The sequence below is a fragment of the Athene noctua genome, chromosome 27 (assembly GCF_965140245.1).
Source record: "Athene noctua chromosome 27, bAthNoc1.hap1.1, whole genome shotgun sequence".
Classification (NCBI taxonomy): domain Eukaryota; kingdom Metazoa; phylum Chordata; class Aves; order Strigiformes; family Strigidae; genus Athene; species Athene noctua.
The window spans coordinates 4,133,028-4,267,608 of NC_134063.1; the positions used below are offsets into that span (position 1 = coordinate 4,133,028).

The 134,581-nt window shown below is 49.5% G+C and overlaps 4 protein-coding genes across 9 annotated transcripts; 2 read left to right on the forward strand and 2 right to left on the reverse strand.

Annotated features, from left to right (window-relative positions):
- The first annotated feature begins 10,138 nt into the window (after positions 1 to 10,138).
- Positions 10,139 to 70,928, forward strand: RFX2 (regulatory factor X2). Of its 5 annotated transcripts, none has more exons than XM_074928042.1 (18): positions 10,139 to 10,253; positions 41,388 to 41,500; positions 44,182 to 44,271; positions 45,255 to 45,334; positions 46,069 to 46,333; positions 50,480 to 50,554; positions 56,744 to 56,925; positions 59,234 to 59,353; positions 60,476 to 60,591; positions 61,488 to 61,606; positions 61,925 to 62,037; positions 64,078 to 64,229; positions 65,136 to 65,233; positions 65,811 to 65,960; positions 66,343 to 66,551; positions 66,893 to 67,046; positions 68,658 to 68,700; positions 68,855 to 70,928. In XM_074928042.1, the coding sequence occupies exons 2-18, from the start codon at positions 41,396 to 41,398 to the stop codon at positions 68,962 to 68,964; spliced, it is 2,181 nt and encodes a 726-aa protein (XP_074784143.1). In that variant the 5' UTR covers positions 10,139 to 10,253; positions 41,388 to 41,395; the 3' UTR covers positions 68,965 to 70,928. The 5 variants fall into 5 exon arrangements, with proteins under 5 accessions (XP_074784143.1, XP_074784141.1, XP_074784140.1 ...); XM_074928040.1 differs by having other exon boundaries at positions 10,146 to 10,253; positions 46,069 to 46,159; XM_074928038.1 differs by having other exon boundaries at positions 10,164 to 10,253; positions 41,391 to 41,500.
- A 2,515-nt stretch (positions 70,929 to 73,443) lies between these two features.
- LOC141971106 (la-related protein 6-like) lies at positions 73,444 to 75,663 on the forward strand. Its single transcript, XM_074928227.1, has 3 exons — positions 73,444 to 73,610; positions 73,893 to 74,103; positions 74,659 to 75,663. The coding sequence occupies exons 1-3, from the start codon at positions 73,444 to 73,446 to the stop codon at positions 75,661 to 75,663; spliced, it is 1,383 nt and encodes a 460-aa protein (XP_074784328.1).
- Positions 75,664 to 76,971: 1,308 nt separating this feature from the next.
- Positions 76,972 to 78,755, reverse strand: LOC141971046 (uncharacterized). The gene is made up of 3 exons (XM_074928120.1): positions 78,268 to 78,755; positions 78,065 to 78,169; positions 76,972 to 77,645 (listed from the first exon to the last, which is right to left on the reverse strand). The coding sequence occupies exons 1-3, from the start codon at positions 78,554 to 78,556 to the stop codon at positions 76,972 to 76,974; spliced, it is 1,068 nt and encodes a 355-aa protein (XP_074784221.1). The 5' UTR covers positions 78,557 to 78,755.
- Positions 78,756 to 80,662: 1,907 nt separating this feature from the next.
- Positions 80,663 to 90,294, reverse strand: DUS3L (dihydrouridine synthase 3 like). Of its 2 annotated transcripts, XR_012635238.1 has the most exons (16): positions 90,236 to 90,279; positions 89,635 to 89,968; positions 88,589 to 89,173; positions 87,906 to 87,947; positions 87,655 to 87,807; positions 87,442 to 87,558; positions 86,979 to 87,044; positions 86,781 to 86,891; positions 86,095 to 86,191; positions 85,469 to 85,544; positions 84,973 to 85,161; positions 84,756 to 84,884; positions 82,957 to 83,081; positions 81,926 to 82,121; positions 81,723 to 81,827; positions 80,663 to 81,303 (listed from the first exon to the last, which is right to left on the reverse strand). XR_012635238.1 is itself a non-coding variant. In XM_074927816.1 (13 exons), exons 1-13 carry the CDS (start codon positions 90,277 to 90,279, stop codon positions 83,009 to 83,011), a joined length of 2,016 nt encoding a protein of 671 aa, XP_074783917.1. In that variant the 5' UTR covers positions 90,280 to 90,294; the 3' UTR covers positions 82,890 to 83,008. The 2 variants fall into 2 exon arrangements, 1 of the variants encoding a protein (XP_074783917.1); XM_074927816.1 differs by lacking the exons at positions 80,663 to 81,303; positions 81,723 to 81,827; positions 81,926 to 82,121 and having other exon boundaries at positions 82,890 to 83,081; positions 90,236 to 90,294.
- Positions 90,295 to 134,581: the final 44,287 nt, after the last annotated feature.

Below are 134,581 nucleotides of genomic sequence, written 5' to 3' on the forward strand. Positions count from 1 at the left end.
CCCACCGAAATGACCCAAGACAGTTTACACAACTTTTCACTTCTATCACCCTTCCCGTCCAGCCCTGGCATTGAGTCTGTAAGCTATTTTGGGCTAGTGTTCCTCTGATAACACTCACAAATTTACAACTCCAGAGTCACTAGTAACAAGTGACTCAACCCGAGATGTAGTTGCACCTCAGGACATTGACTTGAAAGATAAGGGTGTGAGGGGGGGCAATACACTATTTCAGCAATTTCCACATGGAGTTCAACGAGAGGAGAAGGAATGCACTGAGAAAATATGCTGGTAACCACGCGGTCACAAGGAAGGAAGGGAGACGGAAGAGTCTGTTTACAGCATAGTCATCCCTAAACTTAAACAGGTCATGTTGTCTTTCCCATCAAGGACTTGCAACATCTTTCTGGTCATGTGAAAGGGTCTACAGCAAAGAGGTGTAGGTCTCTGAAAAAAAAGCAACAATCCAAAACCCCCCAAACGCCCACATGCAACAACAACAACAAAAAGACACACACACACACACACTAAAATCCCACACCAAATCAAGTTCTAGATTCACATCCGACTCTCAGGTGTCACAAATCAACACGGGTTCAACAAAGCCAAGGACTCTTCACCAGAACACACCAGCTGATAGCGGACCTTTACTTGCCTCTGTCTACAATAACACGATTCTTCGGCAGTTTTGTTCTCATAAATAAAACTGGAGCAAAAAGTATTTGCCCTGCCGGTCATAGACACAAACACCTTTTGATTTTTTTAAATACTCATTGAAACCTGCACACTAGTGGATTTTGAAACAACACAGTATAGGCAAAGGCTGTCCATTGTTTTACTCAACATGCATACTATAGCATGTGGCATATGCATTTATAAAGCGTGAAAGGCAGTGGAGAATTAGAATTTCTAGCCTATATAATAATTTAGTTTGATGCTAAATATCACCTCTTTGGAGGTCTCACCTATATCCTCTGAACATTAAAGCTAAAAGCAAATTGCAGTGCTATTTATGCCCACAGGTAGTTCCGCTTTTGAAAAAGAATTTTGTGGAAAGCCATTTGCTCCAAAATGACATGCATACAGAAATTACATGTGGAAGAAGGGAGTTGTTTCCAGCAGCTCAGAAAAAAAACCCAACAAACAGCTGCATCCCTGGAACTTCAATAAACAAGATGATTACATTTTGTCTCTTGCTGCTGTAAGACGAGGACAGCGGGTTTGCTTCCCCGCTCCCAAACCACGATGTTTACCAGGTAGATCTAGCCCAAATCACAACAAGGCTGTGCCTTGTCTGTCCTCCCTGTTTAAACTGTGTTGTAACCAGGAAAGGGATGAATGTGTAACCAGAGTAAGAGATAACAACACGGAAACATGGTCTATCACTTGGTTACACAGAGTCCAGATGCCATTCTGGGTGCTGTGAGACAATACGAGCAGGGAAGTTGCTGATGATGGTTGACTGCAGCTGGAGTGCGGCGCACCTGTAATTCAGTCTGAAATGTTAATAATCCACAGGCTACTTAATATTTTTCTGTGTTTTTTTAAACATAAACTCACTGTAGCAAAAAAAAAGTTACAGAACTTTAAAATGCTCACAGTCATGAGCATGCTGAACTTCCCCATACGAAGAAGCTGAACCTTTCTGTTTAATATTCAGGTTCCAAGCTGCTGTAAGTCTTCAACTTTTTGCCCCAGTTCAGAATGGAAGAAGTGACCTGAAACACTGAAAACATTCACAAGGTAGGCAGATAGAAAGTGGTTGTGCTCCCACAGTCTGGTTTTCAGACTAATTCTGCCCCAGCTTACCTAGTGTGTGTATTATGCTCTGTCCAGCCACGTGGTCTCTGCCCTACTGCTCGTCCATCCCACAGGACAACCAGCAGTGCCCATACAGCCACTGCAGCACAGTTCTCAAAGGTGATTTTTTTGTAAAAGAAAATTGTCCCTCATTCAATGGCTCCAGGAAATCACGCTATAGCAGCTGAAGTAGATACTGGCTCTCATTGCCCCCCCTTTACCTCAGCTGTTGCAGTCACAGCTCAGACTCAGCTCAGCTCAGACTCATTTTGCTGCTGGTAGAGGCTACAAAGCCAGGCTTTGCATGGAGGTGGCCACAGAGAAAGCACACATACCTTAGCGATGGGCGAAGGACAACTGCATGAGTTTCAATAGGGCCAAATTCCAGGTTCTGCACTTCAGCCACAACAACCCCCAGCAGGGCTACAGCCGTGGGGAGGAGTGGCTGGAGAGCTGCCGGTCAGAGAGGGACTGGGGGGGGTGAGAATGAGCCAGCAGTGTGCCCAGGGGGCCAAGAAGGCCAATGGCATCCTGGCTTGTATCAGCCACAGTGTGGCCAGCAGGGACAGGGAAGGGATCTGAGCCCTGTGCTCGGCACTGGTGAGGCCGCCCCTCGATGAGTGGGTTCAGTTTTGGGCCCCTCACCCCAAAAAGGCCATTGAATGACTCGAGCGTGGCCAGAGAAGGGCAACGGAGCTGGGGCAGGGTCTGGAGCACAGGTCTGCTGGGGAGCGGCTGGGGGAACTGGGGGGGTTCAGTCTGGAGAAGAGGAGGCTGAGGGGAGACCTCCTGGCCCTCTGCAACTCCCTGCCAGGAGGGGGCAGAGAGGGGGGATGAGTCTCTGGAGCCAAGGCCCCAGCGCCAGGCCCCGAGGGAATGGCCTCAAGCTGCCCAGGGCAGGGTCAGGCTGGCTCTGAGGAAGGATTTCTGTGCAGAAGGGGCTGTTGGGCGTTGGAATGGGCTGCCCAGGGCAGGGGGGGAGTCCCCGGGATCCCTGGAGGGGTTGAAGAGTCGGGCTGAGCCAGCGCTGAGGGATCTGGGGGAGTTGGGAACGGTCAGGGTGAGGGTCATGGTTGGACTGGAGGAGCTTCAAGGTCCTTTTCAACCCAGATGATTCTGTAAATCTGTGGAAGGTGAGGACAGATATGGCAGTTCACTACAGCCTGTGCACCGAGACCTTAAAGACTCAACCACATCTCCCTTAAATACAGCTGAAGCTGTTTCTGCGATCCTTCTTCCAGCAGGCTGCTGGTACAGAAACCCAACAGCTCTTTCCACCTACCTGAGCACAGTCAGACGTCTTAAAGGGTGGATCACACCCCTGTCAGATCCAGCAGACGGGGAGTGAAGTTCTCATCCCAAACTACTACCCACACCTGCTGATTATCAGCCCTATAGATCCACTGTTGCACAAGTGTTTGCTAAATCACTGCAGACAAAAGCAACTGATACGGTTTAAATAATGTAAATCAGTTGTCTAAATTAGGGGAGCTGATTTTGCCTGATAGTAATTTCGGGGATCGTTTCTCAGCTTCACTGTTGGTAACATGCACCTCCAAAATGCACAAGAAGGTGGTGTGAATTCAGGGCGATAATTTTTCCATCAGCATATCTATATCTGGCATGCAAACAGCCTTAGCATAAGCCACAAAAAAAGGTGGTTTGAGCTGATTTTGCATGGCTGCAGACCGGGCAGTGGTCACACGTGCTGTTCTGCCAGGAGAGAAGTGGGGGAAAATAACCCTGCCTATTAGGAGACAACAAACTGATGAAGGTGTAACGTCTTCAACCTCTTCAACAACATCAACAGAATTTGTCTGTTGCTAATATTAACTAGAAAAAAAGAACCTCAAACCAGGACTTTTCTTGCCAGCATAGCTGCATTCACGCTGCGCATTTTTGGAAGCAGTGGTAGTAACAGCTTGGAGGTAAGGAATTTGTGCTTGAGATTTCTTTTTCTGCACTCCCAGAGAACATTGCTGCACTGACCAAATGTGGAAATATAAACTAGGTCCTCCTTGCCTTCACATCTAGCAGGTATCATTGATGATCTCGAGGAACCTTGAGCAGCTCAGAACAGTTGAAGCCCCCCGTGAGGACCAGGACCTGCAAACACAAGGCTGCTCCTTCCTGTCTGTAGAGTCCTCCTGATCAGGCAGCCTGTAACAAACACCTACTACAATGCCACCCTTACCCATCTCCTCTTTAATTTTCACCCATCCCCAGGTGAGCTCCTTCCTAAAGAGGCTGGATCTCCTGGTTGCAGCACTCTGGTCATGGGATTCATCCCACCATGCCTCCGTGATCCCAACCAGATGGTGGCCCTGCAGCTGCACGCAGGTCTCCAACTCCTCGGGTTTATTCCTCATGCTGCTGGCACAGGCACCTCAGCCAGGCACCCCAGTGCCTTGACTGTCTAGAAATGGTTTGGGGGATTTCTCCACGACGGTGCCTTATAAACACTTATTTGTTCACACGCAAATGCTGAAGGCGGCACCACTTAAGCTGTTTTGATGATTTTGGTTTCCCTTCCTGTCACATCACCCAGGCCCTTTGCTTGTTGACCCTGTCTGTCACTCTTTCCCAGGCTGCTGGTTCCTCTGTCCCTCCCTGTTGTTCTTAGTGCCGGTGGTTAGCTGGGAAAAAGGGGGGAGACTCATTTAAACTCACTGCACTAGAAAAGCTGTTCCGTGCAGGACGTCCATTGAAACCTTATGTCAGGGCTAGTCAGAGAGTTTAATTATACAGACGTTGCCTCCATACAAACGTTGTGTTGACATAAGCTATATTGATTTAGTTATATCAATATGACTCTCTTTGATTATGTCCAAGTGCGGACACATCCTCCTCTAGCTTCAGCGAGCTGTGAACACTACAGCTCCCCATGGGGTGTGGCACATATAAACCCACATACACTGGGTTTTCCATGACTGTATTCAGTATTTTTTTTCAGAATTTCCACACAGCTACGGCCAAACCAAACAGATAACACTCCAGATAAATGCTTAGTCCTTTAATTCTGCTCAATGGAAATTTCCAGGGTGAGGGGGAAGAGAGCATCTGGGTTTCTAGCTGTGCTAAAAACTTGTTAGAGGGAAGACACAAAGTTGAAGGAGTAACCTCTTCAAAGTCCATGTCCTCAAAACGGCGAGTCAGAAAGCCCTTGCCAGGGACTGTTACGATATTTGCTGCCACCCAAGGGAGATAGAAGAAAGGGCAAGGGAAGGGCTGAATGCCCTTTCTTCTCTCATCTTCAGCACTCACCTGTTTGCTTTCAGGCTGGGTAAGGTTGCAAGGAAAGCAGAGCTCTGGTATGCTGTCAGGACAGGACAGAGCATCCTGTAACACTGAAGCAGCAAAAGCCTGGATTTCATTTTCCTGCCGAAGAGACACGTGGGCAGAGGAGGACGCATGCTACGATGCCACCGGGAAATTCCAACATGGCCTTGGCACAACCACACTCAAGAGATTTATCCTCTTAAGCCCAGCCGAAAGCACCAAAGAGGGTTGTTGTCTGACCACCAGCAAATTCAAAATTTATGATGCAGAAGACAACACTCCTGGGGCAGTGGTTGGAGCGGGCTCCCACCCAGCATTATCGATACGTTGTAGTGCTCGAGGGATGTGGCAGCTCCACACAGAAAAAGCCATCACTTCAGTTTGTTGTCTGACCCTATGAAGAAATTCCCTCAGGAGCACCTGGTATGGAGATTTACTCTGTTCTCAAGTACTTCTCTTGAACAACTACCTGCCTACAAAACCAGAACCTATCCTCTCTGCATCACAATTTAAAATGATTGTGAAGTTGAATTTTATCAACTGAAATATTAAAAGAAAATCCGTTATTGCAGTTTAGATAATCTTAGCTAACAGATGATGCTGTTTATACTGTGGTAAAATGGACGGAGCCACCAGTTCAGGCTCCTTATATTTTGCACCTGATGCATTGGGATCACTCAGCAGTAAAATACAGCACGGAAGGGGCACAGAAAGCTTTCAGGTAGGAAAGTGCCATGTGGGTTGGTACTTGTATAAAAATAGGGATTCTGCCCATTAAATCTGTGTGAACACAAGCAAACTTTTTTTTAAAGCAAAAAAATCTCAAAGGCAATTTTTTGGTTTGTTTTTTTTTTTTTAATTCTCTGGGATTTTTTTTTTTTTCCCATTTTTTCAGTAAAACAATTCAAGGGAATAGCTTCATTTAAGGTTTCATTACCAACAACCAAACCAACAGTATTTTGCACAGATAAACATGAAATTCCAAAGCATCCCACTATGTTTGCAGGGCATTTGCTCCCATCAAAAAACTAGTTTTTATCAAAATCTCCCTTTCGTGACATAAAGTCAAACGGATCCTTTGAGCGGGATTGGATTTTAGCTGAATTCCAGTTTGCTTTGAGGAACGTGCCCTCCTGTGGGTATCTGCTACAGCTGCAGCAAACACGCTCCTTTGCGAGCAGGCTTAGTCTCTTTTTCTTTAGGAGCGGCTTTCTTAAATAAGGCTCCTTCCCCCAGACCCACCTCGATACTGTCCAGGCTGAGGGGGATGAGATCTGGCTTATGCAACAGGTTGCAAGAAACAAGGAGAAATTAATTCCAGTGATCAGCTTGACTCAAGAGGTGACAGACAGGTCCCTAATTAAAAATAACAGCCCTGTGATTACTCCCTCAGTTCCCAGGAAGGGACTGGCCAACTTCCAAGGTTTGTAGGACTTTATCAAAGGTTGTGTGATGGGCATTGTCAAGAATTTCAGGGTAGTGCTGGCAGAGTACAACAAAACAGGGGAACTTCTGCTTTGGATTTTATACAATAATTGACACTTTGGAAAGAATAAGAGCATCTCCAAATGTGTTTTCCATTTCTTTTGCAGAGGTACAGATGCCGTGCAGTGGAGAAGCATGCCCTAAAAACTAAAGAGATAACAGCCCTGCAACAACATGTTGCCAGTGGTGCTAAACTGGGAAGAACTTCAGGCACTTCTGAAGGATTTCATTAAGCTCTTAGTAAATTTGAAGGATGAATCAAAATAAACAGGATGCAGTTCAGTACGGCCAAATGCAAAATATGGTGCTTAGGCAGGAATAAGTGACCACAGTATTGCAGGATCAAAAATAGCTATTATGCAGTGCTTCTGTAGGAAAGGCCTGGATTTTTCTTAAACCAGAGGGTTGTTTTAATTTAGAAAACAAAAGATTGAGGGAAGAAATTAGAACTATCTCCAAACACATCAGGAGATATTAAGACAAAGATATTGGTCTCCATTTCCCATGGTAAAGGCAGATGTTTATGTGCATTAGATGACCTCAATAACTATTCCATCTCTGTTTTCTATTTTATTCTTTATTAAGCAATGACACCCTCACCTGTGTGAGAGACTTGTCACTTGTCTCCCTCCTCTGAGTGGGATGTCATAGCCTGAAAGCTGACCTTTTTAAATATCCTTGGCTGAAGGGTCTACAGCCCATTAAGACAGTGACTTGCTTTTCTTTGGAGCTCCTCAAAATCTCAGCTAGCATGGCCTTGGTGCTCAGACACACAACTCTGTGAATTTTTCTAGTATAACTCTCGTAGTAACCTATTGAAAGCAGGTGTACTAACCCCAAATCTGCGGACAGACCAAACACTAACCAGCAAGTCCAGTCTCTCCAGTTTATATTGCCTACTTCAGTCACTTTCTCCCCGTCTCTCCCTTTTCCAGTAACTCCTTTCCTGATATGTTAGGTAAGAAAACTAATAATCCTGCGGCATTTGGAGCTGGCTGTGTTATTGGAGTCTCCATGGGTACAAATTCCACACACTTCCTTGGCTTAGGCAGGGACATACTTCTTAGAAAACGTTACAGAAAAATACATCATAAAAGCTTTTTATTGCATGTCAATAAGGTGATCCTTGAAATCTTGAGGTGTCTGACAGGGATTTTTTCAAAGCAATTGAAAAGTGCACGTGGTGATTCTGCTGGGTTTAAACAGGGGGAAAAAAACCCAACAAACCCTTCACAAATGAAAGCATGCTGTAAAGCTTTATAAAAAATGCTGCTTTCTTTGGCAGTACCTGCCTTCAAAAACCATAGAGAAGAACTGAGACCGACCTAGAGCGCGCATTGGTTTTCATTATGCAGCCCTTACCGCCAGAATTAAAATAAACAAGAGAGGATGTGGGGAGCAGAGCACCTCCCTCTCCTGTGACTAAAGCAAGTGTCTTAGCCACTTCAGATCTATCAGTCATTTCAAACTTAAAAGAAATGCCCATGATATAGGACTGGGTTAATTCTGCATGGGTCAGGCCAGCTCTGAAGCAGCAAGGTTGATGTGTGTTAGTGGGACATGTAATTACCCGCCATGAGAGGAAGGACACGTCCCCACTTGTTTTTAAAGCTATCCCCTCCATTCATAGTTTCTTCTTTAGGAGCAAAACTGTATTTAACCTTAACCACAAAGCCATGACCAGGCTCACCATCACCGTCATACTATCAAGACTTTCTGGTTGCAAAAGGAACCTCTTAGAATTTGAACAGCGGAACCATCTCAATTTTCGAATATGTTTGGATTTGTCACCTGTTATAAATGCAAGGTGAAAAAGAGAAAAATCACATTAATAGCAGTGTCAGTGTTTCCTTCACTGTCTCTTTCTCAGGGACAGACACAAAACAGCCTGCACGAAATGCCCGAAAACAAGAGAATTTGGCCATTCTTTGCAAAACGACTAGGACAAGATGGGTCAGCATGAGCTTGGGTTCTTGCAACTTCTTAATATTAATTTCCAAGGGAGTTGCTTTAACCACCTGGAAAGGTTTGTACATGCTGATTTGTTTTTATAGGAATCCAGAGGAGCATCCCAGCTCTGCAGGGGCAGAATTTGTCATGCTCACTACAAAAAGCCTGTTTTCCCCCCAAAAATAAAGGAATAAAGGCCATCCCTATGGATAGATTTTACTCTGTATGTATTCAGGACACCCGCCACTGCCTTGCTAGTGCGGCCAGGCAGGCATGTCCAGGCTGGAAATGTTAAGTCTGAGGATACAAGTCCCCTTGTTCACGCAGCACAATCTTTCGAGTCTCTCCTGGTCACTCAGGGAAGGGCTTTCAAGGAAACTCCACCTGAAATCCGCTTCGTTTCCAGCCTGAACCGCTTCCAGAAGGGTAGAGGATGTCTGTGCTGGGTAACACCGATTCTCACCGCAGGTGTGGCGGGGATGTTCATTTACAGGGAGAAAGTGTAGAACCAAAGTACCTTTTGCAATTCCCCGCGTTAAGAAACTATAATTTAGGTTTTATTTTCTCTCCACCACCACCACAAAAACATCAGCTACATCTTCCCACCCATATGCAGGTGCTACGTGGGTTTTCCCAGGTGCAGTATCCCGAAGCCTCGTGGTGCTGCACACGTGCAAAGATACGTTATCTTGTGGGTGACCGGATTCTGCACATTTTCCGGCCGAGCGCGGGCGCTGGGAGCCGTTCCCCAGTTGCCAGCAGCTGGCAAGACGGCTCCTCCGGACTCACTCCGGCTCCGCACCGAGCTCTCCAGAAAACGCGTTGGCTGCTGCAGCCGTTTGGGGTTAGAGCTCAACGTTTTGCGGACTTAGCCCATTCCTTAAAACCCATGATGGATTCTCCACCAGGAAGCACTTGCTGTCAGACGGGTGATTTTATGTCACGGGACAATGATGCTGCTTCTATCCCTACCCATCACATCCCCCAGATGAACCCCAAACGCTGCCGGGGCCCCATTTCACCTGCCAAAATCTGCATTCACCCCAGGCCCCTGGTTCTCCATCAGCTCACACACACACACACACACACACACACACACTTCCCCCCGCTTTGTTGGCTGTGACTTCGCAGCCGGTCGCTATGGAAACGGTTTGATGTCGCGGGGAACTGGGAGCTCGGGGAGGGAGAAACCAGCGGCAACTGGGAGAAACCCCGAGCCCGGGCGCGCCGACCGGATTCGCGCCGTTACCCAGGAGTCAAGGGGAACTTTTTAACATTTAATAGAGGAAAAAAATTAACTTTTTTCCCCGATCCGCACGCGCGGGGCTCACGCACTCGCTGCTTTTCTTCCCGCCCCCCCCCGCCCCCCCGCGCGCCCCGTGTCACGCACCCGCCCCGCCCCGCGCTGAAGCGCCAAAGCGCGCGCCAACTCTCCGCCCCGCCCCTTCCCCGCCGCTATTGGTCCATCCCCAAAACGTTCCGTCTCTCCGACGACAGACAGCCGGCGCGCCAATAGCCGGTGGCGTCGTGCGGGGCACGCCCCCACGCTCCTCCCTCCGGCGGCGGAGTGGGCGGGGCCGGGCGGTGACGTGAGGGGAGAGGGTAGCAACAGTTGCCTCGAGACCCGGCGCCAGGCGCCATAGTGACCGTAGCCCTGGAGACTGTTACTTGCCAACGGGAGCAACGCGCGGCCCCGGCGGCCGGAGCCCAGCGCAGCCCGCGGCGCCCGGCGGGGAGGGCAGGTGAGCGGGGGCGCGGCGACCCGCCGGGGCTGGGGAGGACAAGCGGGGCCGCCCGCTGAGGGGGGGGGTCCCGCCCGGTGAGGGGGCCCGCGGCGGGGCGGATGGGGACACGCACACACACGCACACGCACACGCGCGAGTCGCTGCGCGGCCGCCGCGGGGCAGGGGGGGGGGGGGGGGGGCGGAGGACGCAGGGAAACACACACACACGCTCGCACACACACACACACATCCCCACACCCCCCGTCCCGGCCCTCCGCCCCGGCCGCAGGTTTCGCGCCTCCCAACGCTTCCCCGGGACCCGCCGCCCCGCGGGGCCGCTCGGGGCTCAGGGCGCTCCCCGCGCCGCCCCCGGAAAGTTGGGAGCGGCGTCGCGCTCGGGCGGAGCGGGGGAGGTGACACCCCCCCCCCTCCCTCCCCGCCGTGCCGCTGCCCGGGGGCACCGCCCGGAGCCCGGCGGTCCCCGCTCCGCGCCCTGCCCGGGGAACGGGCGGCCAACACCCCCCCAACACCCCCCCCTCCGGCGTGACGGGGCGGGTGGCGGCCCCGGCGGGGTCGCCGCATCCCTCCCGCGGTAATGAACTTCTCCCCGGCTCGCTTGCCTTTTTTTTTTGTTTTTTTTTTCTCTCGAACTCGCTGCTCTGAGCATCAGGTTCGGTTGGGCACGTTCAGGAACAAACCGCGGCTGCTACAGAGCCCGGCGGGCTCCGTGTGCCCCCCCGTCCCCCCCGCCCCGGCGGCGGTGTGCGCCTGCAAGTACTGGTGAGAGTTGGGAAGGGGGGGCCCGGGCCGGGCAGCCCCTCCGCCGCCGTGCTCAGGACCTCGCACACCTCTCCTGGTGTCTCCGCTTTCCCCCGAGCATTTCTCCTGGTCTTACCGGGGGGGGGGGGGGGGGGGGGGGGGGGGGCGAGAGTTGATTTCAGCTCTAGTTTATCCCTTTCGTTTGCCAGAGCTCTGAGATCCCAGCGCTTGCTTTCTTGTTGGTCTTAGAAACGAGCGAAAATTGCAGTGACACCTATTTTTAAGCATCTGCCGTCTATTCTTGACTTGGTTTCTCCTGTTTGTTTTGAATAAAGTATGTTGTAAAACAAGACTCATCCCCTGTTAAAGCAGGATTTTGAGTATGTGCCTATTTCAAGCGTGAGTTCCTGCAGTCTGATTAAATCTTTCCATTCTTTCTACTTATATACTATTTTTTTATTATTTGGCTATTGAAAGAAGCAAATCTTGCTAATTAAAGAGCAAAGTGGAATAAATAATAATCGTATTAAATCTACTTTATGTGTTTGAGCTTGGAATGTCCTTAAACTGACCGTGCTCAGCTTCAGATTCGTTAGTCAATGCTTTTTTCATCTGCTTCTGCCCAAACTTTTCATCTCCCCATCTTGGTTAGCAATCATTTGAGAACAGAGAGTAATTGCTGGCTTAAAAAAAGAAGAAAAATAAGTCTTAAGAGAGAAAACTTAAGCTCCCAAAGACTGGGGTTCCTTCTTTGCCTCTGCTGTTTGACTTTTTGGTGTGAGTTTGCTTCAGGCAGTTTAAGAGGAGTTCAGGTACAGCTGCACATCTAGTGGAAGGCAGTCTGTGGAGGGGGAGGCATCTTGGAAGGCCCTCTCATGGTCACTCTCATGTTGAAGGAGTCCGGGATGAGCAAAGTTTGACTTCTAGAAGTCAGGTGAGGAAAAAACACACTTACAGGACCAAATTGTGGATACTGTGGATATCTGACATCGGGACCGGGATGTGGTGGCTCCAACATTGATTCTCATTGTTTCATTTTGAAAATCTTACATTTTTAAAAAAACAAAACAAAACAAAACAATGCATCCAGCTGGCTCTTTACCTCTGATTGTTGCTGTCCCAAGGGATGTGAAATTTATTTGTATTTTGTGAGAGATTCTGCATTTGCCTTTCAGTGCGTACAGATGTGGGCATGCTTTGGGGTTTTTTGTTTTAAGCCTTGAGTGTTCATGTTCTCAAAGCTGTTCCTGTCCCCGTGAGGTTTGGAAATATCTTTTTAAACAGAATCTAGCTTCTCAGGTAACTACAGGATCTCGGCCTTAAGGGTGAAAGCGCACGCAAAAGCAGGCGAGGGGTTGACAGCTGGAATTTCTTTGTCCCCACTTGCTTTCTGCAAAACAGGAATGATCCCAGCGCAGTCGTGGATAAGAGCATCCGCTGCCACGCAGAGCAAGAACCAGGTCTGTCAGACTTCACATGGGGCTCCCACAGACAGTCCCTACTTTGCATTTCCCTGCTGTGCCATTTGCATCTCATGAATTCCTCTCGTAGTACCGTGTCCCTCTCCTGGGGCCCTGCGTGCCAGCTCTGTTCGCCGTTGAAGGGTCCGAGCGAGTGCAAAATCCCAACGTTGTGCTACGGCAACCAGGGAGGGTGTAAGACACGCAGACAACTCGCTGGGTGCTGTGACCGTGGCCCAGTGCTGCAAATTCTCCCTTAGCAACAGATCTGCCCCCTCAAAGAGCATTTTGTAGGTTTGGCTTATAAGTTTGTGGGTTTAGCATATAAATTTGTAGGTTTGGCATCTAAATGGAGGCCTGTCTTCATCAAGGGACTTGGTGCCATGCGTCTTGTTGAGGGGTGGGAGGGAGGGGGTTGCCCATCTCAAGACTTAAGGCTGAGTGCAGTCTAGGGAGAGTAGCCGTTAAATGATGTGTTCTGTACGTGAAGGTACGTTAAAAATACACTTGCTGAATAGTTTTGCATGTGTACATCTGAAATGGTAACTTAAGGCCGTAACTGTTGAAGGCACGAGCAGCCAGTGTCACTGATGTCGTGTGTCCTGGGTAAATCCTCCAGCGGAGACTGTTCATTGCCACTAAAAGTCACCTCTGTACTTGTTACCCTCTCTGTCACAAAACGTCTTCAGGGCTGCCATAAATGTAAAGCCTCAGTCAGCAGTTAATAACTGTAGCTTTTCCCAGCTCGATCGCAGTAAAATAGATGGCGCCAGTCATTGTCTTTAAATAGTCTCATGCTTGTAACACCTCAGAGCATTGACAGCTGTTATGTTTAATCACAACATGTTTTCGCTTTTAATACGAGCCTGTAAACATAGCTGTTTTAATATATTCTAGCATATTTTCCTTGTTCAGTTTTAGTACTCTAGAGCTAAAAGCGTCCTGCGGCGTGCGGAGTCACAGCGCGGGGAGGGCAGTGCTGATTCAACAGGCTTATCTTACCCCTCGGCTTCTCAGCCAAAGTTTCTGCTGGAGGCTGCCGAGTTATATTTAAACCAAGTTTTCCCCTCTTTCCCTCCCTCAAAACAAATGCCGTCGCAGTTAACGTCGGGCCGCCCGCCAGCTGGAGCGAAGCGCTGCCCGGACCAGCGTGCCAGGGCTTGCCGTGGGTGCTGCGGAGAGGAGAGGAGCTGCCTCACCTCCCCCTGTGTCAGTGCACGCAGCTCCGTGATCCGGGATTATGTTTCTGATATTTGAAACATATGCGAGGTTTCTTTCCGTAATCTGCGCTTTGAGACTCGGTATTTTGTCTTATTTGGACTGGCAGTTCTTTACTCCTGTGTTCAAACATTCACAAATCCACCTTATTGTCTAAGAATGTGCTGGCTTTCTCACGTTAGGTTGTTTCTGTCTAAGTAGCATATGAACTAATTATGTCATAAATACATAAACAGACAACAAAACATTTCTTCAGCGCAAGCTACGTACCCATTAATACACTGAACAAAGAAGAATCTCTTTGTGTGGGACACTATCTACAGAAAATCACTTTTTTTAACACAGGCAGCGTGGAGGCAGTTCTTGCAGTGCCCATCAGTACACAAACTGTTTTCAGTTAGCGGGGAAAGGAAAAAAAAAACACCCCACCTTCAGCTTTGGGCCATCTTTCATGAAAGATGGCTCTGTTGCATTTCCCCCAGCTAAAACAGAACAACTAGAAAAGTTTAAATTTGTGTAATTCAGCTGACTCGCTAAAACAATATTTAGTGGTGTGTAGACATGTGATTTCATGTCAACGAATGTGAAAATCTTCCTCTTCGGATGATAGTCTTACTTACGACACTGGGGGGTTAAGCAGAATCTATCCAGCATTAGTTACAAGGAGTATTTCAAACTGCGACAGAAGCAGGAGTCCTCCCAAATACAACTTCATAAACTGTTTTGTTTTGTTGATCCGGTGTTACACCAGAGTTAAGAGCTGTAGAAATGCCAAATGAAGGCAACTGATAAGCTTGCTTGTTTTCCTAAATTAGATTTCTATTAAGATATTAAGAATTTGTTTTTCTGAGCTTAATAAATGCCTCGGCACAGTATAAACGTGTCGTAGCGGTGAAGCTTTGAAAGAGATTAACAGCTGAACGTTGCAGTTGCTTTCAAAGAAACAGGTCACAGAATGCTGTGCCAGTGATGACTTTATATAAAGCAAATGCAAAAACCATTTTAGATTCTTTGTTTTCTTGTCCCAAACGAACACTCTGCTGAAGGAAATCCTCAGTATCTCTAGCAAGAAGCTGACGGAAGTAATAACTGCATTGTCTGCCACGATATTCCTCACTGATGCATCATTTAGTTAATTGATGTATATTATGACTGTCCAGTCTCCACAAATTTTTTTCTGTTTGAGGTGGTTCTTTGGCTTTACGTGCAGGAATGTCTGAGTGTGTATGAGGACAAACGACAGCAGGTACCTGTGTGTAGGCTATGATGAAGACCAGCAGTTTGAGGCACGTCCCTGTCTTCTGTGGCAGAGTGACTTTATGTTCTGACTTCTTCAGGGCATCTCTAGTTTATACAGAGTCTCTAGTCCTTACAAAGAAAATGCAGAACACAACCAGAAACAAAGCGAAAGCGGGAGGCAAGAAGGCTTCTGTGGATGCCCCCATGTCCGAGGTGTGTGTAGCAGTGTCTCCCGGTGGAGATCAGCAGGAGTTGTCCTGCCGCCCCTCTCGGGGCAGCCCAAGCAGAGCCAACAGAAGCACTTTCCTGTTGCTCGCTGCATCTACGCCCTGAATTTTGCTACTGTACATCGTGCCGAAGGGGTGTGTTTCTTTTCTGTGCCCTTGCCAGCTGATGTTGTTCTGCTGTGAGAAATGCACGGTGTGGGTCAGGGTTTCCAAAAGGCTGCTTGCTCAGCTGTCCTCGCAGGAAGGATTTGCGTTGGGCTGTGGTACGTGGCAGCAAGCTCCAGGCTTTGGGGCTGGAGACCTGTCTTGGCCACCGAGTGGCTCTTGGTGTTGTACACAGATAGAGATGTTTGCATGGGAAATTGTATTTTCCTCATCCCTTCTAGAGAAGCGGTTCATGGCCGGATTTACTTTTCTCCCGTGCAGCCTTGGAGTGTGCCCTGGCAGACACGTGCTGCAAACCCGTGCGCTTCTCCTTCATGAGATGAGTGAATCCTTGTGAAGTCCACGCGGCATGAGTGAATCTGGGGGTAAAGCAAGATGGTTCTGTCCTCGCTGAGTTTTGCAAGTGCCCAACTCGTTTGGAAGCACTAGCATGAAACTGGTACTGAATCTGTGTGGTGATGCACCAGTTATTGAGGCGTTTGTCTGGGATTGTGTGACTGGTGGTTCTTTGAGATTAGCATAAGGCAAAGGGCCCCGCTGAACTGAGCCCGTAATTAAGGATGCTCCTTCTTTTGGAGATGTCAGCCGTTGAGGCTGACAAGAAACATCAGGGGAAGAGGAGAGAAAGGAAAAGGCGCGGGTGGAATGATTATAAGCAAACAACCTAAGCATAATAAGCAATTTCCTTAGCTGCCACCTAGTTAGTCATTGCGACACTATTCTTTAGTATCAGCTTAAGATCCCATTGCCACCATGACAACCCTGGAACTATTCTGGATAATTTCTGTCTTAACACACAGCTGAACAAACATTCACCTTGCTTTGGGAATTATATTCGTTCTTCTAACCTCTGGTGGAGGGTATCTGGGGTGCAGGGAGTTCAGTGAGTTTTAGAAAAAGGAACCTCATGCTGACAGATAGGACCCCTAGACTGGCCTGTCTTTGTGTAGCTGAGCAGGTACACTTTGCAACCGCTTTTTTTTTTTTTTTTACTTTTCTTTTTCCCCCCCTAAAACAGTGCTACAGTGATTAGAGAAACCAGGACACCGAGCATTTAATTTTTATTATAATCATGTACATCCAGCAGCCCTAGACTGTGATGCAGTGATGGCCTAATACAACACTGGTTGAAGTTATTCTGGTCACTTGATTTGGAAAGGTGATTTACAGTGGATGCAGTGTCTTCTAGAATGGCACAGTCTAGATGATCTGAGCATGTTGCATCTTTTGCACAGAGGATTTCCCATGTTTTGGTGCTCACAGAACTAGATGCCAACTTAGTCGAGCTCTAATTGGCTCATGTGAAGAGGCCTTTTTCTTTTCCCTGCTTGGCTTTCTCCAGGATCTAATCCTGAGCTGAACCAGTGCTTGGGGATGTGTGGGCTGGATTAGTGCTTCTTGCGCTTAGGATGGGTTCAGAGGGCTTTACAGTCTGGTAATGGACAACTTCACAGTTAGACAATTTCTGAAGTATCCTTTACTCGGTGTATAAACGAGTCTGTGGCACTGGATCACAAGGCACAGGGACAGTAACTCTGAATGCAGATGGCATTCCTCTCCCCATCGCCTCACCGCCGTGGTGGAAGAGGGTTTCAGCAGTGCCCAAGGACAGAGCTGGGTCTCCACGTGGACAAAGCCGGGCTTTGCTGAGAAGGGTGGAGAAGGCAGCCTGTCCTTGCCAGGCAGTGTGTCGCTGTCTCCCACGGGCAAGTGCGCCTCTTCTTCACTGCTCGGCCCAGCCTCTCCAGTCTGCTGCAACTGAGGCTGCCACTGGAGAAGGGAAGCAAAAGGAGGCACCTGGAGATGTGTGTGACTGGGTGGACAAAGGGCCCGTCTCCACGCAGCCAGGGGATGCTCGTGGGACACAGCAATCTGCGCAGAGCTGGATATTCCTGTTAGTTCAGCCAGATCTGGGGCCTTTCTGGCAAGCAGGCAGGAGTCTTGTATTTTCTCTTACCCAGACTGTGTTCTTGTTTGGACAGTAAACAGAATTTGTGCACAGTTTCTGATAAGATGAAGCTTTCAGAAAGCTGGGAGGAAGCAAGTGCTGAGATAAGACCAACCTCTCAGTGTGTTGTAGGTACACTGTCAGTGTTGTCACCTTGCTGGTCTGTGCAAGAACATCTTTCTTCTTTCTCCTCCCCCAAGCTGTCTTGGTTGGTACAGTTAAACAACTTGAAATCCATCTCTCGGCTGTGAAACAGAGGGGGGGGTGTATATGTGAATAAGTGCACATTTACTACTTCTGTCTAATTTATCTTCAGTCCTTTCATTTAAACAAAATATTGCTGTTTAAACCCCAACTGCCTTCCCCCCAAAAGAAGATGAAATGCAGATCTTTTCAAATATTCATGACCTTAAATGACCAAGCATGGGAGGAAATTTTTCTTTACGAGGTACAGATAATAAGAGAAATAATGGCTCCTGGTCACCAAGCTAATCTTCAGAGCTTCCTTCTTCCTAGCAAATATTTGTTCTTTTTAATATGATAGATGTACACCATTGTTCAGAAGACTTGCACCCGCCAGGAAGATGAAATATCCCTCACCCAGGTCCTAAAACCCTTGAAGAAACTGGGGCTTGCCTGCAGGCTACCTGTTCTTCCCAGTTGTTTGAACTCAGAATGCAGAATTTTCTATATTAATTACCTTCCCCCAAACCGTAAATATCATTTTACCCTCGTGTACTCATCTCACCCTTCATGTTTTAGGCATCAGCTCTGTTACATTCACCTGCAGGGGCTGACAACCTGCAGCACTCTGGAGCCGGGCACTGCAAAAACAAAGGTTGTTCCTACTCGTGGCGTAGCCTAGAGATCACTTGGTGTCCATGTTTTCCTTTAGGAATAGCATTTACTGTGGTAGTTTCCATAAGATTGTTCCCAACACCGTGATCAGATGATGTTCACTGGATGGGAGCCCCTGGCAGGCAGGGAGCACTTAGGTGCTTAGAACTGCTGCTTGCTGTGCTAATAAATGGACTTATTTAAATTTCAGAGTATTGTCTTCTGTGCTGCAACCATTACAGGTAATTGTGTAAGGTAAGGAGTTGGGCCAGATAATCCATGTTTCAATTTTTTTACTGGAGCAGCAAAAGTGGGTTTCGATTCTTACCCCTGCAGTTTTCCATGTTTTCATTCTTCCCAGTAGAGGTGCTGCTCAGAACTTAATCTTTAAAAAACAGTCAAAAACCAACAAAAATACCCCAACTTGTTTTTAGATAAAGAGCACAGTCAACGTTTCTGTAACATTTAATAAACTGTGTCCTCCCAGAGGTTTACCTGGCTACTGAAATTTTGAGTCAGTTCCTAATTTAATCTTCCTTGAGGTAGAGGCACTGAGCAGAAGTAGCTTCTTTTTAGACTTATTATCTAACAGTAGTTAAAAGCCATGACTGTCTGAGCTGTTACAGTGCCAGGAAGCCCCACCACACCCTGATAATCCGTTATCCGGGTGCAGTGGGGGCTGGTCTCTGCCCCAAAATACTCACAGAGGTGTCGTGGGAGAGGCAGATTGTTTTACGACAAAGATGGGGGTTAATTATATTGTGCTGGCAGCGTGTTCTATCCGTCACAGAAATCTCCTCTGCAGTCCCCATCCAAGACATTCCAGCGTGGTGCCTCATCAGCTGCTGCTGCGTCATCTCGGTACTGTTGGGCAGGGCTGTCGCCACAGCCTTTCGTTACTAGGGAAGAGCCCGAGGTGCCTTCAAGTGAAGGATCTTTAGGCTATTTAAGATACGTAACCCTTCTAGAGATCGGCTTCACTGAGAGCGAACGCTTCCCTGTGCCTTCGTGGAGGCAACGCGTGACGCGTGAGCTGTCATGCTGGTGCTTAATAAACTACAAACACCTAATTTTTCGAGTTGATTTTTGGGGAGTCAATATTCTGATTCTTAACAGGGTGTGAGGGCAGAGTGTGCACAAGTATGGGCCAGGCAGTGCCTTTCTGTTCGTTCCACTGTATCTATTGTCATGGCGGGTAGTGGACTGCAGAATAAGTTTCTCCTAATTACAAACTGTGGACCGGGTACTTTTCCACATCTTTTCCATGGATGCAATCACTCCTAAAAACATGATCTGCCTTATTGCAATGCTCAGGAATTTTTAAGTCCCCTACTGCAGCCTTGTAGGGAAATGGGCTTTGTCTTTAGCTCCACAGGTACCATGCAAGCTCTGTCTTCATATCTCACTTTTAAAAGTAAAAAGCACATTTTCTTGATGGGAACTGAAAGGAGACATTTTAATATCAAAACATCTGAGGGTATGCCTGTCACAGTAAAATCTCTGTATGTTTATGCAGGCCCTGGGGCTGTATCTGTAGCTGTGTATGTGGAGATACATGCTTTTTTTTTTTAAAATCTACACACACGCATATAAAAATATACCTGTATACGTACATATATATACATTATGATAGAGTGTAGTTCCAGGACTGAAGGATGTTTATTCCACATTTCTGATGCACCTCCTTGCCTCCAGACCCAGTCCCTGCAGAGGTTTCCACGCCACTTTAGACTCTCCTGTAGAACTGTGCTCTAAGGCATAAATTAGTCTCTGATCTAGCAAGTCCCATCTCTTTCTGATCCAGAATCCACATCTATTGGTACTTCAGACTCTGTCTGGGAAGCCCTGCCTTAGTTGCTCTCTGCTTTCACTTCCATTTCTCCTTAGGAAAAAATTCAATACCTGCCTTTTCTCCAGGAGTAGAAAGTTAAAATGGGTAGACCTCTACCGATTAATATTTGTAAACTGCTTTGAAATCCTCAAATGATTGCTGCTTTACTCACTGATCAAAATCACATATGTATTTTTTTGGGTGGTGTCATTATTAAAGGTCTTTTCCAACCTAAATTCTATGATTCTCGATCTGCTTCATGCCCTCTGAGAATACTTTGTGCAGAGACACTTGCCTTTTACCCTCTCAACACCGAGAACGGGGATGTGTGCTGCACAGCTCTGGCTGCTCTGGGTCCTCTTTCACTCGATGCTGTTGCTGGCTTCTCTTTGCTCCCCTGGATGTGCATGGGCACAGTCCTCCAGGAGAAATACCGACTCGGTGGATCTTCCTCCCGCAGTTTGCTCAGAGAGCTGGCAGCCTTGCAGGGTGCTGGCTAGTGAAGATGCAGAAACCATGCTCAGAGCCATGTTTTGGTCCTGAAAACCTGAGAGAGGGAAAACAGCTAACCAACTTCTGGAGAAATTATTTAATTAGATAAATGCTTTTGGGGAAAAAAGTCATTAGGGGATTTCATGCTGAAATGATTCTTCAGGCTGTTTTCCAATCCAAGTGAACGCATGTGTAGAGTGCTCTCAAAAAGTGAAATTTTGGAACAGAAATATTTGGGAAGATGAACTGTAAGTGAGCTAAACTCTATTTTTCCATGTTGCCCCGTTTGCAGTACCCGATGAGAAATACAGGATAGTTTCAGTGACATTCTCTCTCTTTGCACATTTCAAGAGACAATTTATGTTGTGAGCTGAATTTTTCCAGCTGTATTCTAACCTCATGTCCTTAAAACTCAAGCTTTTTTCTTAAATGCCACCAAATAACTAAATTAATACATCATACGTTGCAATTCTTATTCATGTTCCCTGAAGAATTACTTAATACTTTGGTGATGAGTCTCTTATTACTCTATCCTTAAGGAATTTTTGTGATCGCTTTCGTTTTGGCAAATACATGGTTGAATTTATATTACGATGTTGGACAACAAAATGTTCCACAGTGAACATTTTGAATGCATCTCTTGATTTCTGAGTACTTTCTTCATATATGAGGATTGAATTACACGATTAGATACAACATTATGCATTAATTCTGCTGGAGAAAAATAAATTGTGGATGAATTTCTACTTTACACTTCTGGCTTACAGCTATCCTGGGCTAACAGGGAACTGAAAGTTGGCAAGAACTGACAGCTTGTAGCCCCACTGCACTATTTTTTATATTTTTGTCTCTATCAGGTTTATAAAAATTTTACTAATTTTCTTGCATCAGAAGGATTGAGCTACTTCCTGTTCCCTGGAAGCAAGATTTTTCCCCCAAATCATCATCGGCAGCATATGCTGATCAGTTAAAGAAGGTATGCATTAGTGTGGTCCAATAATGTAATAACAATTTTAATTTTTAAGTCTGCCCCCCTCTTCACCTTCCAGAAATCTTACTCAGCTGGGTACAGCGAGTTATTCCTTTGAGACAATAGTGTGTTGAAAACCTATTTTGGAAGGCAAACTAATCTCTGTACAGATGCCATTTTATGAGTTTTTAACAACAGTGGGTGTTTTCCCACCTGCAGAAGCACAGACAACGTTCTCCCTTGGAGACACATGTACACACATTCCCGGAACAAGATTGAGGTTGCAAACACAATTTTTGTAAAAAATGTCTTCTTTTTTTTTTTTTCCCACCTCTTTGCAAATGGCTGCTGGCATCATTGCTGTAACTGCCTTTTCCTAGAGACAATGTCTCTTGTGAACTTAATATAAACTGCTTGTAGTACTCCTTTGAGTTCATTTCTTGAACTGTATCTTTGAAAGATCCCCCTGTAGCTTTGTGTCAGTGTTGGAGGGTGAGCTAGCTGACTTTTTTTGTTATATAGTGATTGTGGGAGAAAAAATTGGATGTGAATGCTCAGCTGAACAATGTGCATTATTTCTACTGGAGTGCTTTCTGCCTGAGCAACATAAGTGCAGATGCAGGGAAGATGATGGTGTTTTCTTTTTTCCTTCCATCTGTAGAAAGTAGAACTTCTCCACTGAGAAAATTAGATTTTTTAAAACCGCTGTTAATGTCTTGATGGTATGTACTCCTCTGACCTATACCACTGAACTAAACCCATTCACTTTTGATTTATAACATGCTAAATGAGAACAGAAGCTGACCCTTCTGTTCTGAAAGATTGAACTGGAAATTCAGGATTAACAAAATCTACTTTTTTGCCTCTGAAACAGGCAGATGGGATCCTTTAACATGTCATTTGCTAAAGTTTATTTTGACTGAAGTCTGATGTCAAGTAGCATCCCCAGCAAATATTTAAGAATAAAATACCATATTGCTGACTTACGACTCCGTTGCTGTTGGTTTAAACTAACTATGGTTATAAAATCACTCGTATTGGCAAAGGTTCTGATAGCACAGCCGTAGTTGTTTGTGTATAGTATTTTAAACCCGTTGTGTTTTCTGCTATTACGTTAATGCAAAGCATGTTTTGACATCTTCCCCTTAGCTCCCTGACTAAACTGTCTGGGTTTGGAATTCTGTCTGGCTACACTGAGGAAACTCTTCCCTCTATTCCCCACCTGAATCTCTTCTCGGTAAATAAAGGAGCCACTGAAAAGGTTAACTGTTTTTTAAGAAAACAAATCATTTTTCTTTTAAAGTTGGCAGTGCAGTGGTCTTTACTGGCTACCTGCTTAACCGAGGCTCTCCAGAGGTATTGGAAGTTTCTTCTAAAATGCTTCAAGTTCTTTGAAGTATGTTTGGCTCATAAATACCTACAGCTCATAGCCCATGAGAGACCTGTGAGTCACACAGTAGGAGTAGGAAAGGGTCAAGTATGGATGTTGTAGAAATCCCAATCCCAGTACTTCAAGTAACAGAATAAACTGTGATGTTTCATTTGACGGTGCTCCTCGACCTCTCTTCTCTCCCCTTCACATATGTCTTTTTTTCCTTCTTTGTCTATTTGGGGAGGAATGCTGCAAACGGGATTTACTCTGAAATGGTGAAATTAGCATTAGCTTGTATCTTCTGGCTTTCTTTTTAAAGACAGGTTTATGCAATTCAGTCAATGAAAGGAAAATTAAGAGGGAGCGGTAATGGGTCGATAGCTAAACAATTCATAATTTAAAAAGAAAAAATGAGTGAATCCCCAATACCGTTGGAAGATATGAAAGCTGACTGATTCCTCGGATGCTTCTGAAGCTGTGCAGCTCAGACAGGAGAATCAGTTTGAGGTGATTTAATCAAGCCACCCGAGCAATTTCTCTTAAGGAAAAAATCCACTGATAGCTTCACAGCCCACACAGAGCAGGGTCTTGGCTCTTAACATCTCAGACTGATCTCCCTCTGCTTCAGATAATGACAAATCTTCATTGTTCTTTGCGGCAGAATAAGGGCAAAAAGTTGTTGCTTTCAGAGTAATTCAGTGTTTCTTGCATTGTGCTTTTCTGTAAAAAACAGAATGGATCAATGCTTCAGGCAATTCTGGAGGATGCTTAAAACCGCAGTGCTGGAGGCACGGGTGCTCCAGCTCGGGCAACACCCTTGCATCTCTTTAGGTTTTCTGGAAATAAAATAATCTGCTCCTGGTTTTTATAGCTTTGATACAAAAGTCTTTTAAGTCAGCTGCGGTGTCACTGTCAGGGAGGTTGCTCGTGACAGTAACAAGTTTTGTTAATCCTTGCCCTGTTAATGAGGCCCTTTGTGTGAATTTGCAAACATCTGGGTGGCCAAGAGAGCTCCACCTTCCTTCAGGAACCTGGCAGAAGAACCCCGATCACCACCATTTCATTCGTATCATTTAAGAATTAAAGTCTGTGCCAGTCTCCCTGAGGGGGGGCCAAGAGCGCGGAGGTTATCACGGTGAGGGGAACCCGAGAGCGCTGTTTCGGCGATGGAGTGGCACAGGAGAGACCGTATGCCCCGTCTGGGGGGGGTCTCTTGCCATTTAAAGTCTGTGTGGCAGGCTGTTGCCATTTCAAATATCTAAGAGAAAAAGAATAAGCAGGTGTCCCAACCGCTGAGCCTTACGGTCGCTGGCTTTGTCAGGTCCTGCTCAATCACCCAGGAGAAAATGGTGATGCTTAGAGTATTGCTTCTCACTCTGCCTTTTCTGCTCCCTTGTAAAATGCTGTATCATATAAGACATGCTCTGTTACGAAACACTTCTTGAGTGCAAGACTATTCCCAGAAAACTTTCCTCTTTGCTAATGGCGCTGCACTTTTCTACTAGTATTTGCGTTGCTGATTATTTGGCCTTAGGAGGATAGTTACTTTGTTCTCAGCAGCTGATGGCTTTCCTTTCCAGAGGAGATGGATTTGTTTTTTTCCATCCCTGAATAATTTAGACACTACTGATAGCTTAAAAATATTGTTTTGCAGAGTAACTAGGTACTTGGGTTAGACTGCAAATGAATATTCTTCTATATTTCCACCTGCAAATTACAAAACTGCTACATGAAGTTTACTGTTACAAAGCTTTAGGGACTCTGATTTAGTTTTCATTTAATCAATTTATTTTGTAGAGGAAAATTTATATCAAACGTGGCAGCCCTTTTAAATAGGTATGTTTCAGAAATGAAATGTCTGATTCCGGTTTCAAATGTGCTGTGACATGAGTGTTAAAAAAACCACCCAAACCAACAAAAGAACCAAAAACCACAATTATTGCTTCTCTTAATTGTGAAATGGGCAGGGTTGCTGTGTATAAAAGAGAGCTGGTTTAATTTTAAGAGGTTTTCTCATCCTCAGCTGTAGCCTGCTATTGTCACTTACCAGTGCAGCCCCAACCCAGGAAATATCTCATAATTTGAAAAACAAACTTTTTTTTTTTTTTTTGGCTGGAAAGCATTTAGCCTGGAACCTTGCATTAAGCTACAAAGCAATAGGATGCTCTCAGTTGAGGAAAATACAAATTTCTTTGTTTGGAACATGGCAATGCGAGGTGTGCTACAGAGCTGTACACAGAGGATACCACTGGGTCACACACCTCATATTGCCACGCTCCAGACAAAGAAACTGGTATTTCTAGTCCCTGATCCGATGCTCACGTGGAGGAGGAATGTGTAAAGCTGTAAAGCAAAGCCTGCCTGGCCTCCTCACTGCTTGTAGCTGGGGTCTTGGCTGAACGTGGCCATTGCTTGGCAGCTTGTGTGTCGACTGCAGTGGAACCTTCTGCCTCTGAAGAGGGGCTCTGATTCCAGGACCTGCTCTATATCTGGGCTCCCTCCCAGGCTCTAGAGGTGTGTGGATGCTTCCCTCTGCTCCTGGTCTTCCTGCTGTAGCTCAGTTTGTAAGTGGAAGCATTCTTCGCATTCCTCCCAGTCTGCATTCTAGCCGCACAACATCTAATTACACTTCTCCACAACAACTAGCCAGCAAATTAACATTATAATGGATCTTAAGGTTTTGTAATTACTCAAAAATGTCAATGGGCTGGAAGAGTGCTGGGCTCTGCCTGTCAGCAGCCTTTCCTCCCAGAGCAGTAGTGTGCACCCACTTACTTCTGGTGCCTTTGGAGTCTTACTGCAGGTGAAAAATTTCTTGTCCTGAGGCCTTATCGTCCTTAGCAGCACCTTTCTCCTCGATTGTAAAGGATTATTCTGGTAATTACTTTGGATACAGGAGCGTCACCAAAGTTTGGGACCAGACTCTCAAGGGGAGCTGAGTATGTCACTGAATTTCTTTGCTGACGTGATGTATCCCAGCCATTTCTAAACACCAGCAGCTGCTGCTTTCTGTTGTCCTGTCCCAATTTTGAATTTTGCTTCTTCAGGCAAAATATCTACTGAAATTGCTGGAAGAGTTGCCTTTGGCAGGGATGGAGATGCTCTTTGGAGAAGTGGTTTACGGGAGGGGAGCAGAAAGCTTTGCACGCTGCAGTCTCTCAAATTCTACCTTAGCGCTTGCACTTGGGCAGGACAACAGCATCCCCTCTCCCCTCCTTTACAGCTCTGTGACCCGTCCTGGCAAAATCAGGGCTTTATTATCACAGGAGTGGTAACACCTCCGAAGGAAGGGTCACCTCTCACCAATCCGGGCTTGGATGCAGCAGGAGCCGTGGGGATGTTTGCATTGCTTCACCCGGGGCACTAAACTTAAATCAGGATTTTAGACTCCCTGCGTAGGCAGCGCAGAGGCAGTTGCCTCCAGAGGTTGACTCAGAGTAGCTGCATCTCCTGGTGTACCAAAATTGAGCTCTTCAGCCCCTAATGAGGGCACTCGGGAGAGATGGCTAATGCTGGGTGCTGGAAATCCTGTGCATCCCATAGCACCTGCATCGAGAGCATCCTATAGCTAAATGGGGTATATTCATCCCTTACAAGGCTTTAACTCCCGTTTCCAGTTGAGTGTAGCCAGCATTCGCTTTTGGGAAAAGATCCATCTGCTATGAATTGAGGCTGCTGCCTTTTTGTAGAAAGGGGGAAAGGAATGAAATAATAGTTAATACTTAATGCATATGAGCAGCAATGCTGCTCGGGTTGCCTAGCAGCCAGTTAGACAAGCAAGAGAATAAAAAGGGCTGTCTGAGTGAATGTGGCTGGAGCTGGTTTCTTGGTTTGCGGGTGGAATCTGACCCATGCAGTCCAGGTTTTTTTTTGGTTTTTTTGGTTTTTTTGTTTTTTTGTTTTTTTTGTTTTTTTGGTTTTTTGTTTGGGGGGGGTGAGGGGGAGGAGATGGTGGAATTTGCCACTAATGGATATTTTAGCTCTGTCAGATCATCTCTATCCACTCCCCCACCCCCATCTGTTTTTCCTTTTCAGTTTTTCAAGTGTAACTTGGAAAGCTTTAACCAAAGGGAGGTGTTAAAGTTTTGTATGGTTACTGGAGATGGAATGGGAAAAAAAAAAAAAAAATCTCTCAAAGAGACTTTTTCCCTCTATTTAGGACTGTATCTCTAGCAGTCTGGAGATCATTAGCATTTCATGGCCTCTTCAATATACTGCTCAGCACATACAGTAAATGCTATATGGACTGGAAATAGCTCCTGCAGTCACACTTAACGCTTCTAACATTGCTCTCATTCTTGCAAGAAACGGATGTACATTTCATTTTCTGGAAAGGAAAAGTAGAAAGATACTTGGAGGGAAAAAAAAAAAAAAAAAAAAAAGGTTGAGCTGCTATATGATTGCAAATAAACTGCTCTCTCCCCCATGGGGCCAGAAATTCCCAAAAGTATAAGGTTGGATTAAAAACGACTAGGAGATAAAAATAAGGGAGGCTGACTGCTTAAATAGTGACTTTCTGAAATTGGGTGGTTCTTTTTACTTTTTCAGTAAAAGTGGGAAAGCTGGAAACCCTTTTTCTTGTCAGGCATATCTCTGTGGGAGTAACAGGACTTGAGCAACTGAAACCCTAACCCCCCCCCCCACCCCCCCCCCCCAGCATCCACACTTGAGATGAGAGGTGTCAACTCTCAATTTTAACGTGTTTTCCGCATCCCGGCGGTAACTTTTTAGCATGTTACAAGTAGGAATGAGGGCCCTGAGCAAAAAGGAATGGAACGAGAAGAATCTTGGATTTAATTTGCCTATCTTAACAAGGAATAATAGTGGTTTTTTTCAGGGCAGTTAGCCTCTTCTACACACTGAAATGAGCTGATAGGTCTTGGGTCAATGCCAGCAAAGATATCACTTTAGAAATTTTGGTGGAAGGACCAACGATTGGGGCGGGTCTAGACAGCGAGTCTCAGCTTGCTTCTCAGGCTGGCATTTGAGTGAGACCTGAGTTATCAAGAGGTTGGTCACATTCCTCTGTGCTGCTTCTGATGTCATGGCTGAGATGCTGGTCTTAGCCAGAATTACCTTCTCTGATGCGACTCTAAAATTCAAAGATGGTTTTAAAGCAGGTATGTTTATTGCGGCGCCGGGGTGCGAGGGGGTTACTCCACAAAGCTTGCAAACCAACGGCACATTTTACCAGAAACTTATAGAGTGTGGATGGATTACACCATACAAATATACCTACGCATAAATAAAGTTGGGTTAGTTCCAAAGGCTGGTGTCAAGCAGTTTATATTATCCGTGCGCCTGTGCGTTGCTTCCTTGGGGGGGGTGTCTTCAGGGTTCTTTGGGAGGAAGGCTCACAGTCCTCCTCGCCTTGTACTTTTCCACCCCGTTCCTCGGAGCATGAGCAGATTCTCCTAAATATTGAACAAGAGTGGTCCCAGGCAGTTTACTCCTTCTATCTTATCTAAAAACACTAGACTACTAGTTTCTACTCTTCATACAGGGCTATCGATACTCTACAAAGACTCAACTTGTTAGAACCCATCTGCTTTCTAAGGACATGTCTCTTATTTTTGCCGAACGTAGTAGTTCTTGATGAATTTCCACAGAACAGTCAGGGCAAGCAGGATTATTAAGCAATATTCAGAAACTGTAAGTTGCTATAAATAAATAAGTTTCAAAGCAGGTGATCATTTCCCTGTATCGTCTGAAGTGCTTTACTTGGCCAAATGTTGCAGTGTCAAAGCATCTTTTTAACCATATTTCTCACAGCTTGGGAGATTTCAATGCTGAAATCTATCATAAGGCAATAGGTAGGATGGGCAAGGATGCCATTACATAAAGGAGCTTAGTTTGAGTTTACTTTTCTGTGCAATGAGTGCGAATGCTACTGGATCACCTCAAATAGCTGCGGATGGTGCATATTTTATCCCTTTGCTGGGCAGATTTTTCAAGTGATGACATTTTTTAATTTTCAGTTGTCATTTTTAAGTTGCCAAGCTTTGCCAAACTCTTGGCTGTCTTGCACAAGTGTCTGCTCTCTGTTGAATGCTGCTCTGAACATCACAAGAAAAAGATCAGCTGCCTCCTTCAAAATGTTCCTGGATCGACTGTTCTCATGCAAGAGGCATGTGAGTCCCCCTGAGGAGGAGATAAATGCAATCAAATGCTAGAAGACCAAGGAGTAGTCTGGGGTCTGAGGTCAGCAATAGTTTGGAAAAAAAAAAAAAAATCCTTAAACAAAGAGCAGAGTTTTTGAAAGACCTTATTTATAAAGTGCCCAATACTGTGGCTTTTTATTTTTTTATCCAGTGGATGAGTGATTTGTGCTTTTCATGACATCAGCCCCAGAGAAGCACAACAGAGTGCTGCAATTGTGTTGCAGAGCCGTGGAGGACGGTGCCATTAGGAGATAAATGCTGAAGTGCCAAAGGAAGCACTAAAAGCACCCCACACTTCCAAATCGACAACTTCAGTGATAAGCTTTATCGTTAATCACTGTGAAGGTGAACTGATGTGATACCAGCGCCTAAGCTTAGGTTTTAAAGTTGGAGGGACAAATTCTGCCTAAATTCTGCTCCTATTGAATTTGGGAGCCTGTGACAGCAGCATGTGGCCTTAATGATGATTAGCAAGCACAGCAGAACTTTTATGTTCTAGATCATACCACTGCACCCAGGACAATGATCTGTTTCCATCAGCCCAACAAAAGCCTCTCTCTATTCTTTATTTTCACAGAGAGCAAGCTCTCCCTTAAAATCCTCGAGTGTTAATATATTTTTTTTTGCTTAGCTTTGGTCGACTCAAATTTTAATGTAAAAAATGCAGAGTAGAGAATTTAAATTAGTGTCTTATGTTCAGGGAACTAGAAGAAAACATCTTTATGGTGAGTTATGGTGAGTTTCTCCATCAAATCAAAGGATACTCAAAAAGCACACATACCCTCTCCAGAAGAGACAGACAGACAGACTCATCCCGGACAGACTACCTTTCCCCAGACTCATAGACACAACCAAGAAAAGCAAACCTGTTTTAAGCAAGCTAAGTCCTGCTTTAAAGGGCTCTAAATTCTGCTGGGAAACTTCTAGGAATCTACAAATAGGTGTGTAGGGGGGAGATGAAGTTGAAGGAGTACTTGTTCAGGGTGTGTTTGCGGGTAGCGCTGGGCAGGCGGTGCTGGTGCCTGTGCCCTGCTGCCCTGGGCAGCGAACTGGGGACACGGGCCTTTGCATAATGACTCGTTACTACCGTCTCCAAAAGAGGTTAACTCCTTAATAATATTTTTGAAAACAAACCCACTAACTTCCTTTCCTGAGCATCTGCTTTGAAGAACACTGTCCAGCCTGTTAATCCGTTTATTCTGAAATAACAATTAAGAGAAAAGAAAAAAAAAAACACAACAAAAAACCCCCCAACAACCAAAACAAAGCACCAAACCCCACAGTCCTCCCCCCTTTCTGTTACTATAGCAAAGAAATTATTTGTCAGTCCTCCCGGGCTTCTGAAAATACCCGCTGACATATTTAGTGTGCGGTCGCGGCGGGGCGGGGAGCGGGGATGGGGATGTTTGGTTTGGGCAGCGCTCCCCGCGTTGCCTAGCAACGCGCCTTGGACACGGGAGGGGACCGCGTCGCCCCTGGCAACTGCTGTTGCTCCCCAAACAGCGTGGGCCCCGCATCCTCCCCCAGCATCGGCCTCTTCCTCCGCCTGCACCGCGCTTCCGACGGGCTTGGGCTTGTCAGCGGCAGGCAAGGCGCGGGGGGTCCCCCTTGCCCCTGCAACCCCTCAAAGTAGTCTCAGAATTAGGGCTAAAGACACACACACCCCCCACCCCCCTTAGTTTATGATTCAAAAGGATTTAAATCTTCCCACTCAGCTTGATAGACTAAGCGCGATCCTGATCCATCAGCACACTGCTGGAGGATGAGCTTTTAAAACTGCAGCTTTGCCTTGTGCCCACTTAGCGGATGGATAAAATAAAGTGGTTTCTGGGTGTTACCTGGGTCACTCTCTGGCCAGACTACGGACAGAAAGTTTAGTGAGGTGAGATGTCTGTTGGGAAGCCACCCACTCGTGTCTCCAGGCCAAAACTACTGCCCACAGGATTTTGTTGCATGGATAAAAGATATAACTTGGTTAATTCTAGTTCAGTAACAGTCAATTCTCTCTCTTTGGGAGAGTGAATTGTTAGAGCAACGGACAGTTGTTGCAAGCCTTTATCTTCTCCCGTTCATCTAGAATGCGGTCTGTGCTATTACTGTCCTCAGCAAAAATACAGCAGTGCCCTTCTCCAAGTGTAGAATATTCAAATATATTTTCCTAAACTGCATTTCTAGGGCATCTAAAGCAGCCTTCTGATTTCTTTGCCTTTCTAAGAAAAATTGCATGTCTCTGGATAGTTTGTGTCTTCTATTTGGGGTCTTGTTTAGTCCTGGTCAGCCGTCCCAGTCACCAACAGCTCTTACAAACCTTACATTTTGGGGAAAAAAACCCCATTTCATTCCCCCTCTCCACCGGTAGCAGTACACTGGTCTGGAAAGCAATTCCTTCTCTCCCACTACTTGCTGAAACACACTCTGAATACTGCGATGGAGCAGTTGAATAACAACTGCGAGTTCAGTTTTGAGCCCCCCCCGCCCCGTGCCACCCTGTGGCTCTGATGAGCAGTGTGGAGTTTGAACTTGGGGCAGTTGTATTGCACGGGTAGAAGCAGAATCATCAGCAAACAAATCTCAGACTCTCGTGAGAGGAGTTTGCACGTCCCCGAGAGGATGTTTTGGTGTGGCACGATCACGTAAAGGGTGAGATTCCATTTTCCGTGGAGTGCAGGAGCAGAGCCCAGACCTCCGTGGCGGTTCCTCCCCAGTAACACCAGTCCCTGGTCAGGGCAATGCTCACTGGGATTGTGCCTGGTTAGCAGAGCCTGGAACAGCATCTCGTGTGCAGGCAGAAGGACGGTGGGGTCAGAGCTCATGCAGATGTTTGAGAGAGACAAAGAAACTTGCTCTTATTGTCAGGAGAAAGCAAACAAGCCCTCCTCCTCCTCGTGCCCACCCAGGCACTACCTGCCTTTCAGAGGGGAAGAGTGACCTCGTCTTATTTCTCTCCTTGCTCCAAGTCTCCTTCTGGCTTCTCAAACTCCCCAGTACAAACCCACAGCAACGCTAACACTTGTGACCACTTGTTTATCCCCTGGTGCCATGTTTCAGTCCACCCCATGGTGGAATCTTTCCCAGAGACCGCTGGAGCTGATGCTGTAAAATCTGAGACATTGTCATCTCTTCTCTGAATGGCCACAGTTTATGTTTGTGGCTTGTTCTGCTTAACTTTGTTAAGCATCACAGTGCTTGTGAATGGCGCTACATAAATAAATAACAATATACTGGGCTGCGTTGGCAGTGGTTGCTTCTATATTTGCTGTTCAGCAGATAGGCATGATGGAAATAGCTGCTGCTGCCGCCCCGCATCGAAATGAAATACTGCAGCAAATCTCCTATTTCTCACTTAAATTGTTAAAAGGCTGGCTAGCCTTAAGACCATTGAAATGGTTGTCTAGTCTAAACAAGGAAAAAGTGAGAGCTGATAAATGTACAGGTTTAAATTATGCTGATCTCTTGGAATTAATTTAAAATAAATTAACATACTCCGTACTTTTCTGCCATAGGACAAGCTATAAAGGTGGGTGTTGCAAAAACTCAGTCGAGGATCAAGGTTTGCAGTTCCTTGTGCCAAAATGAGCCCAGCTCAATCGGATGGGGATTAGCTGTACCCAGGTACCTGGGATCATCCTGGGAACATGCCCAAGCAGAGCTACAGACCACAGGGGTCAACAACCAGATGTTCTGCTTTGGTTGATGATTGGAACTTTGAGATTTGTCCTAGAAAGGAACCTTTGAAATGCTTTTGTGCCAGGTTTTTGCTTGACGCGCTGTCTTTCCCCTATTGAATCCCAGCCCTGGGAAACCCCTACAGTGCACATATTAAAAATACAGGAAAATGACTGATTTGAGCCCAGAACTTGTTCTTGCTTTTGCCAGATAGCACCAATGTGCATGTCGCAGCAGGTGTCTGAAGGGCCTAGACATGGAGTAGTACAGTGTAGTACGTGACTTTTAATTCCTCCTTGCAGATGTGAAAGCTTCCTTACAGCTCAGCAGATACCAAGACGTTGCTTCTTGGGTAGCATAATTTGCCATCATTGTAGCAAAACTTTCCTGAAGTCAAGATTTAGCTGGGTAGTAGGAAAAAAGGAGTTTCAAGCACTTGTTGAAAAGGTCGTGCAAGGCTAAATAAAAATCTGGAAGTTGTTGGACTTTTTCTTAAGAACAAACAGCTGGGGCTCGTGCAGGTGAGTCTGTTGGGAGACTGAAGGTGAAATGCAGCACGGCAGTAAAGAGGCTGGATGCTGGCCCCTGCATTTCTGAGCACTAGAAGGGATCAGTTAGATCTGAAAGAACCCAGTCCTGGCTTTTGACACTTGAAGAGTGTTTGTAATATTAACCCAGAAAAAAAAATAGGACAGGTTTTTGTCTGGGAGGGAGATTCTCAGTGTTACTTTGCCCACGTTCAGGTCTGAGCTCTGTGCACATGGGATTTGTCCTCAGGCTGCTGCCAGCAACTTTAAACCATCACTGCTTCTGCTGTTCAGTCTCAGATGGCTCTTAAGGAAACTCCAAATTATAGGGCCAGCACAGATACATTCCTCGCTCTCTTCTGCCTCTCTCAAAGTTACTTTTAAAGACACAGCACAGATCAGTGAACTGCTGTTACACAACAATTACATGTGCGTGTGTGTATATATAGATATATATTACTTGACTTGATTCCATGAAATCTAACTAAAGACTGAGTGTATATTTGTATTTTGGTATATTATTAACTTGCTAATAAAAGCCATTTCCAAATTTGTATTTTTCCATGAGGACCAGTTTCTGGAAAAAAAAAAAAACAAAAAACAACAAAACACCAGACAACCCAGCAGCTATACTGCTTCCTGCCCTTGAAACACGTGTTTGGGGTTTATCTGTGTTTCCAGGTAACTAAAGCTCTTAGACAAGCAGCGTTTGCTTCTGTTTTAAATTAATTTAACCTAATCAGTGGAAGGCTCTGGTGCCTTCTCTGTAACATTTTGAGGCAATGTAATAAGCAGCCTCTCTAGAAATCAGCTTATTATCGAGTTCGTTGTCATGTTTGCTTCCCCCTTCCATCCCCTCCACTTACCACCACTTATTAAAAGGCTAAAGGTTACGACACGTGGTTCAGGACGCTCTTTAGATGAGCCAGCTCAAGTGCCAGCTCCCGTTAGCCTGGAAGAGCTCGCTTTCAGCTGCCATGGGGCTAAGGGCACGTTCACAACTGCTCTGAGCACAGAGACAGCTCAGAGCTCTCCCCCATCCTCGCCTGGTTCGGGAGGGGCTGGCTGCGAGAGGCGAATGCTGCTCCAGCCCTCGGGATGCGAATGGTACCCGGGTGCTTGGTGCTGGCAGCAGGACACGGGGCACCCTCCCTCCCGCAGTGTCCCCGGCTCCGTGGGGTGGCTCAGTGTCCCCTGGCTGTAGGCGTGTTCCGGGCTGTCCTCGGCGTGGGCTGAGGGGTTTTGATGAGCCGAGACTGTCCACTCCTAACTTGCTCCCAGGTTTCTTGGCTCCCTCTGAAAGCCAGAACAGCAGGCTTTTTCTTCCAAGACTTTTAGAACAGTTAAAAAACCCAGGAAATACTGTAGCTCTCCTAAGTCGAGCTCATGATTACCAGTTGTACAACATTTTGGACAAGGATTAAGTTCAGGTGCTAAGCAGCCAGACTTCCAAATGCTGCAGCCATTGCCAACAGCTGTGCTGGGAGCTTTGTTCTCCGAGCATCTCTTGTATGGTCTGAAGGAAAAGATAACTCCTAAACAGGGATGGCTCAGCCATCCAAAAGCAAAGCGTTTCTCTTGGTTTCACAGATGGGTAAGCTGGAATCATGTTTTTCCAAAGAGGATGCAAAGATGGGGACACACTTGACCCTTGGTCTCAGTTCAGAGCCACGTGCTGGCCATCTGCAAGTGCCTGCTCGTGTGTTCCTCCAGCTTCTGTGTTTTATGGGCAGTGGAAAAAAAATATTAATATTTTCCTGATTTCAATTTCAGGGGAACGCCTGTTGTTTCTTGGAGATAGCGTGGTTTAGAGACATGTGCAGCAGGGATAAAGGATGCATGTGGAGGCAGGAGGCAAGCTGGGTTTGGTACAAGTATTCGCCTTAGTTCTGCTCTGAGGTGGTATAATTCACTCAATTGCATTTTCATTCACCTAAAATAAAATGTTTCTTCTTCCAAGGAATTAAACACTTCCTTTCTATGCTCTGGTTAAAACACAACTCATGCCTTTTCAGGGCAAATTACTAAATACAGACTAAGCCAAAAATGTTCAATGAAATGGAAAATAAATTTAAGAAGGTTTTCTTTAGTGAAATAAATGTGGCCTGGAGTGTGGTGGGATGGATAGTGTGCATCTGCTAGAAAAGAAAGTAAAAATCTGCTATTCCCTGTATTCCTTTTATTATTTTCAGTCACTTTAGAGAGAGTTGAGGATTCTCAGGAGTGAATCTATTAAATGTAAAAACCATAGTTCCTTTTTCTGTAGTCAGGGGAGAAAATACCACTTAGAGCCCATATAGAATGTGATGGCTAAATAACATTTTTATTTCTTCTGAATTCAGTTACTGCTGTTCTGGTTTCCCTATTTATCTAAGCTCCAAGCCAACTAGACCTGAATAAAAGTGACAGAAACTAAATAGCTATTTTTATGTGTAAGCCTTCCTTTCAAAGTATGTAAAAAATGCACAAAACCAAACAAAAAAAGTGCAAAAAACTGGATTTTAATTTTGATCCTAGCAGGTCAATGTTATGGATGAGAAATAATTATTTTCTTTTTTTTTTTTAATTAATCTAAAATCTTCCCATTATTTTCAGTAAAATACCAGATATCAGGAGATTTCCGTAAAGAATTAATAGCTGTATCATGAACTTGTATATGGAAATGTGACTGTATGTGACTCCCTGGCTATTTTACCCCCTGGTCAGCCCAAGAGCTGTTGAACACAAAGAAAACTTGAAGCACAAACTGTGCACAGCTGAGCATCCTGGCTGTTGGGCGTCCTAAATCTCATTAACAAAAAGGCAAGTATAATTATAGCAGGCTCACCTGGAAAAATAAAGTTTTTCCACCTTTATATTTGAATTTGAAATCAAAGCTATGAAGTACATCCTTCAGTCCTCAAAAATCTGATTTACCGTTGTATTCTTGTCCTTCAAGGCAGGCATTTTACTGGTGGATTTTTATGCCCTACATTTAAATCCTCTTTGCAAAGAAGTTGTAAAGCCCATTTACAAATGGCAAATGGAGGGAATTACTTACCCAGTAGAGGTAATAAGACCCACCAAAGTTTACTGGGAAGCTTAAATATAAGTAGCTATGAGAAAGTGTCCCAGAGGTAGAATAACTCCCTGTTCTTCTTAAAAACAACAACAAAACTCATTGAAGACATTTTCCTTTCCCTCATTTAAGTCCCAGTATTATATTCTATTTCAAAAGTTCTGCCAGAAAAAAAAAATAAAAAATTGAGAAGTTTAAATAAGATCAAAGAATGACCAAGTAAGCTTTGAAAAGCAAATTAAATAAAGTAGTTCGTGATTTATCTTCAAATGAGCAAGTGCTTCACTGAAACAATAGCAATTTTAATAATTTGAAAGTAATGCTAGTATGATTGTATGATTATTCTGGATTAAAGAAAGCATTCACTGGTTGCTGGTGTGGGGTAGCCAGTATGTTTTACATTTTCACTTTAAAATGAAATACAGATAATATTAAATAAATTTGTAAATACAAGACCTAAATATCCCACAAGAGCCAAGACTGCCCGTCCCACTCCTGATTTATGTAAGGCTGCTCTTAAAAAATAAAATATATTCGCTTCAAATGGTGACATTTTCTTTTAGTATGAAAACACCGAGTAGGTTGGCCCGCAGTTACAGCACAAGCGACCCTGGACCTGAGGAAGGCAGGGACTTAAATCCTCTTTTATTTGAAGTCTTGGAGCTGCCTGGGATGGCAGCTGGTGCTCAGCGAGCTGTGTGCCTACATGTCCCGCGGAGTGAGGGCCAGAGCGCCAAAGAAAAATAAACCAAATATTTCCCTGGGGCAGACTCCCTGCTCTGGCTCTGATCAGCAGCAGTCGTTAGACGTTTGAGGTCTCGGCGGGTTTTTTTTTGTTTGCGTGTTCAGGAGCTGATAGTTTATATTAAAACATTCTGTGGAAAAATACTTGTAGTTCCTCCTCATCTCCTGGCTGGCTAGAGCTCATGGGCTGCAGCACAGAGTGAGCACCCAGGGGCACCCTTCCCGCTGCTGAGGGGCTCTTGCACCAGCCCCTCTCCCTTCCCAAGCTCTTTTGGGGGCGCAGGGACTGGTGCAGAGGATGCTGCTGCTTTTTCCCCCCCTTGGCACTCCAAGGCAACTCAGAGGAGGAAGCTGTGTGACATTCTTCTGCTGCCCCCTCCTTTTCTCCCCTTCTCACTGCAAACTTCAATGTGAAAAATATTTGTAAATGCTCCTCTTATCTCTGTTTTACCAGCATTTTGGAGCTGGTTTAGGCAGGAGAGATTAACAAAGGCAGGGCTATTTACATGAAGGCAATGTGGCTTATGAATGAAACGGTGACAATTAGAGTTTTTATCAACCCTCGAGGCTTGTAATATTACTACTTATCTTTCTCAAATGTATTCAGATTTTGACAGCCCTCTGAGACCAATGCTCAAAAAATACCTTACCTGGGGGAGTACTGGGGCTTTTTTAGGAGTGGGAAAACTGAAGTGCACGGAAGGGGAAGCATCCTGTTCAAGGTCACAGAGGAGCAAGCTGGTGGCAGAACCAGAAATAGCACCCAGAAGTTATTAGCTTTTTCTGGATTTCCTTTCCTGTCACCGCTGTTTGCTTGGATACCGAGATAGCTGTGTGTAAACAGAAGGTTTCCAGAGGCAGCAGCCTTGTTATCTGCCTGATTCATTCAGTGATGATGCAACCTGGAATCCAAATTTCTGCAATGCCTTCCACAGTCGTGATGCTGCACGTGACATCACATGCCACGTCGAGCAACCAGCGTTTTAAACTTGTCTCTACCTGTCTCGAGTAGAGCCCTTCTCACCACGATTTTATTCCTTATGAATGGTCAGATCCTCTCTGCTCATTCCCCTGGCATAACTGACGTGTCTTTCTGCTCTTCTTAACCTGGTAAGGAGTCCTGGAGTGGAGAAAAGTCAACTGTGACCCACCAGCAGCTTTGCTGACTACTAATCAGCCCCTCAGTTTGTGCGGACTCCCCAGCACCAGGGGGGCTGCCAAGCTGTCAGGCTTTCACCGGCTGTCAGAAGCCACAAGACACCTTTTAATAGCTTCTGTCGGTCACTTCTGCTGCGAGAGCACTACAGCCTTCTCCCCCCCCAGCCAGGAGTGGGAAGCAAACGTGGCTGGGATGAACCTCTCTTTCTTAGACCAGATCTAAGAGGAAGGCAGCAAATCTTAGCTCTCTGGGAGACAGGAGGGCTCGCTTTTGAGCCACTGAGTCTCTATAGGAGAGTCTGATCAAGAACACTGTAAAACTTCCTCCTCTGTGGGAGGTGAAAAATGAGATTGAGGGAGAGCAGCGAGTCCTTTCATGGGCATTTGCTTTCGGGATGTGGCAGAACTGCCAAAGAGCTGCACAAGCAGACGGCCGAGCTCCAGCAGCCGATGTTTGTTACGGAGCTACAAGGGCGTTCCTTGCTTTGCACGCACAACTCCCAAGAAGAGCAAAGAGCAGGACTTCGAATGCCACTTTTCCTCTCCTTGAAAGCCGATGCTTTATCCATCCTCTGGAGCCTTGCCTCACCTGGTAGCTGTGCTCCCAGAACATCAGCAAAGCTTCCTAACACCTTGCAGTGGTTTCTCAGAGTGTAGGAATTCTGTCACGTTGTCAGCTTCTCCTCGGCGCAAATTAATGTTAGCAGGTGGTGTACACGTATCCCTCTCCAATTCTCAGAAAGCACAGGATGGCTTTAATGGGAAAAGAATTATTTTTTATCCAGGATGTTTCACTGATAAACAAATAATAAGAAGTCTTGTACGTGTGCCTTGGCAGTCCAGTACTGGGTCTGTCTACCTTGTCTGGAAGTACCAGCTGCAGATTGCGTTGGAGTCTTTGTGTCTGGCTTGGTTGTCATCATTAACAGAGTCTGCGTTTTGTAACAAATCTGAAAATAACGTTGATGATTTATTTTGGCAGCAGATAATTCATCTTCCACCCTGCCTGCCTCTCTCTGGTCTCTTTTGGTCACTGAGGGAAACCAAAAGACAAAATTTATCAGCAGAGATGAGTAGGTGATAATTTTGAGATGGCACCTCTTCTGAGTGTCCTTTTCTGATTATAACTACACTTGAAAAGAGACCTTTCTGTAGAGCTGAAATGCCAAGAGCTGACCCTGCCACAACCATTCTCAAATAGATCATTAAAATACATTTGGCAACTTCCCCACCTCTCTTCTGTAACCTCACCATGCTCTATTTTTCCACTCACAAAACCCTAGAAAGCTGTGAAACGGAGCCCTGGGCACAAATGACAGACAGTAAAACACTCTTGCAAAAGTTAGAAGAATCTGTATGCTAAAAGTGACCCCTCTCTTCTGCCTGAGCAGGTTTATAAACCAAACATTGGGCAAACGTTTAGTTGCAAATGATTTGGGGCTGGAACAGGGAGAAGGCTATTGCGTTAATTAACTGCGAGAATTATTATTTTCATGATCTCACAGTGCTCTTGCAACTGGTATCTTCTCACGAAGAGTTTTTGGCTAAAAACCATGCAGAGGCAGTGATGGGGAGAAGCAGGTGCTGCCTTTATATATAGAGGAGCTGCAGGGAATGGGGTTGTGCACGTCTGCTACGGGCAGACTTGGGGCCTACAGAGGGGCACAAATGGTGATAAATAGTGACCAAATTTCTTTGCTCCGTTTCTGGCTTGTTAAATTAATCCGGTAGCTGTATTTGGAGCAGTGACTATGTGGGTTCTGTACCTGCTCTTTCTCCTGGATGCAAGAAAGATGATGTGAAAGAGAAAATCACTCGCAAGCAGTGAGGTTTCAGGGAAGTTTCGAGAGTAATTGTTGTGATTTGCTAATGGGTAGTGTGGGATTACGGGGTCAGCACTGACTGGAAAAAAAATCTTAAAAAACTGTTTTATGAAGAATCTAAATATTTGGGGTTTATTCAGTGTCTGAAGACAATTTTTGTAACTTCACTTCCCCCTTGCATTTCTTTTTACCACAAAGAGCTATCAAATGAGCAGGGCCCAGTGTCCCTCAGTTTCTCATTTTTCCTTTTGGCTCTTAACTTGCACGAAGTTGAGGAAAAAATTTAAATATTGGATAGAGAAGGGAAATAAAATGAAAAAGATTTCATGCTGTTAGTTGGAGGTTACATTCGACTCAGCAGCGAGGCTGAGAAAGGAGAACTGACACTGCTCAAAATCTGGATGTGTCTGAATCTTTTGGTTTGAAGTGACAGCAGAAACCCTCCTAAAATAGGTTTTTAAACAGGAACTTTCACAAGAAACTGAGAAAAAAAGGCTCCCCCACCCCTCCACATTACATCAAACCCCCTCAAATGACATTGTCTGCCCTCGGGAAGCACAACCCTCGGTGTCCATCGGGTGGTTGGGCTTCAACATCCGTGGGGACGGGCAGGGGGTGCCGGGGCAGTGCCGTAGGGGGGCGAGGAGACCCGGGGGATGGAGAGCCTGTGCTGCAGGGCAGGCGCTCAGCCCTGCTCCGGCGCCGTCTCTCCATCCCCAGGACATCCCCGGGTGGCCCTTGGGATGCGTCCCGAGGTGGCTGAGCCGTGCTGGGTGAGTGCCGGGACAGGGACTCGGGTGACTTGAAGATGCTGAGGGCATCAGCTCCGTGGGGTTGCAGCCTGGCAGCAGGACCCGAGGGCCGTGGCATGTCTCTCTTTGGGGACGTTGGTGAGGCTGATGGCATTTGGGGGCACGGATGGGGAGGTGTTTGTTTCTTTGTGGGGGTGGTTTGGGGTTTTTAACTGGTGGTGAATCACTGCTCTGCTGCTGTTTGTGTTTGATTATCGGTTGTGATTATAAACCCAAACTGACCACCCTACTTTTCAGGTAAAAGCATTGGCAGGCGTGTACTTAGATTTTATTAATTTTTTTTTTAATTTTTTTTTTTTCCCAGTAGTTAAACATGATAAGGCAGAGGGGGAGATAAAATTATTTTAAAAATATGCTCTTACTCTTCCAGTTCTGAAGTTATCCTCACTATGACACAATAATTTTCCAACACTACTTTTCGGTTATATTTAGAAGTGCATTTTCTGTTCCTTCCCTCTCCTTTCTGTGGAACAATTGTGCAACTTTCTTTTTTCTTAATATAATACTGTATTAAAATTAGCTCCAAGACTAAAAGGAGTCCTCTGTGTAGGTAGCTACCTTCCTTCCTAGCACTTCCCCTGGATCTTCCACAGGGATTTTGTTCCCTTTAGCCGCGGGTTGCTCGGGCGTTTGCCGTGGTGTGTAGCTGTGTTTCCCCGGCTCATCTCCCCTCTGCTCTCCCCAGCAGTGAGCATGCAGAGTTCAGAGGGTGGCTCAGACCCAGCAGCTTCTGTGGCGCTTCACACTTCAGCATCAGCCCAAGCTCCAGTAGTGCAGCCAGTGCCAGCGTCTCAGCAGGTAACGTATGCACAGCTGGGAATGCCGTTTCCATGGAGAAGAGACCTGTTTGACTGGCAGATGTATTTTAATCCAGGGCTTTTATGTGAGGGAGAGGATTGTTAATCAGCTCGTTGAGGTAGTGGGGGGAACCTGTTGCTGGACTTTGTGTTGATAAAGGCCATAGATATTTTATGTGTTAGCCCTATGAACATGCAAGCTTTAAAAGACAGGGTTTAGGTTTTAATTTAGCTACTCAGGGAAGTCACTTCATGCCAGTTTGGTGTTTGCTTCAGTATAATATCCTGTCATTATTTGATGTGTCAATAAAAGCAGAAAATGAAACAGTCCTTAAAGGCATCTCTGCAAATAAGGTACCAAGCTCGAGAGAGAAGAGGTGTGGGGAGTGCTAATGCAGGAAGAGGGTGGAGCAGCCGCATGCTGGTCTCTTCCTTTGGTAGGTGGATCCTGGCATTTTAAATTGGGGAGGGGGGATTCATGATTCATATACATGAATACGGTGCACTTGGGAGGTCTCCTGACAGGAGAGAAATGATAGCTTCAACTGATGAATGAAAACTACGTAGTGCAAACCAGGAAGGGTTAAGTCAAACTGGTTCCTTTTTATGCCTTTTGGGGAACTATCAAAAGAAGTTTCTGTTGCAGGAAGCTGGAGGGATAAGAGGATGGGTGGGTGTAACTTAGCTACACCCTTCTCCAACTCCCAAGTGAGCAGAAGTAGCTGCCATTGGATGCTGATGAAAAGGAACAATTAAAAATTGTGAATTGGTAGGAGCATTCGATTCACCAGGAGATGTGGACGTTCACATCGTGTGATCCAGTGTGCGGTTGGTCAGCTCGCTGTCATCTCTCAGCCTTCCCATCTTCGGTTTCTCTGGGCGACCTTTCGTGTTCGTATTGTAGTGGTGTGGATGCTGCTGAGCAGTAGTGTCAAGTATCTTAGGGATCATCAGTTACTCCTGTGAATTTGACTGTGACAACATCTTAAAGAAGTTTAGAAAACCCACTGGCTTTGGATTATGAAATTACCCCTCCAGCCTGTGCCAGTGCTGTCATCATGACACGGAGTATTGAGTGGAACTCCATGGATTAAGGAAGATCCAGAGGATTGTGGAAGATTGCTGAAGAGGAGGAACATCCGGAGCCTTCCCTTCTCACCAGCAGGGCAAAGAAAACACTGGGAATGAACTACTGGCAGCATGACTGGTGTGAGGCTGAAGCCTTTGGTGTTGTTGATAGCTGGTCTGCCTTTCAGTGTGAGCAAAGGCTGTATGAACAGGATGGCCTCATCTTACAGGTTGGGGATGATTAATTTTTTTTGGTTGGAAGGTAGGAGCAACCAGACAGGCAGTAACAAGCTACACAAGTAGCTGAGCTGGGCAGCTGTGCCAAAGGAGGAGTTGTGTCGTTTGGTAAAAGCGATGACAGAGAATGGGTAAAAAATAGGAGAGAGGAAAGGATCTTGCTGAGATTATGATGTACGTGGCATTGCCAAGGCTTGACTTGAAAAAGGGCTTATAATGTTCCCATCGTGCACTGGTTGCAGCATGTTTTGGAGAGAAAATGGACAAAGTGATGGCTGGCATAAGTGTACGTGTCCTTACCGCTAGTTCAGCTGCAGGATCTCCAGTGTATCCAGACTTGCTGGAGGTCAGCCTCAGGACTGGTGATGTAGAAGCTGCCTAGAAATCTGGGCAATTCCTGTATTCTTTTAAATCTGCTAGAATAGAATTTCTGGCTTGTTACAAAGGGCATGTTGGGAGGGTGTCAAAGGGCTAAAAATCATAAATTTATACGTATAAGGTAGCCAGTGATTGTCTAGGTCTCATCTAGGATTCACATGGGATTGTTTTGCAGCTTTTTGTTCTGTTGGCCCAATCTGATGGATATTTTTAAATCCTCAAGCCACAGAGGATGTCTGTCTCCTTGGAGAAGGTCCTCATTGGTTTAAAAGGCCACACTGATACTTGGCTCTGTTCCCATGGGCCTCTCTGAGTCGTTTCTTTCCATCCTCCACATCCCCGCGCCTGTTTTGCTGGATCTGCAAGGTGCTGAGCACTCTACGAGATGTGTGTCCAACCTCAGACTGCCGAGAGTAACACAAAGAGCAGGGGGATGCTGGAAATGACAGAGCAGAGGGAGAGGACAGTGACCACCTCAAGGCAACACAAAGCATTTCTGTGCCCTTGGTGGCACTGAAAGGGGGTGCAGAACCATCTGAGCTTTGGTGCTGGTAGAAACCATAAGGGCTGTGACAACTTGGAGAGTGCAGTTTCTTGTTGCAGGAGGCAGAGTGTGGTTCAGTGTAGCAGCTGGAGGAGAAGAACTTTGCAGCCATAGGAGGAAAACATGTATGTGTGAGGAGTGTTTCTTGTTTAGCTGCAGCTGAACCTCATGTTGAGCTCCTTCTGTCAGTCAGCTGTTAGCTGTTATTTCCTTGCGTGGAGAATTAAAGATGATCTGTGTCAGAAAATGTGGATCCAGCCTTTCCCGGGTTCAGGGTACTGAGTTCAGACTGGTGCCCACACTGGAAGGATGGGGACCACAGGGATGCTCAGTAAGGGGTTCTGCTGCTGCTGGGGTAGGAGGGAAGCTTTCCATGACAGTTTGAAAGAGAATACCTAACTCAACCGTGTTACAGTCTGAAAGTAAGTGTATCTTACTATATCTTCTTCTTTCAGAGGGTTTTGGTCCAAGCAGCAGGCTCCGCTCCCAAAGGGGCGCAGATGCAGCAAATCTCTGTTCCCAGAGTTCAGCAGGTTCCACAACAGGTAATATCTCTGGGGTGAGACACTACGCAGGGACCCCCGTGTCAACAGGACCCCACGTCCCACACAACATTTGAAACTGTGCTTAGAAATACCCATGTTGCTCTTAATTAAAGAGTTGTGTGCAATTAGAGAACTGGAGATCACTGTGAGAGCAGCTTTCTCCATCTCTCTCTTCCTTTCTTAGACCGATGGCAAAAGAAACAAGATATTTAAAGTTTAGAAAGAACTTTTACTGTAGCAGTTGTCTTTTATACATGTGAAGATTTGATGGATGCTTTTAATTGCCATTTAAAAGCAATCCTCCTCTGTAAAGATTTTTTTAGAGGCAAAGTGGGATTTTTTTTTAATTACACAAATAAATGTACTGACTGCATGTGGCTTCATAGAAAGGTTAGGTGACAGAGAATCATGCAAGTGTTTTTATTTATCTGAACTTTGCCTTTTACAGTCCTTGTTTCCTAAGAAACCAGGCACATGGTGCTGCTTCATGTGGACAGTGAGTCTGACTCTTGACTTTTTCATCTAGCAGGTTTTTTTTTTTATTTGGTTGCTCAGTTTTAGAAAAAAAAACTTGACAGAGGGCAACTGTGTCTCTCTCAGACCAATGAAAAGGGGGGCTGGGGTGCAGATGGACACTGCCAACCTCCTCTCTGAAGGAAAGGCTGCAGCATGATCTCACCCTTATTAGTCAGCGGAGAACCAGCCCTGAGACATGTGTGCAGAGGAAACCCAGCTCCATTGTTTCCACTGCTCACGGAGCAACTACTTATTTATTTATTTTAATCTGACCTTTTAAAATAAATACATCCCTTGGGATTCCTAAGCATGTGGGATTTTTGTTTGTTTTTTTATTTTTCTTTTAAAAAAGAAAGCCCAAATGCCAAGGTAAGGTTGAGAGTTGTTTAAGGATGTAATATGCAATTTCTCCCGCTATTTCTAGGCAATAACATATCCGTAACTTGAGTTTGTGATGCTTGTTTCAGGTGCAATCCGTGCAGCACGTCTATCCATCCCAGGTCCAGTATGTGGAAGGAGGAGAAGCTGTTTATACCAATGGAACCATGTAAGAGTCCCGTGTTGGCTGTAGCAGAGCCCTGTTTCCCTCCCAGCTGGGTTGAGCCCTTTGGTCCTCCCAGGCTCCTTCCACCCTGGTGCTGCTGCTGGCACTGCTCACTGTTAAAAGGAGGAAGAGGAGGAACAACCATTTTACATGCTACGTTGTGTGCGTGGGGGTAGTTTCAGCCAGACTCCAGCCTTGGAGGGGGTGTTGGCCTCATGGAGGAACTGTTCTTCAGGGAATCCTGCCACAGAAAAGGATCCAGTATTTTCCTCTGCCCAGCTCACCGTGTGTGTGTGGTGAGGTGGGGTGGCTTTAGAAACTGGAGCATAACTGTTTGAGGGAAAAGGGGGTTCTGAAAGGTTTCCTCTTCCTCCTGTGTGCTCTGCCCCCCGCTTTGGCCCTGCTGCCCTCTGGGATGCTCTCAGCCTCCAGCACCAAGGTTGCCTGCAGTGGCTGCAGAGCGATTCCTGGGCTCTGGGCTCTCTCAGTGGCTGTGGGCCTCGGCTCCAGGGCTGTCCTGGGACTGATTAACATTGTCAGGACTGACTTCTACAGCACGGGCTTCAATTTTAATGGGGCAAATCCCACCGACAATGGAGTCGAGTTTTTTTCAAAAGGTGGTCCAGGTTTCCAAAACTGTTGTTCATGAGATTAGATCTACCAGCTCCTCTCCACCTCCTGACCCTGTTATTCCTTTGGCTCCTCTCCACCTCCTGACCCTGTTATTCTTTTGACAGACGAGCCACCTACTCCTACAACACCGAAGCTCAGATTTACGCCCCCAGCAGCGCAGCATCCTATTTCGAACCGCAGGGAGGTGGAGCTCAGGTGACTACAGCGGCATCCTCTCCTACAGCCATTCCCTCTCACAACATGGTGGGCATCACCATGGACATTGGGGGAAGTCCGATCCTCTCCGGCTCGGGAGCCTATCTCATTCATGGGGGGATGGAAAACACTAGACATTCTCTGTCACATACTTCACGCTCCTCTCCAGCAACGGTATGTAGCCCTGCAGATGTTGCAGCTCGGGGGCCAGGAATTATTCCAAGGGAACTGAAAAACCTTCAGAAAATAAAACTTCCTATCGTTATCACTGTGTATATGTCTATAACGTGCCATGCAAGGGAGAGAATAGACACTGGTGTACTACAGATATTTTTCAGCGGGAGTTTGGAATGTGTCTCATGCTGCTGGGCAGAAGCTTGTCAAACTTTCTGAGTGGATCACTGAAATTATGCAGCATGGAGATAAGAGAAAATTCTCGGGGGTTTTGTTTTTTTATCCCGAGCAAAATGTTCTGGCTTTCCAATTCAAAAGAATTGTCTATATTTACATTTTCTAAAAAGTGTAACATCTGAACACGGGGCTTGACTTACTCAAAATAAAGAAATATATAAATATATTTTTAATTATGAAAAGACCTGAAAAATCCATTATTAATACAGTGGATAATTAGCACACAAGGCATGTCAAGCTGATCATGCCAAATGCATAGTGATCAAAAAGTCTTTGTACATATCTCCAGCACCATTGTGTATTCTTTCCATGCCGTATGTTACAGAAAATGTATTTTAGGGATAATACTGATCAAACAGAAATGTTTTAAAGCTCTCATTTTTTAAAATCATGTCCCTCCAGCTGTCAGTCGAGGTGCCAGGTTGCTAGAAGCACAGCTATACTGCTGTGTGGGACTTGGGGATACAACTATTAACCCAAAACAGCCTTTTTCCAGCCAGAAGCTCCCAGGGCTTTCATGTGAGATTCTCCCAGCCCTTAGTAGCAGCTGCTGCCAGGAGTGGGTTGGAGCTTGTTTTCTGGGACACTGCTCACCTTCCTTTCCAGACTGACTTATGTGTGTTTATACGTTTGTATGTAAACATAATTACAAATGTAGGTGTAACTCGGTATATGTGGCCAGATTTTAAAATGTGAATGGCACCGTCCAGGGAGAAAAACAGGAGCTGTTTGCCACTGAGTGCTCTTGAAAATCTAGCTGGTTAGGTTGTACTTTCTTTTCCCACAGAGTTTTAGTGTATAGACTTCGTGGGGTTTGAATCTTTGTGCCTTAAAAGGTTGCCTTTGATCCTGGAGTAAATGTGCTCTGTCTTAGATAGAAGTAGGGGAAAGGTCCTTAGCTTTGGGTGGAAGAGAAAATGACAGCTGCATCTGGATTAGTTGGGCTTCATTTCTTGTGTGAGAATTGTGTGTGTGTGTCTATTTTAACTGTTCATAGTTACAAACTAGCATCGGACCATCTGATTTTTGCTCAGGCTTGTTATTTTGAAGGAAGTAGCTGCTGATCTTGTCACCTGTGTGAGACTTCATCTTGTAAAGCTGCACAACATTACTCTTGGTTTTTGTTTTGTTTTGGGATTTTTGTTTGTTTGTTTGTTTTTTTATTTCCATGTTGATGGGCACAATGTAAAAAAAACCCGAGTAGAATATATGTCAATAGAAATGCCCCATGAACAGGTTTTGTTTGTAGCTGCCTATCACATGAGAAAGCTGTTCAGCAAAAAAAAAGGATTTAGGAAGTGACCTTTATGAAAATGCATCTGAAATAAATTCACTCTGTTGCATGTAGGAATGAACTTTCTGAAGGTATTTTAACACAGAATGTCTGTGGCTCTTGCGGAGGGGCTTAAGAGAGTGAAATAGTTGCAGGGAAGACAATATAGGGATGTGTCTGTGTGTAGCTTTCAGTTCTTTCAGCACAGACCAGAGTTGAAGAGGGATAGAGCAGGGCTGTGATAACTGCTTTAAATTTCACATAAGGGGTGGACAGGTAGTGGAAGGCTTAAGGAGAGCAATGACTAAATCAAATCAATGAGTAAAAACATTATTTTTCATTGCAATGTCTTGCTTAAACAGAGAATAGGAAAGGCTGGTGTTAAAGAGGCCGGAGAGGCTGTAGTCCTGGCAGAATGTGTTTGGGGCAGAATTAGGAGCTTTGTGGAGAGAAAGAAAAGGTACAGCTCATGTGGACGTAACCAAGGAAGACGTAGTGTTTGCATGTGGCCTTGGGGGTGTAGTGCAAAGGGGACGGATGTCCAAGCGGCCAGCAACGTGAGGGCTTGGCAGCAGGAGAGGCAGCTGCAAGGAATGGGGAAGGGAGAGGGCTTGGAGGGTGCTGAGCCGGCACCGAAACCTCGAAAGCGAGGAGAGTATCTGTCTTCAGAGGAGGCTGGAACTAGAGAGTGCTTCAGATTTAGCAGTAAGAGCTGCCTCAGGAGGTGGAGGGACGGTTGGTAAAGACTGTATGCACACTAAAGTAAGATCTTGAAATATTTAAAGAAACCCGTTTTCCATATTTGCTGGAATAATGATATTCTGCTCCATCAAATGGGCTGACACAGCACATGAAGCGGTTCCATTCGGTGTCTGTGCCAACAGAGCACTATTAATCTTCATTTAAAGCAGGCTGTACCAGAGGAAATCCTTGAGACCTCCCATAAGTGGGTCCTCAGAGCTCCTCACCTTCATGCAGGGCTGTTTAAGAGCTTTTAGTCTTTCCCCTGTCGTATTTTTTCTGCAGATGCAAGGTGTCCATCTGCATGGGACACTTCCCAAAATGCCAGAAGGACAGGCAGTGTTTGTGTATTTGCGTAAGAGGTGTTGCTCAACTGGCGCTGTGCTGCTCCTTGAACAGAGGAAGGAAATGGTGTCTCCCTCTAACACTGACTCATTTCCTGAAAGCTGCATCAGCAATCAGTCTTTGGTTCCTCATGGTACTTCACAGCGTTGACAGTTTTCTCAAAAAAACCCCACTGACACATAGTCTTCGACTGACCCTTTTTTTTTGGATTCAGTGATAACTTCTTGCCACAGTGATGGCACTTTGGGATGGAAACCAAGGGATGTGTGGTGGAGGGGCTCGGACAGAGTGCCACTGGATATGGCACAGGCTGTCTTTGGTTGCTGAATGCTACTTCAGAAGTTAGATCTGATTTGTTCTGTTCTCCCAGATCATTGTGCAATGCTTTGTGCGTGTGCCTACGGATGAGTGCACAACCATGCATGTACAATGAGGACAGATGCTCAAGATAGCTGCTGGCTGCAAGTTTTACTGGCTGATGTGTGCTGCCTTGCCCTGCCTGCACTAACAAGTCACAAATAACAGGGTTTTGAGAACATCTACTGGAGCAGGTTCTGCTCCTGCGACTCCCTTAATAGATTTTCTTTTTTTTTTTTTTTTTTTTGGTTTGGGTTTTCTTTATTCCTCATTTACAAAAACCCTGTGCTCAGGAGCACTGAAGCTCTGGGACTAGCAGATATCTGCTAAGTAGTTTCCCAGAGATTGAGTAGCAGAAAGGAGAAGACAAGAAGGGTCCAGGAGAGGGTTGGAGCATGAGGCAGCAGCCACAGCTGGGCTGAGAGTAGAAGAGAAGCTAGACAGAGAGAAGCACAGGGCTCGTCAGGGGCTGGAATGCCTCACCAAGACTCCGCTTGCAGAAGCTCAGATCATTGGAAATGAGCACAAGTATTATCACGATGTGCCAGCCTGTCTTCGTGGGAAGAAGCTCACTTAACTGAAACCTGTCTTCTCCCTTCAGAGTCTCTTTGCAGTTCTCTGCAGCAGCAAAGAGCTCTTACCCATTCCAGCTTACGCATTCTATGTGTCAACCCTCCTTGTGCTCCTGTTTTATTTAGTTGCCATTAGTGTTTTGTCAAAACATTAAGGAGTAATAATAACCAAAGTCATTATTTCCAGTCTTCCCTGAAAGATCTGGCTAATAGCAAATCTACAGCATATCTCCTTCGACCGGCTGCAGCGTGTCTGTCTGGTGGTGCTTTGGTCTAGGCACAAAGGGGAAAGGAGATGGAAAACTGCTTCTCTTTTATAAATGGGCAGTGCCTATAGTGGAAGATCAAAAGCCCCCTGGTCTTGCTCTTTAACCCTAGTAGGGATTCTTGCTGTGTTGCTAGTTTGCATGGCATCCAATAACGTCTCTGCAGCTTCATCCCATAAGGACTGTGCCTCATCTGTACCTCTTTTTCACCAGCCTGTTGATATAAAGCATTAATCATTCAGATATTAATAAAGAAATAATAATCCTGGCTGTTGCTAACTATCTGATTTCCTTTCTTTTTCTTTTTTCCTTTTTTTTTTCTTTTTTTTTTTTCCCCTGTGCGCATTTTCTTTAGCTTGAAATGGCGATTGAAAACCTACAAAAAAATGAAGGGATTACATCACACAAAAGCAGTTTGCTCAACAGCCATGTAAGTTACAATCGGAATTTACAACCTTTTTCCTGCTTTGGTAGGAGCATTATTTGTAGCCCTTTGGTGTATTCAACAGCACGAGCCACTGAAAGCAGCCTGTGATTCAGCTGTGCTGCCCAAAGAGGCCTCTTCCCAAGAAAAAAAGAATCTGCAAAAAAGTGCCGTGATGTTAATGTTTGTTTATGAGATGCTCTGGATTCTGTTAACTACCTCTCCCCTGTGTTTATTTATTTCATCTGCCTTGCAATGGAAATTGCTGGCAATTAGATAAACACATTTGAGGAAGTTCTTTTCCTTTCACTGGAATTGAAAGATGGCTGGAAAATAACTTGCAATTCTACAGCAATAACTTGGTGTGAATCATCACAGATATCCCTCAGATAGCGCATACCAAAATCCTACTCCTGTGAATGCCTTTATTGCCTCTTTCTGTGCCTCAGGAAGACCATTACTGTCACAATGCTATGCTAAAACCATTTGCTAGACCTCTCTCTTCTCACTATGCCAACAATTTCCCTGCTTTGTGTGAAGTTCCCACTATTCTACTGGGCCTTCTGCATCATGGTTTATGGCTCCCCTGCAGTAATGCTTAACAGTGAGCACATGTTTGTGTGAGATTTGAAGGGTCTAATTCAAGTCCTGTTCAAGTCATTGCTCTTGCTTTGACTTCACTGTGTTTTGGATTAGGCTGAGGCGTGTTCTGCGCTGATAAATCACAGTACATGAAGTGGTACTTCGTTATTCTAACAGATTCGCTTTTGCTTTGAATTTGAGGGCAGATCTGTTGTCATTCTTAGATCCTGTAAAAAAAAAAAATCTTTGCCCTCTTCACCCTAGAGAAATAGCCTGAGAAAACAAAAGGAACGTTAAACCTAACAGTCTGATTCTCTTAAACTGATGTCGAACTCCAAGCCAGGGCTCCTGGATGAGCTTCTAGAAATTGAAGGTTTCTTTGTTGAAGCTGGGGATACACAAACCTACAGAATCAGATGCTCCTGTTCTGAGCATCTCTGTGCATCCTCCCTGTCCCAGGCTGTGACCGTGCTCACACACCCGTGCTGTTCCCTGAGTGCTGTGCAGCTTTGTCTTAAGGATAATGTTGCTCTGCAGAATTTTTTTTGTTTCTCCCAGTGCAGAAAGGGACAGAGCAGAGCAGGATGGGGTGAGTTGTGATGTGGTATTGAAGGAGGTTTGAAGAAAAGCAGAAAAAGAGCAGAGGAAAGAAAACAAAAATAGAAAAGAGATTTCATCTGGCTGCAGGTTGTTCAGGATGGAGTTGGGGCCTGATCCAGCCTCTGACCAGATCTTCCCCGCCCTTGTCTTGCAGGGTAAAAGTAAAGAACTTAATGTTTCTCCAGTTACAGTTCATAGTTTGACATAAGGCTTAAGTTCTCTTACAAATTCGAAAGTACACATCAGCTTTCCTCTTGTCCTTGCTGAAATTGTCAGTCCGAGCTCCAGCAGCGTGCTGCCCTGGCAGGGCTGGGCAATTTCCTCTGCCAAGCCAAGGAAACCTGGGGGTCCCTTGCTGCCCTGTGAACCTCCAGTGGCCTTGCTCTGCCTTCCCAGGGCACGGAGCGATGTCTGTGGGCGTTGGGAATCACGAGGAGGTGATGGTGCAGGCTGTGCCTGTCGGAAATGCAGCACGCTGTGGAACCACAGCAGGCAATCTCCTCCCAGAGCTGGAGCAAGGTCGGTGCTGCTGCCCCGGGAGGCTGCGTGGCCTCTGCCCGGGGACGTCCTCAGGGCTCGACTGAATGAGCCGCTTGACTGGACCGAGGGACCAGTGAGCCCTGGTTTGAGTAGGAGGCAGGGCTGGAATCACAGAATCACAGAATAGTTTGGGTGGGAAGGGACCTTTAAAGCTCCTCTAGTCCAACCCCCTGCCATGAGCAGGGACATCTTCGACTCCAGCAGGCTGCTCAGAGCCCCGTCCAACCTGGCCTTGAGTGTTTCCAGGGATGGGGCATCTACCACCCGGAGACAGGAGGCTACCAGAGGTTGCTCCCATCCTCAGTGTGAGGGACAGCCCGAGCATTGTGCAGCCCAGAACCTCTCTGCTCCTGTCCCCCGGCACGTGCTGTGTTACAGGGGTTTCTCCTATCGGGGATGTTTCAGTTCTCACCTCTTTGATGTTGAAAAAACAAAACAAAAAAAACAGACAGACAGATGCTTGCGTGACTGACACCAGATTTTGTGAGAACCAGAAAGTGAAGCTGGAGGTGACTGTGATTTGTCAAGGCTGAAAGCAAAAGATGAGCTTGACAAATCTGGTGGCCAAGGAAGTTGCAAGATAACACTAACTGCGCTATTAGGTGTGAGTTAATTGCTTTTAGTCTTAAGGTTGCAGAGATTTTCATTAAGTGCTCTGTCCCTTGTTTTAAATTTCACATTTTGCAAATCTGTAAATTCTTGGGATAATGGTTTATTTTGTTGCTGTCAGAATGTTTCATGCCAGAAATCTTTGTTTGGGGTGTTTTGTTTTGTTTTAAAAAATAAAGGGGTATCAGTCAAGAGGGAATTTTTTACATAATGCTGTTGAAACAAAGTCAATGTGAAATGGAGCCACACTTGATAACTTAATTTAGCTTCAGAAGCTCTCTGAGAGGTTATTTAAGTGCACTTGAAACATCAAATTTGGAAGCCTAAGCTAATGTTAATACCCCTGACACATGATGTTTCTAGTGAAATCATGTCAATCTATTACTGTTACTGAAAAAGCTCTGTTCACAAGAATACTCCAGAGTCGCTGGGTCAGAGGATTACTTCTTTCCAATTATGAGCTTGCAGATGATACAAAGAAGTTTGAGAAAAATGACTAAAATTTTTGTACACAAGTGCCTAAAGCTAAGCACATAGGGAAGCAGTAGGAAGCTATAATCTGCCTGAGACCCTGTGGCTCCTAGATATCCACAGCACTCAGAGGAGTAGGGGGAAGATGTATCTTTTCCTCACTGACTGTAAAACAACAAAAAACCAAATTAAACCCCCCAAAACTTGTTGGACTTCCTCCCTGTGGGTAGCAGGGCTCTTAGGGTAGGTGCTGATGGAGTTTTTTCACTGAGGAAAAGGTCTTACCCCTAAATGGTGTTTGGGTGGAAACACCTAAAATGAGACTGAACAGAAAAGTAGGAAACGTGTTGAAGGGAATAATTCTCCCTTGGCCAGGGGAGGAACGTAATGACCTAATGAAGGATGAATCTCCTGCTCGGTGGAGAAAGGCTGGCGATGCTGGAGCTTGTGCTCACGTACATGGATGGCTCAGGGCTGAACTATGCAATGGACCAGACACTTGTTCTAGAAAAGAGACTTTTGAAGAAAATATATAGGTTCTGATGAAACTTTAATTGCAAAGGATCGGTGGGGCTGAGCAGGGAACTCCTGGTGCAAGGGAAGCATTTCTCCCCGTTGCTGAGCTGGGGATGCTCGGCAGGCTCAGGGGTCCATCCTAACTGTTGAGCTGGACTCAGCAGGGACTTAGGAACCTGCTCCTTTTAGTTTCAGATAAAAACACCTTAAATGTGTGCTAAAAATGTGTGTCTTCATTGGTTTGTTTTTCATAGAAGTGCCCATAAGAAAATCTCTCCAAACCTAGACCTTCAGAAAAAGAAAAAGTGGGGTTTTTTTTCTCAGAAAGCCTCATGTACCGTTTTTTCCATTCTTAAAGTGCCACTCTTGAACCGAACAATGTCGTTTTTGCTAAAGATTTTTTTTTCTTTAAATCAAAACAAACAGTCAATAGAAATAAAGTTAAAGGAGAAATGAAATTTAAATGTCTCCCCGTAGTGCCTATAACAAACGCAGCAGCGTAGAGCTGCAGAGTGATTTTACTGGAACCTGATCGCAGTATAAACAGAAATGAAGTTGTAGAATATCTTGTCATTGTCACAACTGAGCAAAATTCAAAAAGTAGACAGAAAAAGGGACACAAATGGAAATAATCTTTAATGTTCTCATTTTGAGTGCCTGATCTATTATTACTAATGCAGGAAGAGCAAAAATAATGTTTTCAAAATGATATTCTGACAGATTATTTTTTTTAAGCTCTTTTGTGCGTTTTGTAATAGATTTGTAGTTCAATAGTGGGAGTTCATATTGTGAAACTCTGTAATGTTTAAAGGAGTATAAAAAGACACTTGCAGAAAACGAAAGCTGGAAGATGAAGGGAATATTCTAGAAATACCTGCGATTAGACTAAAATTGTCCAGGATTGAATTTAAATTAAAGAGTTTTACCTATATATGAATTTTCCATAGTAACATGCAACTTTTTTTTTTTTTTTTTTTTAAAGCTTGGAATTAGAACAGGTTTAGAAAATAAATAGCTGATCCACATTCAGTATCTTTCCTAGGATAAATAAAATAAATGGTTTTAAACACCCACCCACCCCTTTTTAATTATTAATCTTTTAAATACAGGGGATGGGCCAAAATTAGCACAGATGTGCACTACTTAAAAACTGAGGTCCTGCTGGTCTTTTATGTCAAAACCACTTTTGTTAGAGCTAGCTTAATGGGTGGGGGAGGCTCAGGGCTACGGAACAGCTCTCGAGGGTTTCCCAGGGATGTCTCTTCTGCAGGTGAGAGCACGAAGGGACACGGGTCGTTAGCAAACACCGAGGTCAGAAAGGTCTTAATCTGTGGAAGAACACCCCAAAGAGTGTCTTAGGTGCTGTGTCACAGGAGGGAGGTGAGAAGGTGACAAGCAGCTCTGTGAGCAGCAGGACAGAGGGGAAAATGAGTTTTCTTCTTCCAGCTGTGGCCACCAAAAATGATGGATCCAGTCATCTGAACCCGTGGTTGCTTTGGATCAAACCCAGCTAATGAATGAAATAGTTTTAACTGTACAGCTTTGGATTCAGCTCATTTTATGTAGCAGAAGTTTAAATTTGGATACGTGAGTGATAACCACGGGACGTACATTCATAGGTGCTGAAAAGCCTTTGTGTGAGAGCAGAGTTGGGTATGAAACACATAAACTGAAAATAACTCAACGTAGTGAGGTGTCAGAGATGTCTTTGCACATTTCAGGTTGTATTTCACAGAGTTATTGATATAAAACGTGAGTATAGCAGCGAATTGGGAGCCCAAAGTTTTCACCAAGGGAAAACAGTAGAAAAGAGCCAGATAGTGGAGAACGAGTGGAGAGGACTTAAGCATGGGCCGACTTGTACATCCGTGGGTATGGATAAATCCCGCTGATTTTTAGACTTGTTTGTGCTTAATTACAATATGGGCTTGAGCTATTTGTTAGATGATGTGGCTCATATTTTGCTGTGAGTGCAGCGGCTTCTGGTGGAGCTGTGCCTCCTGTGCACGCGAGGATGGAGGCCTGGGTGGAGCGGGAAGTCTTGAAAATGTTAATCCCAAATGTCCCTAACGACGATTAAAGGGCTTTTACCAAAGCTATTAACTTCAGTCCATTCGTACATCTAGTTCCTTCAAAAATTCACTTAATGGAACACTTACTTTATTGATGCTGGAGTCATTAAATTAAAATTAAATTAAAAGAAATTGGGGGTTTTTGTCTTGTTGCATTTTAATTCTTGTGCTGACACTGTGTGCCAGGCCTGCCCTTTCGGACCGACTGGGTATAAGTAATTTATATTAATTGCAATCTTTAATCAATACAAATGTCAAAAAGTAGTTCAGACAGTAAATTTTGAAAAATAGATGGACCCCTTCAGATTCCTAAGGTTGCTTTGGTAACTGTTAATTTTATTGTTAAGAGAATAGTTGCAGACATGCCAATCTTCAATTTAATAAAAGCTTTGCAGCATGTTTGGTTCCCCTGAAATTTATTCCTCTTAGGCGGCATCTTAACATCTTTATTCTTGGAAAACATGAGTTCTTCCAGCTTTATTTTGGCTCTGCAGGAATTAATCTCAATCCAAGGTGGACACTGAGATGGCAGACAGACTATGTTTTAATGCTTTTGCAAAATCTGACAGCATTTTTGTTTGGGTTATTAGCTTTGGGCTGGGGGTCCTTTTACTTTTACAAAAATGCAACCAGCGTAAGTTATTTAAATTAACTTACAGAAATTAACTACCCAGCATTAAGTTCTCTTGAACTCAATGTCAGATGGGCTTTCCTGATGTTTAAACATTGACGTTGTTTGACACAGCCCGTTCCAGCCCTCTTTAGACTTTCATGTGTTCTTTATTTATGTTTTCCATACATAAAGCTCCAGTGGTTGTTGGACAACTACGAGACGGCGGAGGGCGTCAGCCTTCCCAGGAGCTCTCTCTACAACCATTACCTGCGGCACTGCCAGGAGCACAAACTGGATCCAGTGAACGCCGCTTCCTTCGGAAAACTGATCCGTTCAGTGTTCATGGGGCTGAGGACTCGCCGCCTGGGAACCAGGTTGGTAGGAATCTACATTTAAATTAAAAAAAAAAAAACAACCCTCCTACAACTTTTCTCATGTGTAGTGAGAGCTTACTGAGCATCATTTAGCAGGCACGGGTCTTTCTTCTGAGATCTATGGAAACAACCGACCATGGTCTTGTGGGAAAAGAAATTGCTATTCTAAGGCACAGAAATAATTTCTGTGTGTCGTGAGGCAAAGCTGCTTTCTCACTGTGAATCAGTGATGTGAGAGGCTTGACAACACAGGTCATTTCAGACAGGCTCCAGGTCTGTGGTGGCAGGGCCTTCTCCAGCTTGCACAGTGGAATTTGGTCTAAGTCCACTTCCTAAGGAGTCTAAGAATATTTTATTTGAACCTAGTCTGCTTCTCATTTCATTCCTGTCTCAGAAAGATGAAATAACTCATCTTCACAATTGCCACTGTCAGTTGCAGAGCCCAAAATTCTGGTGCTATGAAACGGTTTCTCCGTTCAGTAAAGTTCCTCCACCACAGAACCTCTGCCCACATCTTTGATGCAGACAAGCTGTACGGATGTAAATGTCTTTTTTCTTAAATACCCAAAGCGGCAGGCTGAATCTTGTGACAGAATTTTTTCTTTTAAAACATCAAAGATCCATATGATGTTACAACAAAAGCGTAACATAATAAAGCATAGTTACTGTAATTACATCTGTGCCCTTCAAGGGAGCATCCAGAGTGTCTGCACAGCTTTCACAGCTGAGTTTGCATTTTATCCCAGCTTCTAATATAACAAAAAGTAGCCAATACACTAGAGAAACAGTGATTGCTCTGATTTTGTAAGATCTTGTAATAAAATTCAAGCTTAGATATTTGGACTTCTAAATGAGAACAAAACCAGATGTGTCCGGGGCATTCCACAGCTGGAATCTGGAGGCAACAGTCTTAGGAAGAGCAGGGGAGAGTTTGGATTTCTGTAGATTGGTTTAAGTGCCAAAGCTCTGAAATAATTTCTTTAGAGGAGAGAAATTCTTTAATCCCATCAAGGATTAAAGAAAAAAAACAAACAATCAAAAAACCCACTTAAAATTGCAGATGTGCAGATGGCGAAGGACACAGTAAACCTCAATAAATATGGAAATAGCTGTCCACCACTATTTTCGTATTCATTCATTTAGATTATAAACGCAGCTGTTATTTAATCTGCGGGCATTTCAAATCACTTAAGACATGGCTGTAGTGTACTTCATACCTGTGTGTGTGTAAAACCCTTTGGCACAGGGACAAAGACTCAATGATTCAGCCGTCCCCTTGAGAAGAGAAAATTCCCCCAACAAGGAAGAAAGGGTTAATTCTTTGACAAGTATTCCTCTCTTAAATTTTTCTGTGTAGTTTTCCAATGGGAAGCATCTTTGGAATTAAGATGCCTTCAGACCCTTCCACAGTGACACAGCAAATGAATTTTAAGCGAGCCCAATGAGAGGGCTCTGGGGACCCTGCTGCTCCTCCCCTGGCTCAGTCTCCTCTTCCACTGAGGACTCAGCTCGGCCGTTGTTAGTGACAAATTGGCTAAAGCCAAGTTGGACATACTGTCGTCATGTATCCATGGCTGCATAATTGTCCTTCTCGCTCCCAAAAGCAGACGCTTGGGGACTAAAAAATTCCAGTTTGGTGGAAAAATTTTAACTGACACATCTGTCTAATGTGATGGCAAGACATTCTCCTAAGGAGTATCTCAGCAGCTTTACTGACCAGCAAAGGAAAAAGAATTACAGCCTCTTTTGCTTGCAAACAGCTTTCAGTTTTTACAAAACTACAAAAATGAGCAACTCCAAGAACAAAGCCACATCAAAGCCCATTGCCGTTGCTGTGAAAGTGCTGGCAACGGACAGACATTTTTCTTATCATAGTTGACTATTCAGTCAGGCTTATTTTATCCAAGTGTAGATAAAGATGGAAGTTTGTTTTTATGGAAAAAACCAAATCCTTAAACCCAAATCAAATAGCAAATTGTCCCCTGAGGTCTTTCTGTCATTCTGTTTAATAACACTTTGTATTGTAACACTTGTCTCTTCTTCTCCAGTTACCATGGGTTACTTGGAACAAACCTTGCTGGGTTTTAAATGTGGATGTCACTGAACTTTGTGACATGTGGTTTTAAATTTTATAGGGGATGATGGCATTCATTAGTTCAGCCATTCAAACAGCGCTTGGCAGCAAACCGATGTGTGCTGTAAGAAGTAGGGTGTATTGTCAAAACAAGCCTAAGAGTAAACTGCAGGGCTACGATGTCCCTTCCATTGACTAGTTCACACTGAGCAATTTCAACGCTGATACTTCCAGGGGAAACTCCAAATATCATTATTACGGGATCCGTCTAAAACCAGAGTCTCCGCTGAACCGCTTGCAGGAGGACACCCAGTACATGGCGATGAGGCAGCAGCCCATCCACCAGAAGCAAAGGTAGGTGCTCCCAGCCTCTTGGAGCTCACGAGCCGAGGCCCTGCTGCTGCCACGGGCGAGGGTCCTTTCCCAAAGAGAGCTGCAGACCCCATCTTGGGGCTTGGCTTGGCTTGGGGGCAAACCAGCACACGGGCACGGTTCCAACCCAAGGGGTGCTGAAGTGCCAGAGCTGAGCTGTGGAAGCTCAAGGCTGCAAGTCGCTGGCTGCTCTCAGTAGTGGAAGGGTCCAAAACCAATTCTGGTAGATGCCCCATCGCTGGAAACGTTCAAGGCCAGGTTGGACGTGGCTCTGAGCAGCCTGCTCGACTTGAGGATGTCCCTGCTTATAGCAGGGGATTGGACTAGAGGAGCTTTAAAGGTCCCTTCCCACCCAAACTATTCTGTGGTTCCGTGAAATGGTGTTTATCTGCCTATTCTATTTGCCAGCAGCTTGGTTCAGCCTGCTGCTCCAGAGAATGCCACCGTATGTGGCACTTTTCACTGCGTCCCCCTGACCCAGCCTCCCCCTGACCCAACTCTTTTAGGACCTTGGCTATGGAGTTATTTGTGTCAAATCAGTGTAAAGGGCTTGGGGGGGGGGCTTCTGTTGCTTGTTCTGTGCTTGGGTGGGTTTTGGTTTTTGTTTGGGTCTTTTTTGTGCAAGTTCAGTAGCACTGTGGTTAGTCTTGTGTCTGAGTAATTTTGAATACAAAAAAACAACGTGCAGAGGAATTTGGAATTGTCTCCTGGAAGCATGAACACTTCTGGTTCTTGCTGGAGTGAAGAAGGAGCAGAAGAATTTATTTCTTCAGCTCCCAAACAGAAAGTAAATGCAGAAGTCAGCTCCCGAGACTGGGAGTCTGCACTCTGACACCCACTTCAGCTCTGCTTCTCTGGGGTTTTTTTGTGTCACCTTGGGCAAACATCTTAACCCCTTTAAATTCTGGCTTGGGGAGTGATTTTCAAAAGTCCATTCTCATTTTCTCTCTCCAGTTAAGTAGGTGATATCAATGGTCAGCCCTCAAAATGCTGGCCTTGAGTGTAGCCTCATGATGAACACAAAAGTTTACCTGACCGTATTGCAGATACCATGTACGTGTTTGCTGGTACCTGTGTAAATCCTAAACCATGCTCTAAATTTAGGTATAGACCAGCACAGAAGATGGATGGCATGGCAGAGAGTGGGTCCAACAGTAACCCACACACTACGCCGGAGCAATCGGTTGCTGCTCAAAGTCAACATCATCAGCAATTCATAGGTGAGGGGACTGCTTACTAGGTATTATTAGATTTTTAGTATTTGATATCTCATGTTTAAGCTTAAAACTTTAAGAGGAAGGATGGTCTCGTCCAGCAAGCCCTGACTGTTCTGCATTTGTTTGCTTTTCTGTACAGTATTGTATATTATACATAGATATTTTTTTATCTTGTAACGTCACACTTGCTAAGTTCATTTTCTAGCTCCTGTACCCACAGGAAGGCTTTTCCCTTGTGCCATCAGGTCTGTTGGTTCCCTCTTAGTATGTTTTAAATCGATCTGGTTTTCCCCAGTTGCATGGAAGGAGCAGAGGTCCTGAAGAGCCTTGCTAAGACAGGCAGCCAGCGGGAGAAGAGCAATTCTCTTCATGGCGAAGGCTGCAGAGGGGCCGTACAGACCTTCTCCTTGTGAGACAAACTCTCTGGCTCTGCTGGTCGTGGATCTGTGTGTCTCCATCATTCGAGCAGAGTTACCGCATCCCAGCCAGCTCTGAGCCTTCTCTGAAATACAATTGCTTCTGCTATGTTTGCTGTCCAATTATATTTTCCATTGTACTCTCAAAATACCAAAGTGACATTTTTCAGGCTTCGGAGAAAATCTAATGGGAAGCGTGGTAGATGAGGACAATGTATTCTTGTTTCTTTTATTACAGAGAGGAAAAAAAAAAAAAAATTTTCCTTTTCACACTGAATAAATGGGCTGCGGTTTTTCGCTTTTTGCCCAGTATAACAGCACGAATCAGGGAAAGTACTAGATTATCAGCCTTGTTTCTCCTGTTTCATCCCAACTGACACACAGAGGATAGCCACTGGTGACAGCAGCACCTTGTCCTCACCTGCAGTCCTGCGTAACTGAGTGCTCCTCTCACCATCTTTCCCAATCTCTTTTTTTCCCTAGATGTAACTCATGTCTTTCCTGAGTTCCCAGCCCCTCATCTAGGTAACGTCCTCTTACAAGAAGGGATCACCATGAATGATGTGAAAACTCTGCAGCTTCTTTACAGGCGACACTGCGAGGTGATTCTTTGGAATATTTTTAATTGTTGAATAGACGTGGGATGTAATTCATGTGCTCATCTCATATCTGCTCTTAGGAAGAGCTAGGATATAGTAGGGAATGCTTGACTTGCTGGGTATTACAACTCAAATATTGCTCTCTATGTTATTTTTTCATTGTGTGATCTGTTTTATGTTATGTTGATTATTAAAACAATGCCCTTTCCATTAATTTTCATGGAAATTATTTAATCTAAATGACAGCACATGAAATTTATGCTTACACTGTGTGACAAGATGCTAGCAGAGCAGGTAATGATTTGTGTTCTTTGTTGTTAGGCGACTTTGGATGTTGTAATGAATCTTCAGTTTCATTATATTGAGAAACTCTGGCAATCCTTCTGGAGTCCTAAAACACCATCTAGTGATGGCTCCACTGCCCTGCCAGCCAGGTACACCGCTGCGCTTTGGTTATTTCCGAATGCTCCACTTTTTCGGTGTGGTTTTGTTTTTTTTTTTTCTTTTAAAAATGCATGAAGTATTTCCAGCTTCATTAGGCGTTTTGAGTGCTTTGTAGGACTTGAAAGTATTTCCTTCCCTGCAGAATCATTACAAAGAGTGTCAGAAGTGTTTAATATCGTCATGACCACACAAAGTTCAGACCCCTGAGGAAAGCATCTGCTCTGATTATGTACATCTCCGTGCCTTATATCTCCTGTAACATGCACTAATCCAAAATGCAGAGGTGAATGAGAGCAGGATGCTGATTTTGTACGTGGTCGTCAGGAGCAGTAACAATTCCAAGCCATTAGGTATCAGTCTCTAGTGACATCTCGGGCTCTGAGATTTTAGTGACATCTAGATTGACTCTCTTCTTTGGCTGGCTCTCCAGATCTTTAAGTGCCTTGTGTTTTGAGACAGATAAAGGCAAACAAAGCTACTCTGATCTTTGTACTCCTGACTGGTTTGTTGTTATTGCCTTTTCTTCATCCTTTGTGTGTTGGTAGTCTGCTGCCAGGAGACAGTGGAATGGAAATAAGTGAAAACAGAGAAAATCAACAAGGTGAAGGTTACTTCTTAAAATCTGTATTAAAAGTCTGTATTATCCACTTCTACTGATAATATACAGACATTTTATATTCAGAAGAAAAATGGTAAAAGCTTGAGTAATAGGCAAGTACTCCATAATAATCTGTAGACTATGGCCCTGTTGTCCTCAGGAGATGTTACCCAATGGATATTGTCCCGCAGAGGATGACTGCAGCTGTGTTTGATTGTTTCAGAATCTCTTTTAGTTTAGGGTGTATCTCCAAGGCATGTCACAACAGCACAGAGAGCTGTGCTAGGTCCAGGTAGGCTCACTTGGGTACTGGAGGCAGCATTTCTGCAGGGCTCTGGCTAAACTAGCCTGTCTCACTAAGGCTGTGTGCTCTAGCACCTCTCCACACCACGGCTAATAGCTGAGATGGGTAAATAAAGGGTAAATAAAGCATTCCCTCCCCTTGCTTTATATATATACAAATATAAACCTGAAATATTATCAAAGTGGCAAACTGTTTGAAAGCATGATAAGATGCAGAGTATGGTTCCACTTAACAGGAACTTGAGGTACTTGATGACCAGTTTCTCCAAGTGAGTGTTCTGGGAATTCATTTGCTAAAACTGCTCAGGCAGAGGCTATAAGTGCCTCTTTATAGTATGTCCAAGGCTTGGCTTTAATGATTTTGATGGAATGCGTGGGGAAAGTCCCCTCTGAATTCCCAGTTCCCAGCATAGTGTGTGAGCAGCTCTGCCTTGGTGCTCTGGCATTACATTAAGGCTTTGGTTTTCTCTGTTTGCTGTTTAACCAAATATCTTGTGCCATAACCGTGCAGAAAAAGTTTCCATGCATCCCCAAAGTGAAAATAATGCAAGCTTGATTGACCTCATTCAGTTAGAGACAATATGCTCTGTTCTCATCAAAACACCAGATCCTTTTCCTTCTGTAAACGTTCAGCATTTGAAGGTGTTCAACACCTTGAAACCATTTATAGTATCTGTCAATACCGGATAATCTGCTCAAACAACATTTGCTGGAAACTTTTTGTCCCCACTGCTACAGCTGAGGAGGTTTAGAGCAGGGGGGGAGGAGAGGAGAGAGGTGTGAAGGTTTTGGAAATAGCTGGGTCTGTAAGGAGGAACCAGCTAAGCCTTTGTTTGCTGAGATGGCTGTACTGGAGTTACAGGTCCCATGTACACGTGAACGTGAGCGTGGGAAAGGCAGCCGAGGCTGAGGGTGGGCGATGTGAGGGAAAACTGGTCAGAGCTCTGACCCCATGGACAGAGAGGCACTGGCAGAGTCAGGCAAGCCTTGTACAAACAGATATTTCCTTTTGAAAGAAACATAAATGGCTTTTTTTCTGTGAAAACGGGGGTTAGAAATCGAGCGGAAGGGTGAATGCACTGAATGCCAACCTGCTGCTGACTCTGCCTCCCTCCTCCTCCTCCTGCAGCGAAGAAGAACACGAAGGGACCCTCCCGAAAGATAAGCTGATCACTCTCTGCAAATACGAACCCATCCTCAAATGGATGAGAAGCTGCGATCACATCTTGTACCAGGCCTTGGTGGAGATTCTCATCCCAGACGTGCTCAGACCGGTGCCCAGTGAGTACCTGCAGCGTGGCCAGGAGGGCAGGGCTGGTCCCGACTCCCCGCTGGGCTGAGGCATGGGATGTGCTGTCTGACAAACAGCCATCCGTGACTCACTCAGTCTGGCTACCACTTGCCACAAAGATTTCCCTTGTAAAAGCTGATTTAGAGCTTTTTGTTTTGAATACAAGCTAAAATATTACGGCAACACCAATATTTCTCCTGCAGCATTGCTCTGCATTGATGGTACTTTGCGGCCCCTGGAAATTCCTCTGCTTTTTAAAATTTGGTTTATTGTATATCCCATCTCCTGACTTTGGCTAGGAGTCAAGGTAAAAGCATAAGCTTAAGGCACAAGGAAGCATGGCTAATCCCTCTGAGATGTTTCCTTGGAGACAGTATCTTTGTTTACGTAGGACCGTCCTGTCCCCTACTGCACCTCCTGGAAATTTGGGGTCAATTTTTGTGTGGGAGATCAGCGATTGGATGTGGAGAGTTTTCTCTCTGATTTGGCTGCTCAGTGAAGTCTGTGTGTCAGTCTCCCCCAGGCCTCGGCTCTGCCATACACTGGGCTGAGCAGTACTGAAAAGCCACGTCCCTCTGGGCTGCTGCTGTGAGTCCCCATGCTGAGGCACATGTGGGTCTTTAAAGAGCCTAATTCAACATTTGGAAAATGTTCAGAAAGACAATGAATAAGAAAAGGATAAGAAAGAATGAGAAAAATAAGAAAAGTTTGAGTAACAGCATGAGAGAATGTGAAAAATTTGAGTGCCTCTCAGGACCCAGCTGATTTCCTTGGTGCTAAATGGAGATCACAGCTCACCAGATCAGAGGCTGTGCTTTCCACAGCAGCCCGAAGCTAGAGAGTGGTTCCAGAGATGATACGGAACAGCCCACCTAACTCTGCAGACTTCTTTGCAGGCACACTAACACAGGCGATTCGTAATTTTGCCAAGAGTTTGGAAGGGTGGCTGATGAACGCAATGAGTGAATTTCCCCCCGAGATTGTCCAGACCAAGGTGAGCAGAGGGAGTGTTACAGGTCGGAGATATGAACTGAGTGTGTGTGTGTGCGTGTGCATGTTGCATGGGGAAATCTCTGCTGGGGTTTGGCTACGTGTACTCCAGACTAGCGTGGTGTAACGAATAATTATGAACCCAAATCAGCAAGGAGTGGGAGGACAGGTAGGGCAATTCCTTTGTTCCAGAGGTGAATGATGCTCTGTCTGCTGAGCCGTTCCTATGTCCTGAAATCGCAGATAAAACTTTGCGGAAGAAAATCTCTGCACTGGGATGAGACTGTCCTACTTGAAAGCTCAGGGACACCTCATGAACCAAAGGGCATTGCAGAGACTGAGCCTAAGGCTCCCACTCCACCTCTCCTAAAGCCATGGATTCTTGCAGCCTGTTCTCATTTTGCTGGTCTCTGCTGGAGGCAGAGCATGAAAACTTGGTAGTTTAAAGAAAAGAGATGCAGAGGCTGGTTTGCAAGAAGCAGAAGTGCTGCTCTGTTACCCCAGCTGATGTGTGCGGTGTGCTTGAGCTCCGCCTTGGGAAGTTTGCCCCCCGCTTGCGGTGCCCTGGTGCTGTGTTGCAGGTCGGGGTGGTCAGTGCCTTTGCGCAGACGTTACGGAGATACACGTCCCTGAACCACCTGGCTCAGGCCGCCCGTGCCGTGCTGCAGAACACTTCCCAGATAAACCAGATGCTCAGCGATCTCAATCGGGTTGACTTCGCCAACGTGCAGGTAACTTCTAGTATCTTTTCCTAGGTCATGTTGTCTAGAAGTGAGACTCTACAATGAGGTTGTCTGCCTGCAACAGCATCTTATTTCTAGTACTAAAAAGCAATTAAATGAACAATTTAACACCTGTGTTGTTACTTTTCCAGGTAAGTTTGCCATCTCACTGTGGAGAAGGTACTAAAGACCTTCTGTAAGAAGTGGTGCAAACACCAACAGTGTAGTCCTAGTAATAATATTGTATGGTGGTCTGGACAGATGGGAGGAGACATGATTCAGAGCTGATTTGGAGTCCCTGTCTACTAGAAATGAAGTTGAATTCCTGAGTTGGGATGCAACAACCATGCGGGCTTGGCGTGAGTAATTGTCAACCCTTCTTCCCGAGCAGGAGCAAGCCTCGTGGGTGTGCCAGTGCGAGGAAGGCATGGTACAGAAGCTGGAGCAGGATTTCAAGCTCACCCTGCAGCAGCAGAGTTCTCTGGACCAGTGGGCTAGTTGGCTGGATAACGTTGTTACTCAAGTCCTGAAGCATCACGAGGGCAGTCCCAGCTTCCCCAAGGCAGCCAGGCAGTTCCTGTTGAAATGGTCTTTCTATAGGTACATTTTCTTTCTTGTTTTGGAAATATTTTTGCATCGGGCTTAGGGCATGTAAAATAGCTCCTTGAAAAGCCAAGGCCAAGTTCTTTACTCCCGTGCAACTGTGGTTAACTGTTGCTCTGTCCTGGTACAGAAGGAGGGAGCATTGTGTCTCCTGCGTCATTTCAGGATGGGGATAGGATGCTCCATCAACTAATTTCTTAAAGGGCTTTGATACTCTTGGGTTAGAGGTAGAAACAGAGCACCATGTCACACAGTACCTTCAGGGACAAGAACTCACATCAGCCGTGATGCAAATGTAAAACACAACCCAAATATTTTGTTTCCCGGCCATTTTCCAGCTCCATGGTGATCCGTGACCTCACCTTGCGCAGTGCTGCCAGCTTTGGTTCCTTCCACCTGATTCGCCTGCTCTATGATGAATACATGTTTTATCTGGTAGAGCATCGTGTTGCCCAGGCAACAGGGGAGACGCCGATTGCTGTAATGGGAGAGGTGAGAATTGTTTGTTCCCTAGAAACAAACCCAAACTAAGCAGCGCTTGAAGAAACACAGTTGGTTCACAAACCACACCGTGTCCCGAACGTGTTTTTATAACCATCTTTGCCAAAAGATTTACTGGGTTGTTTTGAGTGCCTGGCACGAGGATCCAGCTCCTCGAGCATCTTGGCTCTCTGGTACCTGAAGCGGTGGGTTTGGGGGCAGTTGAGCATCAGCTGAGCTCTGGAGGCCTCAGGAGGGGGGAAAAGGATCAACCCACTTCTCTCCATGAGTGGTGGGTGCCAACCTGACTTTGGGGTTCCTGCCAGAGCAAAGTCCCATCAAACACAAAAGCTAAACCAAACAAAAAAAGGTCCAAAAGTTCCTTTCCCTGTAACTTTCAGTGGTACCGTTCACTGAACTTCTCCAGGCCTCTGCAAGCTCCAGAGTTCCATGCACAGTCAGCCACACTCTCCATTTTTGACTTGGAGAAATGATGGGTCGTTTGTGTTGTTTGGGCAGGTGGTTGGGTTTTTTTTTAACAAATCAGACAGTAAATCTGGTTCCTGGCTCACAGGCAGGTCCTGTCCTGCCTAGCTGAAGCCACATCCAATTTTTCACTCTGAAATGCACAGATTTAAGAGCCCCTGATCAATCTATGACAGCAGTATAGAAACTACTGTTAGATTAAAACCGATCTCATTTCTCCTTGGAGCTCATGCTGTTTTCTTCCTTCCACAGAGCTCATGTAGGGGAGCCAGACAAATCAACTGCATGCCTTTTGCTTTCCCTTCCCCTCCCGTTAGACCTGTGCTGTTGCACCGTCAGCAGTGCTGCAAGTTCTCACTGTTCCCTGCAAAAGCTCTGTCTTCATTGATATTAAAGGAACATGAAAGGCAGAGAGTGACTTCCAGCAAAACCTACCTGTGGGAGGCTTTTTGCCTTCCCTTCATTAAACTCTTGCAATATTTCTGTTCTCCAGGAGGAGGCTGATTCTTCCCAGCTAAAGAGGATGAATTGTATCCTTGCATTTCCATTGCTGGCTCTATAACTCCTGTTCTCCTCCATTCCTTCTGCTGCCCAACTTTGCATGACTTTTCAGCATTATTGTTACAGCGATTTAGTGTTTCAGACCTTATCACAGAGGGATACAACAAATCTCCAGAACCAAATATATTCCCAGCTCTCTGGTTAGGCTTGGCAGAGTTGCTGAGAGGTGGAGTGCTGGTTGAGTCCCAGGAGAGGTGAATAGCTGGCATGTCTGAGCACTTGCCTGACAAGATGCAGAGGGCTGGAGAAAAGGCACCATCCTTTGGGCAGTGGCAGCACTTGGCCTTAACTTGGGAGATCAAAAAATTTCTCCCTTCATTCCAGAGCTCGATCCTGCCCTGGATTGTTGTGAGTGGTGTTTGCCCAGAGGTTTTAATGACAGCAACAGACTTTTCCCCAAAACACGGGGTTGGTTTTGCTTTCTGCTCTTCACCACCAGCACTGCTGATGCTTGTGGGTCCTCCTGAGCATTTAAGCTGCTTGCTAGAATTGCTTTGAAACACATGCCAACTTGCAGATCTGGCACCTTCGGTCTCCAATAAGCCTCACTTACCTTGAAACTCCTTTTTCTTTCAGTTTGGTGACCTCACATCCCTGTCCCCAGCACTGCTGGACAAAGGTACCTCCTCTCCCTCAAGGGAAGTCCTGCTGGGTCAGGGTTGAGTCGCTGTGGGAGGGGGAACCTCGTGCTGACTCTTTCACCCTGCTCTGTTGGGAATAAGACCCTCTTCCCCTCCGGTCGCCACTCTCATGCTGAGACCTGTCCTTTGCAGATGACATTAGTGACCTGGGCAGCGAGGTGGACACGGACTCCCGGCGCCTGGGGGAGCCGCTGGTGAAAAGGGAACGCACCGACCCCGGCCACTCGCTGCAGGAGATCTGAAACAGGGACTCGGCTTTTCTCCAGCTGGACGAAGACATCCGGAGCCAGGTTTGACGGTCGCAAGCCTGAGCCTCCCCGTATCTGCGTTATTAGTGCCTCTTAGTTTCTCTTTATGTTTACTTGTGTTTGAGGATGGGCTCCGGGGGTGAGCTTGGGTGGGTGGTGGGACAGGGCTGGTGTGGCCGCCTGCTCTCCTCCAGCGTGAGAGGGCGAAGGTCCAACATCTGCTCCCGAGCGATGGAAGCCTCCGTGATCAGCACCGGATCGGATGTGCCTGGCTAGGAGAGGCTGTCCTCCTCTCCAGCCCCAACGAGCCGGGCCAAGGAGGCTTTCTCTTTCAGGGAAGGTGGTTTGGGTTTCTTCCCCACTTTTCAGACTTCACTGTGATACAAACTTGAACCAATCAGTGCCCAAGAAGAAGGAAAATTACCTGACCCTTCTCCTGCAGCCTTTCAAGACAAGCTGTCCTGGCTCTGACTTTGCCAAATCGCTCGTACCGGGGAGCGCAGGACAGCAGGTCCCTCTTGTACCCGCCTGGGGAGAGGGTTCCAGGCTGGTCCGGGTGGAGTGGTGCACGTGCAGGCTCTGGGACTGACACATCCACGTTCTGGGACTGTGGGACGAGCGTTCCCAGCTGCTCCCGTGTCTCCCCAGCCTGGCGTTTCATCGCTGCTCCGCGAATGCTCCTGGGACACTGTCAGGCCAACTCATGATACCAAAGGACTCTGAGGAAGCGGCAGCTGGTCGCAACGTGTGTTCCTTGCCCCCTGTGCTCTGATGCCCGTGGACGATCTCAGGGCGATCCTCGGCCTCGCCAGGGTACCCAGGCAGAGGGGAACTCGTCCCGCATCCTGGGTTTTGTAAAATTCTCGCTGATGTCCTGCTAAAATGTTGAAGGTGGGGTGCAGCTGCCTGCGGGGCTGCGTCCGGAGCATGGGCGAGGGTGTGTGACTGCAGTGCCTTAGGGTGGGCCGGCGTGCCCGCTTCCCCCCCGCTCCGGGCCAGCCGGCGCAGCTCGGGATCTGATCAAACAGCCCGTCCCAGGTGGCAGCGCGGGGCTGTCACGGCCCCGGGGATGCTCAACACTACGGGGGTGTTTCCCCTTGCTGAATTGCTTCGCCTTCTCCAGCATCGTTGTGGTGGTGGCTCCCGTAGGGCTGAGCTGGGGGAGCTTCTGCCCCAGTGGGGTTTTTTTTTCCTTTTCCATGTGCTGTGGGGTCTGGGCTGATGTGGACTACAGGGCAGAGGAGGGGGGGTGAAATCTGTCATCAAGCCAAGGTGCAAAAACAAAAAGCCCTGGGGCAAATCTTTCTGTGAATAAAGGCCGTGTCATAAATAGCTTTTATTATTATTATTATTATTTCTAATGATACAGTATTTGATGTGAGCTTTTCCAGGGGTCTCGTGTACATTTGCATATCAGAGTATACTCTATCCAAATATATTATTTACTCATTCCAAATGGTACTAAGGTAGCTGTGACACTTTAAAAAATATTGCTAATTGAAAGTAAAAAGAAAGTGTGTGTAGTGACACATCTTTCCCTCTTACTGTCCCGTGCTGTTGTCTGTCAGGGTGATGTTTGTCTGTATATGTCTCATATTGAAGTAGCAGGAGACAAGTGAGAAAGCTGGATTTATCTGTAAATAACGACAATGAATACTCCCAGGGTCAGAGTCCGCGCTCGAGATCCTGCTGATGAGATAAGATTGTCTAAAAAAACAACTGAGCAACAAAGTCTTAAACTCCCCTGCTCCCACTGAGTGTGATATTAACTTCAGCTGGTGCATTGGCTCTTCTTCGCAGCCGCTTCCAACCCAACCCAGCCACCTTCTGCTTACCACGGGCGTGCGGATGAGATGCTCTGGAGCTCTGCAGCACTGTGCAAGGAGTCTGGATAACCACCTAAACCCGACGTGCACAAAATTCCCAGCTAAACCCGAATAGCAATAAACATATATCAAATGCTCAGGCCTGTACAATAATTGTTGTGGTCCCATTTTTTCTTTAACCGCTGAAAGGAGATGTCAGGCAGATGCTGCGGCCCCGCAGTGTCGGGGGGAGATGCAGGAGCTGCCCCGTGCAGTCTGATTAAAGCAGTTTTTGGGCAGGGATCTGGTGTCTGCAGGAAGGCAGAGTCACCACGAAACAGCGGCCGGTTTGTGGGGGTAACGTGCCCATCACACCAGCGTTCGTGGAGGGGAGAAGAGGCTGAAAGGTCGGGCTGCTGCTGAGCACGGGGCCACAAGAAGCATTTTCTAATTACACTTCCAAACAAATTGTGGAGGATAGGAGCAGCGGGACAGGGATGTGACAAGTGACGGATCATTCCTGCTCTGACCCCTCGGGAAGGGGACGTTTCACCTCAGCCCCTCTTCCCCCGTGTCTTTGCCTCCCTCTCCCCCCGGGTTATGCCCGGTCTTGCAGGGATGGCTGGACCCGCCTGAGCCCCTTCGGATCCTGAGGCTCAGGCTGGGGCTGGGTTATTTCCCCCTGGCTCCCTGGGGGGCCGAGAAGCAGCTCCTGACCCCGAGCCTTCCCGGCTGCGAGGGGAAGGCAAAGCGCAGCTCAAAATGATCCCGTTAAACCCCCCCAGCTCCGCTTTGCCTCTGGCCCCATCGCCCCTCCCAGATGGGCAAATCCCTGCGGGGAGTTGGGCGCTGGGCTGGCAGGGTGGGGAGCTGCTGGGCCCCGCGGTGGGACCCCGGGGGAGGCTGGGGGCAGCCGGGCTGCCGGGACAGGGACGGTGACAGGGACAGGCAGCACCCGCACATGGGCGAGGGGTGGGTTGCAGCACCGTCACCACGCGTGATTCCAGCCAATGTGTGTGATTCCAGTGGAGAGACAACTCAGGATGGTGGAGGTGGGTTTAGCCCTGGGGTGTCCTGGCTGGTGGTGGATCTGCTTCCCAGGCAGATTCAGGTGATGTGTGTCCTCGTTGTCACCCGTCACCAAGTGCCACCACCCTTCAGGGCCTGCGGCTGCTCCCAGCTCCCGTGCCGGGCAGCTCTTGGCCACCTCTCCCATCCCAGGACTTTCTCTTCCACCCACCATCTCACCGTCACCCAGTTCCCAACCAGCAGAGAAAGCTGGAGGTGGGGGTGGCAGGGGTGGGGTGGTGACACCAAAACCCCAGGGAAACCAGGGGAGTGTGACATCCCGGGAGCGCTTTGGGGTTGTCGGTCCCTGTGACTCGTCCCACAGGGATGAGCTTTGAGCTGGACAGAGCGGCACAGCCTGGGGGGGCATCGGGAGCAGCCCCACGTGGCTGGGGCAGGGGGACTCAAGGTGGAGGTGTGATGAGCCCTTTGGTCAGTCTTTGTGGCCACAGGGCACAGAAATGTCAGCTAAACCCCAGGTCTGAGGGTTGGCCAGGCCAGGCTCCCAGGTTTGACCTCTCCAGACAGCAGCTCTGGTTCACAGCCCCTCCACAGCGCCCCCCCCCGCCCTGACATCACCCCCCGCTGCTCCCCTGTGTCCTCACCTCCCTTGCCCTCCAGCTGCTGCCCAACGTGGGGCAGAAGCAACGGGGATGAGTTTCATCCTGGACCTCCTTCCCCATCCTGTACTGAAGCCATGGACTGCCCTGCCCTGCAGCATCACCCCCTCCCAGGGGACCCATGCCCTTCCCTGGGCTTCACCCCGTTCTTGGGGCTCTTCCGCTGCCCCTCACTGGGGTGGGGGGTATTTCTGCAGGAAGAAGGACCTTTGCTTGCCAGCAGGCAGCCCCAGCTGCCCAAACAGTGCCCTGGCCTGAGCCCTCCCTCCACCTCCATGTGACTGTTACTGTCCCTGTGCGAGACAGAGAAACTGAGGCACAGACTGAGATGCCTCATGGCAGCAGTTCACTGCCCCGCTGCGTATCACAGTGTGCTGGTACCGGTACTGCTGCCTCTGCCCCGCCTCTGCCTCTGCCTCTGCCTCTGCCTCTGCCTCTGCCTCTGCCTCTGCCTCTGCCTCTGCCTCTGCCTCTGCCTCTGCCTCTGCCTCTGCCTCTGCCTCTGCCGGCCTTTCCAGGCTCCACACTCGCTACAGGAGGAGCCCAGCTGCTCCTGGGGCTCAGCTGGGACCATTTAACCTGCAAACTGGTTTCACCTGAAGCCTGGTGGATCTTGGTGGGGGCAGGTCCGTGACCACCCTCTGGGGCTCTTCCTGGGTGGCTGTTCTTATAAACCAGCAGTCTACTTGCTCTTAAGGTTTTCTTTCTTTCTTTTCCTTTCTTTTCCTTTCATATCTAGGAGTCTTAATTCGGAGGTGGGAAGGATTGGGGCCTGCTGCTGGTGGGGCTCTAGGATGTAGTGCTGGGATTTTCTGCCCTTTCCAGCATTGCCAAGCAGGTAAGGGCACAGAAAGGAGCTGCCTCTGCTCCCCTGTCCCTGGGATGAGGGTGGGGGCTACAGCCCAAAGCAGGGCTCTGCCCACAGTCAGGATGTGTCCCAGCACTGTTCTTCTCCTGTGTAATGTCCCAGATGAAGGATGATGTCCTCACATGGCTCTGGGGTGGCCCTGGGGCTCAGTTCCCCATCCAGCTGCAGCACCCCTCTGCCAATGCAAAGCAATTCCTTCCCAGCACTGCATCTCCTCTCACCACGGAGCCGCTCCTTTGCCCTGCTCAGCCAGAAGGATTTCTTGAAGAGCTTTGATGGGTACGTGGCTGCTGGGGCACGTGTGAGGGTTGAGTTCTGATTTTGCCTCCTGTGTGTCCCCAAGGGAACATGTCCCTTGTCTGGGATGGGTCCAGTTTCATGTCCCAGCCCTGGGAGGCTCACAGTGTGCAGGCTGGTGTTGCTTCCCTGTAGCCAGGGTGAAGCTGATGGCCCTGGGCCTCAACAGTGTCTCTGCCATCTGCACTGTTGTGGCTGGGACCAGGCAATGCTGCATGTCCCAAAGGCCACCAACTCACACCTGTGTCCCTGCTGCTCTGCCAGGAGCCTCTGCGACACGAGTGTTGCTTTGGGGAATGATCTGTTGGGCTGCCACTATTCCATGCCTGACCCGCAGCTGGTCCAGAGGATTGTGTCTCAGGTGGAGTTCTATCTCTCTGATGAGAATCTGGCCAAGGATGCTTTTCTCCTGAAACATGTCCAGAAGAACAAGATGGGCTTCATCAGCATCAAACTGCTGACGTCCTTCAAGAAGGTAAGCAGCCCTTGGCACTGGCCAGCTGGGGTGGGGAATGGCCTTCATGTGGAGCATGTCAGGGTGGCTGGGTGTGCTCTGGCTGTCTCTGGTGGGGTGTACAGGGAGGTCCAGGCTCCCCTCGGGCTGTCTGTGTCCTGGTAAAGTGCTGATGGTGCAGAGCTGGGCTCTGCTCTTTGCCTTCATTGTGCTGCAGCAGTTCTCCAGCCAGAGAGGGTGGCTGGGGAAGGGGTGAACAGCCCTCAAACCACACCCGGGGCTGGATTCACTCTTCTGCCCATGATCCCCCCGGGCTGCTTTGGGAGAGATCATCGCTTCACTGAAATCTGCGGGGAAGAGCTGATGGTGTGATGTACGGGAAAGCTGCAGCTTCTTGTCACGGTCCGGGGGGCACTGGGGACCTTCTGCACACCCCAGAGGTGCTCATGGGAAAGGAGGATATTGCCTTGCTGTGACTTCAGGCTGATGGGGTTGCAGCCTGCCTGGAGGACAGGTTTAGGGTGGTCCCCGCCTGGGGAGACTCACAGGGACACGGTGGCCCCCTCTCTCCCACAGGTGAAATACCTGACGCGTGACTGGCGGCTCACGCTCTATGCCCTGCAGTTCTCGGAGCTGCTGGAGGTGAATGAGGAGGGCACTAAAGTGAGGCGGCGGGTCCCCATCCCCGAGTCTCTCCTGAGCGTCCCTCCCAGCAAACTTCTGCTGGCCTGGGAGCTGCTGCCCCAGGAGCAGGACATGCTGCTACCACTCCAGAAGAATTTCCTTGAGACCATCACGAGGATGTTCACCCCCTTTGGTGCCATCACCTCCATCCGCATCCTGCGGCCGGGCCGCAAGCTGCCTTCAGATGTGCGGAAATACACGTCACGCTTCCCTGAGCTGCTGAGCAAGTGCTGTGCTCTGGTGGAGTACGAGAGCCTGGAAAGCGCACGCAAGGCCTTTGAGGACCTTGGTCGCCAAAGCCGCCCAGGTGGTGAGAGCATCAGGGTGGTCCGGCTCTGTGGGAAGGGCTCCAAGAAGAAACCCGGGGCCAAGAGGGAGGCAGTGGAGGAGCTGGTGGACCAGCTGGGTTGGAAGGCAAAGGCAGCGACCACAACCTTCCCCTCCGACATCGGGGACTCCCTGCTCTGCAGCTCTCCAAAGATGGACGGTGCCCTGACGTCACCATCCCTCCTGAACAAGGACCCCTTGGCACCTGCCTGGCCCGACGGCGACTTCAAGCCCAGCGATTTTAGCAACGCCTTCACCGGATCGCTTCTCACCAGCAGAGTCTTCCCTCCGCTTGGGACAGGCTTGGGTACCAGCAGCAGCTACGGCCTCTGCTCCAGCACTGAAAGCCCCCGCGGCTGTGGCTGGGGGAGTGGGGCGGGTGCCTGGGCGCCCTGGTGCAGCAGCTCCTCTCCTGATGCCAAACTTCCTCCCGAGAATCCCCTGGAAGCGAAGAGGGTGCCTGAGCCCTTTGGCCGGTGGGACGAGGTGCTTCGCCTGCCCCGTAGCCCCGATGGCACCAAGGGCTTCTACAGCAGCACTGGAAGAGGAGAGCTCGTCCTTCGGCACTGAGACTTCTTTATGTTTGGGTTTGGGGATTTTTCTTTTCTCTTGTTTTCCTCCTTTTGAGCAGAACAACTCTCCACAGACCTTGAGAGCTGCAGGGGGCGGTGGTGGTGCAGCTGCTCCAGGGACAGGAGTTTTGGGGCAAGGCCGATGCTCGGGGCAGGGCAGCGTGTGAGGCGAGATGCTGAGCAGAGGCAGCACTGGGAGCTGCGCTGTGCCGAGCTGACGCCGATGGGCCCGCGCCTGCCTGGGGTGCAGAGCAGGATCCTCACCCCAGCGGCATCACTGAGACTGCCCTAAGGAAGGAACTCAGCTCCCCAGCACAGCACCAGAACTGGGGGACGGACCCAATGGGGGCCTCATCCTGCGCCATTGGTCGGCCACGCCAGGGGAGCAGAGGCTGCTTCCCGCTGGTGCTGGGCCCAGGTTATGGAGCTTGAGTGGGAAAGGGGCAATAAAGAGACGGGAAGTTTCCAGGCACTTCTGGGCTTGTGCAGTGATTTTTTTTTTTTTTTTTTTTTTTTTGTTCTTGTTGTTTTGTTTTATGGGTTATTTTTTTGTTCTTCAAGTTTGCTCCCGTCCTGGTCTCGTGTGTGCCCAGGGTGCAGCCAGGCCAGGGGAGGAGGGTCCCAGGCCGGCCGGCAGCTCCTCCCTGCCCGTTCCTGGGGGGATTTGGGGTCCTTTTGCTGCGGCGCTGAGGCGATGCCGGGCTGCGGAGCTGAGCGGGGTGGGAGGCGAGGGAGGGCGGGAAGGTCTCGAGGCTGGGAAGGGCTTTGCAGCGAGCCCTGTCCCCGCGGGAGGGGCCGCTGGCGTGTTCAGGACCAAGGCCTTGGGCCCTGGCTGGGGTGTGTGCCCGTGCCCCCCCTGGCCCCCCCAGGCCTGTCCTGGTGCCAGGGGCTCCGTGCTGCTGTCTGCGTGGGGCTCTGTCTGTGAGTCCTGCAGGGAGCCGTCTGTGCCGGCTGCCCCGCCGAAGGGCTGCTTGCCCTGGGGAAGGGGCTGGAGGAGTCCCCCCACCCGCCATTGCCTGCCCCGCTGGGGGTGCCTCGGCCCTGGGGGGGGCTGGGTGCCCTTCGGGACTGGCCGGCTGTGATCTGGGGCTCAGCGGGGCTCTTGCACCCTTGGGTGCCGTTTCGCGGTGCCCCCTGCGCTGCCTCCCCCTCCTACACAGACACAGAGAGGTTTTGTTTTGAAGAAAAGAGATTTTAATTGCAATAAACAACAAAGAACATCCCATCAAAACTATTCTAATGCCCTCCGTCCCCCCCAAACACATGAACGTCCCCACCCATTTTGCCCACTGCCCAGCTCCCCACATCAGTCTCCTTTCCCCCCTGGCCCCCCCGGTCTGTCTGCGAGCGCCCTGCGCTTGCTGGGGAGCGGTGACTGACTGCTCTGCCTCCTCTTGCAGCCCCGCTTCTCTGGCACGGCCGGCTGGGATGGGGGCGGCTCCATCCCCGCATCCCCGCATGGCTCCTGGGCCTCCAGCCCCAGCAGAAAGTCCTCCAGGCCCAGGACGCCGTCGATGGTGTCGGGGATGCTGGAGTCCGGGCTGAGCAGCTCCTTGGGCAGCACAAGAGAGGGGGAGTCACAGGGGGCGATGGCTGCGCCGGTGTCCCCAGGGTTCCCAGGTGTGAGGCTGCTGCTGGGCCCATTCTGGCTGACCCCCTCCGTGTCCAGGGAGCAACCGAGGAGCCTGAGGGCCTCTTGCCGGAGCATCTCCTCGGTCACAAACAGGTCGTCCGTCACATCTCCAGGTCCATGGCTGTAGGAGTCAGCAGCGGGGCATGGGGGGATGTCGCTGCCTGGGGCGATGTCAGTGCCCAGGGGTGCCCCCGCAGAGGTGGCCGTGCCGGCGGTGTTGACGGGAGCCGACGGTCCCTCGACGTTCCCACAGCCGGGGATGGAGGTGGGCGGTGGTGGCGTGTTGGTCCACTCGTAGCCATAGACTCGGGGATCAAAGCAGCAGCCACACGGAGCCATCAGCAGCCCTGTGTGGGGGAGAGGGAGCTGTGCTGAGCCGGGGGCACCCTCTGGGGGCACCCACCGAGCCAGCCCCCATCCCAACACCCCCCAGTTCTGCGCCAGGCACGTGGGGAGCTCGTGGCCGGGGCGCTGCCCGCGGGGTGAGCTGCTGTGCCCAAGGGAGGGGGTCACAAATCGGGGAGGAGACTGGCTTCTCCGAGGTGAAAGGGGCAGAGATGGCGCCAAGTATCTGGTAAATTCTCTGGCCGTGGGCTCTACTGGGCACACGTCAGCCAGGCGAGGGCAGGGACCCTCGCCCGGGCTTGCCGAACCCTCCTGTGAAAACTGCCTGGGGAGGGGACACGGCAGTGATGGGGACGCTGGGATGCCCGTGGTCGGGGGCGCTGAAAGTGCCGGGGTGCCGGAGCAGAGAGGGGTGCCATACCTGCTGGAGGGGCCTGGGGAGCGTGGGGTGCCCCCCCCGCCGGGGGTGTCCCAGCTGCAGGGAAGGGCTGCTCCTGCCCAGGCAGTGGGCACAGGTTGGCTGAGCCTGGAAGAGAGACGGGAGCCATGGCCGGCGCTCAGCTCCGCTCTTGCCCCCAAGAGCGTCCCCGGGCTGCAGGGGTCGGGGTCGGGGTCGCTGCCTACCTTGGGGGGAGATTTCGCAGAGACGCAGGAACCATGGGCCAGGGGGGTTGCAGGAGCCGCGCAGGAACGAGCACCCTGGTGGCAGCTCCATGGTTTGTGGTGACTGTTGGTTGCCAAAGTCTCTCTGGGGTGTCCCGGACGGAATGTTGGGGCTGCCATGGTAACGCCCCGCCCCCAGAAACCACCCCAGTTCCACCTGGGGAGGGAAAGGGTTAAGAGGGGCCTGTGGGTGCAGGGGCCTTGGGCTGGAAGCCTTGGTCCGTGCCCAGAGCTGGGACAGCCTTGGCATCAGGGGGACTTGGTGGCAGGAGCCCCACACCTGGAGTGCTGGGACGGAGGGGGCAGGAGGGGCAGGAGGGGCAGGAGAGGGCAGGCGAGGGCAGGGAGAGGTGTGATGCTGCAGGGCTGACAGCGAGGACGAGGACGTGGCTGGGAGCCTCGGGGTGAGGCTGAGGGGGATGGACAACAAAGCAGATGTCCCAGTGGGTGTCTCCTGCCGCTCGCCCAGCCGGGACGCCAGCACTGCGCAGTTCCTCTGCGGGCACCGGGAGAAATCTCTGGAGCGCTGAGCCTGGTCCTTGTGGCAGCTGCCAACTGCCCAGTAACACCCGCTGGGAATCCCGTCCTGCCGGGACGAGCAGGGCTGAAACAGTCCTGAGCTCTGTGGGGAGAACTTCTTGTCACAAGGACTCGGGGAGGCAACTAGGACAGATGCCCCCCGAGACTGGCTTGGAGGGAGTGCAGAAGGGCTGGTGGGACATGGGGCGGCAGGGCACTGTCTGGGCCAGAGCCATGACAGGATTGTTGAGTTGAAGCTGGTCACTGGAAGGAGGAGAAAGGGCAGCAGAGTTGCTCCGGAGGGTTGTGAGAGAGCAAACGTTACGCTCTTCGGGGAGGTACTTAGCAGAGTCCCTGGCAACCTGCAGGTGAGGCCTCAGGAGCCGGCGAGTGCTGCTCAGGGTTGAAGAAGCACCTTGGAGGAGCTGGGGAGCAGGCAACTGCCCCGTGTCAGGCGTCAAGCGAGGGGGCAGAAGGGGGCTTGGCCGAGCAGGGACCTGCTCGCTGAGCTGCAGAGGCAAAAGGAATTGCACCATCTCTGGGAGCAAGGTCAGGCCTGGCAGGAAGGGGCAGAGCCGTGGCTCGCACACGCAGGGAGGAGAGAGGAGAGGCCAAAGCTCGGTTAGAGTTGGAAGCGTCCGGTGATGTGTCTGACAACGAGAAGGGATTTTTCAGTAGGATTGTAGCAAGAGGAGCTCTGAAGAAAACGTCAGAGGGAGACTTGTGGACGATGGTCACCTGACAGAGAGGCCTAAAGGCAAAGGGAGGGCTTGAATTTTTCTTCGCCTCAGTCTGTAATAATACCCCTAGGCCTACCTGGTCCCCTGAGTGAATTCACCCCGAGTGTGGCAACAGCCGTTTTCCCTTTGTGGCCACTGAAGTTGCCAGGGACCAGCTCTATCAGCCTGGGGAGCTGAGGCCGCTTCCCGCAGGCGCCGTGGCCTGTGCTGGGCCCAGGTTGTGGAGCTCGGGTGGGAAAGGGGCAATAAAGAGACGGGAAGTTTCCAGGCACTTCTGGGCTTGTGCAGTGATTTCTTAATTTTTTTGTTCTTCTTCAAGTTTGCCCCCGTCCCGGGCTCGTGTGTGCCCAGGGTGCAGCCAGGCCAGGGGAGGAGGGTCTCAGGCCGGCCGGCAGCTCCTCCTTGCCCGTTCCTGGGGGGATTTGGGGTCCTTTTGCTGCGGCGCTGAGGCGATGCCGGGCTGCGGAGCTGAGCGGGGTGGGAGGCGAGGGAGGGCGGGAAGGTCTCGAGGCTGGGAAGGGCTTTGCAGCGAGCCCTGTCCCCGCGGGAGGGGCCGCTGGCGTGTTCAGGACCAAGGCCTTGGGCCCTGGCTGGGGTGTGTGCCCGTGCCCCCCCTGGCCCCCCCAGGCCTGTCCTGGTGCCAGGGGCTCCGTGCTGCTGTCTGCGTGGGGCTCTGTCTGTGAGTCCTGCAGGGAGCCGTCTGTCCCGGCTGCCCCGCCGAAGGGCTGCTTGCCCTGGGGAAGGGGCTGGAGGAGTCCCCCCACCCGCCATTGCCTGCCCCGCTGGGGGTGCCTCGGCCCTGGGGGGGGCTGGGTGCCCTTCAGGACTGGCCGGCTGTGATTTGGGGCTCAGCGGGGCTCTTGCACCCTTGGGTGCCGTTTCGCGGTGCCCCCTGCACTGCCTCCCCCTCCCACACAGACACAGAGAGGTTTTGTTTTGAAGAAAAGAGATTTTAATTGCAATAAACAACAAAGAACATCCCATCAAAACTATTCTAATGCCCTCCGTCCCCCCCAAACACCTGAACATCCCCACCCTTGTCGCCCACTGCCCGGCTCCCCACATCAGTCTCCTTTCCCCCCTGGCCCCCCCGGTCTGTCTGCGAGCGCCCTGCGCTTGCTGGGGAGCGGTGACTGACTGCTCTGCCTCCTCTTGCAGCCCCGCTTCTCTGGCACGGCCGGCTGGGATGGGGGCGGCTCCATCCCCGCATCCCCGCATGGCTCCTGGGCCTCCAGCCCCAGCAGAAAGTCCTCCAGGCCCAGGACGCCGTCGATGGTGTCGGGGATGCTGGAGTCCGGGCTGAGCCGCTCCTTGGGCAGCACAAGAGAGGGGGAGTCACAGGGGGCGATGGCTGCGCCGGTGTCCCCAGGGTTCCCAGGTGTGAGGCTGCTGCTGGGCCCATTCTGGCTGACCCCCTCCGTGTCCAGGGAGCAACCGAGGAGCCTGAGGGCCTCTTGCTGAAGCATCTCCTTGGTCACAAACAGGTCATCTGACACATCTCCAGGTCCATGGCTGTAGGAGTCAGCAGCGGGGCATGGGGGGATGTCGCTGCCTGGGGCGATGCCAGTGCCCAGGGGTGCCCCCGCAGAGGTGGCCGTGCCGGCGGTGTTGACGGGAGCCGACGGTCCCTCGACGTTCCCACAGCCGGGGATGGAGGTGGGCGGTGGTGGCGTGTTGGTCCACTCGTAGCCATAGACTCGGGGATCAAAGCAGCAGCCACACGGAGCCATCAGCAGCCCTGTGTGGGGGAGAGGGAGCTGTGCTGAGCCGGGGGCACCCTCTGGGGGCACCCACCGAGCCAGCCCCCATCCCAACACCCCCCAGTTCTGCGCCAGGCACGTGGGGAGCTCGTGGCCGGGGCGCTGCCCGCGGGGTGAGCTGCTGTGCCCAAGGGAGGGGGTCACAAATCGGGGAGGAGACTGGCTTCTCCGAGGTGAAAGGGGCAGAGATGGCGCCAAGTATCTGGTAAATTCTCTGGCCGTGGGCTCTACTGGGCACACGTCAGCCAGGCGAGGGCAGGGACCCTCGCCCGGGCTTGCCGAACCCTCCTGTGAAAACTGCCTGGGGAGGGGACACGGCAGTGATGGGGACGCTGGGATGCCCGTGGTCGGGGGCGCTGAAAGTGCCGGGGTGCCGGAGCAGAGAGGGGTGCCATACCTGCTGGAGGGGCCTGGGGAGCGTGGGGTGCCCCCCCCGCCGGGGGTGTCCCAGCTGCAGGGAAGGGCTGCTCCTGCCCAGGCAGTGGGCACAGGTTGGCTGAGCCTGGAAGAGAGACGGGAGCCATGGCCGGCGCTCAGCTCCGCTCTTGCCCCCAAGAGCGTCCCCGGGCTGCAGGGGTCGGGGTCGGGGTCGCTGCCTACCTTGGGGGGAGATTTCGCAGAGACGCAGGAACCATGGGCCAGGGGGGTTGCAGGAGCCGCGCAGGAACGAGCACCCTGGTGGCAGCTCCATGGTTTGTGGTGACTGTTGGTTGCCAAAGTCTCTCTGGGGTGTCCCGGACGGAATGTTGGGGCTGCCATGGTAACGCCCCGCCCCCAGAAACCACCCCAGTTCCACCTGGGGAGGGAAAGGGTTAAGAGGGCCTGGGTACCCCTACGGGCACCTCTCAGATGCCATGGGTAGAAATTCTTTTCTTAATAGTTGTTTTTTCATGGAGAAAAAGTTCCTTCAGGCAAGTTGTGTGGGGTCCAAGCTGCATCCACAGCCTCCTCATGCCACAGAGCAAATGCATTTGAGTCTCCTGCCTGTGATTCTGTTCGCTGCTCTGCCTGGAGTGACAGAGACAGGAAAAAGGACCTCGAGGGCACGAGGGAAGGTCATGCAGTGTCACTCGGCCACATGCTCTCCCCAGGCGCTGCTCACGCAGTGCTTCAGGTCTTTCAGTCTCACGTATGAAACAAGCAGCTCTGGACCCTCCTCAGAGGGGTCAGTCTTTCCCCACGTGTGTGATACCGAGGAGGAGATTCTGCACCCTACTCCATGCTCCCAGAAAGTACTAGATTCTGCACAACATCCGACAATGAGATGCTGGGACTGTTTGTGCTCTATGGGACATCAGGGTTCGTGTCAGTACCTCCCCTCCTCAGACCTGGAGGATTTAGCTCTACCAAGGACATCCTGGTAGGAACAGAGCCCTCTCAGTCCTGCTGTGTGAACCATGTGTGGCGTGGGTGAGTCGGGACAACTCCCACCGTGAACTGGAGGTCAAAGATCTCTCCTGGACTGTATCCTCTTATTTAAAAAGACTGTTCTCTATTAGTGAGGCACCACCTGCTGCATAACTCGTGGCAGGGACCGATACTGAGGGCGTGAAGGCAACCTCGCTTCTAAAAACATAAAAGTTTATTTCATTTCAGAGCACAGCTTAGCAACCCCGCTCCTCGACACACACCAGCCTAACGCCTCCTCTTGACCCACTGCCATGGGAAAGGGCCTCATCAGCCCTATCTGTAGGAGTTTGCCTTGTGTTTAGGCAGGAAGGTGAAGCTGGTAGGTACAGGTCCCAGAAGCAGCTCACTGGAAGAAAGGAGAACAAAAAACCAAACCAAATCAAAACAAACAAAATCAAACAAAAATAACCCACAAAAAAAACCCCAAGGAGAGGTTTGTTCAGTACAACAGAGCCACCCGTACGCAGCTGCTGCATGGCTCCATCACTCTACAGCGATGGCGACTGCAGTCAGATGTGTCAAATAAAGCCCTTACCCTCCCAAAAATTTAGGACTGCTGCACAAAACCAGCTCTGGGGCTGAGCTTTAACCCTGACCACTGCGCTGCAGGGACGCAGCCTCCAGATAAGGGCAATGCTCTTCTTGCTGGGGAGTCACCGAGAGACGATGCCAAAATGGGTTCCTGAGTTTGGTGACCTGAATACCAGCCTCGCTGCTGGCAATGACATGCCTAAAATCAACACGAGCCTTCGAAAAGCAGCTCCCCACCTCTCGCTGTGCTTATGCAGAGCCAAAACCCTGTCAGTGCCAAAAAGTATTAAGGTCAGATCTTAAAATGATGTAAGCCAGTTCTATTGCGATCAGATTTATCCTAGCTTAAGACTTCAACTATTTCACACTTTGGAACACACATTGTGTTTTCAGTGCAGAGTGATTTTCTTTATAGTCAAGGAGGTTTAACTTATTTCCTGGATGCTGATTCAATAAAACATCACTAAAACTTTCCATAAGACATGTCAGAGAGAGAATATCCCAGCAGGGCATAAAATTGCATCGCAAGAGCCTGGATCTACAGCACAAAAGCAGAAGTGGAGAGTGCTCAGAGAACCCCGCTTTTGGTTTGCATCTCCTTCACATGAGCTTTAATGAATAAACCTAAACTGCTTTAAATTTTTGAGTTCTTATGGCTATAAATGTCTGTTACATAGCACTGCAAAGACCACAGGTTACAAAGTTTTGTGCAGCCTAACACAGGCAGGTTCTGCTAGAAAAATGGCACTTAAAAATTCTGATCAAAACTCGATGTACCTGTAATATGGTTTTAGGCAGCTGTTCCCAGTACAAACAAAATGGATGAGGATTAGAAAAATCACAAAAGGCTGTAGCCATGCTCTATTTTTGCTAATCTCCGTTTCCATGAGACGGGAAATAGCAGCTGGCTGCTCGAGCTCATATTTTTACTGTCTTTGAGCTTCCAAAGTCATTTCAAGCCAGTGCCTGAGGACTCGTAGGTGTGGGGAAAAACAGTTTCCTGCACTTTGTTGCATGAACTCAAAAATCAAAAAATGAAAAATGGGGAAAATGCTCAGCACTCCTAACCTGGGGATGGGGACTGCCTGCCTGCCTGGTGTCTGGGTGGGGCTGGCAGGGTGGGACTGTGGGGGCAGAGCACGGAGGGATCCGGTGCCGAAAGCCTGAGACGCCCCATCACTGCGCTCTCGTCTCTCGGTTCCTGTGACTGTTCTGGGACAAACAGCGTGTCATGAGAGAGGTCACCTATTCCAGATTTGCAGCGGGTACTGGATGACCTGCTGAAGCAGCTACAGGGATTGAGAGAGCTCTTTATGGCAACTCCAAACTCCGTTAAAACCTCAAGGTACTGGTTAACCCTTACAACCTCTTAAACTGATGGGAAAGAGCCATCATCCCCTCTCTGGAGAATCCCTGCAGGCACAGTGATTTTGTGAGGCTCTGCAATGTCCCTTCTGAGCAATTCCAATGAAGTTCAATGCTTTATTACCTTATTTTAATCCAATCATCCACATTTTGGCTTGCCATCAGCGTCTCCAGATAGTCTCTCCCCATGTAGTAAGGTGGCCGCTCATTAATTTTCTGAGGTAGGTGTTCTAGTAAGCCAACTGGGATATACCTGGAATAAAATGCAATGGCAGCGTGTGCTGTTGTTCAAAGGCTCCAGGCTTGGTGCATTAAAGACCCTCTCAGCCGTGGAGAATTACCTGCACAGGAACGAGAGCCATTCCAGCAGGAACTTCCTGGTCTTCTCTACTCCCTGAGTATCTGACCCCCAGTGCTCAAGGCCATAGTTGGTGAAGTCTTTGAGGATATCAAATCTCTCACTGGAGGAGATATCCCAGTGTCTCTGTTCCTTAATTTCAGTGAAAAGCCACGGCTTAATGAGTGCCCCCCTGTAGCCAAAAAAAAAAAAAAAGTGCAGTTATTCCCATGATTGATGCTTCTGAAGATGCCAACTTATTTAAAAGACTTTCCAGCACTTATTTGACAGCCAATGCTGCTTTAATTTTTTTTTTCCAATTTCAATAGGAAGCTGCTGTTAGTTCCCACAGACACAAACAGATTTTACCAAGTCTCAAAGGGTAGTTTCAGCAAGAGGAAACTTCTCATGTTTTGGGTTTGTTCAGCGGTTTTTAAATTCTTTTTTTTTACTCTTGCACTGACAGAGCTCAGAAGCAAAGGGGACACACACGCACTTGCCTTGCAATCATAATTCCTGAAACACCCATCTGCATGGCTCGATTAGCATCTTCATAAGACAAAATATCACCATTTCCTGTCCAGAAGGGAGAAGCCAGAGGTCAAAGTGATACACGAGGGCAAGTCAAAATGAGTTAATCCAGGCATGGGATAAAATTCAAAATGGACAGAGGATCCAAAAGCCAGATTGTCCAAGGAGGTTCTGGGGCTCATGTTCAGACTCCCAGGGATGTTTCTGATTAACGTTCCCCTTACAAAGAAAAGGAGAACCTTCTCCTCTCTTCTCCTCCACTCCCAACTCCTACCCTGACAGTTTAGCTGGGACTGTCTGTGCCACGGTGCCCAAGAGAGAAAGCACCCGCTAAAGACAAAGTGTTCTGTGTCCTGCCCGTCCCTTCTGCTCCTACTCCACTCAGTGCTTGTCGTGCCCAGCCCCAAGCACACAGGCAGATCTGCGCTGCACGAGAGCTGCTGGTAACTCCCTCCATCATCTCAGCAGCAGCAGTACTCCAACCTCTCCCTCAGGCTGAATGTCCTTGGGAGCCCGTTTTTAATTTTTTTAAGATATTCCAAATCAAACACGCAGCACTTTCAGCCCACGTGACAAAAACAACAGAAACACCTACCAAAAAGAGGCATGGGGCTTGCTATTTTAGCACACTCAGCTATGTAGTCCCAGTCAGCACCCCTCGTGTACCGCTGCTCCCTGGATCGGCCGTGAAGCTGAGGAAAAAAGTTGTAGTAAGACCTCACGGAATGCCTCAGGGGAGGCAGGGCAGAACAGGAGTGCCAGGGGAACGTGCTTCTGTAGAGGCAATGGCAGCGGGCTGAGGTAAGAGCTCCCTGTGGCTACCAGGCTGTGGAAGTGGTTAGCAAAGCTGAGAAAGGGCTGGGTGCATTCTGAGGAATATTTTGGCTATTTGCAAGCCAGAGCAAGAAGTGACTGCTCACACTGAAAGAGAATATTCACTGTGGGCAGGAACTACTCAGCCCCGTGTGAATGAGATGGCCCCATCGCTTCTCCAGCCCTGCTATAACAAGGCTTATTGGGCTGAAACCTCTTTTCCAGAGCACTGCAGAAACCATCTCCCTTCATAATGGATACAAGGCTCAGGAGCACCTAGGAAAATGCTTCCTGCATCTGAATTTTTCTCTGCTATTAGCAGAAAACAGCAAAATGTAGTAGGCAGGCTGGTCAAAGGCATTTGAAAGAGCTACTCAGCTGTGGGGAAGGGTTAAGGTTACCTCCACGTCATGCCAACAATCCTCCACACCAGCCAACAATCTCATACCACAGCAAGTATCCCCGTACCGTGACCATGGATGCTCCCCACTCTCGGATCTTGGGGATTATTTTATGAGCCACATTAATCTTTTCTTGCACCCCCGTCCGTATCTTCACAGTCAGTGGGACGTCCAGCACCTGCAGAAATGGGAGAGTGCAGCCAGGCCCAGGCAGGAGTTGGCTCCATCAGCTCATCTCCCGCTGCCAGCAGGTGCTCTGACTCACCAAATTCATCCCTCTGACGATCTGTTCAAACTTGTTGGACCGAGTCATCAGAGCACAGCCTCCTCCCTGGGAGACAAAAAGCAGCAGAGTCAAGACTTTCTGCTTCACTGCACAGCAAAGAGCCTCCTTGGAGCTGCTCAACAGCAGCCCTCTGCTCAGGGAACACAGGTAAGACTCGGAGCATCTCAAGGCTTGGAGAAAGGCTCCAAGAGAGAAAATTCTTCAACAACAAAAAAAAAAAACAACAGCGCTTTTCCCTTTCAACTTCTGCCTGCTGCCAGGCAGAGACAGCTGACCATGCCCTGCTCTTTGAACAGCTTATTCACCTTCTTGCTAAAGTCTAGTGCCCATAAACAAACTGGGAGCTCTGGATCAGACTGGCAGGAGGAGATCAGGTAGCAGGGGATAAGGCAAAAGACAAGCACCTATCAAAGGAAGCCCAACACGCTGCAGAACATCTTACCTTCTTGTAGACCAGGTCAATGGGACACCCAACATTGATATCTACAAAGTCCACTTCAATTGTCTGGTTGAGGAGCTCTGCACATTTGGTCATCGTGTCTGGAAACGCCCCCTCCAGCTGCCAAAGGGGGACAGGTTACATGAGTTCAAGGAGCAGCTTTTCTCCTCAGAAGTGAGATATCATTTGTTTGGTTATCAACATGATAGCACTCACCTGCACCCCAAAAATATCTTCAGTATGATGCCGTTTGAGGAGAGCCCACTCAGAGGACTGGCCCTGAAGCAGGTTTGTGCACACAGCCATCTCTCCACAGGTGACGTCTGCCCCGAAGCGCTTGCATATCCTTCGGAAAGGGAGGTTACCACACTGAAAGAGACAGCAGAGAAACGGTTTGTCAGGGGATTTGCTCTGTTCCTAATGTGGCGATGTCAAATTTTGACAAAAGGACAGAATTATCTACCCACCGTGGTCAGTGGAGCCAAGTAGAGCTTGCCTTGGATTTCCAACTGGAAAACAAGAAGGATGGAGAAGCATCTTAGCAGGGCTGAACCAGCAGTGGTTAAACAGGAAGATATTCCAGTTAGAAATTTTATCACTTGTCTTAGGTGAAACTCAGTGGGAAATGCAGGAAATCAGCATTTTGTTCAAGAACCTCAACTATTCTCTGAGAATGTATCATTTGGATAAAAGAATCAGAACCATTTGTTTTCACTGCTCAGCTTGGAGAAAAATCCAAGCAGTTACAGACACAGAGGCTAGACAGACTGACTAACGGCTGCGAGGGAGGAGGTGATGAAGAGGAGAAGGAAGCAATGCTCTCACCCCAGGAGAGCACCATGCAAACCAACCAACCCCAGCCTTGGCTCTCCTTGCAGATCATTCCCACCCCACTGACAGCTCAGCCCCTACCCTCCTTCACATGCAAGGGCTGCAGCTTCTCTTGGTTCTCACCCCTCCAAGGACACCACCCCAGCCCCAAGAGCTCACCTTCCTGCATCCTTCCCCTCATGACAGTAACGTGGTCCCCAGGCAGCTCTGTCCTCTGCCTGCCTCTCACCCAGCTAAGAGGTCTCTTCTGTCTTCCCAAGCACAATCTCAACCACTTCACAGGTACACAAGAGACGGCAGCCCTCGACCAAACTCTCACCTTCTTCTTCTCACACGACCGCAGCTTTACAACGTCTTCGTCTGTCACCGGACCCACTGTTTTGGTGGAGGAAGCCTCCTCGCCACCTGGGCAGCCAGGACTCTGCAAGGCGTCTGGTTTGGGATCTTCTCCCTGCTCCGGTAGCACAGGACATTCGGGGCTGTCTCCCGGGCCATCCTGGGGGGTTGTACAGTTGGACTCCTCTTGCTCCTCTGTAGAGCGCCCTGTGGCTTTGCCTCCCTTTCCGCCATCACCGTGGGGCTTGGCCAGACCACGGAGATACTCCTCAGCCTTCCTGAAGTTAAACTTCCTCTTGCGCAGCTGGTGCTGGAGGTCTTTGGAGAGGTTGTTCCTCACCAGTGACTTCCCTTCCCACTGCTTGGCGAGGTCCGTGTTGACAATGTTCTGGAAGCCATCCCCGAGGTGGGCCTGGGCAAAGCGGCAAGTGACGCCGTAAATGCACTTGCCGAAGGTTTCGAAGAGCACGCAGCTGCGCCCCAGGTCTGCCGGCTTCGCGGCCATGTACTCGCCAACGTCGTGAAGGAAGCGGCACCGTGCGCCGAAGTAGCACTTTTCTGCACACCCCTTAAAAAAATAAAGAGGAGGTTAAAACCTCTGCCCCCCGCTTGCCTGCCCGGGCACACCGGTACCCTCCGGCCGAGGGGTGAGAGAGGGGCCAGAACCACTCTGAGCACCCACCGCTCCCCCGGTGACGTTGGGTGCCCCATGAAATGCTCCCAGGAAAGTGCCTGCTGGAACGTGTCGCAGAAGGGCAGTGACGTACCCACCCGAGGGGACATTTTAGCACTGCCACCTCAGGGAAGCTGACACCCATCCCGCTTCACCCTCTCCCAGCCAGCCAACAGAGACGGTTTTGCCAGCACAGCCCCCATCAACACTCTCCCTGCTGGGAGTTTACCCCTGGCGCAGCTCTATCTTCAATGCGCTTTCCCAGACTTACAAATAAATGCAGCCCTTGAGCAGGAAGGGCCCACGAGGGTCCCAAATTCCCCAGAGGAGCACAGAGCAGGGCCCCCACTCCCTACCTGTGTTACGGACGGGCACAGCCTGCTCCGTTCATAGTGGTTGGGTTTCATACACGGCCTGCTCTTGTTCTGCCCCCGGGCCCGCTTCCGCCCCGTGGGCTCCTTCTCCTCCGCTCCAGCATCCTCTCGGCCTTCTCCATCCTGACCGAGGCCCTCCGACCTCACCCGTTTGGCGGGGGGCTCGCTCTGGCTGCTGCCAACATCCTCCTTCTTCTCCTCGACCTCCTCCTCCTCCTCCTCCTCCTCCTCCTCCTCCTCCTTACCACCCGCCTGCCCGCCGGGCTTGCCCCTGGCCCGCAGGTAGGCATGGAACTGCTCCTTGGAGGCGAGGAACCTGCGGAGACACAGCACCCGAGTGAGCCCAGCCACAGCGGGGAGCGGGGTGTCCGGGCCGGGGCCGGGGGAAAGGGGCTGCCTGCGGCGGGGCGGGACGGGCACGTACCGGGACGGTCATGGTGGAGCCGGGCACGTACCGGGGGGTGGGGGGGGGCGGTTGTGGAGGGGCCGGGCACGTACCGGGGCGGTTATAGCGGGGCTGGGCACGTACCGGGGGGCCGGGAGGGGCAAGGGCGGGGCGCAGCGGCCTCAGGCCCGCACTCACCGGGCGCGGACCGGCGCCACCCCCGCCGCCACGGCCGCCGCCATGTTGCTGCACGCGGCGATGACGCGGAGCGGGGCGGGACCACGTGACGGGGAGCGCGAGCCTGGCGGGCGGTATAAAAGGGCCGGCGGAGGCCCGGCCGCCTCAGAGCGGCGGGCAGGGCGGGCAGGGCGGGCGGCTCGGGGCCGGGAGCGGGCGGTCACAGCGCTGCTGAGGGCCGCGTCTGTCCGGCTGCGGGAGACCTTGAGGCCTCTGGGCTCGCTGGGAGGCACCGGGGGCTGTCTGCTGAGGGAGGCCCTCAGGAAGGGCTGGCTGTGGGGGCAGACAGTTCCCCTGCCCCGGGGAGTGCCTGAGCCGAGGGGCTGCTCACAGCCCCCCGTGTCGGGGCTGCCTGAGGCAGAGAGGAGGCCAGTGTGAGGCCCTTACACTTGGGAGAGCCATCATCCCTCGTTGTGGTTCTTCAGGGCTTCTCTTTATTTTGGGGAACGTCCTGAGTGTTATTTTCATGAGGGATCCACGATTAACAGGGATTAACACCAGGTGCTGTCCAGGCCTTGCTCTTGAGCAGGTATAGTTATGGTTTGAGGGACAGAAAAAATACACCTGTTGGCTTTTGTCTTGTGACTTCTGAGATGTTCCCTGATTTTAGGGGGAGGGTTGGCTCTTCTGTCACATCCTGGCTGTCAGCTGGAATCACAAAATTGATGGAGAAGATGGTGCTCTATGCAGGGTGCTTGGTGTGGGGTTTTTTTGCATGCTTGGGATTTTTTTCAAAGCAGTAAATGTAAGGCCTGGTTGCTAGGTGCTCAGCCTAAACTGAGGGGATGAGCCGTCTCCTGTTGCACTGAGCTGTAAATCTGCCTTGGAGCTGTCCCACGGGCAGAATTTTGTTGCAGCTGCTCTGGCAACAGGATTTTCCATGTTGCCCTTTGGAAACATTTTCAAGCTCAACCCAGCTGAGGCACACGAGGGCTTCATCTTTTTGTCACTGAGAAGATGGGAAGAACTGGTCTGTGCTTGTCACAGTGGGCTGTGTGCTGTCGTGTCTTCCTCTGCCATGGGCAGGCTGCAGGATGGATGGAGAAGCCATGAGACAAGGCCACCTTGTTCTGAGACTGGGGTTGTCCTCTGACATGGGCTGTAGCCAACACAAAAATGACTCCAGATCTGAGGTACTGCCACCCATTCCTGATGGTTGTGTTAATGACGTTCTCCTGTAAGTGCAGTGAGCAAGAATGGGGCTCATGAGACTGGCTGGAGTGTAAAGTCTGCCCTTGTGTTGGGTCCATGGGTGGAAATTCAGGCTGAAAAACAACTGATGTGTCAAGTGTGGGGTGTTTGGTGTGAGATGGCACACGCTGACCTTTGCTCCCTCCTCTGGAGCTGCCACATCTTCCCCATGTGTTTGGGACAGTCATTACAGCCTTTCCTGGTCCATAGTCCCTGCATGCCAGAAACAGCCAGTGTCTTGTCTGGTGTGCCTGTGCCTCGAGCAGGAATGATCTTGTAGCAAGGGGGCTTGGGGTGATGTGTTCAGAGTTCTCCTGGATGAGGCTTCCTTTCCAGCTTAGGCTCGTATCCCTTCTTTGCAGTTACACTCCATCATCTGCACAGCCCTGTGTTTGGGTCACACTTGGCCTGGGCTACCGAGAGGGCGAGAAATAGCTGTGAAGTCCACATGAAGAAAGACCTGTGCTCAATCTTCTTTCCTGTCCCCCACCCTGCACTGAATCTGATGGCCTTGCCAGGCCCTTTTAGGTGAATAAAAAATTACCTCTTTGTTTTCATGAGCCCAGGAAAGCAGCCTGGAGTGCAGTTTCAACCATGTGTCATAACATAGGTACCAAGAAGAAGCAGTAGGTAACTCATGTTTTTTGCCTTTAGGGGCTGCTAGAAGCTGGTGAAGAGCAGCTGCACTTGTGGCGTTGGGGAATTACTGCAGCACTGAGTTTGTTTATGGGCATATAAGAGTTGTGTCTGCACGTGGGACAGAGGTAAGATTGCATGTGGGGCTTTAATTTTGGTGTTTTCCTGTTTTCTGTTGCTGTAGTGCAGTTCTCTCCAGATGCTCCCTCAGAAATGTCTTCTGGGAGGAGCTGGGAGCCTGGTAGGGCTGTTGCCAAGGGTGGGCAGGTTGCATGATCAAGCCAGGCTGCTGTAAGAAGAGCTTTTGGCTGATTGGGTATTAATTAGTTTTGGAGTGAAATATGAGGAATGCAAAATACTATTTTAAGCTTCAGCTTGGCTGAGGGTAGGAAGGAAGGAAATGAGGCCCTGGGGATTAATGAAATGATTTCACTGATGTTTTTGTGGGGCAATAAGCCTGAAGTCAGAGTGCTTTTGACTTGCTGTACTCGGCTGAGGTCACAGACTTTCACATCTAACCCCTTCTCAGGGCACTGGCTTGGCAGTTTTATGAGGCTGAACCTCTGGCAAGCTTCCCCACAGACCCTGGTGAAGGGTCTGAGAGCAGAGCCCGAAGCCCCTGGGATTGCCAGCTCTGGTGCAGGCTCTTGGGCACCGAATTGGAGCCAGCTGTGGTGTGTTGTGTATCAGCATGGTGGCTCGTGCCTGATGTGAGGGGGGGCTTTGCCGCATGCAGCCGAGCAGCTTGATGTTCCCCCTTGGTTGCTAAAGGATGAGTACAAAGGAAGTCAGGGGAATCTCTGTAAGGTTCAGAGAGGTGCTGTTCATGGCTGTTTTAGATTTTTCACCCCTTGCTGTAACTGGGTGATACTAACATTGGAAGGGGGGCCGAGGGGTGAGTAGCTGTGAAGGCTGCGTTGTGGCTGCCTGAGCTGGATGGCTTTCCTGGGTGACTGTAGCACTTGGATCACTAGAGCGGCCACTTCAAGATCCTTCAGCAGCACTAAAGCAACTGAAGAAAGTCAATACCCGAGAATTTGCTGGGAAAGGCCAAGTCAGGAAAAAAGGAAAGGTTGATTACAGGAAAGTGTGATATATATATACAAGAAGAACTAAGTCAGAAAAAGTTCAGCTGCTTCAAAGTCCAAATTAAACAACACGTGTATTAATGAAACTGCCCCTTCCATGGGCTCCTGCATGGAACTCGGATGTGTCAAGCCCCTGGTTCTGGCTACTACACCCAGGCGTTAGCTGAAAAATGAGGTTCTGTAGCAGCCCCAAGAGGTCACCTCCACAGCTGCAGTGGGTTGAGAGCGGGGATAGAAAATTGGGCTGGTCACGTTTGTTTGGATGCCTTTCATAGCAGTGCAGTATGTTCTGACAACCTTTGCCGGTTAATTGTGTGAACGGGCAAATGCCACAGAAGGCAGGTGTGAGATTTGCCATTGATGTATGGGCAGGGTGGCTAGAGCTGGGAGTGAACCATTGGGTCCTATCCATCTTCTGGTCAAAGCAAAATCCATTCCTCATGTTTATTGTCTACTCTTTTATCCGGTCTTGTTTTTAAACCCCATGCAGCAGCGCTTCCAGTCTTCTGCAAAGGAGACTATTCCCATTGCTCATAAATCTACTATCAGGAAGCTGTTTCCATGATTAAAGCTTAAATGTTTCCCCTCTCTAGTTTCAAACCCCAGCTCCCAATTCCCTTCCTGTCATAATCACCAGGTCTCAGCCTCCTCCCAGCAGCTGATGGTTCATGTGGATACGCACTGGGGTCTCCATACCCCACACCAAGACCCCAAAAGCCACTGTGCCATGTCTGCCCCAAGAAGACCTGTGGTGAGACACTTTGGAAATGAGGTGGGCGCCTCAAATGCTTGTAAATGCCGGAGCCAGGCTTTGGGCAGGCAATTGTCTAATGGCACTTAGAAAAAATATCTCTTGCTGTAGTTCCCTCTTGGGTAGTTTAAGAGCTCTTCGGAGTGCTGACTTAGCATTTGGCCCATGAATGGAGTAGTTAAAGGTCATTATCTGGGCAAGGCCTATGTGGTTTTGGGACAAGCTGTCGGCACACGGGAAGTGGACTGGAGTTCACGGTCTGTTGTGGATATCATACCACCTATGGTAGGAACGATCATTCCTGAAACTCTGATGGTTGGTGAGCCCTTGGATCTGCAAAATGTATATGGAGTGTGGGCAGGGATTTCTGACACAGGAGGGTGCAAGGGACAGAAAAGTCCAGGACATCTGGGCTCATGTGGGAGCGAGGGAGCAGTATGGGATCCTGAGTCTCTTGGCTGTAACACTCAGCCCTTCATTAGTAAATCTTGGAGAAGGCCCCAAGTCTTTTCATCAGACCCTAAAATAAGACAAAGCCAAGGCACCAGTCACAGGAGAGGCTGATTTCTTGGCAGAGGCTGCTCTGCATGACGGAAGAGGCAGGATGTGGCTTTCCCCAGCACCCTGGGCACAAGATTGGGGAAGGGTACCAGTTCTCCTCTTCTGAGAGCTCTGGGCGGTCTCAACACCAGCCTTTGATGTCCCTCCCAGCCTTCATCATCTTCTGCCCTGCCATTCCAGGGCCATTTTGGGGCAGCTCCTTAGGTTGGTAGGGAGAAAGGCTCCTGAGAAGGGACGCTTCTCTTCTGACCTCCCCTGTCACCTGAGGTCACCCTGTCACTTTTCCATGCAGGTTGGCTAATTCCCCATGGCTCAGTCCTCTGCTGGGACTTCAGGGATGTTGAGGATCTGAACAGGAAAGGTGCTTTCCTTCAGCCCTTCAGCTGGCCTCTTCTAATGCCCTGTACCACCAGATAAAATCTTTTGTACATTTTTATTTTTATTTTTACATGAAAAAGCAACACTGAGATTTCCTTCTGACATTTAACTCAGTCAGTAAGTGACAAACCGAATAAACATTCCTGTTTCACTGGGACAAAGGCTCCAAGATCCTGCTGTGACTAAAATGTTTCATCATTTCCGAAGTGAAATGTTTCAGCTAGAAAAAATACGAAAAGAACAACTGAAAATGACACGTTTTAGTGTTTTTCTAATTATTTTCTCTATTTTGGCTGAAGCTATTAGTCAAATTTGGCCGCTCTTTGCAAATAGCTTTGGAATGTTCCAGAACTTCTATTTTGGTGATTTTTTTTTCCTGTCATTAATGAATAAGTTTGATCTCTGCCCTGCTCACCAGTGCAGTGTGTGTTCCCACTCACCCCTAGGCATTTTCCTTTCAGGTTTGCCACTGGAATCTGCTTTGGCACCCCAGCACAGCGACTCCTGCAGCTGTCTGGCTTCCCCTGGGCAGACTAGAGCTGCCTCTACCCTTTCCCATGCTGGATGTATGTCATTTTGAACACATGCATGTGTGTTGGGTGTTCTTGTGTGCTCAGGCTGTATGACTCCTGCTCATCTCTGTCTCTCTTAGATGTGGATGGAGCAGGTTCTCAACATTGATTCTGTGCTCTCCTAGCGGTTGTACCCCTTGACATACCTGGGCTGGTCCTCTGTGCCAAGTTCCTCCCAGTCACTGGCAAAACATATTCCAGGTGAGTGATATTTTTCTCCCCAAAACCTGGCTGCTGGGAGCATAAGTGGCCTCTGCAGCTCAGCAGCAGACCTGGAAATGAGCTGGGGAGCTTGCAAACCAAGGAATGGTGAGCAGGCTGGGATCTTCACTGTTGCCTCTGTTTGTCCTCATGCCTGCTCTGCTTGCATGAGTCAGAGGAACAACATCTGTTGATTTTTAGGGTCACAGATGGTTTTGTTTAGCTTGTTAATCGTGATAGTGTGGTCTGTGACATACACATGGCTGCTTTCAGGGGTGGGTACTGAGGCTCAGAAACAAGAGGCTAAAGCATGTTCGTCCATTGGTCGGTTTTGGACCTTGCCTTGCCTCTACCATGGCTCACACCATGCAGTGGCCTGGAGAACTGCCTTGCTCAAAGTAGATGTTGCTCCAGGGCTGGCAGAGAGGTGGCAAAGCCTCAGCCCTCACGCTTGTGCACTGCTCAGTCTCAGGAGGAGGGCTCTGCAGCACCCTCTGAAAGCACAGTGCTCTTCAGAGCTCCCTTGTGCTGGTTTTGGAGCCAGCTGTTTCTTAGCATCCTTTTGTACCATTTTGTTCACTGTTCTTCCTAAGGCACCTGCAGGAGGCTTTGAATTGCCTCTCTCCTGGTGCCTTCTACATACAAGTTGGTTGTTGAGCCTGTAACTTTGGGACAAGCAGATACTGCTAAAGATAAGCAGGATGGGTCTCTCATGACGCTTTTTTCACTCACTCCTCTTCAGCATCCTGCTGGAAATACAGATTTGCAAGAAGAAAACCTGGCAGTTTCGTTTAGTTTGGAACAAATAAAATCTCGGTGTTAAATTTTATCCAAAGCCCTTCCTAGCATCTCATTTTTTGTAGGCTAGTGTAGATGTATTTTTTCCCTCTTCCTAAGTAGAGGACTGATGCAATGTCATCTAAACTTGGAGCAACCTGTGCTGTGGCAGTTGAGGTTTTGCAAAATTAGAACCATCCCATTTTCCCCTGTCTCTTGGTATCATGGTGTACCAGTTTTTCATCCTGTCTTTGCTCTGGAAGAGTCACTATATGTCTTAAAAAATGAGTATTGGAGCCAGTTGCCCTTGTCTGCCTTGAGTGAGAGATACTCCTCTGTGTGTTGAGGACCTTGCCCAGCTGATTGGGGGGAGTGGGTGTCCCCTTTGTCTCAAGGGGTTTGTAGCCAGGCAGTTTCATGGCTGTGCCCTGTGTAGCTGTGCCACTCCAGGCTGCTCAGGTGCTTTGGGGGGGATCAGCCCCAGAGCATGCCTTTGCCCAGTATTGCTGTAACTTAGACTAGCTCAGCCCTCTTGTGGAAAAGAGACAGCTGTCTCTACTGTGGATGTGATCCCATGCAAATGAGCGAGAAAAGAGGGAAGGAAACGGGCAGTATTGTCCCCAGAAAATTGTATTGCTCTTGGGATGGAAGGATGTCACTTCACTCTTCCTTCCTACAAGGGAGAGAGAGTGAACCAGCTTTGGTTTAGCAGTCCTAATAAACATCACATGTGAGCTTTAGGGTGCTTATACAGGACAAACCATCCTTTCTGGCTTCTTGCTGTGCTCAAACAGCTGCTGGCAGCTCTGCTCATGCTGTTGGAGGATGAAGGAATAGCAGCGCTGAGAGCAGCCATTCGTTTCTTCCAAGTAGACCTTGGCAATGCCTGGGATGTGAGAAGTCCAGAAAGAAGCAAATGGGCTTTGGCTGGGGTCTTGGAGCCTGAACGTGAGCTGTGCTACCAGAACTCGCTGTACTGGTGGGGAAGTGAGATCGCAATGTTTGCTATGAGCCTTGACACTCCCCTTCCTGAACTGGAAAACTTCCTTCCCATTTGTTCCTCCTCCTCTACCCCCGTATCCCTTCTCAGCAGGGACTAATACACTTGCTTTCTAGGCTGGCTCAATACTGACACGAGATTGCATCTCTGTGCATCGGTATGTATGTTCCCTCCCCCTGCTAACAGCAGTTGAATCCCTTGGGTAATTTCAGCAGTGTTTGGCAGAGAGGAAATGTCTCAAAAGCATTGAATTTCTCCAGGTTTCATAGGGGTGGGTGGTTTGTTTTAGCACCCAGGTTTGTGCCCCCTCTAAGGGAGGTCTCGGGCCGTTGGCCAGCTGGCAGAGCGGGAGCTCAGTGGCCAGTCGGCGCACACAGCTCCAAATCAGCTGCAGTGTACTCCAGTTCCTGCGCGGCAAGAGGGGGAGCATGTGTAGGGTGATGGGGGGCACTGCAGGGAAGAGTAGGGGATACCTGGGGGGAGTGTGTGTGCATGTGTGAGATTGTGGCATTACTGCAGCGCAGAGGCTACGGCGGGGTCGGGAAGGAGCTGTGATACTGATGCGTGAGGAGAGCTTGAGGAGCTATAGGACATCAGTCCATAAGGGCTTCTCCCTCTCCCAGTACAGCCCACAAGGCAACAGAGGACAAATTCAACGCTAAAATGTGCAAACAGCTTTGTGGAAACACTAAGAGTATAACCTTGCTTTAAATAAATCCCCAAAAGCCCCCTTAAAGTGAGTCAGGGACAGGTACCCAGGGCCTGTTTGTGCTGGTTTTGCCCTACAAGGCAGGATCACTAACACAAATGCTCAAGCAATGCAGCTCTGCCCAGCTGTAAACCTGCTATTCCACAGAGCCATTCAGTTCTAAGAACAGGTGAAGATTTTTCCAAAGCTTTAATTTAAAGAATGGGGTGCCCTTTCCTGGTTAAAGGTAGGATCGTGATCCCGTAGGTGCTATTGAAAAGCTTGACCTGTTTCTCCCCACAAAAGCTCTGTGTTTCCCCCTCCTTTCTCCCACCCCAGGAGGTTTTCTGCACCAGGCAGCCTTTGCTGAACTTGGCTCCGCAGAGTCTGTCTCCCCACAGCTGCTTTTTCTGCTGCATCTCTGCAAATCATCAATATTCATGTGCTTCATCAGCAGAGCCTCTAAGGGGCTCTGGAAATCCAGAGTGGGATCCAGTGCTGGAAATACCTTTCCTGTGTGGGGTCAGGGAGCAGCGGGCTGTGTGTTTGCCACGAGAGGGGGTTATGAGCCTGCGAGAGCCCAGGAGTGGGTGCTGAGGGTGCTGCGGCTCAGGGCAGGGTGCTGACAGGTCCTGGCTGCACCCAGCAGCTCTGTTGGGTGCTTCAGCCTGCCGGGGCCACCCTGGGGATGGGCTGCAGAAGGTGCATTTATCTCGCTCTGCAGGCTTGCTGCAGCTTCATCCCATTTTCCCTGTGAGGGACAGGATGACAGTGGGTGAAGATGTGGTAAGGCCTGATAAGTGCTGCTGGGCGGTGAAGTGGGATGGTGTTTAGCAGGAGCTGTGGCACCTGCCACAAGGCAAGTGGTGAGACAAGGGTGTTTGGCACATTTGCACGCAGGGTTTTGCTCCCAGATGACGTGGTGTGCGAGAGCTAAAGCCGAAGGTGATTATCCTGACTGCAGTCTGGGTGAGGAGTGCTTCACACACACTCCCTTCTCATCTGGTTAAAAGCATTGCTTTCCTTGAACATATTTTCCCATGAACTGCTTCCACTGCCCTGTACCATTCTCTCCTTTGCACTGATACAACTATTTGTGTGATTGCAGAAAACCAATTTGAGGAACTGATCTAGCTGATCCTATTTATTTCTTCTTTCCCCCCTTTCCCTGGACAGGAATATTTCCTTCACAGGTGTTGCTTGAGCATGTTGTATTCTGGGGTCTAAACTAATCTGCTGACAGAACTGAAACTAAATTATCCTAACCTATTGTCCTGTACCTTTCTCTAATATAAAAAGCTCTAATTTCTCCTGCTAGGTGATACATGTACAAAGAGCTTAGAGAAGTTGTCTGGTTTCTGTCTTGGTTGACTGGGAATTGAGAGTGCTGCCATTTATTCTGTTGTTTTCTGGGTTTTGGCTGTTGTTTTCTTCCACTATTTTGCAGCCTTCATTTTAGTCTTTGCATGTGGCCATGCTTGAGCAAGGGCTTGGATGTTTAAATGTCTTCCTGTGTGGGATATTCTCTCCCACCATCAGAGGAGGTGGGATGGTGAATGTAGAAAAGGACATTAATTAGGAAACACTCTTCTTTCTTTGAGGGGGGGGAAATACTTAGTGGTTGGTGGACTTAAAATTTTGGACTCAGTTTTGCAATTTCCTGTGATCTACGCCTATTATGTGCCTTTGCGGGTTCAAAGATTTTTTTTCAGCCAACAAACCACCTTAAAGCAAGGGCTAGTCCAGGGAGGGATCAAAAACCAGCCTGGCCCATGAACTTCTCATTCTGCAACAGTTCCCATTTAAACCTCCTATTTTTGCCCTGAGGTCACTGCCAATGGCCCCAGCACAGCATTAAGTGTTTGGAGGCTATGTGGTGAACTGGACTGGTTCAGAAGAAAAAGAAACCTGCCACCAGACAGGGATTATTAGCCCTGATAGTGCCCAGCCTTGGCCACCGGGCAGTTGTGCTGTGGGGGAAGCACAGGCATGAGATGCTCCATCAGGTGTGAAGAACCCACAGAGGCTTTTTGAGTATTTGTAGCGGAACTGGAGTTGAGCATCCTTGGTTTTATTCAAAGTTCTGGTTTTCCCTCCTCTGTGCTACAGCCTCTGTGTTCTTCTGGCTCCGGTGTTTAATCTGCTCCTGCTCCAGATCTTAGGTTGCCTCCAAACAATGTCTTACTCTGCGGCCCTGCAGTTCTTGCCACAGCCAGGTCCTGGTCTCATTTTGGATGTCAGGACCACTAATTTGATATTTGTCCTCCTTACTCCCGTGACCTTTTTCTCGGGATTTGAAGCCTTGGGAACTATAGAGGTTCTGGGTCTATGGACTCAGGTGGGTACGTGCTCTACAGTTGCAGCATTTGAGGTGGAATTCTTCCCTGAAGTCTCCTTTATTGTCTGTCTGCTGCACAGAGATGAGTAACAGTACTCAGTCCCCACCCATCAAACATAATTAGGTCCATTTCCTAACAACCCTTTGAACTGCTCAGGTGGGAGCACTTTTTTAATGGGCATTGCTTCCAGGAAAGAGAAGAACCAAGAGCCTCTTCCACAGGGACTGGCTCTAGGGCAGGTTGCAAAATCCCAGCTGTGGGACCAACAAACATCAGGAGCCCAAATATCTGCTCAAAAAGGAGAAAAGCCCCAAGTGATGGAAACCTTAGTGTTCAGGATGAAATCGGGTACTCGGTGACGCTTTGTGCTCTTCTGTGCCAGTGTACTCAGTGTTGTGGTCATGACCAGTGACCTGGATTACTGCCTCTGCCTCCCACAAACTGGGGATCCTGGGCAAATCTTATATAATGTTTTTCCCCTGAAGTGGCTATGGTTTATTTTTCCTGAGAAAGGATTTGTTTTTCAGAAGATATCAATTAAAATAGAATCTGAATCTGTTCCAGAGAGGGTGTTGGTTGGATGAGTGTCTCTATTTTATTAGGTTTTGTTGGTTTTTACATTGTTGATGCATCCATTAGGCCACATACCAAGGAAAATGTGGAGGGGAGGGGTTAGGCTAAGGCAACTGTGTCTCTTGAAATGTCCATTAATCTCCATTTATACAAAGAAATTTTTTTCCCAAGGTCACGATTAAAAGACGTTCCAGTTGACCTCGTAAGTTGTCTCCCACTCTCTGATTTAGTACCTTGACCAAACGTCCTGAATTTGACTTTTGCTGTGATTTGGGGTTTGGTGAGTTGGTTTGATTTTTTTTTTTTTTTTTTTTTTACATTAGAGGTATTGAAACATCTTGCAGGGTGACAACAGTGTCCCTCCGTGGGTGGACATGTGGTAACTTGGTACTGTTAGGGTCTCTGCACCTTCTCCACGTGTGCTTCAGATCCTTTGTCTCCTGGCTCTCATTCGTCACCATCACCGCCCAACCAAGGCTTGTACCCTCATGCACGTTCTATGTTATCACTGATCAGGCTTGTACAGTCTCTGCAGAATATACCCTTTTTGGAATAAAGTTTTTGCTGAACTGCATGGAAGCCAAAGTGAATTGTTTTGCCGGTTTAGCTTGCTGAAATGGTTCAGGACAGGGTGTGATGAGTGTGTGGGCCAGGGTGGATGTCCGGCCAAGGGGGCAGGGCTGGGGCAGCCAGCAGTTGTGCTGGTTTAGGCTTCCATGGAATCGATGCTGTAGCTGCTCAGGTTTGAGCACCCTGCCAATGCTTCTGGCCAAGCAACAAATCAGTGCTACATGTGGCCTAAGAACCAGAGTCCTGGTCCTCCAGGTGTTGCTTTTTTTTTCTCAGGATAAGTTATTAGTGAGTCTGACTTTCTTCTTCAGCTTTGCTGTCTTGGGACTCTGGCTGGCAAGCATAATTAACAAGGGCTGGGGTTTGTAATTCCTGGCACAGAAACAGCATTAATGGATTTGTTCAGTTCCCTTTTATCAGCCTTACCAGCCTGCCTCTTATCTCATTACTTTGGGGAGGGCTGAGATGGGATTAAAAGAATGTGAAGGTCTGATAAATGGAGGCGGAAACCTGAGAGCTGGGGCAGATCAATACAGGTCCATCATGAAGACTTGTGGAGAGTTTGCGGGGCTGATTAAACAGACCCAGCTCTGGGGGAACAAGGCTGCCATGGGATGGTGCCGGAGCTCAGGGACCCCAGAGGAATGTGTCACAGCAGTCATGAAAGCTCTTGGGCTGGGTGAAAGTGGAGCACATGTGAAGGCGTCTGGCACTTCGCTTCCTGCAAATCAATCCTGTGCTTCTGTTTTCCTGACTCAGCAGTTTGCTGTAGTGCTGATTAGCATCTTGACTGGTTGAAGCTTTCCCAGGCTTTACAGCACTGCAAAGAGTTCCTGGTGCCTCCTGCATCTAAAGAAGCCACTTATCTTATTTGTGCTCTTTTCCCCCTCAAGAGGTGAACTGTGATATGTGGAACATACTAGTTGCTGTCTGTAGAGGGCTGTGGATGGAGCTGGGATCTGGAGGAAGGAGGCAAGTGGACTGTTGCTCTTTGGTGTGGGAAGAAGCGTGCAAAGTTTGGAAACTTTTCCAAGCCATCTAACACACCTAAGGTTGCCAAGGGAGTGGAAAACAGGTCTTGTGGGAGCAGGTTTCTCTGCACCTGGAGCAATACCATGAGAGTGACCTTTGTCCTGAATGTTGGGCAAGCTGGTGCCTCCCTTAGGCATCCTTCTTACCCTCATAGGCTGAAGGGGAGTATGTACTTATGGTGGGGTTTGTAGGCAGCCTTGCTGTCTTCCTGGAGGCAAGGAACAGGTCTCCCTGGTCAGCACATGATGTGGTTTGGGGAATTTTGTTTCACAGCAGCCTGGATCTAGCATTGTCACTGACACAAACTGGCTTGTCCTCTGTGAGCAGGAGAGGGCTGTAGGGTCCTTTCCCTGCAGGGCTGCTCTGTGTCTTGCTTCGCCTGAGTTTGTGAGGCCTCTAGCCTGGAGGAGGGTGGGGAGGGGGGAGTTCTGTCCTTCCTCCATGCCCACTGGGATCAGCGTGGTGAGGACTTTGTGTTGTGGACACTGAGTAATTTCACGTGACAGTGCCGTGTTCCAGCTGAGCTTTGACACAAACCCAGACAGGAGTCAGGATTCAGCTTCTCAAATTGACTTCTGGGGCATAGTCCTTGTCCCTGTCTTCCTTTAAGCCAGTTCTTTCACTTCTGCTTGGAAGCTCTGAAAAGCATCCCAGGACTCTCCTGGGGCCCCCCTATTTTGACACCGGTTCTGGCATCCTTCACTCATTTCTCCACACCCTGTCTCAGGCTTTTGCTTCCCATGCATCTCCAGCAAGTACTGGGGAAGAGCTTTCTGTTCATCTGGCATTGGTCATAGATCTCTGCTCAGTCTCTTTCTCTTCCCTGCTGTCTTTCCCTTCTACTTAGTCCCTCCTTTAATTTGCCTTTGCTTATTTTGAATACAAAGCTCCTCCATCACAGTGTTTATAGTTTGTAAAACCTTGGGCCCATTGCTTATTCTTCTTATATCCCTACTTAACCGCCTTGGCTCCCTGTGCCCTTTCTCTGCTTCCCAAGTATCCAGAATGAATCACAGTCCCTGTCCCCAGCTGCCTGCAGCATAGTTCCCATATCCCAGGAACCCGGTTCCCAGAACTGCAGCACTTCAGTCACAAAGTCCTCCTCTTTCCCATCCTTTAAAAATTGCTTTCTATGGAGTCGGCAGCAAACATCTTTGCCTCTCTCATGAGCCTCCCGTGCTAGGAGCGGCCTTGAGTGAGTTCTCTCTCATCTGCACGATGCCCAGGACAGACCCGGTGTGGTCTGGGGGAACACTGCGGGCATCCCGCTGCTCAGCCGGTGCTCAGAGCATCCCCTCCTGCTTTGGAAGCTGCTGAGTTGGTGCTGGCTGGCACGCGCTGGCACTGGGCTTATCTCCCTGGCACCAAGTAAATGTCATCAGCTGGCTTTGTATCCACTTCTCCATATCAGCTTTTGTCATGGTTTCCCTTCGTCTCTTCCCAAAATAGGCTGGTCAGCTCTAAAGCACAAATGCCCTGGTTCCCATCTTTGTGAGGGTGTGGTGAGGAACGAGCGCTGGCCATGTCCCAGCTCTGTTCCCCTCCAAGAGCTCCTGGACCAGGTTTTTTTTATTGGGTTTTTTTAAGTGAACTGAATCTTCAAGCCACATTTTGTGTCCAAACAAATGAAATGAAGCCGATATTCATGCGCTTTGATCTGAGACTGAGTCAGAGCAAATCGTGGAGTCTGGTGTTGGGGAGAGAGACCCACATCCTCGAGCCACGGCTTGTGGAGAGGAGGAGCAGGAGTCATGTGGTTAGCCCGGCGGAGCCGTACCGGAGCAGGGCTGGAGCTGTAGGGAGCCAGGGATGCAGCGTGTGCCAAGCCAACGCTGCGGAGCAGGAGCGAGGCCAGCCAAAGGGCAGGGAGTGCTGAGCCTGCAAATGGCGAGGCCGGGGCGGGAAGCTGAGGGGGTGGCTAGCTGCAGCAAAGCCCTTCTTGGTCATGGTGCTGCAGTGGGACCCAGGCAGGTCTGGGTGGGTGAGAACAGCTCTGCTCTTGCTCTGGTTAGAGCATCTCTGCCACCGAGGTGGTGTGGGCAGAGGGAACACGGGCCTGTCTGCTCCTCTTCAGAGAGATACGCTCCTGACTGCTGCTCTCTTCCTGCCTGTGACTTGGTCCTCCTCCCCTTCCCCAGGCAAAAGCATCTGAACTGAAATATTTCTGCAGGTGGAGACCAGCAAGCCACACTGTTTGAAGTCCTTCCCGTCAGGCCAGGGTCACTCCAGTGGGAACCTGGGACTCAAAGCAGCCTGCGGCCTGTGGCTGCTCACCAGCTCTGGATGCTTTTCCTTGGTGGAAACGTTCCCACGCACATGAGAGCCCGCTGCTGCTGCCTTCATGCACCTCCTGCTGAAGGGGACAGCACACTCCCCTGTCCTGTCCTCCAGAGACATGAGGTCCAGCTCATCCCATGCCTGCGCACGAGGAGCAGGGACAGTGGCCGGCAGGAAAAGCAAGCCAGGCCAGCTCAAAATAGACTGCTTGTCGGAGTTTTCCATGAGACCTTCGAGACTCCTTATCTCCCCGCTGCTGTTCTGGCACAGGACAAGTTGCAGATGGAGCAGCCTCCATAAGAGACGTTACCTCGGTCACTGCAAGGCTTCCCACTGCCTGGGCAGGATGCGAGGCCGTTGTCCCACGGGATAACGGCTGCTGCAGGGTGCACAGTGGCCTCTCATTTATCAGGGCTGATTGGGTGGAAGTGAAACCTGCCTAATATCATGAGGACAGGGGATCTCGAAGCCTGACTTTGGTGGCAGCAGCTTTAGCAGAGGTTGGGCACACAGGCTTGGTAAGCTGTTAAAAGATGCCAGCAGTTGGCAGGTGCTCTTGTACCCCTCCTGCTGTAATATCTGCCCCTTTTTCAGCGATGCAAAAGGCAGCAGACACAGCCCAAGCCACCCTAAAGTCTGTGATCATCCTTCTCTGTAACAATAAGTATATTCCTGCTAGGAAACAGGCAGAGCTGCTTCTTTTCTTGACAGGAGGCTGGTCCTTGCCAGGCTCCTCCTGCATGAACTGTGGGTTCATGGTCCTGTGCTCAGGTGTCACCAAGCTTTAGGCTTGTTTGTAGCCCCGGGGAAGGCTTGGCAGTGTGACCTCCTGGTGCTTTCCACAAGTGCTTTCCTCACCCTGTAAGGATTTTCTTGTGGCCTTAATGAGACATCTGGGGGCAATTAGTTTTCTGTTTTATGACATGCCTGGCTTTCCTCATTGGATGTGGCATGGTGGGGCTATGCTAGTTCTCCAGCCACATCTGGGAAGAAAGGAGTGAAGGCAGGAGGTGCTGACTCAAGCTTTGCATCCATCCTTCTCCTTCCTGGTGCTCATTGCTGCTCTGTGCCTTGTGTGCCTGTAGAGTCCAGGCCCAGGCGTAATCCCACAAGAGCTCTGATTCACAGTGGTGGAGGATCAGTCCTGCTGTGACCTATTGCTCTCATGCAAGTCCTGAGATTAAGGTTGAGCCTGCTTCCCACCCGCAGTATCCTGAAGTTTCCTGGAGTAAGAGATTACAGAGAGGATTAGATATAAACCTTTGCTGCTGCAGTAAATCATGTTTTTCACTGCTGCCAACTCTGCAGAGAGGAGAGACAGCACAGACTGGCGTTTCCCGTGGCAATATAGCTGACCCCAATTATTTCAAAGTGATAAATCACCACCTGTCCCTGATCTATCATAAACTACTGCATAGTATTGGAAACCAAGCAGGTTAAAGAGGAAATAACAAGCATCCTTTTTCATTGCTTTATAGTTCTAGGGCTTTCGGGGTGACGTTTCTGAGCTTTTTCTCTATGACCTCAAGAGTGTGTGATCACTCTAGGAACTGAGGCACTAAAACTCATGAGACCTACAGCACTTTTGTAAGGGCTTCCATCCCCAGCAGGGACCAGCTAAAGGGGACCGTCCATCACGGGGCTTGAACAATTACTTTGGACAGAGTTGCCATCACTTTTATTTTACAGAGGGGGGAACTGAGGCACGGAAGCGTGATGTTCCTTACCTCTAGAAGTGAGGATTTCTGGGGCTTTGTATGATGTTTGTCTTCCCTACCCTGACCGGTCTCTATGCTGGGGAGGATGCTGACAGTTTCTGATGCAGGATTTGCAGCAAAGGGGAGCCCACACTTGGAGCTAGGAAGAACCAAAAGGAGAATCTGATGCTGGGCACCTACTTAATCGTGATTTCTGAGAGTAAGGTTCGTTTTAGACAAGTTCTGATGCGCCATCCCTTTAATGGACCAACACATGTGCGGATCTGTAGAAAACTCTAAGAAATCTATTAGAAATCCTGCATGGAAGGAAAGGCCATTGAACTGTTCCACTGGGAATGACAGGGCTTTTTTGTCTTTTATTTTCCCCTTGTAGTTCAGTTAATCAGCTAATGGCTTTTGCTGACAGATATTTATCAGCCTGAGCATGCTTTCCCTGGTCTTGGAAAAATAGAAATCTTTACTCTTGGCTCCAATAAAAAAATCAGCCCAATATCCCTGAACGAGCAAGTCTGAATATCAATCCTTCTCTTGGCATCTCAGCTCTGGGAGTCGTTAAGAGGAGAATGGCAAAAGCAGAAAGCAAAGCCACCCAAGGTTAGAAACAGGCCTGACTATTATTATTAAGGTTTTTTTCAGCCAGAAATTTCATATGTTTAATGAGCTGAGGGGCATAGCAAGCTAGCAGCTGTCCCCAGGGCTGGAAGCAAAGCTGCCCCAGCACAGCTCGCTGCAATGTGTGAAACAGCCCCGTTCTGGCGTGGGAGAGGATTTGTGGAGCAAGGACCCAGTAGTGCAATGTGGCACTGGTGCTGCTGTGTCTCCACGAGACATTGCCAGGACCTGGCTCTGGTATCCCTCACTCCATTGCCCATCAGCAGTCATTTCAGTGAAGGAAAGGGGCTCAGCACCCTGTTAGTGACTGACTGCTCTTGCTCTGCTTGTGTCCCTCCCTAGCTACAAAACTAATCCTCCTCTCCTTTACACCATGTTTTCCCCCTGTATTGATTTACTCCTTTCCTACACCAGTTTAGGATGTTGAAATCTGCTTTCAGTCCTGTCTGCAGCAAGTGAAAATCGACAGAGGCACCTCTGTTTGGATTAACCAAGTCTGGCCTTATAAAAATATCTCTTAAGCACAGCTCAACAAAGCAAAACATCCAAGATACGTTAGATCGTGATGTTAGATTTATTATCGAGGAAACAACCCGTGACTTGTGAGATGTTGCTCTCCATCATACATGCAGTTAGACATTCTTTCCAGGGCTAACAAGAATGAAGATTGATGTCCTTGCCCCTCCTCTCTGGTGGTGCCAGCAAATGCTAGGGTCTTCCCTTTTGTTCTTCTTGAAGCACTTCATGGTTCTGAAAATTACTGAAGTAAAATTTTACAATGAGCGCCTGCTGGCTTGTGACTTTGTACATCTAGGGAGTCTGAACAGGTTTGTAAAAGCTCTTTTGCTCTCTGTATATATGAATGTATGTATATACATATATATATTTATGTTTTATATATGTGTGTGTGTGTGTATAGACTAAAAGGAACCCAGCTCCTATTCTGTTGCTCAGGGCTGGGATCTGCATATTCTCTTTTGAGTATTTCATGTGAGATATTAGCTGTGGCTTATATTTTGAACAAAAAATTTTAATTAAATTGGTGTTTGTGAGTTGCTGGGGGGGCTTTGGCCACTATCTTGCTCAGGAAATAAAATGACCTCATTTTTGAGAGTTGCAGGGTGAAGGAAACCAGCTTCCATCCCTCTTGGGTAGTCAGGAATATGTGGAAGGAGGCAGCATTCTTGATGGAGAGGGAGATTCAGCTGGCTTAACCAGGAAGAAGTGGCTCCTGGATGCCACTTTTCAGCAGGGATCAGAGGGATTCCCTGGACGAGGTACCAACCAGCACAAGGCTTTGCAGACACTTCTGGCACACTGAGGGACTTTGACCTTGGACTGGTGGTTCAGTTTATGGGAGAAAAGCATCTCGAACACAGCTACAGCGCAGCAGTAGGACCTTTTGCATGGCTAATGTAATCCAAACCGTAATGAAGCCAATAGTGTTTTCAGCCAGCTGAGAGGCATTTGCCCAGGTGCTGGGCTGAATCTGGCCCTTGCAGAGTCTCATGAGCTGTGCAGTGCTTGCCAGCCCTCTGCCTGTTTGCAAATCTGTCTGCTTCCCTTTGTGTGTTCTTGATGCCTAAAACGTAACACGCTTCATTTGCTTCTGTCTAGGCGCAAGGTTTCAGGATGCGAGACAATTTGAGGAAAGATTTATCCCTGCTGATTGGAAGTGGGAGAAAGTTTTCCAGTCCCAGATTTCCCCACCGCCATCAGAGCCTGACTGAGAGGTACGTCACCATCACAGCGCCGCTGAAGATGGTCTTGTGCTGTGCATGAGTGGGAAAAACATTGACCTCAGGTGACAGCCCCATGACCCTGGTCTGGGAACAGGTAGGAATGACTGTAACCAAGAAGGATCTCCCTGGAGGTGATGTTAGTCCTCCAGTAACACCCAGGTCGCCACTGCACTGTGTTTGCTGTTAAGGATGGGTAGTTTTAGCTGGATAGATAGCTCTCAGACAGACATTTCTGTCCTAGCAATAAAACTGAGCTCTTAGTGTGGAGTAAATCAGAGAATGTCCCCCAGAACTAAGCTCTGGCAATTTACACCTGCTGAGGATCTTTGCTGTTGTCCTAGGAGATGATAAAAATTACGTAGACCCTTCCAGCCCTCCTCTGCAGTGATTACAGCCTGGCTGTAAATAAGAAACAGTCCCAGCAGCACTTCCACTTACCCAGCATTTCACTCTCACGGATCCCTGTGCATTTTGTGCTGGCTTGGGAGTGTTATGAACTGGGAAACCTTTAGTGATGCGTTATTCAAAACACACTGGCTTTCACTGTGAAGTTTCAATTGTGGTTTGTAGGGCTGGGCTGAGATTATTGCATTTAAATTCAAGGCAGATTTCATTCACTCATGGGGAATGAATGCTAGTTCCTTGCCTCCCTGCTAGGAAATAAGCCCTGGATGCACAGATCTGCACAGAGGCCCTGGCCGCAGCTCACCTGGCTGCTCTTGTGCTGCTCAGATAACAGCTCTGCCCCTCGCCTGGGCAGCTGTGTGCTCCAGAAACCTGCTGAGACGTTGATGTGTTGCACTCGTAGTAGCTTCTGGTTATGGGAGAAGGACAAAAGACTGGTGAGGGAACACGGATGAGAGGTTTGTCCCTTGTGCATGTAGCCTCTGATTTTGGCAGGGTGACAAAGGTCCAACCCTCAACAGAGGGAACCACCACAAAGTCTGCTCCCTGTCCCCATGGTCTACATGACCAATGTGAAGCTCTCACGGATAAAAGCTTGGACTTGGGGCTCACTGTGCAATCTAATCCTGACCTTGGTTTATTGTTTAAACTGCTGCAGCCTCGATGTATGGTGGAGGCTGAGCAAACCTCAGATCTTGTTTCAACTGAAACAGGAACCTCTATACAGCCACTGACACCAGATGGTCTCAGCTGGGTTGAAGTCCAAGTGGATGAGGAAAAGCAGTATAAAATCCATCATGTAGACGTGGCCTTAGTCTCCTAAAGGGAATAAGGGAACCTGAGTGTTTGAGCTGCTTGAACTCAGACTGGATGAACTTTTGGAGAACTGGTAGAGTGGAAGCCTGCTACTGTGGCCCTGGGGTTTGCTGTTTGACAGCAATGGGGAGAGGTTTTCCCCCAACTGCTCTGCAGTCACTCCAGTATAAGGTCCAGCAGAGCTGATGTTTGCTCCTGACTCTGACAAACACACCAGTAGGTCTGTGCCCTCTTGTTCCTTATTTTTTCTGCTGATAGAAGGTGGACCCATCTTTCACGAGGGCAAGGTATTCAGCACCTTGCATGCTGTAGCTTTGAGCTCAGTTGGGACCATCATGCCATGAAATGAAAGCAGAGCATGGAAGAGTCCCTGGGCAGGACTGGCCACAGGCAAGGAGATCTCTGGGCGCTGACTGCAATCCCATTGCCAGGGGGCTGCAAGGCAGGGCTGGAAGTGACAAGAGTCCTGAGACCCTGCCACCCCTGCTTGATCCCTCTGAGCAGCAGCCCCAGGCAGCGGCAGGTCCGGAAACCCCGGCAGATGCTGTTCGTGACACCGATTAGCAAGGCTCTGAGCTGTCGTAATAGGACAGGCCCCTTGCCTGCAAGCCTCGGTGGTGATTTCTGCTTTGGTTTCTATTAACAAATCTCTGCGGTTATGTGCTCATGCTGCGCAGTGAGGGGCGGAGGGTTCAAAGCCAAGATAAATAGTCTTGGGGTCTGGCCGGGGCTCTAGGAAAACAGAGAGCGCAGCGAGTAATTTGGTTAATACGTTCAGACACAACCATTAGCCCGCCAGTGCTTCCTGTGAGGGAGGCTCAGCCAGAGGAAGCTGGACCGCAGCGGGTTAGGCACAACCAGTGAAGCTCTGCAAAGCCACCGTACTGTGGTGCAAGGGCTGGCCCGGCACGGCCACCTGTCCCCATGCTCTCCCCTGCAGCCAGCTGTGGTGGGGATGGGAAGGCAAAATCCCTGCCTTGCTTTGCTCCCAGGGACACGGGTGACGTGTGGTGGCCTGGAGCAGAATCTGTGCCTGTCCCTCTTCCCAGCTTCCCACTCACCTGTGCAGGAGAACGGCCTCAGCCACCAGTGAGCAGGATGAGAGCTCTGTCCCACGCTGGGTCCCCTTCACCTGCAGTGATTTGTCTTTGGTGTGAGGGGTCTGGACTGGGCTCGCTCAGCACACTGGTACCTGCGAGATGGGACAGGGAGGAGGTGAGCCCCGACCTCCCGCAGCCTCCAGTGGACATTCAAACCCTCTGCTGGGTTCTGCTCAGTGATGGGTGGTGGTTTTCCTATTGTGGCATTAATATTCCTCCCTCCTGCCTCATTCCAATGTGTATTTACAGCTCCCTGGCTACATATGTAGGTACCAGAGTGGGTAGGAGCAGAGTCTACAGCTAAGAGTATTAATAGCCCTTGGCCAAAGACAACCTGGGGCAGTTTGAGAGGTCTGGCGCTGTGGGGCTCCACTCTGCACACAAGTCCTGCAGTAAAGGTCCCAGGAAGGAGGCTGGTTTCTGTGTCCTTGTGCCCAGACATTCTGCAAGGCTGTGTCCTGTAGTGTGGGTCTGAGAGAGCAACAGCTCTGTCAATCTTTGGAGCAAGAGCTTGTGATGAGCAAGAAAGCCGGATAATCTGCCATCACCTTGAAAGCAGCGCTGAAGTGTTCAGCTCCTTTGGTTGTCTCCTTTTGGCAGAGGAGAGGGAATAATCCCAGAAACAACAGGCTGCTTTGAGAATCTAAATTCGAGTCCATCCATCACAGCACCTTTTTATTACTTATTTATGTTTTTTCTTCTCTTAGCAAATGTCTTCAGCTGTTCTGGTCTGTCTTGTTGACACCACAAGAATGAGAGGAAGGGAAACCTCCCAGGCAGACATCCCTCCTGCCTGCTGGCTCCCTCATCCCCTTTACTGGCTTCAGAAAGCAAGAGCAGGGGGGTGCCAGCCAGCAGCCAGCACAATAAGATTGGGTTCATGGGAGTCTTCTGCAATAGCAGCTGATTTTGAGGAGGCCAAGACTAGCCCCTTCAACTCTGATTCCATAAAAACCAGGCTGCTTTGGCACTGAAACATCTGCAGCTAAGGGGAAGCGCAAGTTGCCCTGCAGACATCTGAATGGTTCAGCTCTGAACCTCAGCACACTGTCAGCCCTGCCCAGCAGCAGCTCCCAGTCCGTACGTTGTGCTGCCTCACGTGAGGTTTATCGTGAGCTGAAGGATGCCTTCCGCTTGTGGAGCGATGTGCCAGCTACAGCCATATGCGATGCAGCCTCGTCAGGTCTCTTTTTCCATAAGGTCCCATGCGCAGGTGCATTTTTGCAGCTCTGCAGGCTGCTGGTGCTCAGAAGACCACACACTGGGGAGCTCGGCCATGTGTGCCGGAGGCCTGCTGGGCTACGGAGAGCACGGGGTCCAGCTTCAAAACACGCAGGGGGAAGTCTCCAGCTGGGAAAAGACAAACTTACTCTGTTGAATGTTTTAGGTCCAATTCCTCAGCTAGTGTGAGCAAACTAGCATCTGCTCACTTTAATCCCTGTCTGTACTAAGCAAGGATGTTGCTGTGCATTGTCCAAACAGGGTTTTTGCAAAGGAAGGAAAGTAAAACGCAAGATAAACCTATCACTAATGGCAAATCCTTTGAGAAAGCCAAACACCACTCCAGGAGCTGCAGTGAGATTCGGGGAGTGTCTCCCAGCTGCAGGCTCAGGAGCACCCTCGACTCCAGCATTAACCATATCTTGCCCACACACAGCATCTCCGAGCAGGCCACATACTGACCACTGCGGCCGTGTGAGCAGCCAGGTCCTACCCACGCTGTGGGCTCCCCTCGCCTGCACCCGGGGCTTTGCTCCTGCCCTTCTGGTCCACAGAGGCTGGAGGCTGCGAGCACTTGCAGTCCCTGAGCCCTGTCCCGGCATCCAGACCACCACGCTCCAGGGTGGCTGCCAAAAGGGATGGAGAACAGAAGTAAAAAGGTAGTCTGGCTCATCACAAACTGTAAGTAGCCAAGCCACCACCTGCGGCGGATCACAGACTTGTATTAGACCCATCTCCATGGAGATTAAACCCCGCTGCCACTCCAGAGGATCAGCAGGAGAGCTGTGCCGACAGTGGGGCACGCGAGGATAAGAGGAAGTTTCGCTCGTGCTGCCTGCCAAGTCTAATCAGGATCTTTCCACACCGGCTACTATCTGTTGGCGTCTCTCCGGGAGAGGACAGACCTGTTCTTCCTTTTGTGCCCCAAGGAGCAAGAAACATCTCACGAATCTCCTACACTGATTTGAGAGAGTAAAGCAAACCTGGGACAATGACTTCCAGTCCCCTGCAGAAGAGGAGACGTTGGGAGGAGCTCACAGAAGGGCTGTTGCACTGCTCGCCTTGGTTGTGTGCACCCGAAGCAGTGAGACGCACCTGCCCTCACATCTCTAGTCCGGCTTGGTGGTCCCTCCCCTGTGTTTCTACCTTGCGTGGTTTTCTCTGCCTTTCCCTAGCTGCAAGGGCAGAGGGTTTCCCTTATATTTTGCCCCCCGAGCTTGCCTGGGGCTGCAGCAGGTTTCCAGCTGCAAAGCACAGTAAATCACAGGCCAAGCGAGGCTGCATCCCAGCTGCACGGAGAGGGCTCTAACTCCAGGGTCACCTAGCTGCTGCACGGTAGCTCCAGAGAAGTGATCTGTGGATTAAATTTCCAGGAACCAGTGGGGCCCGACTCAGTTTTGAACCACCAATTCACCCAATTAAAAATAAACACAGAGTTATAGACGGGCTGTGCTCAGTCACAGCTGATTTTTATCGACCCCGGCTGGGCGTTGAGATGGAAAGAGCACTCGGTCGCAGTCACTCTCTTCCCATTCCCAATCCATGCTGCCTCGGGAGGATTTGGGAAGCAGAAAGTTCGAGTTGGGGCCTCTGAAGTTCTGGCTGCTCTGAGATTTTCCCACACGTTCCTTAGACATACAGCTCATTCAGATTTATTTCCAGAGGTTTTAAGGGCTGAAAGGCTCATTGTATCTATCTGGTGCGATACCCAGTTTCTGCGGGAGCTTGAACCTGCAGCGTGTGAGGCGCTAAACACCGAGTCGCTGCAGTGGTTAATGACTGGGGGAGGGGGCTCTTTTCTGCCCCAATTTAGAAGGTGTAGGAGCCAGCAGAAAAGCAGAACCGCTGTGGAGCTCAGTAGAGGGACACCTGCCCTGGGTTGCATCCCTTAAGGATGTTTTTTAGCTGAGGTGTTGGTCTGTGCAGTCAGAGCCATGAGATGCTACTGTGACAGAGCTGGGCTGTGCTGGCAGCTCCCAGGGACAGGGTCCCCAGCCCCCCAAGGCCACTTGCTGTGGTGGGACCAGTGGGGTTATCAGAATGGGGTGGCTCCTTTCTAAGATGGAAATTTCTCCTCTGGCCAGAGGCAGCGATCTTGGCTTGCATCCCTGCTCCCTGTCACTGAGCCTCGCCACCTTCCAGGGTTCTCTTTGTTCACAAAGAGCCTCAGATAAGCTTCTTGGCAGGGGTGCTCTGTTCTGCAGCATTAGCATGGCTCAAGACAGGTTTTTTTTTTAATATTAACCTCTTGCATCCCTTAGAAGATGCAGCTCAGACACAGGCCCAGGGGCTGGAGCAGCGAGTCAAGGCTCTGCATTGCTGGGAAGCGTCAGCATCACTGCAGGGGTTGGTTTCCTCTGACCATGTCGTGGACTGAGGAGATGTCAGCTGGATGAGCAACACTGGGGTGACAGCCGTGCTCACCCACGGGCTGAGCCCCATGCTGGGAGCACCCAGTGAGACCCAGTGAGTAGGAGGAACCTTCTGCCTGGTGAAAACGGGCTTTGAACCCCCTCCCATCAGAGCCACAGGAAATCTTGGCATGGTTATGAACACCTGTACCTGAGCTTGGGTCTGTGAAATGCCTAAGGAATGGTTGTAACTCAGGCAACATTTTTCTTCACTGAGTTGGAGTATTTCGCATGCAGATGTGTTGGTGGGTGAATTTTTTTGCCAGTCTGAAAACACGCCTTAAGCCTCCTGTTCACGCTCTTAAAACGAGTGGTCAGTGATTTGGAGGAGCCAGTCTAAGGCATCTCATAAAGCACATCGTGGGATGCTGTAGTCCCTAACCAAAAGCATGACCCCAGAGCCCTGCAGCGTGCCCTGATTCACAGAGGAGGACTGGCTGGCAGCCGACGTGCTGCCCTTCCCTGCCACTCAGCCTCATTTATCTTCGTTACTTGGGCTGTTTACGCAAGCAAGAATTGGCCAGAGGCACCCGGCACCGCTGCGTGCCAAGGGAGGAAGCAGGCACCAGCACAAGCTCTCGTGGCTGGCACCCAATTGCCTGCACACTCTCTTTCGAGAACAAAAGGCCAGGATGCAGCCTCCATGGCCCGGGGCAAGAGGCGGCTCTGGTCCCTGGCATGGCTTGTGCTGGGGGTCCTGGCAAGGGGACCCCCCTCCTCGTGCTCCGTGCTGGTGGCCCGAGGGCATCCCACAAGCCGAGATGCTCAGGCACTTCCGCACAAATTCCCTGGGAGCAAAGCTCCTGAGTGCCTTTGCTCCTAAAGCTTGAGAATGCTGTCCTTGGGTTTAGTCCTCGCTTAATCCTTTATGGTGTGGGAGCTGCTGCTGAGCTTGTGGTTGGAGAGAGATGTCTTACAGACAAAGCAGTATGTCTCCTGGCTGCTGAGCTAGCACAGCCTCCGGTGCCTCCCCACTTTGATTCTCTTATTCAAGCAGCTCCTAGAAATCTCAGCTTGCCACATGACCCTGCTGCAGAGAGAGGGGCATCCTCCCTGTCCGTGGGGCTGGAGGGGGCCTGGGGCTCCCCAGCGCAGAGCTGAGCACCCCTGGCCTGGCTGTGCTCCCCGGAGAGCTGCCACTGGCCACAGGGGCTGTTCATTGCCTGGAGTGGGTTTCTGAGCTGAGGGTTGGAGATCAGAGGAGTGCCAAGCTACTGACAGCCAGCTGCTACTAAAAAGAATACACATAATATTCCAGAGTGTTTAACAGGGTATCTGTGTAAAAAAAAAGCCTTTTTTTTTTTTTCCTTGCTCCAGCAAACCCTATTTGATGTAAAATCGCTGATGGGAAAACCACTTGCTGCAGTTCTGAAGAAAAGAACGAACAGGATGGTTCAGGGATGGTATCATCTCAAAAGCTTCTCTAAGCCAGCAGCTGTGAAGAAAAGCCTAGACATGGCAAAACCCCATTGACTCCTGCCTCGAGGTAGCCAAGTCCCCCCCCCCGTCGGCAGCTTCCCGTGGTGGGCGGCTGCGCCAGCGTGCACCCGGCGCCAAGAGGATGTGCAAGACAAAGCACGCTTTGTGTCACGCCTGGCCCGGGCTTGCCTGGCGAGGAGAAACCCAGCAGGAACGTGCTGGGGTCTGACACACCACCTCAGTGGTGGTACTGGCCCTTCGGCCCATCCCGGGACTTGATGAGGAGCTGTGCTGGAGTCTCGGGACTGATGCCGTTCAGTCTTTCTGCTGTTTTGTTTTATTCCAGCTTTGTATCTCAGCACCTCCACCCTGACAGTGCTCCTCTCCTGCCCTGCCCGTACATCGTGCAGGGGAGAAGGTCGTACCCCACCACGAGTGGGGAAGCAGGAGGCGATCACAGTGCCCGGGGTCGTTGCGGGTTTGGTCAGCACACCTAGATGCCTTCAGGGTACTTTGCTTCAGGCTCCTTCCAAAGCCACAGAGGTTGTCCACTCATGGCAAGATCACCCCCAGAGTCACTTGGGGACACTGGCTTTTCTCACACCTACTTTCCAGGTGACGGGAAACAAAAGAACCCAAGATATTTAAAAGCAGGAAGCCAGATTCTGTAAACTGTCTAAAAATGTATCCTCCGGAGACAAGATTTTGCTTTGGCTCCAAGCCCAAAGGAACAATCAGTGCTAATGAAAGAGACGGAGTGAGGAAGGGATGGCAGCAGGGGGAGCGGGCTGTCCTACATCCCCCTGCCTGGGACACCCCAGACCAGGTGGGCACAGGGCCTGGGGATGGGGCTGCTGCCTGAGAGTTGGGGTGAAATCATTTTAAGTCATTAACCCTGCACATTTTTGGCTTGTAGCCCCAGTAACAGAACAAAATTCACAGAAGAGAAACAACTACCTGTGGATTTACAGCTGCTGGTGGCACTTGGGACACCAAAAAAATGTGTCTGGGCAGTCCAGGCCTTTTGTGGCAGGAGTCCTCACTTTTTCTAGCTTGCCCTACTCAAATCCTTTTACAAACCAGATCTATTGCTACTGCTGGTGCCTTCTCGACTGATTTTTGGTAGCTGGGAATTGCAGGAGTAATGAGCTCTGCCGGTTTATTTCCTGAATGTTGTTTCCCCAAGACTGACACATAATCGATGAAACCAAAACCTTGGAGTGGCTCATCACGCATGGTTGCTTTCTGCATCTCATCTGTAGGCACCTCATCTGCCCTCTGAGCCTGCCTCACCTGCACGCCGGCTGTCTCTGGATGATTTATACTATCTCTTCAGTGCAGACAGCTCATGAAAAATGTATTAATCCGCAACTGATCCCTGCCAGCTATCTGGTAACTCCTGTTGGACTCAGAGCCTTCTGACTGGGTTCTGGGCCATCTTTAGAGGTGTGATGAGCAGATCAGCGATTCATGGGCTGTTGGCCAAGATCTCCCCCAGCAAAGATGTTGCTGGAGAGGGAGGCGAAGGTGTTTGAGCAGAGTGGGGTTTGGGAACATCTTCCCTTAAACCACAAATGACTTCTAGGGAAATCAACTCCCATGACTGGCCTTGGGGCAGACAACTTTTACCAAGATGGCTGCCAGGATCCCTCTGTGCAGAGGAGCCAGGCAAGGCCTGTCATTGCTGCTTGGGACAGAGAACAGATCCCAGAGACCACGGGCTGAGCAGCCACGAAGCCCAGACAAGTGCTCTCCTGAGGCAGGCACTCACAGACATCCTCTCCCTTGTGACCAGACTCTTCCTGCCTCGTGGATCCTATTTAAATCTCAGAAAAAGCCCTGGGAAAAATAATACCCCCGGTCAGTGGCTTGCTGAAGTAGGAAAGCCAAAGAGCTCCTGGGATCCAGGGGAAGGGTGTGAAGGCAGCAGGGTCCTGTCTCACTGTGTTGGCTCTGGAGAGGGGTGGTGGGAAGCTCACCTCTGAAATGTCAGAGGCAAACAAGAATTCAGCAGGACAGGATGGAGGGCAGAGCTGCTGCTGTTGCCGCCTTTTTCAGCCTCTCACCTACTCTGTGCCTGAGCAGGGCTGCAGGGCGAGGGGGTGATGCTGGAAGGGGTGTGCGTTCTCTAAGTGGCGCAAGTAATTTGCAGTTAGCACTGGGGAAACACTTAAAAAATCTGGGAATCCTGGAGAAGGGGAAGAAGCGAGAGGACTGAAGAAGTGGGCTTTGACCCTCCCCAGGAATAATAATTCTTAGCACAGACAAAACTCTGGGATAGTCTGTCTCCAGGCAGAACAGGGCAGCATGCTCTCCAGGACAAGCAGGCTCAGACTACACTTGGAGCCTGGCAGAGGGAATAAATGCTTTTTGATTTTGACCAGTGTAGCCCCAGCACATGCAATGTCTGGACTCATGCAATCTTGTCCAGAAAAACAGCCAAGAGACACGGCCAGGGCTGCAGGAGAGTCTGGCTCTGCTGGGGAAGTGGATGCTCCTCTCCCAGCACATGACAATGTGCAGATGTGTTGATGCCACACCATCCATCCCTGGTGTCCACGTGCTCCTAACTTTCATAGATCTGCCAAAAACCTCAGATTAGTTTTTTATCTGAAGAAGTGAGGGCAAGAATTGACTAGGATGAGTGTCAGTGTAGCAGCAGTATAAACCCTCCAAATACAGCTGCTTTTCAACAGGAGCTCCCCAAATGCTTATCAAAGCACCTGATTTTAAAAAAGAAATTTTTTTTAGTTACCGCCTTTATTCTCACCTATTGAGTTTTGGAATAGATCAGCCAACTTTTGGATTACTTTTTTTTCCCTTAAATATTCAGAGAAGCTGTTTTCTCAAATGAGCTTTTTTTTTTTTTTTCTTTAACCAAGCCTTGAAAGCACAGAGGAAGAAAATGCAAATATTTTCATCCACAGTTTTTGTGGATGAAAAGTTTTTTTCCCTTGCTGCTGTCTTCGGCAGCCCGGTACTGAGCTTACTTGAAAACCTGGGTCTTATTTAAAAAGCTCAGATGGGACCTGTTTTGAAAATCAATCTAATACTTACAGACTTTTCTTTGATTTCTCAGGAGTAAAGCCAAGTCAGCTTGCTGCAGGGAAGGAAGAAAACTCAGGATGAGCTTGTGTCTCTGGACTTTTTTTTTTTTTTTAACCTGTCCTAAGTTGACGTCTCTAGATGCTGCACGCACTCAAAAAGGTGAGTTTTGACTCATCCTTATGCTTGATCCCGCATAAACATGTTTGGTTTTTATAGGTAGCAAGGAGCAAGCACAACAGCAATGCTCCTGCTGGTCTGTACAAACCCATTAATTGCTGGGATGGAGCTGGCTGGCTGTTAATTCACAACTAAAAGGTGCGGTGTAGCTGCACCATTCCCCTTGACAGTGCATGTAAACACCACAGCGCTCCTAGCTTTCCCATCCAGAGGGGAACGTGGGCCAAGCTGGCTGGGGGGGGAGGCCCTCACCCTCTTTCTCTCCTATTTTCCATTTCCCTGGACCTAGTGTCATGTTAATTTTTGCACTCCCAAGGTTTGTCTTGGCACATGGCTCAAAGAGCAGGGAGGCCCAGAAGCTGAGCAAAGTGATTCTTTATGTAAACGAGTGCTGATTATAATTACGCCACTATAATTACTGCTAAGCAAATAAACACTAAAGGGCAGCAGCATCCCCGAGGCACGCAGGGCTTATGCAACCTCTGCAAAACCCCAGGAGCAGCAGATCATGTGCGTTACCGCCGGGGGCTCACAGAAAAGGGGACAGACTTGGAGCGAATGCTTAATTTTTACAGCGTCCTGCTCTGGGTGAGCTGGGGTGACACGGGAGCTGCCTGAGGAGACATGGGGAACTGGGGAAGTGAAGCGTCTCTGTTTTGCAAAGTGAGGACACCTTTCTGCTAGGCAAAAGTCCTCTTCGCTCTTTTTCTGGATTGTTATGATCCGGGCAGATCTGCTGGGGGATCTCTGAGCCTTCTGGTGGAGCAGGCAGCGAGTTTCTCATCTCTGCCCTTCCCCTGCGAGGTTGCTGGGGATGGTGGGGAAGGAAGGCAGGGCATCGCTGAGGGATGCAGGACAGGGCCTGGCCCCTCGCCTGCACGTAGCCAGGTGGAGCAGCCCAGCCTGGCGCCCACCCAAGCCCCCCCTCCGGCAGCACGGCCTCGCCGACAAAGGCCAGACCTTCATACCTTAGCAGGAGACATGGCTTTCACACTCATTTACTCTTTTAAGAGTATATACTGGCTGTCTCATGCCTGGCACTGTGTTGGTGCTTGTTCTCCATCAGTTTGTGTGCTTTAAAAGTGGGCAGCACCCAGCAAAGCCACATGTTGGGAGTGACTGCAGTGTATATAAAACAATTCCCCCCTCCAGAGACGCTCCCCGTGAGCTTTCCTGATGCCCCTATGACATGGTGGGGGTTAACACCAAGCCCAGGCAGGATTGTGGACCCAGGTGTGGGGGATAGGAGGCCTGGAGGGGCAGAGATCTGTCTCTGATGTCCCCAGCATGCTGGGGTGGGGAAGGGGTCTGCAGGGAGAGATCTGGGGAGCCAAAGGAGGCTGGATGATGATGAGGGACGGGGAGGGGAGTTGGGGATGTGATCCGGAGAAGGGGGATGCAGCAGGGCTTGCTGGAGTTGCTGTTCTTCTATCTTCCTAAACCTGTTTTTTTTTCCATCCAGACTGGGACAACACTCTGCCAGAGGCCAAGAGAAAGGCTGAGTGAAGCTGGGGAATACTCTCTGCAGTGGAACAGCCTGGGTGCAGGTACTGCTGTGGGGAGCATGTTGGGGACGTGCAGAGGAACACGTGGAGGGGAAATGGCCTGTGTCTGGAGTTCATATATCACATGGCCTTACCCCAAAGCAGCTAGGCTTTTGCCTAGCAAAGCTGTTTCTATCTCCCTAGAGACTGGGAGCCATCCTCCGGGTATATACACAGCCAAGTAGTGCTCATCTACACCAGAGAAAAGGTTCATCTTCAGCCTAAATCGTGCCCCTCTCTCTCCACAGTCTCCCCGGCCTGCAAGGGTGTTTACATCACTCCATCCTACCTCCTCAGTCCTTGATTTCCAGGCTAAAAAGTCCAGCTCCTATAGTCCTTGCCTGCAAGCTGGACACACTATTTCTTCTGACTCCAAGTTCTTCTTCATCCATCCCAGTTTCCCCGATATTTTTCCTGAGCACGAGTGACCACAACTGTTCATCCTGAGCCTTCCCAAGGACTCAGTCCCAGCTCTCCTACTGCTCTTTTCTCCTGAGCAAGCCTGTACCTGCTGCAGCCATGATCCTCCCTGCCTGCACACCTGCTCCATCGGCATGCAGGACAGGCTGCTGGAGATGGGAAGCAGCCGGCCCCATGCAGGAGACATGCTGGCAGAGCTGGGAACATCCAACTCCACCCTGAGTGACAGTCCAGTGCTCCGAGCTGCTGTTACACCTCCATTCACTGCCTGCTGTGATTGCTTCCAGCCTTCGAACAGCGTTTCAGACAGCTGTTTGGTGGAAAATAGTTTCTTTTCCTCCTGGATTGCTGTGAATGCACCACATCGTAATTAAAAGCCAGTGAGTTGTGGGTACTGGAATCAGCACAGGCGTTTGCAGCCTGGCGGGCTGCTCGCCGGCTGGAGGCACGGCATTCGCACGAGGCTTCTGCTCTGCTTTATTTCACATGGCTTTCTGTAATAAAATCAGACTTCTAGTGCTAGCAAACCATCTGCTGCTTCCCAAAGGTCTGCAGGGGCATTAACTCCCTGTTTTACCCTCTGCAAAACCCCTGCTGTAGTCCTAAATGGTTTTGTGGCGGGGGGTTCGAGTCCTTCAGCTCTGTAGCTAAAGGAGTCCTGACTTTCACAGGTCAGCGTAGCTCCAGAGCCCTGGGGAGGCACTCGGGTGGGAGGAGATTTGAGCCCGGGGGGGGGAAAAGGAGAAAATCATCAACAGGGAGGAAACATCTCTCTCCATCCCCTCTCCTCGCTGGCTTTGCTGCGATGCTGAGGCTCTCTGTTTCTCCTCAGGCTTCCCCCCACTTTACTGCTGAGGAGCTGTCTCCCAGTGACAACGGTGAGCGGATTAATTAATCTGCCTGTCAGCCCTTGGCAGCAAGACGCTCTGCCACGCCAGCTCTAATTAAACCAAACAAACATACCTTTATCTCCAAACCTCGCCGCAGGCTGGGATAAGGCAGGAGGCCTCTGGGAGCTGAACTCAGGCAGCTTCATCACACCCAAGAGCCTGGCACCCACCCCTGCTTCTCACTGAGCGTGGAGGGGCTGGGGAAGGTGTATCTCAGGTGTGCTGCCCTGAAAGGCAGGTCAGGAAAGGGAAAGGGGTGGGCTGGGGTGCTCCAGCCCCTCTGATGACGCCAGACCTCATGGGGGCTGTCAGCCCTCTGACAGATTTGATGCTGAATATCTTGCCTATGTCTTATGCCCAAGGCCAGGGATTTTTCCACTTCAGTCTCCACTCTTTCTAGCAAACCCTCGGATGGGCTCAGGGCGATTGCTTGTCACGGGACTGCTCGTGGTCTCTCAGAATGGCCGTGAGTGAAACCTGGTACCTGTTGATGCTCCAAACGGTTGGAAAACAATATTTAAATCAGAAACACGTGGAAAAAAATGCAGAGATGAGACAACCCGCTGGGAGGGCACATGCCGTGCTCAGAGTCTGGTGCTGATGGGGGGTGGCCCCCAGCCCTGGAGCTGCCCGCACTGGGGGTGACCCTGCCTGTCTGTGCCCTGGGCCACCAGCCCCAGTTTCCCTGCAGCACGGCCCCTGGGCTGCGGGGAGTTGCTCGCCTTGCATTTCTGCTTCTCCTGGCAGAGGACGACTGATCTTACTTAGCTGAGGAAGGCTGATAAGAGCATTATCTGGAGGTATGGCCAGGATGAAGCAGTTGTTTGCAAGGCAATAGCCTTCTCCCACTTCCCTAACAAGGGGGAAAGGCAAGGCTAAGCTAGAGTGGGTGTTATACAAATCCATGTACACATGGGCCTTCAGCTGGTGTTTTACCTGGGCGAGCATCCTTCACAAACTGTGCTGGTGGTCCTGTCCTTCCAGGTTTGGTTTTTTTTTTTCTAGCTAGTTTGGGGAACTTTAATTGCTCTATGATTAAGTGACTTTTAATTTCCCTCTTGTCAAATGTAATCCCATTTGCGACTTCTTCTTTTCCTTCCTTTCTTTTTCTTTCCTCCTCCTGGAAATTAAATTAACATTCCATCTAATTACTCAGCCACTTCTCTAATTGCTGAGGGGACTGTGGTTGTTGTGCTCATTTAATTAATTGAGACCCGCAATGTTTAATGTAGAAGAAGATTTATTGGCTGTGGAGCTGGTGTGCAGGGCTTGTCTGGCAGGAGCAGCATGCTCTGCAGAGAGGGAGGTAGATGCCAGCCCAGAGGGCTAGGAAAGGCAGGATCTGAAATCCCTTTTTTGGAGTATAAATATGGAGCAAATTGCTTTCCCTGTTGGTTCAGTCGCCTGTCTGGGTGCGTTCTTTTTAATGGTATTTTAAAACACGTTATGTCCAGACACCTTCCTACAGTCAGGAGAGATTTTGCCCCCTGAAGGTGACCCCATGGATGCTCATCTGTCCCTGCTGCAGCACCAGCAACCCTCACGCCCCACTGACCATCTCCCGGCGCCAGCAGCGATGGCCAAAGGGCGAGGAGCAGGATGGCCAAAGGGCAAGGAGCAGGAGCAGGACAGACTGGCCCGTGTGCCAGGATCCTGTGCCAGGATGGGGAAGCGGAGAGCTGGCCACACGTTGGGGTTTGTAGGCCCCGGGGGAAGACTCTGTTGGGAACAGAGGCACATTCAGGAAGGGAGATAACAGGCTCCTGCTGTGTTTGTCCTGGGGGCAGGTTGCTTTGGCTGTGGTCTGTGCTGGGGATTTAAGCAAATCCATTGTATTTTGCATTGCTGTTGACTTGGAGCACAAGTGCAGCCTGCTCCTGTGTCTTTTAAGGGCGGGCAGGATCTCAGGATCTCCCAGCTTTGCTTTTTTACACTTGAGGGTTCTTTAAATGCCTGCACCTCAGCTGCTAGAGACGTGCCACAGGTCACTGAGTGTCACAGCCAGGACATGGCTCGGTTCAGCTCAAAGCCTGGGTTATTCCTCCGACACAATGCACAGGGTCCTTCTCTCTAGCTGCTTCACAGCTCTTTGGGGCAAAACCTGCCTCAGCACGTGCAGTGCAAGGCTCTGCTCTAAGCTGGTGCTTCCATATGTCACCGTAATATCGACACTTAAAAAAACCCCTAAGCCAGCCAACTGATCTGAATGTTTTATTTGCAGACCTGCCAGGCATCTGTAAATTCCAGGCATCCCCATTTCCGTGGCATGGGATTTTATAAGAGGCAGAACAGCTTTGAAGTGAACCCCCTCTGCCCCAGCAGCTCTCCCAGCACCGACAGCAGAGTCGAAAGCCTGATTGTGCAGGCAGCTCCAGCTGCAAACCCTCAGCCAGAGCTGGAGCCGCACAGCAGGTCCGTAATGCGGGATGGCCGCACGTTGAGACCAGCTACGTGCCTTTTAAAGGATTATACCCGGCTGGAATGTAACGGGGAGGGAGGGAGGAGTGAGCAGTGCTCCTGAGCTGAGCCCTCCTGGGCACGGCCACCAGCACCCAGGGGCAGGTGAGTCCTTCACGTGTTGCTTTGCCAGGAGGAATTGAACCAGTTCCCCAACACCCTCTCTTAGTGCTGAAGCGTGGATGTGGCCTGACAGGCTGCCAGGACTGAGCCACAGGGTCCCCACGAGGATGTGTACTAAGGACATGGATGGCTGTTGAATCTCTCTGGACCTGCAGCTCCCAACCTGAGCTCCCCAAACACCTCAGCTGGGCTGAGGGTGGTACAGACTGCCTGCACAAGGGATGTCGCCCAGGCATTTGGCAAAAGCAATTCTGCAGCAGAAGCGTTGGCTGGAGGGAGGCAACTCTTTGGTCTGTGGTGTGGCAGGACCTGAATGTTGGAGGAGGTTTCTGTGATGCTTTCCTGACCTGCATGAGGAGCTCTGCTCCAAACCGAGCTCTCTCCCTCCTACCACCAGCCACACACCAGCACCGTGGCTCCTGGTCACTGTTTCCAGGGAGTGGGACCTCTCCCTAGTCTTTGATTCTCAAAAAATATGTGACTTTTCCCAAAGGAGCCCAGTCATCTCTTTCTATGTATGGCTAAATGGTCAGTCAGGCACTGGCAGCAGCTCCTTGCTTTGGCATTTCTTTACAAGCAAGCACAAAGCAACAGCTTTGGTATGAGATTTCTTTGCAAGGAGATAACAGTCCTGGAGCAACTCCTCACACATTCTGTAACAGATCCCTCCTCTCTAGTGTTTGTCTCGTTGTCAGTGACTGGGCTGTCTGATCAGGACTTGGGTTATTGCTATGGAAACGGGAGGAAGCAGGACCCAAAGCACCTCCTGGGCTGGTTTGACTGTCTTGGGGGAGGCTTGGGGGAGGCGCCGTTCTTTGAGACGTTTCCCATTAGGCTGGTGAGAGTGATACTAACACAGTCCTCCTTGGAGAGCACACGTCGTGGAGATTAGGCTATTGTGTTCGACAGCATTGAGGGCATTAGATAAATCCGTCTGTGAGAGTGGCCCCTCCTCTGCTTTCCCTGGGCAGTGCCAGGACAATGTCCTTACGCTGCTCCCTGTGCCACCAACGCTGATCCTGTTGCAGACCCAATTTTGGTTCACGGTGGTTGACTCGCACCCCCAAGCCCATGACTGCAGGTGAGTCTATGAGGCTGAGGTCTGAGGCTGCTGGTGTCCAAAGAGATATTATCTAAAGCCCTTCCTCTCCCCTGGATGTGCCTATGGGTCACAGACCCGTCCTCTCTGCCTCTGCTTTGCTGTGGTTCCAGCACCAGAGATGAAGCTGCAAGACCAGATCCCCAGAGTCCCCGTGGCTGTGGGTGGCTGGTGGCACAAGGACTGTTCCCAGTGGGGGACCTCCAGTAAGGAGCCCACGTGCAGCTGGGCCATTTCTTGTGGCATTGTAAGAGCTCAGGTCCTCGTCAGTGCGTGGGCTGCTGAAGCTCTGAGCATCCCTGTTCTGCCAGGGTGGGCGATGAAACAAGATTGCTTGTGGTACCCAGTACCCTGAGGTGTGCTGGCCCGTCAGCTCAGTGTCTTCCAGAGCCAGGCACCTCTGGCTGTCCATGATTATTTTGGAAAAGTCCTCAGGAAGGCAGGTCTGCTCTATATGCCAAGGATCATGCTCCTTGTGCATCAGCGTTCTTCCCCTTCCCTTCCCAGACAAATACAGCTCCAAGACGAGTATCACTCGCCTCTGAGAAAACGAGGGCAATTTGACTACAGAGCTTAAATCCGGTGTAAAATGTACTAGGATCTGACTGCTGATGGGGAACATCTGGTCTGTGACCTTCACGCCTAAGGAGGTGTGAAACAACTCTTTGGAGATAGCTCAGCAGCAGGCAGGATGCTTTATAGTGGCTCATTACTGCTCCGGAGCGGAGCCCTGGGCAAGGTCCTGGAGACCCCTGGGGATTGCTGGGGGCTGCCCACTGTGGCTCGGCGGTGGTCGAGGTGGTCCAAGCTCAGGTGGAACTGGGAGAAATGCAGGTGTCTGGGGCAACGCTGCTGCCAGGCACCGAGACAGACCCCACGGGAGCACCGGCGACGTAACGGCACTTCTCTTCTTGCTTCACTTCTCAACAACCCTGCTCAGCCCCTGAGGAGCGACCCGCGTGGCTGGTGACCCCCAGCAGCTCCGTGTCCCGGCCCCTTCCAAGTGTCCCATCAGACCCGTGTTACAGGGAGAAGTGAGGGACAAGAGTCCGTGCTGCTGGAAACCACATCTGTCCTCCTGCCTGCCCGTCGCTGCCCAGCCCGCGGCTGCAACTCGCTTTTGGGACTGTGGTTTATTGCAACTCGAATTTTTAATCTGTTAATAATCTGACATTTACTCAAAGAAAGGAGGTAGATATGGAAAAAGGCAAAGCCACCGCTCTTCTGCTGCACAGCATGTGCCCAAAGCAAGAGGAAAAAGGGCTCATAAAAATATGATTAGATTTACTCTGCCTCATTTCAAACCAGAGCATGCTCATAATTCACAGTGACAGAGGAGGGTTCACCAGGCGGAGACCCCACTGATAGACGTTTCAGTAACCACTTTCAATTAGGAATTTCTTGGCAGGTTCCCAACTTTGTGTCAAACTCTTCTGGGCTGCGTTTTGGCCGGGTCAGCTTCATATGTGTAATTGAGTCCCTGCTGAGCCGCGAGGCGGGAGGGTTGCCTTTTCTTGTGGAAGAGGTGGAGAACTGTCCCTGACAGCCTGTGAAGGAGGAGCATTTCACACCCAGAATAGAAAACTGCCTTCTAGCTGAATTGTTCCATTAAAAAAAAATTTGGGTTTTTTGAAATCACTGGATTTGGGTTTAAAAGAAAATAGTTTTTCAACATGTATGCCAAATGAAAAAATAGGATTCATCCAAGGTGTCCCTCTCGCACCTCTCCAGGCCAAGATCCAGCCCTCCTTGGGCTGGTGTGGCCAAGGTGAGGCAGCTCGAGCGCAGGGACTGGCACAACTGCTGCATCGTGCCGTGTCTCCCAGCACTGCGGGAGCACTGGGCAGCCCTTGCCCATGGCTCCCCCAGCTCTTACTCCCGGCAGGCTGGGATGTGGCTGAGCTGGAGCAGCCTCTCGCCTTAGCTCTGCTTCAGCATCGCTGAAAAATTTTAAAGCGTATTTTATGGCAGGCAGATCTGGCCTGAAGCCTTTTTCCCTCCTTGGAGATTGCAATGAGAAAGTCATTATTTTGCTGATTTTTGTTGACACTCTGTGTAAGAGTTGCCATGGCTCTCGCCCGGCACACCTCTCCTGGCCGGGAAGTCGGGGGACTGGGACGGGGAAGGCGCAAGGCTGCTGCCATCGCCGGCCAGGGCCAGGTGGGGACACGGGGTGCCCAGGGACCTACCGGGGTGCAGACACCTCCGCAGCCGTGCCTGGTCCCCAGCACTATGGGCAACAAGTGTGCCCCGTGTTCTTGTTTCGCCCCTCTCTTACTGTGATGCATTTTGCCATTTCCCGAGCTCTTTCACACCATTTTACCACAAATCCCGCATTTTTTTTTTCCATATCTTTTCCCAGACAGGACTCTGGGTATCCTGAGCATGCTGAAGTTTCACAGCCCATCAGGAGAAGGGAACGATGTCCCCACCGGCCGGGTTCACCCCTCTGGGCTGCAGAGAGTGAATTACGAGCGGGCTGGGAGCGGGGCTGCAGCCTCCAGCGAGGACGGGACAGCTCGGGACGCAGCCAGCGGCGCTGCCATGCTGGGCCCCGACCTCGGGTTGCTGCTGCTCTGTGGCTGCCTGTCCCGGGGGACCATCCAGGGTGGGTGTTTGCTGCTCTCAGAGGGACCGTTCTCCTCATACGGGATCTGTGGCCCACTGGGCAGCCCCTAAACCCCCCTCTGCCCCTGGCACTGCTTAGCACCCTCCTTAATTAATTTTGCAGACTACACAGCCGGTTTTGATGAAAAACATCCCACAAAAAGCCAATGAGCAGTCACCGAGCAACACTGCGGCCTCTTTTAATGATATTTTCTTTGTGGTTTTGGTTTGGAATATCTTAAATGAAGAAAGAAGTCCCCCTCTTGGACTGAAATTATTTGACTTTATCCCTTCATTTTCTTGCATTCCTAAATGCTCAGCTCCGCTACCTAGGGCTCAGTAGGGGTTTTCAATTGGCCATAGCAGGGCTAGGATGCTGACCTCTTTACCTGTTTCCTTCCTACCATCTTCTGCACCGTCCTTGCTTGTGCTACCACTGATGCATCCGCATCCCCAATTCCTTTTCCCCTTGGCATTTGGGTTTTACAGGGGGGCCATGCCCAGCTCGCCTCGCCTGTGGCTGTTTGCAGCAAGCATGGGAGAACCACCGCTGTAAACAAGAAGGATTTGTCCCATCTCAAGCTGGGACACGGCATTCATGTTCACCAGCACTTTTACCAGGTGTAATCTTACAGTCACATCCTCTGCAGAAGGTGTTTTATCCAGCACGATATCTAAGAGCCCTCCCCAGGCACAGTCCTTCCAGTTCGGTTGTATTTTATCTGTGGAGCTCCGTAAAGATTTTCTTCCGTCGTTCTGGAATTTTTATGACTCCTTTGTGTGTATATAATGTGATTGCCCTGGAACAGAGAGAAATTAATCATCATTCCTTTGTTAGTTTTCAGGAATTTTTAATGTCTATGTTTTTGTTCTTCTGTCATGTCCAAATGTGGGGTCCATGGGCTATTTGACATTTAAAATGACTTAATTGCTTAGATTTTTCCCTCTCAGTGTTTATGGACACTTGTTCATAGTATTTTGTGTGTGACATTATGTACCATGTATTTTCTGGCTGCTTCCAATTTTTTACTTCATCCCAGTGGTTCACAACATCTCCTCCTGCTATAGACCACACCTTTGACCTCCATCATCTGCCAGCGGGTCGGTGGGGCGACCGAGGCTGCGAGAGGTGGCCTAGAGCAACCTCCACCTGCAGCTCATCCCTCCCTGGGTCAGATGATGTGGGATCCAGGGCCTTTAGTGGCTTTTTTAAGATGTCTGCCTAAGGAAGACGTCTGAGGTGTCGTGTCTTGGGTACCTGTTCTCCAGCCAGGCTCTAGGTGCCACGTGGGATCAGGGTGAGGTGCCCGTGGGATCTGGTAGCAGCCAGTTTTGGCCCCAAGCCTGGGAGCAGGCTCACTCAGCAGCTCTCCTCTGCCAGATCTCTCATTTTGGGGGATTACTGCCTTTTTCACAAACCTCCATCCTTTGCAGTGGGCAGACTGGCTGGGTGCTGCTCCTGCCTGTGCCTCCCCCCACTCCTGCATGAAGGTCTGTTCTGGGTAACCCTGCTCGGTGCGTCCCGGGTCTGTGCTGGGAAGGTTTGTGGCACAGGGACAGGCACAACCTCCTCCACGAGCCAGAGGCTCCCAGTTACCGTCTGGATTTCACTGCCCCACGATTTTAGGCAGAAAGTGCTGGTACCAACCCTGTTAGATACGGCAGGGTGAGGTGTGGGGACAGGCAGGCACTGCAGACAGAGTGACATTTGGGTTCTTCGTAAACACTGCAGGATAGATGGGAGCTATGTATCACTAACCATATTACACACGTCATTAGGAAAATGTTAGTTAAAACAAAAGATGCAAATTGTACCAGGCTGTGCTTCCTGAGCACTCTGCAAAGCCTCTGCAACGTCATGTGCTTTTGCTGTGGCTCTGTAATGCCTTCGACGCTTTCTTGGGCACGTTTGCTCCTGATCCATTGAGACTGTTTTGCATTAAATTGTTTGTTTAGCAGCTACTGGGTTTTTGGCAGGACAGCTGTTGCATTCTGCGGGCTGTGGAGCAGGAGGGTGTCATGAAACGCTGCTTTGCAGAGCAGCCAGGCACATCAAGGTGAACCCTCCTCGTTTCAGAGAGAAGCGCGGCAGCACCCATCGCTGCTGCCTTCCCGCCGGACCCACCATCTCGCAGCACCCTGTGGGCTCGGGCCGGGTGGTCTTTGTGGTGGGGGCACCTCTGGAGCTCCTGCTGGGGCCATGGGGGTCTGTGACAGCCATGGGCCAGGCTCCGTAGACCCCTCCTGGGAAGATCTCCTCATGGGACAAGGTCACCCAGATCCCAGACCCGCAGCGAAACCCTCCAGACCCCGATGTGCGCTAAGGAAAACAGTCCCAGCATATTAATACTTGCAAAAACAAACACTAGGAAGAGAGAAGGAATGAACCAGCCATTCGGGGAGCACTAAGCCTCTCCTCTCCAGATCTCTGATCTCTCCATGTCCTATGGCCGTTGTCTCCCTGCACACCCCACGCCAAGAGCAGCTTCTGCAAATGTCTTCAGCTGTGCCTAGCCCGTCTGTCCCAGCATGGCTTGCTTTAGAAGGGGCACCTACACACCTCCCCAAACCAGCTTTGCCTCTTTTTTCTGGTCTCTTCAGCATGTCCAGCACTCACATTGCAACACAACATCCTGATTTCCAACAGGGCGAAGCTCTGCTTGGATGGGGAGTGCAGCGAGGAGCCACAACCAAGGGAGACATGGCACAGCCACGGGAGATGCTGCAGGATCAGCAGCTCAGCGTGCCTCCTGCGGCCTTGCAAGGGTTCTCACCTCTCCTTCTCAATTTTATTTTATTTTTTTTTAATTTTAGGAAAAGCCAGTAACTGATTTTAGGTGGTTCCTGAGCCCAGCAAGTACAATCAGGCTAACATCGTGTTAGCCCCGGCGTGCACGTTAGTGTTGTTCTTCCTCCACACTTAGGAAGAAGAGGTGGCACAAATGAGCTGTATTCACCCGCTCGCCCTCGCATCGTTCCTGGTACTGGCTCCTGCAGAGAGACCCTCTGAGGGTGTCCCTGGGTGTGCAATTCACCGTGGGACTGGCGTGGCAGGTCCACACTGACAGCAGCAGCAGCAGGGGAGGGAGTGAAGGAAATCCCAACACCCATGGTAGAGAAAGCAGCCGGTGAGCAGCGCGGAGAGCCGTGCCCTGTAGCCCATCCTTCATCCTAAGGTAACGCTTCGACAGAGTTACCTGCTGAACTGGGTGGGCATTCCGGGGCTGGTGGGGTGGTGGAGGTCGGAAGGGACATCTGGAGGTGATGGATCCGAACTCCTGTGCAGGGCAGGGCCTCGCTTAGTTACTCAGGGCTTTGCCCTGAGGAGTTTGGACCATCTCCACAATCTCCCAGCCTCTCCAGGAACCAGCCCAGAAGGTGAGTGAGTCTGCCTAAGGGCGAGTTAGCCCTGCCTCCAGCAGCTGCCTGGGCACTGAGACACCTGGAGATGGAGGGGTCCAGGTCCACGGCTGCCTGACCGCAGCTCTGCCTGCTGCTGAGGACAAAGGACCGAGCAGGCAGGAGTCGGGGGCTTCATCCCCTCCACGCAGGAGCCTGTGGGGTGAAAGCGAGGGGTGAGCGTATCCCCAGCACGAGCCACCAGCGCAGCACAGCACAGTGCAGGGGTGATGGGGAGCACTGGGAGGCTACCTCCACCCCAGTTCGCGTCTGCACATTTAAGGGTGTTCAAAGGGTATTTAACGGTGTTTAGGTAAGTTTAAGAGCTCACCCTTCTCCCTGGGACTAGCACAGGCAAGGGAGCCCACATGCTCCTCCAGCAGAGTGGCCCCAAAGCTGCCCCGAGGTGGGTGGCACAGCTGGAGCTGGAGGGGACCCACAGTCTCCCTGCCTGCCACCCCGGGGTGCCCCTGGGTGCCACCGCTCGGGATTTGCTGAAGGAGGAGTTGCTGCGTGCAGTGAGTTGTGAGCATCCTCAGCTGCCAGCGGTGTGAGAGCAGCCTTCTGCTCACCAGGCTGCGTCAGGGACGAGCCACCACGCTGACATGCGCCCACCCCACGTCCTGCTCCGACACCCCTGGCGCTGGTGCCATCGGGCAGCGTCCTGAGATGAGGAGATGAAGGCCTTTGTACAACAGTATCCCTCCGGATCTGCACTGGAGATGTGTGGGGGAGGCCTGAAAATGCTTTCGAGCCCCAGCCCTGCAAGAGGGGTCCTGGAGACGCACAGCTGGATGAAAGCAGACACATCTGGGTTGTATTCCGCGCTCGGTTCTGGCCCCGCTGCTGGGGCTGGGCTCCCTCCTCCCTGCTCCAGGCTGCTCCGTCCCCTCCTGCCGTGGCCGGAGGACTTTTGGAGGCAGAGGTGGGCTCTCTCCCCCTCAGATATACAGAGCCATGGCTGCGGCCCCAGGTGTCATGGCCAGAAGTGTTCTGTGGTGCTGTCTCACCCCATTTTGAACGCTGGGGTTTTTTTTTTCCTTTCTGTTGATTCAATCCGAGCGTGGCTCATGTGCTCACAGCCCTCACTGCTTGTTGCCCAGAGCACGGGCACTACGCCACTCTCCTCCTGGGGCAGCGGGCAGAGCCAGCGGCTCCCACGCAGGCTGGGGCCAGCCCCAAACCATCTCACGGGGTCGGGGGGGACGTTCCTCCTGCTCCGCTCCGGGTCAGACCTGCAATCCCCAGCAGACAGTGACAGTTTAGTTTAGCTTTAATCTGGCCCCAAACCCAAGCAAGTCTCCCCCGTCCAAGCTACCTCCCCACCTGTCAGTCAATCAGCTTGACTTGTTGTTTGCTTCATGGTGCTTTTCCACAAAGATCGGTATAAACAGGATTTCTCTCTGCAGTTTTCCAGTTGGACCCCTTCTAATTTGGAATCTTTGTTTGTTTGTTTGTTCTGTGAAATTTGTAATGGTTTCCAGGAAAGCTGAAACCTTTCCAGCCCACAGCGAGGTGCCTGGGGTGCCCCAGCTGGGACGCACGTGCCTGCCTCCCCCGGCACCCTGGCCGGCACACGCCGCCTGCCCCGACCTGCACCCCTCCAACTTACACAAGAGCAAACGGAAAACACGGATCACATTTCTTCTAAAACCTGCCACGAAACAAACCCGATGCCACTTTTGGGGAGCTGGAGAAAGGGAGGGTTTAAAGTGAAATGTTTCTGTACGATGGGAGGGTTTAAATGAAATGTTTCTGTACAATGGAAAGATCATTAAGCCGAGCTTTGCAGCGATGTCTGTCCGCACCTATTGCCAGGTTCTCATATCAGAAACCTTCCCCCAGCTCTAAATCTGGGACTAGAGCATCTGCTGATGCTTGCAAAGAGGCTACAAGAGAGCACAGAGAGGTAGGGGCTGTCTGTACCCACAAGCTGGCTGTTAACTCTGAAGACTAATGATGTCAGGGCAAACAGCAGCAAGAACTATCTTGTTTCTAAAGAAGCCTACAAGAAAGATGATACATTCCCTTTCTTTTTGTAAACTAAAGTGCCTTTCTGTGTTCATCCCCGAAGTGACTGCCACTACCCACCTGCAAGGAGCCAGGGGAGCAATGGGGATACTTCAATCAGTCCCACCAGCCCCGTGGTGAGGTTATGGGGATGAATGAGGCTGGGGTCGTGTCTGTCCCGTTAGGAGACAGCTGACAAGTGGAAGAGATGAAGCAGAGGGATGTCCCTGGCTCTTTCGAGCAGCCGCACCAAGGCCCCGAGGTGCACAAGCATCAGCTGTGGGGGCTGCCATGGCCCCTCCCACCAAGGGGTTCAGTCGCCCCCAGCCAGGGCCACCCTGGGGTGGCCAGAACGACCCCTCTGGTCTTGTCTCCCTCAGACAGCAGCACTTCGAGCGTGCGGAGTCCCAGATTTGCCTTAAATTATAAATTGTTTCTTGTGGGATTTAAATTCC

Coding starts and splice junctions, on each gene's coding strand:
- LOC141971046 (XM_074928120.1), bottom strand. CDS start 78,556: ATGCCAAGGCTGTCCCAGCTCTGGGCACGGACCAAGGCTTCCAGCCCA. Junction 78,170..78,267: donor CTGCGAAATCTCCCCCCAAG/GTAGGCAGCGAC, acceptor TCTCTCTTCCAG/GCTCAGCCAACCTGTGCCCA. Junction 77,646..78,064: donor TCCCCAGGCCCCTCCAGCAG/GTATGGCACCCC, acceptor TCCCCCACACAG/GGCTGCTGATGGCTCCGTGT.
- DUS3L (XM_074927816.1), bottom strand. CDS start 90,279: ATGGCGGCGGCCGTGGCGGCGGGGGTGGCGCCGGTCCGCGCCCG. Junction 85,545..86,094: donor AAGCCCCATGCCTCTTTTTG/GTAGGTGTTTCT, acceptor CCTTCTGGACAG/GAAATGGTGATATTTTGTCT. Junction 84,885..84,972: donor TGGCTCTCGTTCCTGTGCAG/GTAATTCTCCAC, acceptor ATTTTATTCCAG/GTATATCCCAGTTGGCTTAC.
- RFX2 (XM_074928042.1), top strand. CDS start 41,396: ATGCAGAGTTCAGAGGGTGGCTCAGACCCAGCAGCTTCTGTGGCGCTT. Junction 56,926..59,233: donor ACTCGCCGCCTGGGAACCAG/GTTGGTAGGAAT, acceptor TGATACTTCCAG/GGGAAACTCCAAATATCATT. Junction 65,234..65,810: donor CCGAGATTGTCCAGACCAAG/GTGAGCAGAGGG, acceptor GCTGTGTTGCAG/GTCGGGGTGGTCAGTGCCTT.
- LOC141971106 (XM_074928227.1), top strand. CDS start 73,444: ATGTCCTCACATGGCTCTGGGGTGGCCCTGGGGCTCAGTTCCCCATCC. Junction 73,611..73,892: donor TTCTTGAAGAGCTTTGATGG/GTACGTGGCTGC, acceptor CTGCTCTGCCAG/GAGCCTCTGCGACACGAGTG. Junction 74,104..74,658: donor TGCTGACGTCCTTCAAGAAG/GTAAGCAGCCCT, acceptor TCTCTCCCACAG/GTGAAATACCTGACGCGTGA.